At 49.5% G+C, this 138865-nt stretch overlaps 6 protein-coding genes and 1 non-coding gene across 9 annotated transcripts in view; 5 read left to right on the forward strand and 2 right to left on the reverse strand.

Annotated features, from left to right (window-relative positions):
- Positions 1–3437: 3437 nt before the first annotated feature.
- On the forward strand, positions 3438–20177 carry CWF19L1 (CWF19 like cell cycle control factor 1). The gene is made up of 14 exons (XM_068416728.1): positions 3438–3538; positions 3849–3933; positions 4437–4515; positions 7187–7288; positions 8081–8295; positions 10274–10392; positions 11090–11174; positions 12026–12166; positions 14427–14535; positions 16209–16288; positions 17205–17414; positions 18215–18334; positions 19765–19862; positions 19951–20177. The coding sequence occupies exons 1-14, from the start codon at positions 3516–3518 to the stop codon at positions 20093–20095; spliced, it is 1611 nt and encodes a 536-aa protein (XP_068272829.1). The 5' UTR covers positions 3438–3515; the 3' UTR covers positions 20096–20177.
- Positions 17902–18043, forward strand: LOC137672492 (small nucleolar RNA SNORA12). The gene has a single exon (XR_011049587.1). It is a non-coding gene; the product is annotated as a small nucleolar RNA SNORA12 (small nucleolar RNA).
- A 9-nt stretch (positions 20178–20186) lies between the features above and the next one.
- Positions 20187–51907, forward strand: CHUK (component of inhibitor of nuclear factor kappa B kinase complex). Its single transcript, XM_068416726.1, has 21 exons — positions 20187–20360; positions 20442–20536; positions 22073–22187; positions 25074–25143; positions 29008–29096; positions 29771–29860; positions 30517–30641; positions 32180–32287; positions 33884–34019; positions 35002–35196; positions 35571–35673; positions 38443–38566; positions 39789–39940; positions 40982–41043; positions 43632–43741; positions 45543–45592; positions 46343–46439; positions 47273–47420; positions 48099–48235; positions 49087–49186; positions 51409–51907. The coding sequence occupies exons 1-21, from the start codon at positions 20202–20204 to the stop codon at positions 51433–51435; spliced, it is 2292 nt and encodes a 763-aa protein (XP_068272827.1). The 5' UTR covers positions 20187–20201; the 3' UTR covers positions 51436–51907.
- Positions 51908–52075: 168 nt separating this feature from the next.
- Positions 52076–74084, forward strand: ERLIN1 (ER lipid raft associated 1). The gene is given in 13 exon segments (XM_068416539.1): positions 52076–52126; positions 52579–52702; positions 53971–54052; positions 54563–54609; positions 60735–60796; positions 61702–61827; positions 63005–63078; positions 67884–67942; positions 69013–69104; positions 69612–69701; positions 70012–70091; positions 70289–70432; positions 70434–74084. Coding segments are annotated over 12 exon segments (1095 nt in total). The 5' UTR covers positions 52076–52126; positions 52579–52586; the 3' UTR covers positions 70557–74084.
- A 1462-nt stretch (positions 74085–75546) lies between these two features.
- On the reverse strand, positions 75547–91940 carry ADAM8 (ADAM metallopeptidase domain 8). The gene is made up of 22 exons (XM_068416688.1): positions 91886–91940; positions 90667–90776; positions 86328–86404; positions 85961–86039; positions 85774–85850; positions 83459–83645; positions 82914–82979; positions 82744–82812; positions 81954–82123; positions 81785–81866; positions 80944–81092; positions 80533–80710; positions 78963–79052; positions 77671–77866; positions 77344–77443; positions 77041–77224; positions 76866–76943; positions 76693–76777; positions 76397–76511; positions 76116–76290; positions 75978–76025; positions 75547–75720 (listed from the first exon to the last, which is right to left on the reverse strand). The coding sequence occupies exons 1-22, from the start codon at positions 91938–91940 to the stop codon at positions 75547–75549; spliced, it is 2544 nt and encodes an 847-aa protein (XP_068272789.1).
- Positions 91941–95900: 3960 nt separating this feature from the next.
- TUBGCP2 (tubulin gamma complex component 2) lies at positions 95901–134440 on the reverse strand. Of its 3 annotated transcripts, none has more exons than XM_068416636.1 (18): positions 134421–134440; positions 132900–133070; positions 131671–131799; positions 131172–131348; positions 122812–122971; positions 121187–121394; positions 118937–119136; positions 116988–117177; positions 115921–116066; positions 114941–115121; positions 112493–112673; positions 111666–111838; positions 110141–110269; positions 108615–108735; positions 103978–104121; positions 103235–103363; positions 102213–102376; positions 95901–96241 (listed from the first exon to the last, which is right to left on the reverse strand). In XM_068416636.1, exons 2-18 carry the CDS (start codon positions 133047–133049, stop codon positions 96136–96138), a joined length of 2688 nt encoding a protein of 895 aa, XP_068272737.1. In that variant the 5' UTR covers positions 133050–133070; positions 134421–134440; the 3' UTR covers positions 95901–96135. The 3 variants fall into 3 exon arrangements, with proteins under 3 accessions (XP_068272737.1, XP_068272738.1, XP_068272736.1); XM_068416637.1 differs by lacking the exon at positions 134421–134440 and adding an exon at positions 134238–134326 and having other exon boundaries at positions 132900–133063; XM_068416635.1 differs by lacking the exon at positions 134421–134440 and having other exon boundaries at positions 132900–133075.
- Positions 134441–134774: 334 nt separating this feature from the next.
- ZNF511 (zinc finger protein 511) overlaps positions 134775–138865 on the forward strand; it is a 7489-nt gene continuing 3398 nt past the window's right edge. Inside the window, exons 1-5 of the mRNA XM_068416499.1 lie at positions 134775–134933; positions 135132–135205; positions 136148–136349; positions 136477–136601; positions 138565–138750. Of these exons, the coding sequence (XP_068272600.1) occupies positions 134775–134933; positions 135132–135205; positions 136148–136349; positions 136477–136601; positions 138565–138750 (746 nt within the window). The remainder of the gene's footprint in view (positions 134934–135131; positions 135206–136147; positions 136350–136476; positions 136602–138564; positions 138751–138865) is intronic.

The following is a 138865-nucleotide window of genomic DNA, read 5'->3' on the forward strand; positions in this document are numbered from 1 at the left end:
TCAGTCCCTGTCTCTCTTGTCCTGGGGAGCCCAGCACTGGACACAGCACTCCAAGAGTGGCCTCACCAGTGTTCATCCTCTCCCTCCACATGCCGGCAATGCTCCTCCTCGTGCAGCCCAGGACACCGTTGGCCTTCTTTGCTGACACAGCTTCAATGTGGTGTCCACCAGCACCCCTAGGGCCTTCTCTGCAGCGCTGTTTTCCAGCCAGACACCCCAGCAGGTTCTGGTGCCTGGGGCTCTTCATCCCCAGGGGCAGGATTTTGCATGTCCCTTGGTTGAACTTCATGAGGTTCCCATCAGCCCGTTTCTCCAGCCTGTTGAGGTCCCTCCTGGTGGCAGTGCAATCTCCTGGTGTCTCAGCTGCTCCTCCCTGTTCTGTATAGAACCGGGACTGGTTTTGTTGGTTTGGTTTCTAGATTTTCAATATCAAATAAAAGCAGAAGAAGGAAATCAAGGGAGCGAGGGGTTGCATACCTCCCGTTCCTTCAATTTGCAAAACCTACTTAGTGTTTTACTTTTAGTTGATCCTGCAGGGCAGCCAGTGGGAGACTGCTGAGATCTGGGGGCATCCCCTGGGTATGTGATTATGCCCTTGCAGAAGCACTGCTCCTGAAACCACAGAGCCTTTTTAGTTGAGAGAGGAAAGTAAGAGGGACTGGGAAGAGACTTCTGTTTTCTTTGACAAGCGGTGCTCAGGGAACAGATTTCCCCACACAGCCGGAGAATCCACAGTGCAATAAAGGAGGCCAGGAGGGAGCTAGTCAGGGTACCCCCCCAGGGAAGAGAAGCAACGTCTGGATGAGGAACGACCCCACCAACCCAGCAGTCGGGGCACTGGCTGCAGCCCCAGCCAGTCCCCACTCTCTGCCAAAGGCTGTGTGTGAAGCACGAGCTCAAAAGCCACCTGAAGAGCAAAGAGCGGAGGGACATTTCTGTGTGGGTGAGAGGTGCCCAGCTGAAGCACTGCAGAAATGGGGCACTTGGATGCCTAACGCTGCTGCCTCCCCACTTCTCCCTGGGGAAGCATGCCTGGTGTCGTGGTGAACTGATACTACCCAAATAATGAGATGCAGCAATCACTGTGCTATTCAAAATGCGAGTGTAAAGCTTTTAAAGGGCAGAAGATCTGCAAGACTTGTAAATCCTGCCCATGAATTAAAAGAAAATTTGCAGCCACATTTCTAAGAACTTAATAATTATTTTCTATCATCTACTCCTTGTCTTTTGAACTACTGTGTAAAAATCGCCTACGTCAAAGAGAGCGAAACAAAGTTGGTGCCAAGTTTTAGAGAAAGGAAGGTGAAAATAACACCCCATTGTAAGCACCAGCCCTATGTAATTAGTACTGGAGACCGCTGAGGTCATAAACATGCAAAAAACCCCCACTGCGACACACTCTACGCTTGGTTAATGTCGGACAAGAATCAATTTGCAACTTTCCTATCTCCCCACTGTGGTCCACAATCTTCAGAGTCCATTTTCTTACTGCATCAACATGGCCCTGGGATCTGGCAGACTCTACAGTAAGAGGAGGAGAAGCTGCTGCTTGCATTGGCATTCCACTGGCCTTCAAGTTCCTCTTGCTCACAAAGGCAGATCACTAGAACATCAGGCAAGTGTCTAACACCCATGTCAGAGCGCCGTCTCAGCACTGGCCCGCTCTTCTCTGGTCCTTACCTCCATCTTGAAAGCCCATGAAGGAGATAAAGAACCAGACAGAGAAGCTCACCCTCTCCTTGGCTTCTCTGATATTGGGAAGAAGCGAAGGAAATACAACCACCTCGTAAGTTCTTCCTTCTGCAAGGAGAGTAGGTACAGTGGAACTGCCCAAGCAGCTTTTTCTGCATTATTTGAGAGATTTTTTCACTCTGCCCACACCAGGAGGACTGTCAGTCCTCCTATGTCTTAAATGTTTCGCTTACTAGAAGATACACTAAACCATTCTCTAGTTTACTGCTTGTAGGACAAAACTAACTGCGGTCCAGGCAACAGCCACCTACAGTTGGTAACCTAATGAAATAAAGCTCATTGCTAAGAGCCGCTGAGAAGGGAAACTGTCCCACGAGGGCCTCCTGCACCATGAGTCCCATTGTTCCAGGCAACCACGCAACAGACCTGCTTCTCTAAACCAAGTCCAACACTGTGACCAGCTGCTTTCGTGCCACTTTACATTAACAAATTGTTCCCAAGTCAACCAACCGTTAGGTGGGAGCCTTCTAACTTGCCAAGAGAAGTGTCTTCGTGCTTGTTTGCACCTGCACACTCTTGGGTCCTCTCTTACCAGTTCCTTTCACTGTGCCTCTTCCATTCTCAGTTATCCCTAGTGCTCTGTGGCCCACAGTCCAGCACTCATTTCTCTAAGCTAAACATCCCAACAAACAAGACTACCTTCTCTTCATTAACTGTTCCCCATAACACCTTAACAGCTCTTCTCCTCATTTATTATTTGACTTCAACTCTTGCTAATAGGTGACAAAACTTGTACACCGTCCTCAAGATGAGATTCTCAGAGATCTTAATACAACTTAATACAACTACCTGAAGGGAGGTTGTAGCGGGGTGGGAGTCGGCCTCTTCTCCCAGGCAACTAGTGATAGGACAAGAGGACACAGCCTCAAGCTTCACCAGGGGAGGTTCAGGTTGGACATTAGGAAGCATTTCTTCTCAGAAAGGGTCATTAGACGTTGGAAGGGGCTGCCCAGGGAGGTGGTGGAGTCACCATCTCTGGAGGTGTTTAAGAAAAGACTGAACGTGGCCCTTAGTGCCATGGTCTAGTTGACATGGTGGTGTCAGGGCAATGGTTGGACTCAATGATCGCAGAGGTCTCTTCCAACCTGGTTGATTCTGTGATTCTGTGCACTAATTCCTTCCACTTTATGGTCACAGCACTGTCTAGGTTCAGCGAGGAACTTGCTTGCAGTTGAGTTCATCACACTGACTGCACGGACTCCTGCGCTTCAGGAGCAAAGATGCTCAAATGCAGGTCAACTCTTAAGTTCCTCCGTTTTCATTGAAAAACTGCATGACGAGAGATGTTCCCATCCCAGTAATCAGCCAGATCCCTTGGCCGGCAGCTCCCCAGATCCCCCTCCTCGCCCCCTGGAAGAGAGGGGCGACATTTGCTCGTCTCCCGCCCTCGGGCACCTCTCCCGCTGCTGGCACCTTCCCGAGGCCACGCAGCGCGGCCCGCATGGCCGCCACGCAGCTTCTGCGGAGGCCTGCGGTGGGCGAGCACAGCCCCGTGCGCGCTGGCCCTGACGGGCCCGCTCCCCCCCGCCCAGCCACCGCCCCTCGCCCCGGCAGCACGGCGGAACGGGTTGGGCGGTGAACCCGGAAGCGGCGGAGCGGGTTGGGCGGCGCACCGGGAGAGGCGGAGCGCTTTGGGCGGCGCACCCGGAAGCAGCGGCGGAGCGGGTTGGGCGGTGAACCCGGAAGTGGCGCAGTAGCGCGTTGGGCGGTGCACCGGGAGGTTCCGGGCGCGGCGGCGGCTCCCCTGTTCGATCACTTCCGCCATGGCGGCTGCGCCGCTGCGCGTGTGAGTGCGGCGGGATGGGATGGGACGGGGCGGGGCGGCGGGGGCGGCCGCGGGGGAGGAGGCCGCTGAGGCGCGGCAGGGCCGTGCCCGTGCCCGTGCCCGTGCCCGTGCCCGTGCCCGTGCCGTACCGTGCCGGTGCCGTGCCGGTTCCCGTGCCGTGCCGGTTCCCGTGCCGTGCCGGTGCTGTGCCGGTTCCCGTGCCGTGCCGTACCGGTGCCGTGCCGGTTCCCGTGCCGTGCCGGTTCCCGTGCCGTGCCGGTGCCATGCCGTGCCGGTGCCGCGCCAGCCGCTGACGCTCCGTGTCCCGCAGGCTGGCGTGTGGCGACGTGGAGGGGCGGCTGGAGGCTCTCTTCGGGCGGGTCCGGGCCATCCAGAGCAAGAGCGGCCGCTTCGACGTAAGGCTGCGGGGGGCCGTGGGGGTACCGGGGGGCCCCTCTCCGGTCCCTGCGTGGGGCTGGGCGGGGGCGAGCGGGGCTGTTCGCGGGAGGTTCCTGTACCCGTCCTGCGGGTGGGCACGGGAGAGGTTCCCGGGTGGGTTTTGCCCAGAGGGGGTGTGCAGGGGGTGCCCTCCTGGAGCCGTGACCCCCCTCTTTCTGCTCGGGGTACCCAGGGGGCCCTGCACCCCCTCAGCCCTCCCTGTCCAGCACCGGAGAGGGGCCGTAATCTGGGCAGAGAGTGCAGGAGAGCCGTTGTCTGTGTCACGTTAAAACCCATTAACGATGCCGTTATGTGTTTAATACTAAGCGTAGATAAACAGGAACCTCTTTACCGTGCCTGACGAAATGCTGTTGAAGTGAGGCGTGCCACAGTGTTGCGACAATACAACATATCGGCGAAAAACCTGCGTGTGTCGTGTCTTTGGTTAAATGGCAACTCTCATTTTATCTGATGTTTTCAGATGCTTTTGTGCGTTGGGAATTTTTTTGGCTCTACTTCAGAGGCAGAATGGGCAGAGTATCACGCAGGGGCCAAGAAAGGTAAGGAAGGCGTCACCCTGGGTGCTGGTGATTGCGCTGTTTCGTGACCCGCTTCGCTGTCTCACCGGAGTTAAATGATGTGATGTTAAAGCAGTTAAACTCAAGTAGGAAAACTCCACGCAAGAGGGAAAGATGGGTTTGTTTTATCATAGAATTGCTTTGGTTGGAAAGGACCTTTAAGATCATCGAGTCCAACCGTTAACCCAGCACTGCCAAGCCCACCCCTAACCCATGTCCCTCAGCACCACATCTACACAGCCTTTAAATCCCCCCAGGGATGGTGACTCCACCACTGCCCTGGGCAGCCGGTTCCAATGATTGACAACCCTTTCGGGGAAGAAATTGTCCCTGATCTCCAATCTAAACCTCCCCTGGCGCAACTTGAGGCCGTTTTCTCTCATCCTATTGCTTGTTATCTGGGAGAAGAGACCGACCCCCACCTCGCTACACCCTCCTTTCAGGTAGCTATAGAGGGCGAGAAGGTCTCCCCTCAGCCTCCTTTTCTCCAGACTAAACACCCCCAGGTCCCTCAGCCGCTCCTCATCACACTTGTGCTCCAGACCCTTCACCACCTTCATTGCCCTTTTCTAGACTCTAAAAACAAACTAAAAAGCTCTAAAAATTCTTTTAAAACCTATTTTTGTCACACACTCGGACTTGGAAGCACAAAGATGCCTGTGTCCAAGTGGCCTGCCCGCTATTTGGGCATCAAGGCCTGTGCCTGGGTCATCTGGCCAGCTCTGTGTGCAGTCATAGGAGAGACACAGGATGCTGCTAATTGCTGTCAGGGTCTTCTCTCTCCTTGCCTGGATGTCTTATGGCTCCACTTGTGTTCCTACCATCACCTCCTCACAGTTTCAGCCTGCAGGCTGCCATGTGGGGTGATCCTTGTTTTCTCAGCCTGGGGAGCTGTACGTAGATGTTTGTGGTACTTCGGTCAGCACGCCGTGGGATCCCAGCACGCCTGCCAGTGCATAGCCCTTCTTCTGCCACTCCAGGTGCTTCCCTTGCAGAAATTCCCTGTTCACACCCACCTTCACACTTCCACCACAGACCCCTCCGCAGTGTGCAGCAGTGCTGTTCTCCTCTCTACATTCAGTCCTGAGGAGAAAGGGGAAAGGAGAGGTGCTGGCGGGCTGAGCGTCTCTGTTCTTCAGCTATGGAGATCACAAGGCTTTCCAAAGGAGCAGGTTTTGCCCATTCCTCCTCGGTTCTCACAGCCCTTGTGCTGGAGATGTTTTCCCAGCCATAGATATGAGAAGTCCTGTGTGGACTTCTCTGCTTCTTTCCACACCCCTCTTGTAAGGGAGGTGCTACCTCACGAGCATTTGTAGTGTTCTTCTTTCCTCTTCAGTGCTACTCTGGCTTCATCCCTGGTGTGAGGCAAGCCAGAAAGGAGCTGGGACTCTTGATTTCTAGTTCCTGTCTGCTGCTGTGTCACCCCACAGTCATCCCCTGCTTGTTTGTGCGTCTGTGTGAGCTGTCTGGACAAAGATTGTCCCGTTTGCTGCTTCTGGCTGGACTTACCATGGCGAGGCATGCTGCCTTGTGTTCCTGTTGCTATGAGAATATAAGGAGAATTGTTACTGGTTTAAACTTAGCTCTCATGTGCGCACAGGGAGAGGAGTGGGTGTTAACAGCAAAGTCCTCCCTGGACCGATGCATTTTTGCTCATCCTCACTTGAGTTGTCTTTACCCTTTGAACTGTTGGAAAAAATCTGTAGCTTATAACTTCACCCATATGCACGTAGATACAAACAGGATTCGTGTTGCTTCATTTTGGTTGTAAGCCATTCATAAAGTTTTCAAAACCCGGCTCTGCAATTGAAAGCAATCTCCTGTATCTTCTGAACTTCAAGCAACAGCCTAATGACAGCTGTAGCAGAGCTGCTGTATTGCTGCTGCTCTCCCTTCTTAAATAGGAAACTTGGTGGTTTTTATTCAGTGAAAAACTTAGGACCTGCTGACCAGGTGAAGTGTTGACCAGCTTACTGGTGTACTGGTCTGCCAGGAAATCTACAGGAGGTGTCTCCAGCCTCAGTCGTTGCTTTTTCAAACTTCTAATAGCTTGAAAAGATTTGACTTACGCTGTTTGGAGAATTAATTTTTTATTGATCACCTAGCCATAGAGAAATTAAAACTGGTACTTCCCATTGCTTTTTTTTTTAATTATATCTACCAGTTCTAGGTGAAGTCACGCAGCAAGTTCTTCTGCCAAATGAATCAAAGAGCTGATGAACTTGAGCTTTTCCCCTAAAACATCAATGGTTTGTGGTTTTTCAATAGCCATACGAACTTAGATCAGCTTAAACTGAATCGCCAGGTGTCCCTGGGCTCTGGTATTCACTTAGCATTGCCCTAGGGAAGGTGCATGTTTTTAGGGCTATGGATCATGTTGGAGCTGATCTTATGTAGGCAGCGGAGCGAGTTGTAGTTAAAGCAGAGGTTATTCTCTCCTGGTGCTGCGTCCATCTGTGGAAACAGCAGGCTCGGGGACTTGAAGGAAGGTTACTTGTTCTGTGCTTATTGCTCCTCGGCACGCTGCAAAGGAGCGGTGTTGGTGTCTGTAGGAATGGATGGGACCTGCTGCCGTTCCTAGTAAATGTGGACTGAACTTGGACTAATGTACTTGAATTAAAGCAGACTGAGTGCATGTGCTTTTCTTCCTCAGCTCCAATTCCAACCTACGTGCTCGGTGCTAACGACCAAGACACCGTGAGCTATTTTCCAGACGTCAGTGGCTGCGAATTAGCTGAGAACATCACTTATTTAGGTAAGGCTGCAGGTGGTTTGTGATAAGGGATGTGCATTTGCCCAGTGGTGCTTTCATGAACGTTTTCTGATCTTCCCACTTCAAAGCCCTTCCTTTTTCTGGAAATTTTAAGGTGACATTTCTTATTCTGGGGTTCATACCGGAGTTGAACTCCATGTTGAAAGGCTGATACAATCTTCTATGTAACATGTGAAAGAGAACCCTGCTTTTGTTGTTGTTTTCTAACACTGAACTTGCTAACCGAAAGGAGTGGTTGAAAGAGCCTGTTCTTTGGGAATATCTTATTCCTCTAGTATGCCCATCTTTGTATGGGGAAGGTTTCCTACCTGAAGTATGATTTTGCTATGCTCTGAGGCTGTATTGGAGTAGCAGAGGTAAGAAGTGTCATCTTTAAAGGTAATGAAGCTGTAGCAAAGCTAAAAGGAAAAACTAGTTTCTTTCTAGAATGCCACCTAACAAAAAACATAACAAGTAAAGGCACTTGTAATTGGCTTTTTTCACTCAGCCTTCATACCGAGCTTTTGATATGGATTGATTTTTGGGATGCAAGATAGCAGTGAGGAGAGAAGACTGGGGTTTGTCTGAACAGCTGCTTCACCGTAGGCAGGGTTTGAGCCATTGCACTAAAACGTGTCTTTACCACAGTTTATGGGCACAGAAAGTGAGCTGTCTGTAAGGACAGTTTCAGTAGAAGTAAGGCAGGACTGCTGAATTTGGTCCTCTGTCTATGATGCGACTAAAAGTTTACTTGCAATGTCTACATCTCAAGTGTGTGCCCGTGTATTGGTGCAGGCCGTCGAGGTCTTTACAGCGGTGCTTCTGGACTGCAGATCGCATACCTGAGCGGTACCGAGTCCCTGGATGAGCCAGCTCCTGCCTACAGTTTTAGCGCAAAGGATGTGGCAGAATTAAAAACATCTTTGTTATCAACCCCAAACTTCAAAGGTGTGGATATATTGCTGACGTCCCCCTGGCCCAGAGATGTGGGGACTTTTGCCAACAGTGCGGTAAGCATTCTGTTTTCTGATAGAATGCGTTTCCAGATGGATTGAACAAAGGATTGCCTTTGTGCTTGCTCTGGCAGTTTGGGCTATTGGGCCATCTCTGAGTGCTCGAGAAAGCTGAGAGTGAAAAACAGACAGCAGATGTTCTGGTTCTTCAGAGAAGAAGGACCAATGGGGAGGGGGATTTGTGAAACTTCAGGGTGTTTTATCTGTCCCTGCCTGAAAAATCAGAGTCAATAGCTTTCACCTGATGACAAATGTTGCGCTGAATTCAGTCAGTTGCAGCTGCTGTGGAACGATGCTGCTAGGCTCTGATGTGGAACGCTGTGCTCTAAGCATCTTAGATACCACTTGTTGTATTAAGTTGTTCTTTCTCCCCCCTTCAAAACTTTTTAGGCGTTTTGGTGTTTAGTTCCTTAAGTATCAGCCAGCTGTACTAAATGTCTGGTTCTTCCTCTGTCTGGATTCTGAGGATGATCTTTCGTTTATGCCCAATTTTCTCTTGTTAATATTCCTCAGCAGAAGTGATTCTCCAGTTGTAAGTTCAGGTGATCTGAAACCTTCCTGGACAGCAAGTCTGCATACCATGGCAAAAGTACACTTTTTGCTTCCTCTCAGTGTCCTCTGACATCCAGAAAGAGATATGCTCCTCAGTCTAAAAGCATAAAGAACCCTCACTCCTCTCCCTCCTACAAAAACCAACCCCACTAGCCTAGGGAGTTGGAGAGAAACAAGTTGTAGGGATGTTCTGGCTTAAAAAGAAAACTTGGGTCTCAAAATTCCCATGGGGATTCTCTGTGGTAGTTCAGCATATCATTCCACACTTGGCTTCCCTCGGCATGAATTTTCTGTGAATGTACTCACTTGGATCATCAGAGGAGTGTATTAATAGTGATTATATTCAAATATGCAACTTGTTGGAGTGTGTATTTTATCACCTGAAGATTTCAGTAATAAGTCTTGGAGATTCCCTTGTGCACTGAGACCCTGAAATCCCGTCACTCAAATAAAGCAGGAAGTTTGAGGGATGAACAAGTAGGTCTCTTGCTCTTCGTCACCTGAACTTTCTCTTTCAGCAAGAGCAGCGTGAGGCGCTAAATTGCACAGATGAGAATTGACTCCCAGGAGAAGTCTGTGGGTTTCCTTTTCCTGAGATGCTTTGTAAGTCTGTGTGTTTTCAGTGGGGCTGGAAGCAGCCAGCCTTCAGAGCAGACACTGCTGGGCTCCCCTCTGCCATGCCTGCTGCAAGGAGGGAGCACGGAGAGGAAAACTTCTTTCTTAGGGGTGGGTTAGTGCCTGTCCCGCTGCTGCAGTGAAGGGGCAGATGCCTGCCAGGTCAGAGTCTCAGTCCCCGTGCTTTTACCAAAGATAACAAGGTAACAGACGTAGGCTATTTCTGAACTTCTCTCTTCCCCTGCCCTTTTCCTTCCCTACCTCACTTCTCAGTCTAAGGCTAATGGGGAAAAGCCAGCATAAGAGCCTACACCCAAGGAAACGGTTTGAAGTCCGCTCTTTGGTTGTGTTTTGTTTTTCTCTGACTTCTCAGGGATGGGAGTGGGATAAAATTTTGCTTCCTAAGGAAACCTCAGAGCTTTCCTATTCACTTGACTCATGCATTAAAGCTTTGGCACTTTGGGTATGTGGTCAAAACTTGTCTTAATGATTTTGACATCTGTTGGTGTTTGCCAAACTCACTCCGTGCTGCCCCGACTTCACAAGACCAAGAGAAGGAAAATCTGACAAACTGGGATTGAGTAAATGAGTGGATACAAACCCTGAGTACACAGAATGGAATAAATGAATAGGCTCTGGTTGGTGATAAGAGACCAAGCCCTTTTAACTTTTTTTTTTTCCACTTCCAGGGAATGGTGACTACTATAGTCAGTCTCTACGTTTCCAGCATGCAGTTCTGTACAAAACTGTTTCTTTTCACTGCAGTCTGACAGGTTTCTTTAAATAGAATTTGGGTTGTATTTTGTAGGGAGAAGTCGATACCAAGAAATGTGGCTCCAAGTTAGTATCTGATCTAGCTGCAAGTCTCAAACCAAGGTACCACTTTGCTGCCCTGGAAAAGGCCTATTATGAAAGACTTCCTTACAGGTTTGTAAGACCATGTGAAATCTCATTTATTTCTAATAAGAGTTCAAAGAACAGAGGAGGACAAATTTAAAATAATTTTATGAAGTCATCCAGCCCCAACACAGGGGCAAGACTGTTTCTCAAATGTATCTTATTACCATAATTCCCGCTGCTTTGAAAACTCTGCCACTGCTGACAACAGTTGTCCAAGTACATTGCTGTGAATCTGATGCCAAGTTAGTTGCCCTTAGTCTCATGTAAACAGTGTTCAGCCTAGTTGAGGAGTGTATCTCTGAAAACGTATCGTGGGAAAGCTCTTGTGTGGTGAAGTCTGGTGTTTTCACTCATAACTGTGTATATAAAATGTGACTAGTGACATAAGGTAGGTGACAGAACAACCTACAAATAAAACTGTTGTGTTAATGTTGGGTACGGTTATTATCCTTTCCACAGGAAACACTTTAAAGGTGTGGCTGTTTTCAGAGTGAATTGTCCTCTCATCTCTGTATTTGGACTGCAGTGAGATGTCTTTTTGGTCTGTGCAGCTGTTTTCTGTTAGATCTCACGAGTCTGTCTGTCCTCAAGCCTCCTTGTTCTTGGCCAAAGACCATATGTGGCTGACGTGCTGTCTGAGTAGCTTCATGGAGGACACACACTTTTCCCACTATCCTTTTCTATATTGTATATGCCAGTACAGTCATGTTTTGCTTCCTTACAGAAATCACACAGTGCTACAGGAGACCCCACAGCATGTGAGCAGGTTTATTGCACTGGCTGATGTTGGCAATACAAGCAAGAAAAAGGTACTGACACTCTTGACTCCTTTTCTCGAGTACAAGTAATAGGGCAGTAAGCCCAGCTTTGGCTAGCTAGAGGACAGCGTTGATCACTTAAAAGCTTGACTGAAGTGGAAGGATCTATCTCACTTGAGTAATAGATACCATTTGCCCATGATGTCAGAAGGGCAAGGGCTGCAGGATGTGTTCTGAGGCACCGCTGTTCTTCTCTACCTGGTCAAATGGCACGTAGCTGTGAAGACAGCTGTTGAGGAAAGTGGTTGAAAGCTGCCCTTCCTTCCTCATCCCCAGCTGCTTTACGTACCTTCTGTTCACATGGCCTGCTTTAAGAAGGAAGCGAAATTCCAAAGTAGCCCTTACACATCACTGAAAATAACAAACTTCTGGGATGGGAAGGGGCTGGTTTGTTTGGTGTTTTTTTTATTTTAAGCTGTTTATCTTCTCTCCTCAAGAAGGTTACAGAATATTGGTATAGAAAGACAGGTTGCTAGTGGTTAAGAAGGCACAGGAACCAGGTCTGGTAACAAAAAAAGGTCCAGGAGTTCTAGATAGAAGGCCTGGAAACAGTTGAGGATCAAGGTCATTTCTTTTTCAAGTAGGATACACTACTGCTTTTCCTTCCTTAAAGTGAAAGGAGTGAGCCACTTGAGAGCACTCCATAAACTCTTGGTTGCACTGGGTGGGAGACTGGAGTGCATTTTTCATGTTCTGCTTTAGCTTAAACACTGATTTGCTGAGTTCTTGCAGTGCTAAGTTGTGTGTTACCGTTTCAGGGTGGCTTAGTTTAGAGCTGATCTCCTCAGCGCTGCAGTCGTGGCAGAAGCTTCTTGCATTTGACCCGTCTGTTTTTGTTCTAGTATCTCTACGCCTTCAGCATTGTGCCAATGAGCATGATGGACCCTGCAGAGCTGGTGAAACAGCCACAGGACGTCACCGAAAACCCATACCGAAAGTTACAGAAGGAGGCTCAGAAGAGCAAAGCATCCCTGCGTGCAGAGGTACCGCTGCCTTCTCCCGGATGTGTGCACCCTGGTTTCACAGTCTGTGTTCAGGGAGCTTTCAGTGGTGTTTGCCTTTAACCTTGGACTATTCCTGTCCAAAGCACTTCAGGGTTTTGTGTAAACTATTTCCATCAGCCATATTGTATAGATGCAATGCAGGGGAGTTTGTTACGTTTTGCCCCTTCTTAAGCCAACCTTATCCTGGGCCGCATCAAAAGCAGTGTGGCCAGCAGGTCGAGGGAGGTGATTCTGCCCCTCTACTCTGCTCTGGTGAGACCCCACCTGCAGCACTGTGTCCAGCTCTGGAGTCCTCGGCACAGGAAAGACATGGACTTGTTTTAGCAGGTCCAGAGAAGGCCACAAAAATGATCAGAGGGCTGGAACACCTCTGCTATAAGGGAAGGCCAAGAGATCTGGGGTTGTTCAGCCTGGAAAAGAGAATGCTCCAGAGAAACCTTATTGTGGCCTTTCAGTACTTAAAGGGAGCTTGTAAGAAAGATGGGGATAGACTTTTTGATAGGGCCTGTTGCGACAGGACAAGGGTAATGGTTTTAAACTAAAAGAGTGTAGATTTAAACTAGATATAAGGAAGAAATTTTTTACAATGAGGGTGGTGAAACACTGGAACAGGTTGCCCAGAGAGATGGTAGATGCCCCATCCCTGGAAACATCCAAGGTCAGGTTGGATGGGGCTCTGAGCAACCTGATCTAGTTGAAGATGTCTACACTCATGGCAGGGGGGTTGGACTAGATGACCTTTAAAGGTCCTTTCCAGCCCAAACTATGATTCTTCCTGCAGGTCTGCATGGTGATGCTGTAGTTAAATCTGCTTGCTTGTCAGGACTGTTCCCCACCTCAGCACACATGATCTTATTCTTTCTAAGCTTGTCGACTACAGATCAGTCATTTGCAGCTGGTCCCAGTTTTGATGGCTACTCAGGTGCTACTTTATTTGATGTTGCATTCCCACTATATCCCTCAGTGCTCGTGAGCTAGGTGTTGGGTACGGGTTGTTTTTTTTTCTCTCAAGTGTCCTAAGTTACCAGCTCTGTGCTCCTTTAAATAGCGCTTGCTTGCCACCTGAGGGCAGAAGGGTTCCTTCCTGGGGCCTGAATACTCAGCTGGTGGTGTCAGAAGCTTTGAAATTGCCAACTTCGTAATTTGATCATCAGACAATGACTTGTGTTCGTCGCTGTAGAGACTCAGTTACCCTGTGCAGAGCATGTTTTGCCCTCTAAGCATTGTGGGATACTCCGCTAATGCGGACATGTGAATAGCTCTGCCTGTATATCTTAACGTAACGTAGAGAAACCAAATTGGGAAATCATTGGCTGGGGAGAAGAATACTCAGCCTGAAGTTAGGCTTGACTTGCGCTTTGCTGAAGCAGCGTGTCAGGCAGGAGGTGCAAGCACTGCTCTGCAGCTGTTCTCCCTGGAGCACGCACACAGAGCGAAGGGCTGGCTCCTTGCAGCTGGCAGCGTGGGGTGGGCACGAGGGTGACAGACACCTCCTGATCCCTTTAGCTATGACAACCTCCCCGCCCCAGCTGAGACTTGCTGTGGTGTTCAACCCCTGGCAGTAAGGCTTTAGACAGACCAAACAGTCAATAACTAGATGAAAGCACAAATTCTTGTACCTTTGAGCTTCAATATCCCACTGAAGACAGGCAGGAAAGCTTGTGGAGCTTCCTGGGAAAAACGCTTCCTCTGTACATGCCAGTTCTTCCAGCATGGGCTGATTTCAGACTGCGGTTGTGCTCCCGTGTGGGAGCCAAGCTAAGCCTGCGCCAGCAGCCCTGCTCTTTGCCATCCCCTTCCCCAGTGCTTTCCTCCGCAGCATTAAAGCCTTCTAATGGCATTATGCCTTACATGACAGCTTAGTCAAGTGGTTTCAGCCTCTGTGGGAGCGTGCTGAGAGGTTACCATCTCTAAGAAATGAAGACATTCTTTTGGCACTGGCTGTCAAGTGAAAAAGAGATTTGAATAATGTTTAGCATGAAGCTAAATAGGAGAACGCAGCAATTTGGGGCAGCTCTCCCAGAATTTTTTCCCTGGCTGACGCTGTATAAGCAGGCAGGCAAAGTCTGCTGCATTACTGGGAGAGCTCAGTTCATTCTGTTCCAGGATATTGATGCTTTCGCTGTTGATGCTTTTCAAAGGTGGTTACACACCTTTTCAGGAAAAAGCAAATTCTTGTACATACTGTGGCTCTCTGTGATGCAGTTATAATGGGCTTCGGTCTTCACTTTCTCAACAGGAAGAACCAGCTTGTCAGTTTTTCTTTGATTTGAACAAGCATCGGGGAAAGAAACGTCACTCAGATGGGAAAGGAGGGAACTCCCAACCTAAGCAAGCCAAAAAACCCCGTAAGTATGCGGATGCTTTTTTCCTGAGCTATTCCCTTGAGGCACTGGACCATCTTACTCTTCATTTTTCTCAAGCTGTTGAGCTGTGTATGTCAGCTTGCCAACATGCTCTATCACTCTACTAAATGCTGTGGGAATACAGAGGAATGAAGGGTCCCTTGTTTCCTACAAACCTGACAATCAATAGGTGAAAGAAAAGACAAAAGCATCATTTAAAAACTAGTTGTATCTGTGGTGGTGGAGGTTGGGCTGATGCCATTTACCCTCTGAACCAGACTGGCCTCTGAACATGACAACAGGCAGTTTCACAAAGCAGCATGTTTCCAGTCAGAGGGACTGCAAGAGGCTGGATCACGGTGCTGATGAGTTCTTGAAACAGCACTTCAGTTGTTCTGTGCTGTGAGTTCACGAAATATTAATGAACTGGGAAGGGAGGAAGCCCTTCTGTTACCTCTGTATTTCTGTGCTGTAGATCTCATTAGAGTTTGTCTGACTTGAAGAAATTTAAATGAAGTCTTTAAGGATTGTGACTTCTCAGTGACAGTGTTATTGCAAGCACGTATCTTTAGAACTAATGTTGGTCTCAGTTATAAAGAAATTTGAGCTTAAAATGCAAATGTCAGCAGCCACCCTTTTGTTTCTGTGAAAGCTATTCGCACCACCAGTGGGTAAGAAGACATTCTTCAGAAATGCCTCTGGTAGATAAGTCTGGTTGCCTTTGTTACATGAGACTAAGTTGTTCAGTTTTTATTTATTAGATTTCCAAACCCTTTGCATAGTCCTTGCACGTAACAGTTCTACAGGCTAAATTACTTCATGCTAAAACGAGCGCAGTGCCATTGCTCTGTACGTGCCTGCAGAGGCACCACTGGCTGTCGTGGCAGTCAGTTCTGATGAAAGAATCCCTTGGGTTTTCTTGTCTTCCCCTATCACTTCTGTAGGATATAGTGTGCCATTGTGCATATTCACGTAACTCCTAAAGTCTTCTGGAGTTTGCTGTCACGTGAAGAGAGCCTTGTCACACTGCTTTGCTCAGAAACGAACGCCAGAATCGGACGTTCGGTTTCCTGCAGTTCTTGGGAAAGCCCCGTCATGTTCATTGCATTTGCAAAGCTGCTTGTCTGTTCTTGTACACAACCTGCAGAGGATGTGGATACAGTGTTTGACCCTAAGGAGGGGCCTGGCTTATCAATGCCATCAACTTACATTAAAGGTCAGCTCAGCTATCACAATTTGGGTGTGAATCCAGGTGTTTTGAGTGCGATGAATAGGCCAGAACTGACAACTGTGTTCGACAGCCTCTGTCCTTGTCTGTACCTGATTTTACCTCATTTCGATTTGTTTGTTTAAATTCGCTGGTGCTTTCTTATTAGTGAGCTGTAACCACTAAATTCCTGGAATTAGTGCTCTTCCATTAAATTAGAGCACTTGATGAGAATGGCGGTCAGCAAGGGTGTGACTGCTGCCACCTCCGCTCTTCCTGGAATTTCCCAGAGGCACCAGTTCTCTGACCAGATCTGCTTCCAAGAGCTGTGTCCTTCTGGCTTCTTCAGCACTTTATCACCTGGGAAGGGTGGCTGGAAAATAACAACTCTTCCATATCTTGTTCTATTCCTTGTTCTGACAAAGAAGCCTTGTGCTAACACTTGTTTCTCTTTCCTCTCCTGACAAAGCACAGCCCACGGGGCCCTGCTGGTTCTGCCTCGCCAGCCCAGAAGTTGAGAAGCACTTGGTTGTTAGTATTGGCACTCATGTAAGTACCCTTAGCACGTTCTTTGCTACATGATGGCAGAATTGTGCTAAGACACAACAACGTAAAATATCGATCTCCGATTTTAAATCTTAAAAAAAACAAACTTTATTTGAAGCTGACTCTTGGTTTTGTTTTCAGTTTCTTTGCATCTCCCCTACAAAAGACATAAGTATATAGATCGACTCTCTTAAAAAATGAAGCATGGCCCAGTTTTGCTTCGGCAGCAGAGCTGGATTACAGTGCCAGAACGCTGTTTGCTGTGCCAGCCCTTGTGGTCTGCTTATGTTACCATCTGGCAGAACTTTTCCAGCGTGAACTCAGTGTAAACTGGGACTTGCTTTGGCAGCAGGATGCACTGTCTGGAGTTACGCCAGATCTCCCGGGGGTAATTAGTTCCAGTTTTATTATATGTAGGTTAAACAGAAGATAAGATAGCTTTAAAGTCGACATCTCGAAGTACATCTTGGAGATTTAATTCAGTCACTGGTATATTCACTTTGCTTAAAGTTATTGCTCCTATAGAGCATAATCCATTTCAAACTGCTCCAGGGACAGGTTTGTCCAGGGGCTCATTTTAAAAGCTGTTAACAATTTTCAAGTGAATTTTCTTGCCATAGTGAGAAATTCTAGCCACAGTGGTGAAGTTTTCTCTGCTGCTTTCCTGCAGAAAAGGCATTTTCTGGCATTTAAAAGATTCTTTTTTTTTGGTCCTTTAGCAGTCTTTCTCATTCCTCTAGTAATTAATAAATGGCTAATAAACAATCCCTAGTAAGTGACATAGAGAAGACCTTCCTGTTCCTGAGGCAGAATCGCTAGGCTGGGGAATACTCAGAATGCAGTCAAAGAGTGAATTAGCACAGCATAGTAAGTAATTTTTGCTTGCAGTGAGTAACTGGTGTGTATTGTTTCACTCTAGTGCTATCTTGCCCTGGCTAAAGGCGGCTTATTACCTGATCACGTCTTGATTTTGCCTATTGGGCACTATCAGTCAGTGGTTGACTTGTCTTCGGAGGTGGTGGAAGAAGTGACCAAGTACAAGTCCGCCCTAAAGGAATTTTTCAGAAGCAAAGGAAAGAGATATGTCCTGTTTGAAAGAAACTACAGGAGCCAGCATCTGCAGTTACAGGTATGGTTTTAGCGTCACCCTGGGAGAATGTAAACTTGCACTTATCTGCAAATGAATTGAAAGAGAAAGCTCACCTTCAAATTTCCCTCTTTATTCTGTGCCTTCCCAGAGTACGGAGAGAAGTCGTCCTACCCACAGCTAGAGCCAGAGCAAAATAAAACGGGTGTGCTGGTTCTGCCACAGTCCTTTAATTCTTCCTGTTACAGCAGCACAGCGTTGGTTGTGTTGAGTGGGTGAGGAAAACTTTTCCCTTCATGGAACTGAATAAAAAGCCCACAAGGTTTTCAGATAAGTTGCAAGACCTCGCTCTGACTCTGATCGGCTCACAGTGCCACACAAACTGTGGTGCTTGCGTTTGTAACTGAAGCAGGCTGAAAATCTAAAGATATATGCAAAACTCTGGTTGTAAACGTTGCCTACCAGTACCAGCCCTTTGATTTGATTTGGTGGGGTTTTTTTGTCCTTGTGTGTCAGTCATTTAGGGGTTTATTGTGGTGGTTTCTGTATTCGGCCGATCTGTAACTGTATCAGAGCGGCCTTAAACTACCACAGAGATCAGAAAGGAGAAGGCTGTGCTGAGAACTTTTTCAAGCTTTTTGTTTTCAGCTTTTTGTTCAGCTCCTACAGAAAAAAAAATCTCATAAGTTTAAGCCTGTACGGATGGGTGCTCACCTGTCTCATGTGATGACACTGAGCGGTACTGAGGAGCATACCAGCTCCAGTGATGGACTGACTGCTTTCTGCAACTGGTTTGGTTTGTCTTTTCTTCTTTTTACGGAAATGCTGTCCTCCCTCTCCAGGTGATTCCTGTCCCATTGGACCACTGTACTCCTGAGGACATTAAGGAATCCTTTATTACACAAGCACAGGAACAAGCGATTGAATTATTAGAAATCCCAGAGCACTCGGATATCACGCAAGTACGAGACAAGATTTCACCCGTTATTTACTTTCCCTTGGTTCTGTCTAGGCTGCTCTTTCCCTCTGAGGTCACTTTGTGTGGTAGGGTTAAGCTGTTGGAGGCAGAGCATCGTAGACTTGATTTGGAGATGTTCCAGATGTGTTCTGCTCCAGGTGAAGTTCCCATGAACAACAGATGCGTTGCTTATCTGAAAATTATTCCAGCCACATGTAGGGCTTGCTGAATTCATTCCTTCTGATAACAAACACCAACTCTTTTTCAGTGCTGCTGCACATCAGGTACTTTTAGGTTCCCTTGGATAAGAATTTGAAAGAAATCTTCCTGTTATATCAGAAAAATGAGTCAGTAGTGACATAGGGTTTATTTTTCTTTGCACTTAGGGGTCACAGGGAGACCTGATCTGCAGCAGGGCCCAGAAATAGCACGTGTGCATGCTTGTCTCTTTCTATGCCATTGCAGCTATCGATACCCATGTTGGCAAGCTCAGAGGCTGGTGTCTCAGCCAAGAAATGTGAATGTAGTCTCTTCACGTGCTTTTCTCCCTCTAAAAATGTGCCATGTTAGTACGGGGTGACCTAGCTCAGGTTAAGAATGATTGGAACTGCCTGGCTCTCTCACTTAACAACTCTTCTGTGGGGGTAACTGCAGAATTAAACCACACAAAAAAATTACAGTAGTGCCCTGTATGCATCATCAACAGATGATCTCTGCAGAAAGCGATCCACTGCTTCACTGGCCCTGGGAAGTTACGGTTCCATGTCAGCCCGTGATGCAGTTTGGCATCTCTGGGTGGGATGGTTTGTTTGCAGAGTTTATCACAGAATCACAGGAGGGTTTGGGTTGGAAGGGACCTTAAAGACCACGTAGTTCCAACCCCCCTGCCATGGGCAGGGACACCTTCCACCAGACGAGGTTGCTCCAAGCTCCATCCAACCTGGCCTTGAACACTGCCAGGGAGGGGGCAGCCACAGCTGCTCTGGGCAACCTGGGCCAGGGTCTCACCACCCTCACAGCAAAGAATTTCTTCCTCATATCTCATCTCAATCTCCCCTCTTTCAGTTTAAAACCATTCTCCCTCATCCTATCACTACATGCCCTTGTAAAAAGCCCCTCTCCAGCTTTCCTGTAGCCCCTTCAGGTACTGGAAGGTGCTAGAAGGTCCCCCCGGAGCCTTCTCTTCTCCAGGCTGAACAGCCCCATCTCTCTCAGCCTGTCTCCATAGCAGAGGGGCTCCAGCCCTCTGAGCGTCTCCGTGGCCTCCTCTGGACTCGCCCCAACAGCTCTGTGTCCTTCTGCTGTTGGGGCCCCAGAGCTGGCAGCACTGCTCTCAGGAGATGCCAAACAGCTGCTCCTTCCCGAACACCCCGCTCTCGGCGCTGCTGGGCCCGCGGGGGCCCCTCTCCCCACCTCTCCTCTCCCCCTCCGCAGGTGGCGCAGCCGGGGACGCCCTACTTCTACGTGGAGCTGGACACGGGGGAGAAGCTCTTCCACCGCATTCGCGGCCGCTTCCCGCTGCACTTCGGCAGGTCGGTGCCTCCCCCCCCTCGGTCCGTCCCGCGCGGTGACGGCCTGCCCGCCGCCTGCCGGCCGCGGTGACGCCGGCTGTGCTTGCAGGGAGGTGCTGGCGAGCGAGGCGCTGCTGGCGCTGCCGCAGCGGGCGGACTGGCGGCGCTGCGCGGCGGAGCGGGCGGAGGAGGCGGCGCAGGCCCGCGCCTTCCGCCGGGACTTCCAGCCCTTCGACTTCGCCCTCCGGGCCTGACGGCGGCGCTGACGGCGACGGCGGCGGCGATTGGGGGGCGGGCGGGCGCGCGGGGTGACGCGGCAATAAAGGCGGAGTGCGGGAGGCGCCGAGTGGCTGCGGCGCCATGGAGCGGGGCGCCCCCCCCGGGCCCGGCGGCGGCGCGGAGCGGGCCCCCGGCGGGGCGGCGCTGCGGGGGCAGCCGGCGGGCGGCTGCGGGCCCTGGGAGATGCGCGACCGCCTGGGCACCGGCGGCTTCGGTAACGTCTGCCTCTACCAGCACCAGGTGCGGCGGCCGCGGGGCCGGGCGGGCGGCGGAGGGGGGGGAGGGCCGGGCCGGGGCGGCTGACGGCGCAGTGTCCCGCAGGACTCGGGCGCCCGGGTGGCCATCAAGTCCTGCCGGCTGGAGCTGAGCGTGAAGAACAAGGACCGCTGGTGCCACGAGATCGACATCATGAAGAAGTGAGTGCGGATGGGCCGGCACGGTACAGCCGGGGCCCCGCGGCCCTGAGCCGGCCGGGCTGAGAGACTGTGGTACGGGGAGAGGCAGGCCCTGGGCCGGCCGGGCTGAGGGACCCGGGTGTGGGGACAGGCAGCCCCTGGGCTGGCCGGGCTGCGGGACCTGGGCGTGGGGACAGCCAGCCCCCGAACAAGTCGGTCACCCAGCAGCTCTGTGCTGTGCCATGACTGGTCCAAGCGCTTCTGCTTGGGTGTGCTAGCTCGTGCCTTGGCTTGGGACCTAGCGACATCCAAACCCCCCACACTCTTGTGCTGTCTGGGCTGTTTGTCTCTCCTGAATTCCTCCAAACTCACATCACGCGGTACGTTGAGTTTTAATGTGGTGACATGAGAAGACCTGCATGTTCCCATACTGTGCAGTGCATTCGTCTTTGATCTAGCAGCCGGGGATCTAGGAGTTGGTTTTTTTCTGTCATGGTCCCATGAGTACAGAGTAATGTCCCCTAATGCTTTCTCATGAGACACTGTGTACTCTATGCTGCCCACCATCCCTCTCTCTGGCAGGTTGCTCTGAGGTACCTGTGAACCAGAGCTGGCCAGGTTTGTCCTCATGGACGTGAGCAGTACCTGTAGGTGTCAGGGTCTCATACAGTTGCTCCCTCATCCTGAGATCTCGGAGTGTGAAATGCTCCATCCCACTGGTGGGAGGAGGGACACTGCTCAGTTTTGTTCTGAGTTGTCCTCACCAAGGCCTGCAGTGCCCCTGCTGCATAGAGCTTTACTGACCTCCTGCTCTGCAATCTTGTCACCCTCGCCTGCTCACCGTGTCCGCTAACATTAAAGGAAACCACTTGCGAGCACCCCGAGTTTGTAAGTCAGGGCTTGGTGATCGCTGTTGTTGTTAGCGTTTGCACCGTATTAGTTTTCTGAATACAAGCCCTGAGCCACACAGCTACAGTTGCTCTTCTGGTGGCTTCCAGAGGCTTTGGAAGGTGTACACAGAAGTAATCAGTCCTCACTTCCTACTGGGCGTGTCGTTTATTCCCTAGAGTATATTTGGGACAGTCAGGAAGCAGCTGTTTGAATTCAGTTGCAGAAATGAATCCTTCCCCGCGTACATGGATTTCACCTGCCTGGTTCTACCTGCCTAGTACAGTTGCGCAGGTGTTAACAGATTCCTATGAAACCTTCAACCCAGGGGGAGACTGTCCTCACGTGCAGAAACAGAGGCACGTATGGGATGACTTTGCCAGGAACGTGCAGGAATCCAGAACATGAGCCCGGATCCCCATCACCAAAGTCCTGTACCTTGACTTTGAGACATTGGTTCTGCTCATCACTGGTTTGTGTATTCCCAAGGTATGGATTTTATGCATTTGGATACTGGCAGGTACAAGTTGAAGAGTGTACTTCTCAGCAAGGATACATTTGGGGAACTGAAATGGTTCCTGAAACATAAAACGTGGTTGGTTGACAATCTGTTGTCTCACTCTTCCAAAAGAGGAGTTCAAATTTTCATCCAGCTTTCCATGTGCTTAGGTTGAACCATCCCAATGTAGTAAGAGCCTGTGAAGTTCCTGAGGAGATGAACTTTCTGGTTAACGATGTTCCTCTTCTGGCAATGGAATATTGTTCCGGGGGTGACCTCCGGAAGGTAATGTCTGCTTTGCTTTGCAATATAAGTGGCCTTAATGCTGTTTCTGTAACTGTGGTTGTCCGTGAAACCTTGTCTGTTCTGTGGCGCTTTTCTTTTTAGGTACAGGTGTGGGAAAGTAAATGTGAAGTAGAAAAAAAGCCACGTGTGGGAAATGAGGCTTGTGTTTTTGAAACCAGAGCACAGAGAACAATCGAAGGGCAGATACTCTTTTATCCTGAATCAGTGTGTCCTTTCGTGCAACTGCTTTAGCATTAATAAAACTTTCCGTAGCCTAGATACTCGCACCCAGCACGTTTGGCTTTGCTGAAGTGTGTCTCTATCTGTTTGGAGTCTGATCCAGTTTCGAGTCGTGTATCCAGCGTTGTGTTCCCCTTGGCACAGAGAAGGATCCTTTCAGTACTGGATTGGGGCCTCCAGGGCTTCAGAGGCTTTCCTGTTTCCTGCTGAACTGGGAACTGCCCTTCTGCGAAGCAGCAACACCCAAGAGTAAAGGAACCTTTCAGTAGTTCCCCAGGCAGCAGCTGCGTGGCCCAGTAGAGTTTATGCTCCCTTGCCGTTGCAGCCGGATTCAAGAAGCAGCCATTTGTGTAGGGGTGAAGAAGCAAATCCGTGTTGATCAAGGTTTGCTTAGAAATCACCTCATTTAAGTGATCAGGAAGCTCATTTTTCTGTTGTTTGTTACTGGTGTTAAATAGCGCTGGAGGGGCGTGAGCAGATGTTGAATGCAATAGCTGCATATCTGCGATAGCAGCTAGTGTATTGGTAACTTACTGAGCCTCATTTTGTGTTCTCAAGTTGTTTAAAACAATCAGGGCAATTTGAAGAGACGAAGTTGGCAATGAAAGGAAGCGGGTACATAAGAAAATTGCATTTGGGTGTTGCAAACACATGTAGCTGACCACGTTCTCGGTGGTGCTTGGGTATTGTATTTTTGCAGTAAAAGTTTTGAGACTTACTTGAAGGTAAATTGGAGAGCCTGGCCAAGAAATTTGGGGTTACGTTAGCTGTACTTGCAATGCAGTGTTTGGTCATTTAATTTCTCGTGAATCCTTAGGTGTTGCATAGATGCTGGGACAATTTAAGAAGTCACATGCTTCATTTCATTTGATTGCATGTAATGCTTTGTTCCTTAAAGAAAAAGAAAGCATGTTTTTTTATTTCTGATCCCACTCTTTAAATCTTTCTCTTACACTCGCTTGGCATCATTTTGCATTTTCTACCGCTGTTAATTTCTCATTGCACATCTGCAATCTTACATAAAGCCTGGAAAAGCATCCCCTCCTGCCTGTGGGCCATGCACATTTTTACGCTTGTGCTCTTTCGGGGTAGAGTTCTGGGCTCTGAGCTTGATTTCTGACTTTGCCCCTCTCCTCCTTTGTTGTTTAGCACTTACGGACCCAGAGCTTAAGGAGTGAGATGTTGAAGTTTGGCTTCTCCCCCATAGAGCTTTCGCTACTGATTGTGCCTGAAGTGTGGGAGGCCGGCAAAGACATGAGGATACATTACGGGAGGGGTGGCTGCGGTGCAGAGGTGTACCTCGGTCATCTTTAAAAGCCTTCAGTGTAGTGATCAAAAAATCAGATGAGGTGTTGCTCGACTCAGGGCGTATGCAGTAACTTGCTGAAGCTACTTATTGACAGATCATTAAGACACTGATTAGGAGGGAGTTTCCTATGGTACTTCTACCATAGCTTTTGCTAGAGGAGAAAAATTCAGGGCAAGGGAGAAGAGAGATGAAGTACTTTACAGTGGATGCAGGTCGTGATCCATGCTGTGGGCACTCCCGTGATCCACAGGCCAATGATCTGCTTTTTAGCTCAGGATCGACTCAGTGGGCGACCTAGAAGCCAACGTGCTGAAGTGTCAAGCAGCTTCTTCTCATTGTTGGAGGGCAGTCAGGAAGGAGACAGTGTCCCAGGGCAGAGCTAGCCAGTGATTGAGTGCTCTGAGCTGAAGAAGGTGGCTTGTGTGGAGTGGGGCAGCCTGTGGCAGTAGCACTGTTATTGGAGAACATGCCCTTTGCTGGTTTAAGGTGCCTGACCATGAGGTGGGTGGCTGGTACCGTGCCTCGGACCCTGGAGGGCTCAGGTGGCATTGGGGACTGACTTCGGGTGACTGCAGAGGTGGCTGCACAGTGTTCAGCAGCCTCTTGCAGCAGGGGCTGATACCTGGGTGGCTTTTCCATAGCGCAGGGTATTGCCTGGGTACAGCACACCGAGAAAAACAGGGTCTGTTAAGAGTCCAGGGCTGGCTTGTTCAGATTAAAGCAGCAATTGCTTTGGGCCAGCTGGGCTGCGTGGGAGCTGTCAATGACCGCAGTGATCTTCTCTTCTGTGGCTTACACTGAATTTAAGAGTTAACCTGTTGGTTTCCCTTCTCACCCTTCTATGGGTGACCCGCATTTGAATGCGAAGGACTTCGATGCACATCTATTCCTTTGAGTTTATTTTCGTCACTGGAGGGTTGTTCCTCCAAGCAGCAGCCCTGCTTCAGGTAGTTGGGGTGTTCCCAAATCCCATCAAGCCAAACTCCAGCAGATGAGGAGCGAGCAGATTCCAGGAGCCTCAGGATCCCCGTTGCCCGCAGCCGTACGGCCCTGCCTGCATCTCTTGCCCGCTTGCTTTCTGATGGCTTTCATGCTCTTGTGATATTATTCCAGCAGTCTGAATCTTCTTTTCAACCCCATCTCTGTGCAATGAATTTCAGTTTGAGTTGTTTTCTTTTTCCCCCATGCTTTTATTTCACAAAGCTGACTACCTCGTTCAACTAGAGTTATATTTGAGCTGTGCTGTTTTCTGTGTCGTGTCGGCAGGGTATGGGAGGTGTTGTTCCTGACTGTTAACTGTTTCATTGTGAGTCTAAACATCTTTTTCTTTACTGTAGTTGCTAAACAAACCGGAAAACTGCTGTGGACTGAAGGAAAGTCAAATACTTTCTCTGCTTAGTGACATTGGTACGTAGTCTAATGCCTTTCTTGTGTTTTGTGTTTTGGTTTTATTCTGTGTAATGGCATTTTGCTTTTTCAGCTGACCCTGAAAAGGGGACTAGAGAGAACAGGGTGTTAAAACAAATCAGGTTTCTATTCCAGAGGAAGGACATGGTATCCCTGCTGACCACAGAGACAAGAAACTTGTACTAATGACGTGTCTGTGGAATGGGATTGGAAAAGCGGTGTAGTGGTCAGTTGTAGGTAACTGTGACCTTAACGTTTTGTTTTGGTAAGGTCACGGTTTTCCGTTCAGACCCCATTTCTGTTCATGGCTCTGGAGAAGCCAAACTGCATGTCACTTGAAGGAATGTAACTTTTACAAGCCAAAAAGCAAGAACCAATGTGAGAAGTGCCAAAGATGCCCTGTGGCTTCTCTGTATAGGGTTTGCTTAGTAGGAGGGAAATTGTGTTTGTTCATGGTGACAGTACAGAGGAGTGGAACTGAGAGCCAGGCAGGTGAGAGCATAGCAGAAGAGGAAGCCAACCATGCCATGGCTAGTCCAGCAATCTTCTGGCTAATGATTTGCTCTTGACTGAGGGTTAATTAGGTAGGTGATCCCAAAATAATTGTGCCTAAATGTTGAGTGTGTTCTCATTTTAGAAGAGCAATTCTGTTGCTGTGCATTAGAGTTGTGGCTAGCACAGTGATGGAGATCATTGTCTCCTTTACTCAGCAGTGGGAGAGCTACCTCTGGATACAGTTGTCCACATCTGGCCCCAAGTTCCAGAGGGACGTGGAGATCCTGGCAAGGCCCTGCATAAACTGCCCAGGGCCTGGAGCACCCGACCCACCAGGAGATGGGCTTGTTGCGTCTGACTGCAGGGAGGCTGAGGAGGGTCTGTGAGTAGCCTGTGGCTACAGAAAGGGCAGGTGCAAAGGTGATGGATGGGACCAAACTGTACATGGCGAGCAGTGTAACAAGGGACACCAGCCCTGTGTTGCACCATGGGAGGTTGAAGCGTGAGGTTCGAGAAGAAACCTCCTTTCCCACCAATACTGCTGCTGTGCTGTGTATGGTCCTAGGGAAGGTCCCAAGTCAGCCTGCAGGGAGGCAGAGTGATGACAAGATGAGAATTAGCCAGACATCAACTTGATCGGCGTTACAGAAGGTCTCTGATATCAAGTAGATTTCAGATTCTGCAGCTTGGAAAGGGAGCAGGCAGCAAACCCGTACAGGATGGGAATAGTCCAAGGTGACAGCACTGCTCATAGGGAACAATTTAATTTGGTACCTTTGGGTGCCTGCTTTAAAGCCATTCCCCAAGGCTATAGTAATCTGTGAAAATCATTCTTTGACACAAGCTTGATGTTATCCAGAAGTGTTTCATCAAACATCTCATTTTTCAAACTGCTGAGCTTGAGCTTGCTTGATGCCAAATACTTGACCACTGAGAGCGCTGTAAGAAAATAAAAGATGTGAGACTTCAAACTGGCCTTCCTGTCCATCAGGAAGTGCCAGGCTTCTTGGACACCCTGGGGAGGACAAGTCATCTGTTTAGGGGTGATGGCTGCAGATGGTTTCTCTGGCAAGTAGGCTTCCCAGGAGAGCTCCTCAGTAGAGCTCCTTGGTTTTTTAGTTATCTTGCAGATCTCTACTTGTAGGAATGGAGCTGGTTTTGGCATGAGAAAGACTTTTGGATGTATTGGCCTGGGCTTCTGTCCCTTCAGTCCTCAGAGGGCTTGCAGTTGAATTCGCAAAATGAAGCACAACTCTGCATTCCTTCATCCTTGTTCTCCTTCATCCTTGTTCTCCTTCATCCTTGTTCTCCTTCATCCTTGTTCTCCTTCCACCTGCAGAATGGAGTCTGTTGTCTTCATAATAAGTTACATGTCTTTGGCAAAGATTTGAAAATGCGGTGGAGAAGAAATGTGAGTTAGAAGCTGTTAAATGTATAAATTGGTAAATCAGTGAAGGTTGGGGACTTTCTCCCTGATGGGAGCAAGTGTTTGAACTGTGGACAAGGCATGTTTGTTGAATATTTCTCTTAAAATAATCCCGTAATGAATATACCGTCACGGCTGGTTAGAAGTAGGCTTCACGTGATGTGCAGTTGGAGTATCTTCTGCATAGGAAAATTTAAAGTACCCCATGATGGAGATGAGAAAATACAATACCTGCCTTGGGCCTTTCAGGGGACCTTTTAGTTACGCTTGCACATCTCCAAGATTGAAAAATCATGACTTAAAAAAAAAAAAATCAAATTTTGAAAGTTGTCTTTTGCTGCTTTGTCTGTGGCTGTGTGCTGTGGCAGACACTTGCTTGATAATCTTTTATTTAGCAGCCAGTGGTGTTATTTGGGTGGACCAGTGGTGAATTTTCCCCTTCCCACCAGCAGGCTTTGTCTTGTTTCTTTTTTATTAGTGGCTCCACAGTCCCCTCGAGGCAGTTCAAGTGTGGACTGTTGCCACAAGGCAAAGTCCTGCTCTTTGCCTTTTCTTGGGCGTGTGCTCCCCTTCCTTCCCCTATTGCAGCCACTCCCGTAGGAGCAGGTTCTGGAAACCAGGCTGGCTAAAACCTGATTTTTTTTTTTAGTAGTTTCCAGCTGGTCCTGGGATCAAACTGATCACACAGTGCCATAAATGCTTGTGCTGCCATGGAAATTGCGTCTGGGAAAGGAGAATTTGGGAACCTGTGCTCCTTCTGGGGACAGTCCCCACGTAGATAGGCCTAAAGCAATAATGGAATTTCATTTTTAGCGATGGAAGTGACAGAAGTGGTGCTGCTTTGAGCACACCAGTCCCGCACCAGCAGAGGGGAAGCCTTGAGCCCCTAAGTTCGGTGTTGCTAATACAGACCAGGGCATTGGTGGTGGCACCTTGATCAGCTGCTCCACACAGCGTTAACCAGAGGCTGCCCAGGAGTCAGGTTTTAGCTCCAGCTGTGCTTCAGCTTCATTGCAGCTGGACAGTCCCTTCGCTGATGGGGTGGTTTGCATTGTGGTGCTTTGGCAGTGGTGGAAGTTTGCTAGAAGCTCTATGAGCTCTACAAGAAAGCTGGAGAGGGACTTTTTACAAGGGCATGGAGTGATAGGATGAGGGGGAACAGTTTTAAACTGAAAGAGGGGAGATTTAGATGAGATATGAGGAAGAAATTCTTGACTGTGAGGGTGGTGAGACACTGGCCCAGGTTGCCCAGAGAAGCTGTGGCTGCCCCCTCCCTGGCAGTGTTCAAGGCCAGGCTGGATGGGGCTTGGAGCAACCTGGTCTAGTGGAAGGTGTCCCTGCCCATGGCAGGGGGTTGGAACTGGATGATCTTTAAAGTCCCTTCCAACCCAAACCAGTCTGTGATTCTAAGCCACTATTTGGCAGTAGTTTTAGGTCAAAGGGAAACTCGGCTTGTTTAATTTGCTTAATTAATTTGAGTGCTTTCTTTCATCAGCATCTTGCATAATGTGCTCACATATATAAATAGGTCTTTTTGTTATGTTGTGTTAGTTTACCAGGATCTTAGACTAGAGGACATGTAGAGCTGTTTCAAGCTGCCTGCACATTTGGAGACCTGTTTTGCTTGTCTGCCTGCTGTGGTTCATTTTGCAACTCTACAGTTTGAGAAGAATTCAGCTGCCTTCTCTCTTGCCGTACAGGCGAGAGATGTGGCCTGTGGTTATGCCACAAGGTCTGAACTCTGTAGCAGCCTCCATTTCTGCAGAGCAGAGCAACAGAGCTAGTTCAGTCCTAGCATAAATCTGACGAATCTTTTAATTCAATAGTTCTTAATGGTTCTTTAAAAGGAAAATTTATTGATGTCAACCCCAAAGTCAGGAATATTAGATTTTTATCAGATGTATCTTTAATCAATGTGAGTTGAGCAATGTGATGTCTTCCAGGGTCTGGTATCCAGTACTTGCACGAAAACAGAATTATACACAGAGATTTAAAGCCTGAAAATATTGTTCTTCAGGATGAAGGTGGGAAGGTAAGTCAGGTGCCCTCTGTCAGTGGTGTTCCCACTGTCATTTCTGGAAGTTGTCATCAGCTTTGTCTTGCCTGAGAGAAATAAAAGAGAACAAGTAGTTTGTGACCTTGAACTGGGCTGAAAACTGCACTGTGAATTTACTAAAAGTTTACGTCTTCTTGAAGCCACAAATCCTATTTTGCTTAAATCCTTGTCATTAAAAACAAACAACTTTTGCTTCCATTCAGGAGCCCTGCCTGCAACAGATTATGAACAATATGAGATTGATGCTTGTCCCTGTGTTTGTGGCGTTGAGGGCTCCGTGTAAAATCAAGCTTGTTCAGAAAGTCAGCAAAAATTGTTTTCTCTATTGTTACTCTTTAAACAAATAACTTTAAATTCCCAGATAAAAAGCTAGATACTCTGTTCGGCCGAGCTGTATCTGGCAAGCTGCTTTAAATAAAGTCAAGTCTAAGCTGAGGTAGGTGGACAACGCCAGCTTACGTGGTGAAACAGCAAGCCTTAACACTGCGTCACATGTCGAAGCTTCACCATGGTCTTTCTCCAGAATTTTCATTCTGGCTTTCCTCTTCTTGAGTATATGCTGTGGATGTCACGGCACAGATTTTGGGTTGGTTGGTGGGTTTTTTTTCTCTGAACTCGCTCTTCTGATGAGCTATTTAAACTGTCTACAGATTGTTCACAAAATAATAGACCTGGGATACGCAAAGGATCTGGATCAAGGAAGTTTATGCACTTCATTTGTTGGAACATTACAATATTTGGTAAGATTTTTTTTTTTTCCCCCATGTATAGAAGTCATGTGGTATTGCCACATTTTCTAGAATCACAGAAGTGCGTGTCAGAAGGAACGTACACAGATCCCTTGTCCAGCCTCCCGCTCACAGCAAGACTGTCACCAGCACTAGGTCAGGTCAGCCATGGCTTGGCCCAGGCAAGCCCTGAAACCTCTGAAAATGGAGATCCCACACCTTCCTGGGGACCTGTCCTGAGGGTGATCCCTCCTTAGGGGAAAAAGTGTTTCCTCATGTCTAACCTGAACCTCCCAGACGGTGATCTGGGGCTGTTGCCCCTCATTGTATCACCTTCCAAGATGAGTTTGGCCCCGTCCATCCCCTCCATCCCTTCCTGTGCCACGGTCGGAGGGTGCTGTTCTCAGCCTGCCCTCCCCTCCAGCCTCGCCACAGACAGACCCAACAAGCCCAGCTCCCTCCTCTTGGGTTAGGTGCTCCTGGCCCCGACCCACTGGGCAGCCTAAGTGGGGCTGCATCAGGGTCCCCATGCCGCTCTGGAACTGGAGGCCATGCCTGGACGCAGCTTTGTCTGTGCAGAAATGCAAGAAAATAGATGAACTTTCATCTGTTTTCAAATCTATTCATCAAATCCCACTTTCAAAGTGTCTTTTTATGATTCTTTTTAGGCTCCAGAACTCTTTGAGAATAAATCCTACTCAGTCACTGTCGATTATTGGAGCTTTGGAACAATGGTGTTTGAATGCATTGCAGGATTTAGACCTTTCTTACATAATCTACAGCCGTTTACCTGGTAAGACACTTATTCTGCAAGAGGTGATGCCAAGCAATACAAATGACAGCTACTGCTCGTGGTGAGGTGACGGCATGAACCAGAATGATGAATTTATTGTTAGTTAGGTGCTGAGGCTGGTGGTCTGCTAAGCTTTGCAGAAGCCACTGACTATTTATACATATAGTAGTCCATGCTTATTACATTGTGTGGTAGCCTCTGGTCATAATAATTCCTTCACAAGTGAAATTTGAATCAAAAAAGATAATTATAAACCAGGTCCGTGTATTGGTGTCAGAAAAATGTAATGGGAAGGAGTGATACAGTCCTTTGTTCACCTCAGCTGTGAGGTTACTTTTAGCAATAAATAACACACAGCAAGACAGAGCATGTTTTGTGTAGTAAACATGTAGTTATGTGTTTGTAAGGAACTTTGCAAAAGCGGTGGCTGAAAGACTTTTGGAGGTTTCTGCTTGCTCTTTGAGGGCTAGAGGAAGGGACAGAAACATATATTTTTATATTTCCACTTCTTATCTTGCAATACCAGGAGTGTATGTAAGCTTGGTTTTTAGAAGGGTGATTTTGCAACAGAAGAAATATGAAACTTGCTTTTCTGTTAGCATTGAAATAATAACAGGAGAAAAGATAAATCTGAGTTTAGCTTAAAAAATTACTATGTGTTAACAAAAAATAATTTTAACCAATATGTTGCAATAGTTGCCCTTTCAACTGCTAACTGTTTGGATTTCATCACATTGATAGTTCAATATTTGTTCTATTTTGTTCCAGCATGGAAAACTTGATTTTCTAATGTAAGTAATAGAAAACTAATGAATGAATGAGATTAGAAACAGCTCTTCCCTATCCATAAGAGAAGGAAAAGATCAGTGCAGGCCACACGTGTGTAGCTTCGGTTCCAGTTGGGGCTGACTGGGACAGAGCAGGCTGGCAGCCTCCAGGAGCAAGAAGCATTCAGCTGCCTCACAGCTGAGTGATGACCGTTGACTTGCCCTGGGAAATCCTGCTGCTCTGGGGGCAGCTGAGCTCTAGGCAAGGTTCAGACCAGTGCTGAAGTGAGCCAAGGTGAGGAAACGGAGGCAGAGTTGCTGTTGATGCTTCCCCTGGTACTGGATCCAGCAGCAGGCTGTGTTTCTGACACTTAGTAGATGCTTCACTCGGGTCGAGGTAAGGGCAGTGGTTTTGCCAGATGACTCTTGCAAATCTTACCTGTCTCATTAATGTGTGGAGGCTGATTTTATTGTGCAGGCTTCCTTGGTGGTCGGTGAATTGTTACCTGTTGACCCTCTTGTTTGACATTGTCCAGACCTCCTTGCAAACAGGTGCCAAAATGTTTCCAGAGACAGAGTTAATTGCAAGGGCTCCCCTCTTCCACTTGGAAATGTTCTGGGTGGGTTGTTTGGAAACGTCATCGTTGTCCTGAAAGAAGAGTTTGTCTTCTAAAGCTACTAGACTGTGGCACTTTTTGCTGCTGCCATATCCAGTTGACCCTTTGCAAAAGTGACATTGTCAGTATGTCCACAAAGGATTTTACTTTCTAGGCATGAAAAAATCAAGAAGAAAGATCCAAAGCACATCTTTGCTTCTGAAGAGATGAATGGGGAGGTTCGCTTTAGTACCCATTTGCCACAGCCTCACAGCCTTTGCGGGTAAGTGTGTCCTTGTGGCTACATGTGATAATTTTTGGCTTGTCTGTTAAACTGAGGGCTCGTCCTCCTTTATCCGAAGCACTGAGGCGTCCTCCTTCTTTCTCCGAAGGAGTATTTCAAGCTCCTGGCAAGCTACTGTTTACTGTTAAGGAACAGCCTGTAGCCACATGGCTCTTTTTTGATACTTTGGGCTCTCCAGTGGCAGTTCACCCTGCAGTTTGTGGGATGGTGGCAGTTCACATTGCAGTGTGAATTCTGTGACTGCTTTCCACCCGTTATCACAAGGCTGCTGAGGAACATCTACCCGATTATGTGATGGTATTGAACCTCATAAACCAAATACTCAAGTTAGCTGCTTCATGAAAGCAGAAGCTTCTAGTACTTGTGTTGGGGAAAAGTGCAGCAAGTCCAGCAGAGGCCACGAAGATGGTCAGAGCCTGTCGAATAGCACATACAAGGAGAGACACATGAAGCTGGGCTGCTTCAGTCTGGCCAAGAGAAGGCAAAGAGGGATCTAGTTTTGTCTTCTATCTGTTGGGGCGTTACAGAGACAACGAATCTAGGCTCTTCTCAGAGGGGCAAAGCGAAAGGACGAAAGGCAACAGCACAAGTTACAACAGGGGAAACGAAATTTGGGCACGGGAAGTTCCCCATGCTAGCAAGTTCCCCATGCTAGTGATGTATCCCGGGGACAGGACCCCAGGCAGTGGGGGATCACCATCTATGGGGACTGCCCAGACCCGCTTGGACACAGTCCTGAGCAGCCTGCTGTAGCTGTGACATTGGCCCTGCTGTGGGCTAGGGCGCAGACCGAAGACTTCCAGGAGGGCCTTCAACCTGAGTTAATTGGCCTATACCAAGTCAGAAGTCAGTTTCTGATCATTTGTCACTTATTTAGCACTTGTGTCTTTAGATTTGCCCAGCAGTACAGCAAAACTCATTGGCACTGGCACATTTCTAGGAAAAATACTGGCGTTGAGAATAAAATAAGTGGCTTTGTGCCAGTGCTTTGGGCTTTTTGTGCTGTGTATGGTCTTTAAAGACCTTCTTGGCAATAAACTTACATGCTGCTTGTGTGGATAAACATGGAGGAGAACCTTCCAGGTGGCTCTGCAGCACAGGGATGGTTATTCTGCAGACAAGGCTTTGAAAACTCTTTGATTTTATGTGTATCACAGATGGTTTTGGGGAGGGAGGGAGGAAACAAAAAGCGATTCTCCCCCTTACCCATTTTGACACACCTTACTGATGTGTCAAGATACTTTTGACTCAAAGAATAGGAGTCAGGAAGAGGGAGACGTGTAATGCAAGGTATATTGGAGGGGCATGTGGTCCTGCAGAGGTCAGTGAAGACTGTTGTTACAGTGGGGATGGTCACTCTGTATGCGCTTTCCTCTCCCCTTCCAGGCTTTCCCTGCTGTCAGGATGAGAGACTGCAGGCAAAATTGTTGTTCTTCACGTGTTCAGCAGATGTTGCGCACATACAGTCTCTAACCAAAGAGTTAGCCTTGTTGCTGTTGTGAGACCGTAGTTTCCTAAGTGGACTGAGTGTTGTAGAATATCTGCCTTCTCTTTCTTACAGCCCTTCTGTTTTAGTTTAATTGTAGAACCGATGGAAAATTGGTTGCAACTGATGCTGAATTGGGATCCACAACAGAGGGGTGGAGGTTTAGATCCTGAGACCAGTCGTCCAAAGTGTTTCCTAATAATGGATCACATACTGAATTTGAAGGTGAGTGAGGGTTGTTACTGGGTTTAAAGGCCGACTGAAAGCATCTCAGAGGACAGAAAGTGTGTTCAGTGGAGCACAGCTGTAATCCTGGCATCATCCAGCTGCAGGATCCTGAGAAATGTTTTTATCTGTATCGGGAAGTGAGTGTATATATAGCCTGGCTAGTACATATCTGAAGGCAAAATATCACCAGCAATATTAATCTCTAGCTTTACACTTGGAGTAGAAGAGTATTGCTGTCTGTCATCTCAGAAAGGACTCGCCAAGGTCAAATAATGGTTTAGTATTTGCTAATAACAGTTTTCCTGAACTCCACTAGTGATGCTGTGACCTCCAGGTCCATGTACTAGCGTAGTACCTGTAGTAGAACAGAGATTACATTCACCTACCTCTTCCCCTTCAGTAATTATTGGAGCTTTGCTGGAGTAAGACTAGCTGAGGCAAGCATGTGTAGAAGCAAGAGGATGATTTTATCTGATCTGGAAGGATTCCAAAGGAATTAAAGCTTGAAATACAAACTATTGTGCTCATAATTGGAACTTGTCAAAATCTGTATATCGTGGTGTGGTTTGGGTCCTACAGTCTCTGCCCAGATACAGTAAAAATCCCTCTGTATGGAGGGATTAAAGGAAATGGGACTCCCTTTCTTGGGAGCAGTACGGCCAGCTTCAGAGACAAGGCTCAAGACGGCCTTTATGCTAGCTTGTCACCATTCTTTTGATGTAGTTAAGCTGCAGCATGGCTTGTGAAGGCTGTTAGTGGGTTTGATTGTAATTTTCTCCGACATTAAGTTAAAAGTTACAGGCCCAGGCTTTGAGTTTTATTATGTGGGGCTTTACTCCTGAACTTGATTATTCTAATCATTAAAACTCAAACGGTGCTCTTTCTCTAACATGTTAATTGCTACATACTCCCTCCAGGCCTTTGTGTCCTTTGTCTTTGACAGCCAGTGACTCCTAATCAACTTGTACTCTTCTTACAGATAGTACACATCCTAAATATGACCTCTGCCAAGATTGTTTCATTTCTCTTGCATCCTGAGGAAAGCCTTCATTCCCTTCAGATCCGGATTGAGTTTGAAACTGGCATAAGTACTGGGAATCAGGAACTGCTGTTGGAGACAGGGATTTGCCTGGACCCTCGGAAACCTGCTTCCCAGTGTGTTATTGATGGCGTAGTAAGAATGATTCTGTTCGTTTAATGTCTTCCACATTCTCGGGGCATTTAAAAATCTTCGGGAAGATAAATTGCCTTAATCTTCTCCCACTGGAGACAGTTTGTTCTGTAAGTGTGGTAACTTAAGGTCTAGCATTATTTCCTTTATCAGGTAATGAAAGCAGATTCCTATAGTTACACTCTGTCTAAATATTTAAATAAAGTAACTTGCAGGCAAGGGGTCCTGTGTTTCTGTGGGACCTATCAAAATCAGGTTTTGACAAGAAGAGTGTCTGCCCACAATGATTAGTTCATGATGTAGCCAAGACCCTCTGAGTTAGTAGGAGCTATGTTTGGGATTTGTCTGGTTTATGTTCTCTTCTCTTTTCTCACCAGAGAGGCTGGGATAGCTACATGGTCTATTTGTTTGATAAAAGCAAAACCATCTATGATGGACCCTTTGCTTCTCGGAGTCTGTCTGACTGTGTAAATTACATTGGTAAGTATGCTGGAGGACAGCTGGGAACGAAAAGCACTGCTTCTCATGTAATATGAAAGTAGATTTGACTTACAAATCTCTGCGTATTATCTTGAAGGGCATTCTCTGATGCAAAGAGGACCGTTTATCATAGAATCATGGAATGGTTTGGTTGGAAGGGACCTTAAAGACCATTCAGTTCCAACCCCCCTGCCACGGGCAGGGACACCTTCCACCAGACCAGGTTGCTCCAAGCCCCATCCAACCTGGCCTTGAGCACTGCCAGGGAGGGGGCAGCCACAGCTTCTCTGGGCAACCTGGGCCAGGGTCTCACCACCCTCACAGCAAACAATTTCTTCCTCAGATCTCATCTCAATTTCCCCTCTGTCAGTTTAAAACTGTTCCCCCTCGTCCTATCACTCCATGTCCTTGTCAAAAGCCCCTCTCCAGCTTTCCTGTATTCCCTTCAGGTACTGGAAGGTGCTAGAAGGTCTCCCTGGAGCCTTCTCTTCTCCAGGCTGAACAGCCCCAACTCCCTCAGCCTGTCTCCATAGCAGAGGTGCTCCAGCCCTCAGAGCATCTTCGTTTAAGAACCTGGAGCACCTACATTATCTACAGTGCTGTATCTCCACATTTTGTATATGTAACAGTTCAGATAATTTATTGCCCACCCTTTGGGAACTCTCCTATAGAGCAACTTCAGAATTAATTTAAGGTTTTCGCTGTTGTATTAAATTCTGTGCACTGAACAGCATCTACCCCACCTAAACACCTAAACCTAAGCATTGCCCCTTTTAAACAGAACCACAATGTGAATGAAGGCTTGGGAGGTAATATGTGCAACCTAATCTTGTAGCCTAGAGAGGGAAACTTTTGGTTATGTCTGCAGACTACATCCTCGAAAGAAGATTCTGACTTGGGGGCTGGGATTTCATTTGCACAGCCCTCTGCTCTGCTAAAGGGTCTTGTACCTTCACACTCAGAGTGTTGCAGTGACATTGTGCTGGGAGATGTTTGCAGAACTTGAGTGATAGCCCACATAGATGTCCTTTGGTGGTACCAAGGGTCAGGGACCTTCTTATCTTAGGGTTTAGCATCTGAAGACGTTGTGGATGTACCCCTTCTTGTCCTTCTCTCCTCCCTCTGCACAGGTACAAACAGGTTTCAGCTCCTTGCAGGCCTGTCTCCTGAGATTGGGTGCTTTGGATGTTCATGAGCAGTTGCCCTCCTACAGCTCTCCTAGATTTACGCTTCTGAACCCCATATCAGAATCCTGAGGATACAGATTACCTTTTTGCCCTGTGCTGTCTGTGATAGTTGCATTTTAGTTGTGATCTATCTCTCATGTCTTACCCAAATGAAAGAATAGGTCCCTCAGTCTATGCTGCTGATCATTCAGGCCCTGTATGAGGAAATCCACCTCGCTCTGATCACAGAGCCAAGCCAGTGTGTTTAACCACATTGCACCAGTTCCAGAACTGTTGTCATTCCCCTGTGGAGGTTATGAGTCTTCAGAGACACTTAGCAGAGGTTCAAAACCTGTGCTCTTGTACTGTCTTCCCGACAGCTTTTTAGCTCTAGTAATAACGTGTCCATAACTCCATAGCACTCATCCTACTTCTGGTCTCACCAAGCAGAGCCAAGTGTCTGAGAAAGTCCAGGCCCCTCCTTCCTCCTGAGTTGTTAGGAGTAGAGCCTGTCTGTTCCTGCATAGGTACTGGTGGGATCTGCTCCAGTTGGTCCCTCTTAGTACTGGTGCTGCTGCCGGGCCCTGGCATCATCAGTATGCTTTTAGATCATGCATGAAAGTTGCTTCTCTGCTTACAGCTTCCAGTACATGTCTGCTGAAATGACAGCAGTCATCTACAGGACCTAATATACCTCTGTGAAGGGATATATATACCCAGTGTACATGTATGAAGGACCTTGTATACCTCTATGAAATAAAAAATAGTGTCAAGGGACAGGAGACATCCACTGGGATACTGCATGTAAAGGAAGTGCCTTGTGACATACAGTTGCTGTTAAATAGCTTTATTTTCTTTGGCCTGGCTCTGCAGAAGTTGTGCTGGTTTTCCGTGTCTCCTTTTACCATCACTCAAGTTTATTCTGATTGTTTTTTTTCTGTGTTCTGGCCTATTTTGTTCTGGCGAATCTCATTGCATGGCATCATTGTGCTGAATCTCTTGGAGCTGAGGCTTTTTACCACAGGTTTATTGATATCCCAATGTACTGAGAGTTCCCTATCTTTTTAGGGGAACACATGCAAGTCCTGCTTCTTTTCCCCTTAAACATCTACATCAGGAATCTGCGAGGAAGCGGACAAAAGCTTTGAAGGTGTTTTCAGATGAAACACATGTTGGGACAGTGACCAATAGCGATTAAATGGAACAATTAAATCTGCTTTGCTAGCTTGGGCAAGTGCTTTAGGTAGAGTTTTTGGATAAAACCACCCATGGGTCCTGCCTTGTGCCATGTTTCATGCAGCGTGCCCAGTGTCTGCTAGTGCCAATAGACCAGAGTACTCAGAGAAATCAGTACTCTCGTAGCTGTGAGTTCAAACATGAGCGGTCGCCTGGCCAGCAGCAGGCTGCCAGGCCACGTGGGGAGCCGTAACGTGAAAAGCTTATACACACTTAGGCAGTATCACGTAAAAACTGAGCAGATCTTATGTGGCTTGAACCCTTAGTTTAGGCACCTGAAGCCGGAATTAGCAACGTTGTAAGCACGGAAGTCCTTTTCTAGAGTTGTCCTTTCATTTGTATACAATTGTGTCTTTCTTGCATTCAGTACAGGATAGTAAGATCCAGCTGCCAATTCCTCAGCTGCGCAAGGTGTGGGCAGAAGCGGTTCACTACGTGATTGGGCTAAAAGAAGATTACAGCAGGCTTTTCCAGGGCCAGAGAGCTGCCATGTAAGTTGTTACTCCTCATTCAGAAGATTCAGTATTATGCAAATAGAGACTGTTTGCATGGAAATGTACATCTCAGGGAGTTTTGGTTTACCCAAAGTTTTACAGCCCTCTGCTGTTCTATACTTTTACATTATAAAGCATATTTGGGCTGGGAGCTTGTTCCACTCCAGGAATTTTACTGCATAGTGCTTGACATTGTTAATAACTGAAAAAACTTGAACCTTGAATATAGTCACAGACTCACAGACTGGCTGAGGTTGGCAAGGACCTCTGAAGGTCATCCAGTCCAACCCCCCTGCTCGAGCAGGGTCACCTGTCCAGATGGCTTTTAAATATCTCCAAGGATGGGGACTATGCAGCCTCTGTGGGTGACCTGTGCCAGTGCTCGGTCACCCTCACAGTAAAAAGGTGTTTCCTGATGTTCAGAGGGAACCTCCTGTGTTTCAATTTTTTGCCCATTGCCTCTAGTCCTGTCACTGGGCACCACTGAAACGAGCCTGTCTCTGTCTTCTATGCACCCTCCCCTCAGGTATTTATACATTTTGATCCCCACTCAGTCTTCTCTTCAGGCTGAACAGTCCCAGCTCTCTCAGCCTTCCCTCATAGGAGAGATGCTCCAGTCCCTTAATAATCTTCACAGCTCATCGTTGGCCTCTCTCCAGTATGTCCATGTCTCTGGTGTACTGGGGAGCCTAGAACTGGACCCAGATGTGACCCCACCAGTGCTGAATAGAGGGCAAGGCTCACCTCCCTTGACCTGCTGGCAACATTCCTCCTAATGCAGGCCAGGATAGTCGTTTCACAGTGGCAGAATGCGTGGAACTGTTTGTTATATCTGTAGGGTTTTGTCCTGTGATTGAATCACAGAATGGGCAGCGTCCTATATCTCAAGTGATAAAAAAGGTGTCAGCATTCACCAGGAGCAACATGTACTACAGGACCCTGTAAATGCTAAGAAATACTCTGCACTGCAAAGTCTGTTTAACTGAGCTTGACAAAAAACCTGGGAAATGAGGAAGGACTTTCTCTTTTGCTTGCTGAGGACCTGCAGCTTCTGAGGACGTGAGATGGAGTCTATGACCCCACTGAGACCCGCTGTTCCAAGGATCTTGTAAAATTTTTTGCTAGCTATGTCTTTCCTTCAGGTAATGTGACAGCACTGGCCGCATAAGTCCAGATGCACTTTTCAACTAACATGTGCTGTTCTTGTTTCTTTTGCTAGGCTCAGTCTTCTTCGGTATAATGCCAACCTAATCAAAATGAAAAACAATATGGTGTCAGCATCTCAGCAACTGAAGGCAAAGCTGGAATTCTTTCATCAAAGCATTCGCCTCGACCTGGAGAGATACAGTGACCAGATGGCTTATGGCATATGTACGTATTGTGTAATACTTGCCTGGGTGTCTTGTCCGATCCTGTAAAAGATCAGACTGACTATGAAGGACTTGGGGGTATGAACTAGCTTAAAAGAAAATTAATTCAGGAGCTGCCATGGTGTTCTTCAGCATCTTTATGGGTAATTTTAGTTGGGGCAGATGCAGGAGAACAGTTTGGCAGAAGCAAAGGCAGGAGGATAAAAAATAAAATGTTTTTGGAGACCTTCAGTGACAGTGAAACAGGTGGTCAGCTGTTCCCCACTGAGAACACCAAGCTAAGAAAATGGGAGTATTAATAGTCCTGGTGATGTATTTGCTATTTATTCATTCAGAGTCTGATTCATTTGGAGTTGTCACTGGGCTTAAAGTGGAGGGCAGAGTTGCTGGACTTGATGTGCAGTAGAAGGGCCACAAACCATCCACGGCAGAACAATTGGGCATGATGACTGGAGAAGCACTGTTTTGAACAGTGCTAAGGGAGTGATCTCGCTGTGCATGATATCAAGAGGTAGCACAAGTCAGGGTGAGAGATGAGGTGAAAAAGCACCAGCTATAGTTTTAATGTCACAGAAACATCTGGATTGTACAAATACTGTTCAGAGGAGAATAGTACGATTTATGCATAGTTTGGATGCATGACTAAAAACTGAAACTTGAGTCAAAAATTATGACTGGGCTGAAGGATGATGATGGAAAACGGAAAAACTCGGTGAACTGGTTTTGGATTAACAGTCTGTGTTTAATCAAAAGTGGCAGTTGTTGAGCTCAATGGTGGAGTTTAAAGACTCAAACTCATTCTAGGTCGGTGATTTTAAACAGTGAAATCCTACCAAAGGCTTTGTATGTGAGTTAAGGTCGAGCATGGAGTTGTTAAGTTGCAACTTTGCTGTCTCTCTGTGATCTCTGGGTCATGACTCCTGCTTGGAGATTCAGCATCATGCTCTTTTGTGTTCAAATTCAACTGATGCATGTAAAGTTCAGGTCATGCTTTATTTTTGTGTCTATGTCTTTTATAAATTAACAACTCTCTTCTCTTAAGCTTCAGAAAAGATGCTCAAAGCCTGGAAGGAGATGGAAGAGAAGGCCTCTCAGTGTGCACAGGTAGGGGATATCACAGAAGCTTCATTACATCTCTGTGCAGGAGATCACGACAGGAACTTAAAAGTGTCCTATGTGTCACTGCTCTGTCCCTTCAATGTGTTTCATATCCTGCCTGCTGTGGGAATGAGAATATCATTGTAGGTGAATTAAAAAAGAAATAGTCCCCAGTCACCAGGTTGTTTGAATCTAGTAATTTGAACAAAACCAACACAAATGTCACTAGACACAGTTGTCTATATAGGAAAGTAAACTATAGAGACATGTTATTGCCCAAAAGAAGTGGTGTTGCTATAGACAAGAGTCGTCTTGGCTGGATTTATTGCACACAAAAATTTCCATTGCTAAAGCTGAAAGTAATACCAAACACTTACTATGCAGTGATTTCAAAATTGCAGTACTTCGTTGAGGAGTACAGACATAAATTTCTGGTATGCTGCAAGTAAGTATAAAAATTAGTTTTTAATAAGAGTCATCCTTAAGAAATTTAGAGCAGAACTAGAGCCAGTTCTTACTCTGAGTAGTTCTAATAGTTAACAGATGTGTTCACTTGTGGTTTATGGACAGTTGAACTGACGTAATGGCTTTCTGTTTCTCGGAGAGTTAGTTCTGTGAGAAAGGCTAGCTGAAATTTATCTACTGCTTAGAATTCTGATTTCGGTCTTCTGGGAATGAGCATTTTAATTTTACCTCCCCTGAGAATTATGAGGAGACAGAGGCCTTTTTGACAGAGAATAATTCTACCTACAGTTCTGCCCAGGCCTTTATAGGGAAGGAATAAGCTCTTAGCTGTGGAAGCTAGGGACAGAGTTAGGATGATGACAGTTTATTGTCAAAAGCTGTTTCTTCTCCTCTACTGGATGTACTGAATAAAGCTTGGGAGAGGGGAGCATTCAGAAGGAATGCAAGGAAAAATCAGCACATTTGTAGTGTATTTCTCAGAGCAGAGGTCTTTAAAATATCTCAAAAAGTACTCTCTTTTTTTGTGCTCCGTGATAGTAGCTGGCTGCAGGAGTGCCAAGAATGTTGCGTGTTCTGCTGACCAGGACTGTCATGTGGTTTGCTGGGCTGATGTCTTGCATTTCTGCTCTCCCCTGCAGGGAGTTTTTGTATTGGCTTTCATAGTAATACAGAGCACAGTTATTAATACAGAAAAATCCCAGACACCGTTAGAAACACAAACAATAAATTACATTGCCTATTTTTTCGCCCTATGAAGGAGTAGACTGGGTAGTTCAGGTTCTGGGATCCATTACATGTCTTCATCTAAGTCAGAAGGTTCTTGGAGCCTTGATTCTGCTTGCTCATAAGATGGAGATAGGGGAGTTGGGATTCCCGCCTGAATTCACCTATGTTTAGTTCTTTAAATTTTGAGATCCTGTTGCTCCCTGTTAGGAAGCAAGAAAGATAAAAGGGAGGCTGCTTCTAGCAGAATAACTCAAAGCTGTCACTGTCTGTTTCCAGAAAACCAGGAACCTCAACAAATATTTACTTTGCAGATCATCAGAATTATGTTGTCTTCAGGCTGTGCAGTTCACATGTATAGTCACACCGTGTCCATTTATCAGGAATGGAAAATGTTTTACTCTGTAATACGCAGTGGTATCTCAGTCTATCTAGCGGGCAGCTTAACTTCTGTGAATTCAAGAGACACAGTTACGCTGTGTGGTGAGTCACAGTGCTCCAGATAAAGACATTTCTTTTGATAACGGAGTTTGCTTCACATTTTTCTCACAATCTGATTCTCCTTTGATTATGTGGCTTCTCGCTGCTGCTGCTGCTGCTTCTTGGTTTATTCTTTACCTGCAAGACCGACAGACATCCCTTTCTGGTCAAGGGGTCACATCCCGCTTATATAGCCTCATACCAAGTACTTCTGCAGCTTCAGCAAGGGGTATGTTCTGGAAGATGTTCAATTTGCAGGTCTTGCAGCCCCAGGTCAGAGAGGAAAAGCTGAAATATCTCCAGATACTTTCTGAGGAAGGCAGATCAGTGCCCACAGTCCATGACACGCAGACCCACTACGGCGACCAGTGCTTTCTTAACCATGCTGGGGAACTCCAGTGTGTATCTGGCACCATGTGCCTACTCCTCACACTCGGAAATTTTGTTGTTGGCTGCCTCACCTAACTTAACTGTGTGAGCTTGGCATAAGATGGTATCATTTATATTGCTTTGAGGAAGATGTGAAATACTGGAGAAACGTCAGACCAAAATGCATATGGGAGGGTAAAATGTGAGAGCACCCTCTGTCCATACTGTAAGAGTAGGATAAAAAATCTTTACTGCTGGAGTGTATGTAGAGCCAGAGTGTGTGTGTGTGTGGCGTGCATCTCAAAGAGATGCAGTTTGTGAAGAAACTGATTTTTCTCATCCAGTGTGGTTGTCAGAGATTGGATGTAGGAGATGTCACGCACTGAGAAGATAATAACAGTAACCTCAATTATTGTAGCAGCAGTCATGTCAAAGAGCTTTTTTCTCCTAAACTCTGCACGGAGTCAGCCCATTATCCAAACAAGTATTGTGGGGATCTTTATCTACTTTATTGCTTTCCTCCTTCAGTTTGATTTGTACCTACATTTCACCATTAGGCTGAAGATATTGGATACCTGGATGAGCAGATCATGGCTCTGCACACAGAGATTGTAGAGCTTCAGAAGAGTCCGTATGCAAGGCGCCAAGGAGAGGTCATGGAGAGCTTGTAAGTCCTTTGCTTGTTATTTTTATTGCACATAAATGGATTTTGTTCATTTCAATGTCTGAAGGGGTTTTTTTTCTCTGTTAGTGGTTCCATCAGTGCTTTTGAAATGCACTCCTCACTTTCTGCAAACTGCGAGTACAGAGTAGTTTGCAATCGGTTTAAAATCATTTTGCTGATAAAAGGGAAGGTCCCACTGCTTGTGGCTGTACGTTCCTCCTTCCTCTTGAAGTTCTAATCACTTGGCAGTGTTATAAGGCAGAATAGGACGCTGCTCTACCCGAAAGCTAGCTGTGCAAGAAAGATTAACGTTCAGTCGCAGAAGTAAACTCATCTATCTTGCCTGGTATTACTGATCTTAGGAAGATGTAGGAAGCAATTATTGTAGTTTGGGCTGTTGCTGAGAGCACAAGTGGCAGTTACAAAAGAGAGGGATCAAATAGCCACCAAGATTGAATAGCCGCTAAATCTGTTGTTAATAAGAGCTCTTCTGAATGACTCTGAGTACTCTGGGAGGAAACATGTCTGTTCCTGGCATGTTCTCTCCGCTCCCTCTTTGCAGAGGTAGGTCAGCTTCATGGTTTGTCATCCATGTGTAGTTGCAGGAGCAGCAGAACTAGTGCACAGGGGAGGAAGTGGTGGAAGGGAGAAATCACCCCTTACAGCAGTAGCCCACATTCAGAGCAGCTTAAACTAGTCACGAACCTGCCTCCTAAAACATTGTTTTTAAGCACTTTCACCACTGCAAACCCAAGGCTGCATCAGCTCTTTGCACGGTGCTTAAAGTGTGCCCTAAGCTGTTGGTTATTTTGGTCTAAAGCTATTCCTCCTGATGAGAAGTGGAGCACAGATTGAGTCTCCTGCTCTTTAGTTTTTGGGGCTGTAGCAAAGCATACTGCAGAGCGCTAGCTTAAGGTTTGATATACACAGCCACGAGACACACATGCATTGTGGGTGATGTCTCAGATTTTCCTGATGGTGCTGGATGCTAACATTCTCTTTTTCCCAGTGCAGCAGGACTAAAGAGCACCTTTCCCCCTGTCCTTGGCTGATGCAGGAGTTTCAAGATGGATAACTATCCAGCATGCTAGAAACGCTGACTTACATAAGCTGAAGCATCTTGCGTGATCTCTTGAAAAACAGTATTGGGGTGGTCTAAGGGCAGCTGAGGAGAGAGGAGGCCTGGTGAGGGCCCAAAAGCAGAGTTAGAACTGGCTAAACTGCTACTTGTTTCTGACAGACTTTTGATTTAGAGCAGTGAAGATTTGTTCAAGGGTGGAAGCTTCAGTGTTTGGCAGCTTTAGAAATACTTGAAAGAAGTAACATTTAATGGGAAGAAGAGGAACGCTGTCCTCTTGTTTGTGATGCAGCTGTGTCTTTCCATTTGCAGAATATCACTGTAAAATTCAGGCAAAAAATGCAGAACAGCAACAAGAATTTCTCAGGCAGTTGTGCAGAAGTACCTATAGTTACAAAAATGGAGTTTCAAAATTAAGGATACCACAGAAAGAAAACACAGCTGAGCCACGTGAAAATCTGAAACTGAAAATAATCTCCAGTTGGTATGGTTATCCGAGACAAAAATGCATAATCAGAGGAAATGAAAGCTTTTAGGGAAGAGTTGATTGCCGTCACAGAAAGACCATTCCTGTGTTCCAAATGTCATACTTGGTCTGCTAGCTGTAGAAGATGGTGGCAGCTCCAATGTATGAGGTTCAGCAAGGCATAACTTAATTGTAATGCTTTTTATCCTTGAGTCACCTGCTTGTTGATACATGTATGAATCATTTTCTTCTTTTTAAAGGGAACAGAGAGCCATAGACCTGTACAAGCAATTAAAAACAAGACCTCCAGGTATGGAAGGAGATGGTTCAAACACTGTTTCACACTCATACCCCATGACTAATTTTTCTGACCTCAAACCCAGAAAATACTGTTTAGTAGGAGATGGCAAATGATGGTATTAAAGTTCACGAGACTCAAGGGCATACCTTAAGCCGATTTCTTCTTTTTGCTGAGCCTAGAGCTCTCCCAAATTCCTGTAGTCCTGTTCTTCAGCCCTGGGTTTGTCTTTTGGTTTTCAGTCTTCGAGCACCAGCCCTGAACACGTGTCTGCCTTCTGGCATTTTCTACCTTTTTTCCCTGCCCCCAGTACTATTGCTTTACTCCCTCAGACATGGGAAGAACTGCTGTTCCTCTGTCATCGCTCCAGTCCAAGGGCGGTCTCTTTTCTCCCTCTGCTCTCCTCTTAATTATACTGGATGGAGCCCCATGTTTGGGTATTATTATGTTCTGAACATAGTAACTGGTGAGCAGAAAGATTTACTACTTGTGCATTTGGTATCTACCCACAGTCCATATTGAAGCGAGTGTCTAGACAGCAAGAGTGGCTGGAATTGTAAATGTTACTGCAGAGAGAAGAGACATTAAGGAAAAGCTGTGCCTAATGAGAGACTGTGACAGATTTTAAGATGTTTCGTTGTGTTTCAGTTTGTTTGGCTGTGCTCGTTAAGTCAAATCTTTCCTTGACTCTGGGCATTTGTGTCCAGAGTGGCTCCTTGCTGAAGAGCAGTTTACTAACATGGTGATTGATGGCCCTTCCAGATCATGCCTACAGTGACAGCACGGACATGGTGAAGATCATTGTGCAGACAGTACAGAGCCAAGACCGAGTTCTCAAGGAGCTCTTCGGCCATCTCAGGTACTTTATGCAGAAAAAAACCCAAACAAATGCAACTTGCAGTATTTGTAGCTTTATAGCAGGAAAGGAGAGGGAAGACCATGGAGATCAGAACCCAAAAGCTCCATCCACAGGTATACGTTTCTCACAGCAATATTAATTCCGCTCCTTTGTGTCTGTGTTGACTTTCCACTTAGTTTTTTTAAAACATTTAGCTAATGTGTATAGCTAACAGGGAAGGGGAGGACAATGCAATGGAGTTCACTTTAAAATGAGACAAATTCTGCTAGTGTTTAGGTTGGGATTAAAATCTTAAGGGAAAAAAAGAGTGTAATAGCTGAGAAGATATCACAGTGATTTATTCATTAATTCTTCAATTAGCTCAGAAAAAATGTCATCATGCAGATCTCAGTAGTCAGCAAAGCATGATTTAGTTTTGTTTTCATGTGTGGCTTATGCTTAGTAGATCCCGTAAAGAAAGTTGTTTGCAGTGGTACAGCAGCCCACAGACACCAACACAGACCAGAGAGGATTAATAAAATACCATGGCTGGGTTGCTGTGCTGTCCATTGTCATCGGGATCAGTTTTTGCATTTCAAATAAGAAGAGTTTATATTGTGGGTATTAATAGTAGTGTCACCTGCCTGCTTTTTTGAGTCTTAACTGGACTTGGAAAAGTCCAGGGGTCCGTCCAGTCTTGCAGGTTTTGTACCTGCAGCTCTCCCAGTGCTGTGCTAAGAGAAAGGGGTGTCCTCACAGAATTTTTCTTGAATCCCAAGGTGAGGCTTTTGGTTTTGCCAAAACATATTGCCACACAAGCTGGAAAATAACTTTGTTTTTGGTTTTTGTTATAGCAAGCTCTTGGGCTGTAAGCAGAAGATCATTGACTTGCTTCCGAAGATTGAAGTGGCTCTGAATAACATCAAGGAAGCTGACAACTCAGTGATGCAGATGCAGGGCAAAAGACAAAGGGAGATATGGCATTTGCTGAAAATCGCTTGTGTAAGTAGCTTTTGGACTATTTGTTGTGCTTTCTTCCAGTGCAGGAGTCAGGGGAAATCAAATGAAACTCTGAAGAGACCAAAAAAGGGATAACTTCCACAGAGTGGTTGATTTTACTGTAGAAAAGGGAAGTTTGAAATGCTAAAAATTGACACGATTTTAGAAAGGGGGTAGGCACATTCATGGAAAAGAAGCCCAGTAGAGGAGTCCTTCATCCCAGTAAGTCATCAAACTGCAAACCACTGGTGGCTAGAGTACCGTAGACATGCCATGCCATGAGCCTTGTCCTTATGTTCCCTGAATGTCTAGTGTTGGCCGCTGTTGGAGGGGTGTACACTGGGACTGGTGAACTTCAGCCTGACGTATTATCTCCTGTCAGGAGAGATGCTGCTGTGCAGATCTCACAGTTTAGGACATGGCACCGCCTCCTGATTCTTCAGTGTAGAAGACATGTTGTATACAACACGGGTGACTTACATGCAGAGGCATTTGGTACCAGATATTTGCAGAACTGTGGGGGATCGTCTCAACTGACTCACCAGCCAAAGGCATGGCCTAGATTGTGCGTGTGTGTTACAAACGGTGCTTATGCTTCATTGCAAGTCTTGCGTACAAAATAATTAAGCCTGACTTAATTCTTCCTTTGTCCATCACAGCAGCTGAATTTCTCTTTTCTAGACTCAGAGCTCTTCTCGATCACTGGTAAGCCCCAGCCTGGAAGGGACAGCCTCAACTCCAGCAGCCATGTGGCTCCCACAGAGTTCCTCAGGGAATGTACCTCACCCTCTGTCATCTATGGCGACTCCCGAAGATGGGTAAGAGCTGTTGGGAAAGGAGGCTGCTGCAGAGAAGCCCATGTAGCCATTTTGTATGCATACACTCTGAAATCCTGTCCTCTGCCGCTGCCTCCTCTTCACCACATCCCATCTGGTGGTTTTTGGACGTGCTGGGCAGGGAGGGAAGGGAGGGCGCTGCTCAAAGACTGCTCAGCCCTCAATCTGCAGCTGCACTGGTTTTGTGGGGGCTGGGACAGGAGTTGTGAACATTGGCATCAAGCCATCTGTTTCTCTTTGGGTGGTCAGGGAAATACCTGGGTTCTGAAGATACACATCATCTAAGCAGGCTTTTGCTGGAAGTCTGTTGATTTTTTGAAACCCTGAGCAACCTCTCCCACTTCCTCTTATCTGTCTGCTGCTGCGGGGCAGTTTTTGTCTCTGAGTAATGTCGGTGATCACCCTTTAATAGGTGCTTTCCAGAGCCAGGCGCTTCTGGATCGCCTCAGCTCCTCTTCAAACTGTGACTTCGCTGTATGAGACACTGTACCAAGAGTCAAGAGGTGGAAACCTATGGGGAGCGGGCAGTGATTTCAGGCCCCTCGTACTCAGCTCACTTCCTAGGTCCTGCTAAGGCTGAGTTCCAGTGTGGTTTGGGCAGTTCCTCTGTAGGGAAGGAGTGCAAATCCACACTTACAGGGTGGGCATCTGCAGGATGCCACCTCAAGGCATGTTTTTGTGCCCTACAAGGTAGCTCCTACAATTTTATAAATCATTTTTTTGGGTTGTTTGGTTCTTGGTTTGCTTTTTTTTTTCCCCTCACTGCAGCGCCTTTTGATGTTGGTGTTATTTGTGTTTTAAATCTGTCATCTTATGCTTTCCCTTCCCTGCAGAGAAGATTTTGTCCGTGTGATAGAAGAGAATCTGAATTACCTCGAACTCTTTAGCAGTATTTTGCAGGAGGTGAGACAGGAGCAGAACAACAGCATGATGGTAAGTCTTTTGATGTATCTCTGAGGACCTGATTTTTAAGAGCCGCAGCAGGGTCCCCTGGGGGTGTGGAGAACTCTTTACATAGGGTCATTTGTGATGATGTGAATTGCTGTGGCTGGCATGGGATGTCTGCCATCCCTCCTGGACTCCGCTAACATGCTGGTCCTTATGGAAGGTAGCAGTTGGTGCCAGTGTCAGCCAAGTGGTCTGTGTGGTTCTGTGGGACCCCCTGGCTGGTAGAGCTTGCTCTGAATGCTGGTTGCATTCTCAACTGGAGACTCCTGGTTTGTGTCCCTGCACTGGAGTGGGTGGGGTTCTCCATTTCCAGAGCCCTTTCCTGATCATTAGCTGAAGCTCTCCTTATGGCAGAAGTGGGGCTGTAGAGAGTCCTAAGAAGGCTCTTTGCACAAATTGGTATTTGAAATAGCAAGAAATTACAGATAACGATAACTCAGACGTTTCGATGCAATCTGAAACTTTGTTCCTGAACTACTAATTGAGGCCAGTAAGTTACTGCTCTAAAGAGCCCGGTTACCAGAAGAATGAAGAGCACCACAGAATACCAGTCTTTTGGAAGAGTCTCTCAGCTGATTTTTGAGGCTGTATCATGGAAGCACCTGTATAAATACAATGAGAAAAAGGCAATTAGGCATGTAGATTGACCTGTTTCTAATGGAGAAGAGTCAATACAGCTCCCGTTAGTGTAAGATTGTCTCACAAATTTATTGCAGTCCTGTAGAGAAGTGGAAGATCCACTGATCTGCTGTAACTTGGATTTTCAAGAAGCTTCTTAAAGGTCTCCTTAGGGATAACTTCCATTCCCATGGGATAAAAAACTTGGAACTGTTTACCAATTGTAACTGCTGAAATAACAAGGAGCAGAGGGTTGGGGAAACGGAGGTGGTTGCTGAAATGGAGCTCTTGAAATTCGTAAACATTTTCATTCGTAAACATTTTAATGTTCTTATGTTTATGAATAATAGTAAACAGTGAACTGAGAGTTTACTGGAGTTACTGAGTTATTCGGGATGATGAAATGAAAACTTATTAGTGGGAGTTGCAGATGACACTGTAATAGCAAGGGATTGAGCAATATGAATGGGGAAATGAAAATAGCTACTGATTAATGCAAAGTAATTATGTTAGTAGGGAAAACAGCCTTAATTACGCATACCCTGGTCTTCATCCATTGGTGGATGAATGCTTTGTCAGTATTTGTTCCCCTCTGCCAGGGTTGGTGTAACACAATCTTCTGTCTTGTCTCCTTGCTGTGGCTGCAGACGAGCAAGAAGCTGAATAACTGGCTTCTTACCTGTTAATCATCCATGTCTCTTATCACCTCTCCTGTCTCATTCCAAGCTGCAGTATCTGTCTCTGGCATGTTTTAGCCCAGCAACATTATTCGTTGTTGTGGAATCACGCTCTGCAGATCAGCGCCTGTTTTGTTATGTTTGGTTTCTTTCCCCTTTTCCTTGCATCAGGGAACAGAAGTTAGGCAACAGAAAAGCACCAGAAAATGGGGTTTGTCCTCTTCAATTCACTTGGGAAAAAACAGAGGAAAAAAAAAACTGAGTAATTACAAGAACCTTTTCTCTGTTCTTGCATGGATTTGACTTGGAGCCTTTCTTTTTCATTTGTGTTCTTGCACTACCAGTATGTCCTGTGGTGCACTAGGAACCCCGGCAGTAGGTGTTGTGCAGGCACAAAATGTCATTTCCAAAGCAAGTACAGTCAGTGACATGCCTGAGCACTGCAATAAGTATGGGGGATTTTGCATCACAGAATCACAGAATCAACCAGGTTGGAAGAGCCCTCTGGGATCATTGAGTCCACCCGTTGCCCTGACACCACCATGGCAACTAGACCATGGCACTAAGTGCCATGGCCAGGCTTTTCTTAAACCCCTCCAGAGATGGTGACTCCACCACCTCCCTGGGCAGCCCCTTCCAATGGCTAATGACCCTTTCTGAGAAGAAATGCTTCCGAATGTCCAACCTGAACCTCCCCTGGCGAAGCTTGAGGCTGTGTCCTCTTGTCTTATCACTAGTTGCCCGGGAGATCAGGGGCAAGCCGAGTCATGAAATTGTGAGATTACTTTTCAGCTGTTAGATCAATTATGACTCTCTGAGAAGAGAGAGATGCTGGATACTGGGCGTCCTTGGTCAGTACACGTTCGACAGCCATTTCCTGCACTTCAGTTGTTGCTTTGCTGCTTCTTTCAGAGTTTTGACTGGAGCTGGCTGAAATAGCCAAAGGAGCTGACGTGCTGCTGTCTGCAAAGTGCCTGCATGCTGAGAGGTGGCTTGGCAGCCTTCGACGTGACGAGCTGGAGGGGACTGGTCCATCAATCGCCATGTCTTTTGTAAACCTTAGTGGAGCTGATTACAAGGGTGGTGGTCAGTAGTGGATAGACCCTTGGCAGCAACAAACCAGCATTTTTACAGGCTCTTTTGCCTAGTTTGGCCTTTTAAGTAAACAAGTAACCTGCTTGTCGGAGACGCACCCGTGGGGGCCGCCAGCCGGCCGTGGGTGTGCGGGGAGCCGGCGCCGAGGGCCCTGGCCTTTCCCGGAGAGGACGGGAGGAGAGCGAAGGGGGGGCGGCTGCCTCGGGGCCGGGGCCGCCCCGCCGCTCGTCACGACTGCTCGCGTGTGTAATATGAATGTATAGATTATATATATATGTATTTTAAAGAGAATAAACCGCAACGAACGCTGTGGAAAGGCTCCGGGTGCTCCCTCGCCGCGGGCCGCTGGGCCCCTCACGCCGTTGCCGGGCAACATGGCGGCGGCTCCCGCGCGCCGTGACGCCATCGGTGCGCGCCCCGCACCGCCCCCCCTGCACCGCCCAGCCCGCCCCGCGCAGCGGGGGGCGGTGCGCGTGCGCGGCGGGGCGGGGCGGGCGCGGGGCCTCGGGCGCACGTGGGCGCGCGGCGGCGGCAGGTACGGGGCGGGAGGCGGCGGGGCCCGGTGCCCGCTGCAGGCCCGGCCGCTCCCGGCTGTGCGCCGCTCCCGGGGCCGGGGGGCGAGGTCACCGGCTGCGGAGCGGGCGGGGCGGGGTCCCCGGGGAGCAGCCTGCGGGCCGCCGGCCCCGGTGCGGCGGGTGTGCCCAGGGCCTGTCGTCCCGTCAGCCGCCGCTCGCCGTGCGCCTTCGGCGGCTGCGATTAGCGTGAGGGGGGAGCGCCGCCTCGGGGCGGGAGGCGGGGGCAGCGGGGCGCTCGGGGGCTCTTCCCTGGCCTCCGGCCCCAGAGCCGAGAGGTTTTGTTGGCGGAAAAGGGGCAGAGGCACCGTCAGAGAGGAGAGAGGGTGAAGGTCCTCGCGCCGACGGTGGACAACCGGCGCCCCGTGGCCCAGGCCCCGCGCTGCGCCCGGTGGCGAGGATCTGTGTCCCGCAGGTGATGCGATGATGACCATGGCCCGGGCTGGAGCCGTCCTTGCAGCTGCCACCGGACTCCTCGTCTTCTTCCTCTACTCCTCCATCCACAAGGTTGAGGAGGGGCACCTGGCTGTGTATTACAGGTACTGTTCCCTGCTGGAGCCTTCCCGCGGCTTCTCTCTCAGCTGGGGTTCATCCCTGGCCCCAGGTCACCTCGCGAGGTGATTGCTCTCTCCTGTGCATCCCCTCCCGGTGTTGCCCCGAGGTGGGCAGACCGTGTGGTGTTTCTGCTCTCCTGCACCAGAAACAACACGGGCCTGGACGGCCTCGCTCTGTGCAGAACCATTATGAGTTTTGGGCTTTCTGACTCCTCAGCTACTTTTTCTCCCTCTCCTTCCTCCCCTTTTCTGAGTCACGATTTGGATTTCAAAGCTTAGAGGACCAAAGCTCTTGGTCCATCCAGTCTTTTCACGTCTGTTGGTCTCTCCCTCTTACACCGAGGGCCGTCACCTCTGTGCCAAAACTGTCGGCCGCCCAGAGCACCCGCTTTGTTGTTGCTTTGAAGTGGGCTTTCTCCCTGGCTCTGGGATGGGTTTCACCTGGGGCTCGTAGCTGCCCTGAGTGGCATCTGTAGAGCAACTTATTGTCAGTCCACGACAGTGAGTGGTCGTAGTCACTTAGTGCTACCTCTTGACTGGCTTTTGCTTCAAATTTGAATAAAGGAACGGTGAAATTCGGCACCAGCCTTTCTGCTTTTTTTGCAGTTCCTGCTGTATTTCTGTCATGTCTTTTCTACCCTTCACACTCGCCACCACGGGCCAGTTTCTTTTGTGCTGCTCTGTCCTTTGACTATGAGCATTGTGAACAGTTCAGGCCCTTGCGGGACGCTGCAGGAGACCTTACAGCACTACGAGGATTGCTCGCTTAGAGCTCTCCTCTGTCTCCTGTCTTTTAACCACCTGCCAGTCCCCACAAGAGACTGTGGGTTTTCTTTGTGCTTTGGGTAAGGGGCAGTGCTGAATGCCTTGTCGAAATCCAGACTGGCGGTATAGCATCAACTGCTGTATTTTTCCATGGTTACCAGTGAACTATTTAGAGAGGAAAATCTGTTCTTGAAGCTCTCAGCAGTGTTGCAGCGCTGGAAGAATTTAGCAGTATCTGCCTTCTCTGAAAGTCAGTTGCTCACAGGACTGAAGCAAATGATTGTCGAGTTGTACAGGCAAGTATCGTACGCAGTCAGCCCTTTTGTAGGGGAATTGGTGGCAAGTTTGGTGCAGGCGAGTAATGTAATTTGCGCTACCACAGCTGTGACTCCTGGCAGTTTGAATGTGTGTGCTCACTCGCTCTCAAAGCCAGCACTTAACTATTTTCCAGTTGCTTGAGCCTTTTCCCCATTTCTGTCTCTCTGTAGGGGCGGTGCGTTGTTAACGAGTCCGAGCGGACCAGGCTACCACATCATGCTCCCATTCATTACCACATTCAAATCCGTGCAGGTTAGTACCTTCTCATCTTGAAAGAGGTTGAGTGGGAGCAGATGTCGGTAGGGATATCGCTGGAAGGGGCTGACTTGGGCAACTGGTGTTTGCAGAGGGGCTCGGTAATGTGGTAGTCAGAGCAGCAGCTCCTGGGAAGCCTTTGGTACCTTCTACTTTAGGAGCCAGACCCAGCTGTGTGCTGGGACTCATCCTTTCAGAGGAATCTCCGCAACGTTCGTGTGTGTTGCTTGGGACAGGAGATGTCTTGCTATGGGAGGACAGTGTTTGTGGCCCTAATTGTTTCCCAGGAGAGCTGCAGAAGCTGAGAGCAGGGAAATGAGCACAGCTGCCTTTCTGTCTCCCAAAAGGCAAGTTGAAAAGAAGTCTTGTCACCTGCAAAAGTCAGGAGGGAGGCAGAGGATGTGGTTTTGGCTCCATGTTCCTGTGTAATTGTGAGAGTCCGGGCACAGCATGATCTTGCTGGAGAACAGAGAGGTTTTGTGAGCACTGGTTGTCTTTTCATTTCAGACCACGTTGCAGACCGATGAAGTGAAAAACGTGCCTTGTGGAACAAGGTATGTTTTTCCTTTGTATTTCTTCTGGTGATGAGCAGATGCACTCTGTCGTGTTGTTTGCAGCTAGTCATTTACAGTGCTGTGTCACAGGGGCTGAAAAGGGAAGGCACATACCCTAAGATTAGTCCCAAACATACATCATGCATGGAAATAACAGAGCAGGAGGTATGGGAGGGAGTGCTCTGGCTTTCGCCGAAATGGATGTTCAGCGGGTATTTGCATTTATAGTGATATTCTCTTGGTTTTACTTTGTTTCTTCCCTCAATTACTCTGATAGCCCGTTGCTTGTGCTTTGGTCTTCCCTCTGCTTTGCGATATTTCTAGTCTGAACCTTGCAGCTAATACAAGTGTTGACCCCAGCAGTGGGCAAAAGTAAATGGTGAATAGGAATCCTCTTGATGGGAGATGGTTCCTTTCAAAAACAGCTCAAGAAAATGAGTCTCCTGGAATTGTTTGGGCATTTTTGGAATTGACGTTTCACCTGACAGAAAGAAAAGACTGAGAAGGAATAAAGAAGAATCCTCTGCATGGGTGGTGCCTGCCTGCTTCATAATAAGGCTGATCCTTTTGTCAGCACAGATCTGTACAGTGTTAACAAGCAGAAGTAACAGAAGGAGAGGGCTAGTTGGGCTGGGTTGCAGATCCTGTTGTGTTGGTTCATTCATGAGTTAAAGCGATGACTGAATTGGTTTCTTCAGGATAAAAACAAAACTGGTGATTCTCCTTGTCTTTTAGCTCTAGGGTACTCAGCAATATTTCTGTTTAAAAAAAAGTCAGTATGACTTGAATGATGACGCATAACAACCATGTTGAAATTAAAAATTGAACGTTAGCGGCAACATTAATGAGGCAGAGTTAATTTTGATCTGCTTTAGCCCTTACTGAAATGAGTTCTTGGAATTATTCCTATAGCAACTCATTAGACAGCACTTGGGCTTAAATGTTAACATAAAGTTCTCCTGGGCTCTAGCTGGTTTTAGTGTTAGATCTCAAACCTCTTTCAGGAGCGTCTGTAAATAATGCAGGTGTTCAGTGCTGCAGCCAGGGCTTTGTGGTCAGGTGAAGATTCTTTAGGTCAAGCGAAAAGTAATTGCAGGAAGGAGGAGTAAGAGTCATTATGTTCTATATCTGTATCTTTTAATTAAAAATAAGTCACCAGAGCAGAGTTTTAGCGAGGTGTTTAATGGCAACTTTTAGCTCATAAGTAGCATGAATAGGAGTAATACTTCACGTGCTGGACGTTGTGAAACAGCGTCACATCGCTGGGCCAGGGATGGTGCCCTGCAGCCCTTCCGGCCTTCTCAAGAGACCCAGCAAAGCTTTCCGCTGAAGCTGAACCACGTGAGACACGCTAACACAGTCAAAATTAAACTGTGCTGCTTTGACCCTGCTTGGGCAGGGAGGCTGGAGAAGATGACCTCCAGAGGTCCTTGCCAGCCTCGACTGTTCTGTGCGTCTGTGATTTAGGAGCTAAATATCCTGTTTAATTCTGTATAGTTAGTTCATTACGTTCCTGTTGCATTTCAGCATTGCGGGATTCAGTTGTGCAATGCAGGTGGTTGTGAGGTTACAGGTAATAAACACACTTTAAAACCCTAAACAGCTGGTGAAGTAGTTCTTAGTTAATAATTGAATACACCTCAGACCAAAGGTCCCAGCAGCCCTGTCCTTTTGTAAGGTGTTACTTCAGGAGCCTTTAAATTCGCTGTATTTGGAATCAAAGTCTGCAACTGCTCCGTGCCCAAGCTTTGAATCCACATTTCCATAATAAAACATTAAGCTTATAAATAACAGATGGATCAAATCTGAAATTTCACTATCCCGTTTCAAAGTTCATTACGAGAATAGATCCTAAACAGTTTAAACTTCTGTAATTGTATATTAAACCATCAGACTTCAAAGGCTGAGTTTCTCTGCCACGATATTAATATTCCTCTTCCCGGTATCCTTGTCTACATTAGGAAGCTTCTGAATGGCTGAGTGCGTGTCCCGTCCCCAATTTCTGCCTTACCTGTCCCATTTATACTTGACAGCAATAAGTGAATACATTAAATACAGATTTTAAAATACTTTGGTACCAGATGACTGTTTTTCATGAAACAGCTGTCACCCCAGAGATGAAAACCGTTTCATTACAGCAGGTAGAATATGATGTGCTCTAAGCTATAAATTGCCTCTAGTGTCTGTGATTTCTGGCTTTCCCCAGCAAGAAAATGTGGGCACAGTTCCTTAGAAAGTTCAGCGGTTTCCTTGTGGCAGGTCTGCTGATTTCCAAAAACAGATGGAAAATCAGTTCAATAAACTAGTTTTAGAAGAGCAAAGTATTCCAAAGGACTGACTCAAAGAATTAATCGAGAATTAATGTACTCACAAGTATATTAATTGTGGAATACAATAAATGGGTTGAAAATGGTGTCGTGCAAATATTGCGTGAGAGAACTAGGTAAGTAGCATTTTTCTTATAAACTTTAATGAAAAGAATCGTGCTAAATATTGTACAGGTTTTTGCAATGCCAAGAAACAGTAAATAGCCAGGATGCTAAGCAGTAATATTGCTCAAGCATTAGATATTTATTTGCAAAGGTGTGAGAGTCGTCTTGTGCTCATGCTGCGGATCGTTGGCAGGAACGCAAACGGAGCGCTGGAGGAATACTCTTGTGGGACAGATCCCTGTTTGTTAGCCAGTCACGTGGGGAAATGTCTCACGAATATTGCAAGTGGATGTATTGCATTAATCCCTGTATCTGTAGACAGACCAGATCTGACCCTTGAGCCCAATTTTTACATGCTCTGATTGCTTCACCTCTGATCTGGGCTTGTTTGTGGTCAGCTCTAGCAATAAGCATTAAACCTTCGCCTTTTTTTACAACCTCTTTTTTTATGGCAACGTCCTTCAGTTTTTTCCTTGTCTTCTCCTGGCCTGGAATAAGCTAAAATCCTGAAATGTATGAGACGCTCGAAGGTCTGCTGAAACGCCTGCCTAGTGTGTGTTGGTCCCCTGCACACTTTCATCTTGTCCTGTAAAGTTAGGCACTGTTACTGCCTCCAGGTGCACACAGCCTACATGTGGATCCTCCTTTCAGAATTCAAGTGGATTTCTTCTTGTTCCTCTCTCCTCAACCAAAGAACCTGCTCAACTCAGTGCTGCTCTGGCTGACCAGCCTCGTGAGGACCTCACAGGGTGCGAGTAGCCCTTACAGAGGCCGCAAACGCCAGCGTTTGAAAGGCTGCGGAAGCTGTGGTGGAGAGTTGCAAGCACTGGAAGTCTCCCCGTGGGAGTTGCCCTGCCTTGCGTGTGGCAGGAAGCAGGCTTTGGCAAACGAGGATGTTCTGAGACTGGTAGTGGCTTGTTGGAATGGAAAGAGCACTGTCTGAGCCAGCGTTTAAGCCATAGGTGTCACAGGGCAAGTAAAGCAGCTGCGGATGGTGACAGTATTTGTACAGTTCCAGGTCAACAAGGTGCGTGAATTACCCCAAATCAGTGCATGATGCTCTGCCAGAGCAAATGTCCTGAAACTGCCCAGGACAGTATCTCCTGCCCCCCAGGAGTTTACTGACATCTTCTGGACCACGCTGTTGAAGAGGGTGTCTTGTCCGAGATGCTCGCTTTAAGATCAGAGTGTTACAGTTCAGTTTGGCTCCTGGGTTTACAGCAGCAAGGTCCAGAGGGCCCTCCCCACTGCACGATGTGAAATGATGACTCCAGCAGCTGGCTGGCTGGCTGGAAAACACAGTGTAAGTGCTTTGTAGGCTTGGTTTAACCTTAAGCCCTCAGTGGGGAAGTAGGTGGCCAGCGTATTTGGACTCCGAGTGGCACCTGTTTCCTCAAAGCCATTGCCTGACCAACACGACTGATAAAATTCGCTTACGCCCCACCCTGTTGACCCACGCTGGTTGAGATCCTTGGCAGGGTTGCTGTGGGTAGTGCTGGTTGAGTCAGACGGGCAGCAGGCAGTCCTCTCTGGTCTGAGGTGCCAGCCTTTCTTGTACATGAGATGATGAGGGTCTGTGGATGAGTCCTGTGTAGGAGGCAGATTGTCTCAGGTACTCTGTTTTTCCTTCTAACATCCCTGTAGAATCACAGACTGGTTGGGGTTGGAAGGCATCTCTGGAGACCATCCAGTCCAACCCCCTGCCAAAGCAGGGTCACCCAGAGCACGTTGCACAGGGTTGCGTCCTGGCGGGTTTTGAATATCGCCAGAGAAGGAGACTCCCCACCCTCCCTGGGCAGCCTGTTCCTGGGCTCTGGCACCCTCAAGGTAAAGAAGTTTTTCCTCATATTGAGATGGAACTTCCCATGTTTCAGTTTGTGTCCGTTGCCCCTTGTCCTGTCACTGGGCACCACTGGGAAGAGTCTGTCCCATCCTCCTGACACCCACCTTTAAGGTATTTGTAATTGAAATGCCAAAAGGACCCCAACGTAAGGATGTGCAGTGGAGGAGATTCTGGTGGAAGAAGCCCACACACTCTGCTTTGATTCCTCACCAGGATATCTAGAAGATACCCCAAGATGGTAGCTGGGTTTCCCTGTCCTGGTGGAGATGTCATAAGGTGACTGGACCAAATCAGGAGGATGAAAGCACGGTCAGAAGATCACAAGGAATGCTGTTGGACATCACTTGCGATGATAAACAGTCATTTTATTGGATGTGGTGGGACAGTTAGAGTGCAGAACAGATGAGACGGAGAAAAGCCTGTATACCGTGCCATTATAACTGCTTGTGTAGCCTGACATACCTGTAAAGGATCCATAAGCCTATTTATTTAAAAATAATAGTAAAGGCTCTTAAGAGAGAGCCAGCAAGAATGACCATGGCCTAAAGAGAAATCTTGAGTGAAAAAGAGATTAATACTCTTAACAGTAATATCTCACTGGGAAATAAGTCTCTCTTTAGCCACAAATATGTCTTCTGCTGGCTTGTCCCTTCCAGCAGGCAAGTTCAGTCCCTCACTAATGTTTTTAGCTTGTAGCTTGCCATGAAGCAGGCAGGTTTGTGGAGCGAACGCGGGCTGTGCATGGGAGACCTTTTCTAAAAGAGCACAGATGTGGGCAAGTTCAGGTGATTTTCCTGCAGACTTCGCTTTCAACTGCCAGAGATGAACATCTGCCAAATAAGAAACCGAGTTGGTCATGGGGCATAGTTTGAGTGAAAACGCCACAGAGACTAAGTTTGCAGATGTGTGAGGTCTGCTTCTGGGGAGCAGCTGTCTCAACAGTTTCTGCTAAAGCCTCTCATTTGTGATTTGCCTTTGCCCTGAGGAGAAAAGCCCAAGAGTGCTTTAAAAAGATGCTCTTGAGAGACTTAAGGAGTTGTTGAAAATTAAGTTTGTGCTTTTCCCCGGTGCCACAGGAACCCAGGGGTGGGCATGACCTGCTGAAAGCCACACCAGTAAGAGCAGAGGCTGGGATCAAGCCCTCTTTTCTCTGCTGGTCCGGCAGCGCGTGGTCCCTTGGGGAGAGGACTGCCTGCAGGCTTCTTCCGATGAGGTGTCTGGAGCTGCTTGACAGTGCACATGCCTGGGCGTGCGTGTGTGGTTGCGGTGTTACCGGGGAGCTGTTTGGAACATGATACCGATGCAGGGAACGTGAATTAAAGTCTGTTACGTGCTGGTTTCTTCCTTTCTAACAGGGGCCTGGTCAGGTTCCTGCTGGCATTAGTAAATGCATGAACTTAAACTAAGGGCTTTTCTACTTAAAATATATTTGCTGCCTGGAAGAGCTGTGGTGCATCTGCAGCTTGTGTCTGCTCTGCTGCTCGCAGGTGTCGTCTGCTGCCCTTGTTGCCTTCCCTTCATTGTGCTGGTCTCCTCCTTTCTGATAGTTGCAGCTACATTCCCATTGAAAAATGTTTTCCTTTTGCTGGCAAAGTAGGAGAAAACAAAGTGAAGTGAAAGTGCTTTGCAGGCTTGCTGGAGCACGATTGTGATTTATGCAGAGAGAGGGACCGGTCTGTACAAAGCTGGGGTTTGCTGACATCTCATTGCAAAACGCTCGAGAAGTCAGAATTGGTCTGGGTAAGTTTAGTAGGATTTAGTAAGAGAGGGGGAAAAGATGACTTTGCTTTAAATATTGACCACTGTTAACAGTTGCAGTAATAATTCATGAATTCTCTTTTTCACTCCAGTGGCGGTGTTATGATCTACATTGATCGAATAGAAGTTGTGAATAAATTGGCACCGTATGCAGGTATTTCCCGTCATGTTCCAACAAGCAGCGCTGTGACTGTCTTCACTCATCCTGTAGCCAGTCTTGGTTTGCAAGACTTCCATTTTCTGTCTCTTGTTATCCCCGTGGTTCCCAGTACCGTAGCACTTAGTTTCATGTGTGTGTCTGCAAGCTTTTCAAAGAGCCACAGATTTGCACAGATGAAAATAAATTCTAGGATTGCTTCTCCCCCAATGTGTAATGTGATGGGTGCTCAAGCAGTCCGTACCTTGCTGCTGAAGGGGAGACCACCTGTGAAACTAAATACATGGGACGAAGCCCCCAGGTGCTTGCCAGCTCAGCTCCTGGGAAAATTACAAAGGCAAAGCCTGTGTAGGAGCCTCTTACCTTCTTATTTCACCAGCTGCCGAACCAAAAACCCACACAACTTTTTTTTTCAGCAGCATAGCTTAACGCAAAACGCTACCATTACTGAGGCACTGAAGGGTGAATTCATGTTGTAATTGTGGGAGTGATAACTTGTTTTCACTTTATAGTAGTACCTGTTCCTGTGCATGCAAGTCCTGGACAGGCTTTACTGTTTCATTTGCTGATTTTCAGATTTTTATGATTTTTCACTCGTAAAACAGGAGCATGCAGTGTATCTTGCTGTAATTCCTCTGCTTTTTGAAGTGCTATAATCCCAGCAGCACTGGTGGAGGGGACATCTGCAGGTTTCTCCTCTGACTTCTCACTAACGGCTGGGCAGGGCAGCTGTGGCTTTGTCCAACCAAGTCCTGAAAACTCCCAAGGATGGGGATCCCCCACCCGCCTGTTCCAGTGCTGCACTGCTTCCCTGATAGCCTGAGCTGTTGTTTTGTGGTTGTGGCATAGCAGAAAGCAGTACATGTCAGCGATGACCTGTGATAATTCTCTTACTTCCTCAGTGTACGATATTGTGAGAAACTACACTGCAGACTACGATAAGACCTTGATCTTCAATAAAATTCATCATGAGCTGAATCAGTTCTGCAGTGCCCATACCCTGCAGGAAGTATACATTGAGCTGTTCGGTAAGTGAATGGCAACTGGATGCACCCACCAAGGGCTGTGTGATCTCCCTGTTCTGCTGTGGAATATGTTACATCAGGCTCTGTGAGCAAACAGCCTCTGTGCTGGAGCTGCAGTCTGTAATCCAGCTCCTTATATATCCATATGTCCCTTCCCTTGTAACTTTACTCTTCAGTGGTTCAGGTTTCCTTGTCTTTCCACATGTGCACGTGGGAATTTGATTTCAGTCCTTTTTCACTTAGGACTGAATTCTGGACACACAAAGTAGCCACTTTGCTCTTGTGCATGCAGTCATGCCCATCGCCTTCACTATGATAATGGGGTTTTCTCATCTACTTCTACTTTTAGGCCCCTGTTCTGTTTCTGAATTGACTTTTTCACTTTAAAAGCTTCCTTCTGGTTGTTCTTACCAAGCGAGAGCTGGAAGGGGTGTGCTATCAGTTCATTGCAACGCTCTAGTTTTTCACAAGGGGGTAGCAGTGCTTCAGGAATTAGCAAATTTAATGCTCTGCTTCTTGGTACCTACCTGTGCCGGCAAAGACCACAGCAACACGTTCCTTTTTGAGTGGCAGAGCAGGGGAAAATGGGTTTATGGAAGACAAAAGGTTGTCAGAGTTTTAACATTAAGAGACTGTCAGTATTTGAATGCTGTACTCAGACTTGCCAAATATCTATAGTCAGAGAGGAGTTTCTCGTGGTACATGCAGCTTAATCCCTTCATAACTGCCCATTTCTGCAGAAGGATCTTGGAGCTTGTGAGTGACAAAATGCATTTTTTCAGAAGCAAGTACTGGCTCCTGCAGGTCCCTAGAGACTTAGAGCAGAGCTTGCTGCTGGCAGCGGGGTTGGTGTGGCTCCGACTAGGAAGCGATAGATTCCTACAGCAGGCTCTGGGTGCTTTTTCTTGCTGAGATGCTGAAAGCCATTTGCCCTCAGCTCAGATACCATGAGTTCAGCAATAGCTGAGCCTTTCTAGAGACACTAGCATGTGGCTCTGCTCTTGGGAACATTTTCCAGAGGGTATAGGAAGGGAAACAATGTACTGAATGATCTCAAAAAGCATCTTTATCTTTCACCTTAGAGTTACCTGCTCTTCAAGGCCAGCTGACTCTCTGCCACACAAACTGTAGGAAAAATGATGGTAAGCTAAGCAGTCTCTTTCTTGTCCTCCAAACACAGATCAGATAGATGAGAATCTGAAGTTGGCCCTGCAGAAGGATCTCAATGTCATGGCACCAGGTCTCACGATCCAGGTAGGTTCATTCCCTAGCAAAGAGTATTCTTTTTCCCACCTCTGATTTGCTCACCTTTCACTAGATTGATGAGGTTTCTTGCTTCAGTTTTCTACTTAACCGAAGTTATGTAGTTGAGCCTAAAATAGTTGAGCCTTGAGTTGAGGTTTGTCAGTTGAAGACTGTCCATATGAGAGCGACCACTTCTAAACGCTAGTTTTATGTTAGGGGAAGACCTGCAGGGTGGAGAAAAGGACCTTTTAGGCCACAGACCCGCAGGTGTTGGATTTAATTTGCAAGGAGCAAGAAAATGTTTTTCTTTAAACTACCTTTGGCACCCATGCAGAGCTGGGTGCTCCAGCGTGCCAATGCAGTTCCTACAGGTACTTGTGAGAGAAAAGAGATCTTCAGCTTTTCTGCACTTGTACCAGAGATAGGGAAGGATGTTATATCTTAAGTGATTTTCTGCTTACACTTAATGTTAGGAAATCATGTTTAATCTTAGCTCGGCTATGGGACATACTGACTTTTTGGCATGTTGAAGTTCAGGGCAACCAACTGGGAAAAATACACCTTAGGCTTTCAAGGGCTAAGATGGAAATCTCTGGGGATTTCCGCTGTAGAGAGGAGTGAGACTGAATCAATTTTGCCGTTCTTGTTGCCACATTTAGCTAGGCTGGCTGGCTGCATGCAGGGAGGGAAAGCCTCCCGTTGACAGCACGAGAAATGCTACGATAAATACTGTTCTGCTTTGCGGCTCCTTTGTGCGTAGGCTTGCTCTGTTTTGATGAGGGTGAACCACAGGCAGTGTCTTATCACAGGGAAGCTGAGATGGCACTGCTCTTCCAAATATCCAAGTTAACTTGCGCTGTACGTCACAGAGAGATTTCCTGCAAAAGTTCATCATCCATCACAATTATTGTCATAATGTAAAGGCCCTTTTTGATCTTGGGGTATGGAAGGGCGTAAGCAAAGCTCACAGCTCTTTTCTGGGAGATGTTAACTACAGAGCTAAATCTGTTCTCCAACGTACACTATCCCATCTCAATTTGGCACACCCAGTCTTCACTGTTGGTCAAAAGTTGAATGATACCCTGCGTGCATCAGCCCAGGCTGAGCTCACCAGACCAGCAGTTTGAAGAGGTCCCATAACTAGTGAGGAAACTGGTTCATCTCTAGTACTTAAGAGACACTGATTGTCCCCTCGTGTTCCTATTGTTCCCTTTCAAAACAGAGCTGCACCCTTGTCTCCAGTAAAATTGTGCCTCAGCTTACAGCTCTGCCATGCTGCTGTGTCTCTTGTCACCTGCTACTTTGGTGGAGAGCTGGGCTTTCTTTAAACTCTCCCCATGCAGCTGTGTAACCCAGATTAACTTAACTGTACCTAGAACTGAATTGTTTTGTGAGCTCTAAGAGAAATAATTCTGTATTTGGGCATAACGCTCTCCTTCTGAAGAGCATGTTTGTCTGCATGAGTATCTCAGAGATCACTGACAATTCAGTTTTGAAAGAAGTGACACAGAAAACAGTTCATTATTGAAAACGTGCTGTTAGAGGGAATTAACAGCATTTATTTGTAAGTTCATTAAAACTATTTAACGTAAATGAAACCTTCACAAGTCCTCCAAGTTGCCTGATGCAAAACTTTCTTTCCTAACTGGAACAGTGACCACAGCCTGAAGAGAAGTGGAGGCCAGTGGATGGTAAGAAGTGTCTAGGGACAGTGTCGTAGTGTGGAGGCTCCTGTACTTCCCACAGCACACCCTGGGGCTTGTCTCAGTAGTCTGGACAGAAACATACATCCTGGGAAACAAACCTGAGAAACTGGAAATCCATGCCCATGTGCAGTCCCGGGACTCATGTGGGTGCAGTGCTGCTGTGGATGGGTGCAGGCTCTCTAGCGAGGACAGGCTGAGAAGCTGAGGCAGCAGGGTTGTGCTGTCTGCAAAGGACTGTCTCAAATCATGTGGAGCTTTGCTTTGGGATGGGTGATGAACAGCTGAGATAAGAGGTAATATAGGTAAGAATCAGACCAACATGGAGGACCACATGGTCCTTGTCTGCTGCAGACCACCCACTTAGTAAGATGAAGTAGGTAAAGCTGCCCGTAGAATACCAGAGGGGAAGCATCATGATCACATACCCTAGTACTCATGCAGGTCTCTGACCACCTCAGCGTCCACTGGAAGGGCAATAGGGCTGGGTGCAAGCCATGCTGGATGTATCTGAAGAGTGTTCAACACAGATTTTGGCACTGATGAGCAAAGCTGACTGGGGGACGTGCTCTGCTGGACCTTTTAGAAACAACGAAGAACTGGTTGAGAGGTGAAGTCTGGTAGCAGTGTGAGCTGTAGCAGCTGTTGCGGTGGTGAGTTCAAGGTGCTCGGGAGTAAGGTGAACAGGAGAATTACGGGCCTGGGCTTAAGGAGAGCAGAACTCAGTTTGTGCAAGATGTGCTTGGCAGGGTCCTGTGGAGACTGCCATGGTCAGCAAAGGAAGCCAGGAGGCTGCACTTCATTGCCAAGGACACCTCGAAGTTTGGAAAGTCAAGCAGGTGAGACAGGAGTATGGTGTGGATGAACAAGGAGCTCCTGACTGAGCTGAAAAGCAGAAAGGAAATTCACAAAAAGTAGAGTAGGGATAGATGAGCTGGGAGGAGTAAAGGTAGTTGAACTGCGAGCACAAGGACAGAGTTAGGAAAACCAAAGCTCAGCTAGACTTGGACCTAATGATGGCAGTGTAGGGCAACGTGGAGGGCTTCTGAGGTGTATCAACAGCAAAAGGAAGGTCAAGGAAGCTGTGGAGCAGGGGACGTAGTGACCAAGGACATGGAAAAGTCTGAAGTACTCGACACCTTTGACTTCCTTCTAGCAAGGTCTGCACATGGGCCTCCCCACTCCTTACACTAGCAGCAGAGTCTCCAGAGGTGAAGCCTCTGAAGAGCAGATGGACACACGTGAGTCTGTAGAACCAGGTGGGATGCATCCCAGGGTGCTGAGTTGCTGGCCTGCACCGTCATGAAGCCACTCTCTTCTCTTTGAAAGATGGCAGGGGTCAAGGAACGTCCCTAATAACTGGAAATAGGCAAATGTTAGTAGTGTTTCCATCTAGTAGATTTAAGTAGATTTCACCATTAAATAGATCGAGCCATTGGCTTGAAGAAGAAGCAGCTAGTGGAGATTTTCTAAAAGCTGGTGGCTTTCCTGATAACAGAGGAATCTTCCCTATGTTGGAAAAGCCACGCTTCTGGAAACCGATCTTTGTTTTGGTCCAGGGGATATTATGGAGGTAGAAAGAATATCACCCTGCAGTGGCTGGTGAGGTGAGCTTTCTGCATGCCGTACATTTCTAGGGACTTGGAGAGGCTTTGCCCCTGGTAAGAGCTTAGAAAAATCCTTTCACGGAAGGATGCTCTGGTCTGATGTCCCATAAATCTACTTTCTTTGCTTGTTCAGGGAAGCAGCAGAGTTGTGGTTCAGCCTGGAGAAGAGAGAGCTCCAGAGAGACCTTACTGCAGCCTTTCAGTATATAAAGGGCGCTTAAAGGTGGAGGAAGACTTTTTACCGAGGCTTGTAGTGACAAGGACAACAGTTTTAAACTGACAGAGGGTAGATTTAGATGAGATATGAGGAAGACATTCTTTCCTGTGAGGGTGGTGAGACGCTGGCCCAGGTTGCCCAGAGAAGCTGTGGCTGCCCCCTCCCTGGCAGTGTTCAAGGCCAGGTTGGATGGGGCTTGGAGCAACCTGGTCTGGTGGAAGGTGTCCCTGCCCGTGGAGGGGGGTTGGAACTGGATGGTCTTTAAAGTCCCTTCCAACCCAAACCGTTCTGTGATTCCTGAGCCTGCTTTGATGACAGGCTGGCTCCTTCTCTCCACGCAGGGTGTGTTTGCCAGGGCCAGGGTGCCTGTCGTATGGAAACAGTTCCCTTTTCACACTGCATACAAAGACTTGCCTGGACGTGTCCGTATCCCATTCCCCGCTGTGGAACCCCTTGGTTCTTTGTAGGCTTACTGACCCCAGAGAGAAGCAGCAGGTTCAGCACTACATCTACAGTGGAGATGTAGGAGGGTTGTGAAGCAATTGTACGGCCATGGACTGTCAATCTGCATCTCCCAAAGCTCAGTAATGAGCCACACAACATGTCACATGTCAGCTGAGCAGCGGTAGCTCCTGGTCCTGCCTCTGGAGGTGTTTCCCCTCGTATTTCAGAGAGTCCTCTGCAGAGCAGCTTACCTGCTGTCTCTGGCACGTACCGGGGTTGCGGTGTCGGCATTGCCATGCTCATCGCTCTTGGTGATCTGCAGTTGCAAACAACAGCAGTTCCCAGCTGCCACCCATGCCCTGCTGCTCTCCCCTATCTTCATGGCTATGTCTCTCATTGTGTGGTCGCTTTTGCAAGCTTTTCTCCTGGGAAGCCCATTCCTGAGCTCGTAGCCCTGCTTCTGTTTTGCAAGTCTCGCTCGTGCAATTTAATTTCATTGGGTTTGTGAGCCCCTTTCTTGAGCAGTACTTTGGGAAGTGTTGTCTGGTGATGTTTGAAGAGTCTTTGGGGTGGAGAACTAAACTACTTCTAACAAAGGTGCTGGACCTCTTTAGCAGTCTATTCCACAGGCATTACTTCATCACATAGATGACAGCAAGTCAGCAAATACAAATGTAAGGCACGTCTGTGAGAGTGGCTGTGCTCAGCTGTTTTGTACAAGAGGACTGGATCACTGTGGAGATGTCCATAGCACTACAGCTGGTTTTGCAAAGACATTCCTTAGTTATGCAGCTTGCATCAAAATGTTTAATTTAAAATGCACTCGCTTTTTTTTTTCCATAGGCTGTGCGTGTTACGAAACCCAAAATCCCAGAAGCCATCAGAAGAAATTTTGAGCTAATGTGAGTAGCCTACATAAAATTGTATGAATTGGTTTTGAGGGTCCAGCACAGGCATAATGCTATTAGAAAACTCTTACCTGGTGCTCAGAAGGTGAGAGGTGGGCTCTAGTCAGCGTGTGCTTGGCTAGGTGCACTTGTGCATTCTGTTTCTTCATAGCTCTTTCACCTTGAAGCCTTTCATCCCTTCACGAAGATGGTTGTTAGCGTGTACAGAGTCTGTATCGAGGCTGTGTTCCTACTCCTTTTTGTAGTGGGTACACTGAGGTGCTACAGAGAAACCTGTGGAAGACTTGTAAACTGAATTCAGGGCTCAGGGGTCTCGTCTCACCCATGAGCTCTTCACCAGCAAACTTGCAGAAGTGCAGGCAGATTTTAGGCTGATAGGTACCAGTGGAGGTCTTCTGTCCAAGCCCCTTCCCAAAGCAGGGCCAATGCCACAGCTGCAGCAGGTCACTGAGGTCCATGTCTCAGTGATTCAGGGCATCCCCAGAGGATGGGGATCCCCCACTGCTTGGGACCCTGTCCCAGGGACGCCCCGCTCACATGGGGATGGGCTGTTTCCTTGGGGTTGGCCGGGGTTTCCCGTGCTGCAGCTTGTGCCAGTGCCTCTGGGGCTCTCGCTGTGCCCCTCTGAGCAGGGTCTGGCCCCTGCACCTCCAGGACCCCTTTGGGCAGCGGGAGATGCTGTTGGATGCCCCTTCGCCTCCTTGTGTCTGTCTGAGCAAGCCCAGCTCCCCCAGCCTCTCCTTGTATGCCCTGGCCTCCACCCCACATCTGCAGCAGCCCTGCGCTGGACTCGCTCCTCATCCTGAGGGCCTCAGGCTGTATATAGCATCCAGATGTGGCCTCACCAGTGCCAAACAGAGAGGGGGAATAATCCCTTCCTTTGACCTGCTGGCTACGCATGTGCTCATACAGCTGAAGACAGAGCTGGTCTCCTCCTCGTGGCTGTGAGGACATGATGCTGGCATCTCTTTGGCTTCTTGTTCCCCTGGCCTCTCTCTCATGCCCTGGTTTGCAGAGCTGCTCCCCAGCTCTGTTCCCCTGTGATATTGTTTTTCACCCTGCAGGGAGGCTGAGAAGACCAAGCTGCTGATTGCAGCCCAGAAGCAGAAGGTAGTAGAGAAGGAGGCAGAGACGGACCGGAAGAAAGCGCTCATTGGTATGTCACCAGTTGGGAGCAGTAGCGGACGGGGGCAGACTGCATATCCATTCCTACATCCCCCAGTAAGCCGGGTTAGGACGTTGTTTTGCATCGCTGACAGCTCCCTGAAGGAGGCATGGCCAGGCTGCACCAAGAGTCATTTAGAAAACATGAGTGTTTGTGCTGCTGTATCTACATCCCCCCTCCCTCCCCATAGCAGCAAACACCTCTATCCTACAGTAGGGCTCCTGCTACAGTGGGTCAAGAGGTAACAGCTCTCGCAGAAAAGCTGCTTGGGTTTGAAGCCCCTGTGCCAGGGTGATGTCAGCCAGTGCAACTCTAGAAACATCAGCACTGTGTTTTGTTTCTGTAACTATTGCATGGAGTGCAAACTGGCACTGTAGGATCTGAGCACAGAGAGCAAACTACTCGCGTGGCAGGTTCTGCAACCAGGTGCTGGGGTCAGGGTGCTGATGCTCAAGCCCTGAGAAGCAAATGTCTGAGCAGAGCCTGTTGTGATTGCAGAGGCAGAGAAGGCTGCTCAGGTGGCCAGGATTCATTATCAACAGAAGATTATGGAGAAGGAAACAGAGAAGCGAATTTCTGAGATTGAAGGTAACTGTGCTGCTGGGGTCGTCTTCCAGCGAAGGGTGGTGGCAGGTAGAAGAACCTCAGAACTGGGCTCACAGGCATTGTCATCCTGCAAAAATAATAAAGGGTGCAAGGTTATGCACTGGGGTCGTTCCTCCCCTTTGCAGGTACCTCTCCAAGAAGCCAGCAGTGCAGGTACACGGCCGGCCAGGCTGTGTCACAGGCACGCCTGGATGAGCTCGTCCCCATGGGACAAAGGCTCAGGTGCACGATGTGGTGGGCCTGTTCACTTGCTAACGCTTCTTTCCCTGTCCCTCCTCTCTTGCGGTGTTAGACGCTGCGTTCCTAGCAAGAGAGAAGGCAAAAGCTGATGCGGAGTACTACAGTGCTCGGAAGCTGGCTGATTCCAACAAGGTGAGCGCTTGAAAGCTGGTCAGAAGAGGACTTGCTTACTCTTTTCCTCTGCACAGGAGATTAGATTCAGGTGGGCAGCACTGGAAAAACACTTGATTTAACAGCCCACATCCCAGGAAGCAGCTGCCTGAGATGAATTCTAATGATGTGGGGCCCAGAAGGTTGTCTCTTACAGTCTCTGGTTTCTCTTTTTGTAGCTGAAACTTACCCCTGAGTATCTGGAACTAATGAAATACCAAGCGATAGCTGCGAACAGCAAGCTGTACTTTGGTGACCGCATCCCCAGTGTGTTTCTGGATTCCTGTGCCTTCCAGCAAGCCAATCGGAGGACTGCCCAAGAAACCAACCTTCCTTCACAGGAGGCCCCGGAGACCTCTGGAGAAAGCCACCTCAGAGCAAAGGAAAGCACTGGTTGATGGAGGTAGAAAGATAACCGGTATAGCTCAACAGCCAGCCCAGCTGTGAACGGGGATGTTGCCCAGCTGGTGGGGCAGATGCAGCGCGTGCGTGGACATCTTGTGTATAGGTGGCAGTTGGGTTGATTTTTCTTCTAGCAACACATTGCAAGTGCTCTGCCTCTTCCCCTGTTTAACTTGGTGCTTCCAAATGAGGGATAATCCTGTACTAACATACCAATACTGGAATATTAAAAGACAGACACCAGGAAAGCCTTCCGCAGTAGGTGCAATTATTTCGCAAGCATTACTCTGGAGGTAGGAGATGTGGCTTTGAGCGCTATGTTGCTGCACACTGGTCATTCCCCAGCGCTCCTCGCTAAGGCTGAGCGAAGAGGTCTCCTTCGTCCTGCTGATGAAGCTTCACTTTGTGGACTCCGAGGCAGGTTTCTACCGGCGCTATGTGACTCTCCTCAAGGACTCCAGTGGAGCGGGCTCTCCTTGGCCTGTGGAGGCTGCGTGTTCCTGATGAGGGCGAGGAGTGCTTTGGTGTGGAATAGGTTATTCGAATAGGATCTGCATAGCCATAATCTTCTTTCCTGTAGGCAGTGGCACTAGATAACGACTCGGAGCAAGCAATCTCTAACGGGCTTCGGTAACTCCCCCTCTCCAAGCAAGAGCCTCACACTGGCTGCCTGTGACTGACTGTAGTACATTTCAACTGGGTGGCTGGGTCTCACCTTGCTCCCTAAACCACATTTCAGAGTGCGTGGAGCAGCTGGTTGGGAACAGAGCTGGGAAATCTTTGCTCAGATCCGAGCCTCCCTGTAGGCCTTTTCACCAGGGAAAGGGGGCTAAATTTCCACTGCTCTGCCTTGCTGGCAAAGTGAAGGGGAAGAGAAGAGTGAAGGGACCCTGCTCTGCACCAGATCAGACGTTTGACACCTCAGCTGCGAAGTAGACGAGGCATCGCTACTCCCCAGTGCAAAATCCACCACCCCAAGAAGAAGAGGGACCTGCCTCATGTGTCCTTGAACAGCCGTGGTGGGCAGTCTGTCTCTGGTCCTCTTGTCGCTGGCAAGGCTTTGCTGCCTCACAGAGCTTTTGACTCGCGAGCAGGATGATCTTTTCTCCTGGTGTGTGCTGTAGTATACCCAACCCCTGCTCCCCGTGTGCCACTGCAGAGTGAGAAAAAGACAAAGACGTGTTCTTGGAGGGGAAATCTGCTGGTACGGTCTGCTTTACTCTTTTCCTCTGTCCTCGCCTTTGCCTGTGAGGACGTGCTTGTTTCTAGGACCTGTTTCTTCTTGTGTTCTGTGACAATCGCAGAATACTATGGCTGGGGAAGCAGCTGGCAAGAGCTTGAGCTGGAACACCGTTCCCCACCTAGTAGCACCACAGCATTGCCTGCCTCTGAACCCACTGCATGTTCAGAGACCATCTCTCCTCCACCAGCCTGGAGTATCTGTACGTTCATCCTGCTCTCCCGTCCCCTCAGGTGCAGCCATGTGCAGCGTTTGGCACTGGTGCGGTTCACCGGACAGGCTGGTTGTGACACTCCGGGCACGCATCTGGTTGGTGGTGATGAGCCAGTTGGTGCTGTCATTGAGATGTTCCTGGCACCATCTGCAGCCTCCTGGCATGGGGAGGAACGTGCTTAGCTCTTGCTTTGGTGAAACATTCAACCCAAACCAAACGGCCTGAACTTCACCTCTGCTAACGACTTCCCCAAACGAGTTGTGTTGTCTTCAGGCGTTGCAGTGCTGCTTTCCTGTCCCGTGTGGCTTAATTCGGAGGATGGCAGTGTCTCTCCTCAAGGAAGTTTGGTAACATACGGTGCCTTACGCTGTCTCAGCTCCTGCTCTGCCTGCTTCTCCTCCATCTCTGGGCAGAGCAGGGATACATTGACCCTGCCTCCTGCTGCCACTGCTGGACAGCTTGGGTAATACACGACTGTGAGGCTTTGTAGCAGTTTCAGGTAGTCTTTCTTTCATCCATGTGTCTGCAAACTCCCAAGGCCCAGTTGGTGCTCTGCTCCAGGGTACCAGCTACTCTTCAAACCCAGCCATGGCAGCAGCCAGGGACCAGGACCCTGCTTCAGTGAGAGGCCAGCTGAAGGTGCTGAGCACCAATCCTGGCTTCCAGAGAGGTCGTGGGAGAGCGCGCTTCCTCATGCTCTGAGGATGAGAGGAAGGGTACTGCTGTTGGCCAGAGGAGAGGTTTCTCCAGTTTTTGCTGTACACGCCTGGTGCACAGGGGTTGTGGCACAGCCGTGTGCCTTGCAGATCCCAGCATGGGGAGCACTAAGCCGAGCTTTTGCATGGGGGCGCTCATGTCTTCACCTGCTGAAGGCTTGGGCAAACAGTGCCCTCCTGGCAAAGAGCAGCCTTTGAAGAGCACTGGTGGGCAGAGGAGCAGGAAGGATGTCTGCATGTGGTGCTGGGAGGCAGCTCAGCCAGCAGGCAGGGCAGAGCTGAAATCCGTGGCTGAGGGTAGGAGAGGAGCGGGCAGGCACGGCGTTAGCACCATTAGACCCTGCAGTACCGTCCGCAGGGGAAGGGTACTGGGGCAGGCGAGTTGACAGCGTATTTCGTAGCTGTGGTGTTTGAAATGTCTCCTGGAAGTGCTGTTTGAGTTGCAAGGTCCCCTTTCTCCTGTGGGAAGGGCTTTGAGGAGCCAGTGGAGTCGCATCTCTTTGACCCTCCACCTCCCCAGTGTTGCTGGCTTGCAGCAGCCGCTTTGGTTGAATTTTGAGACGAAGGCAGGCTTTTTAGAACAGGAGCGCTTCTGGAAGGCACGTGGGCTTGTCTCCATGTGGTAGTCACTGGGGTCGGGCACTACCAACTGCTGGCATCAAACCCTGGGCATCAGGCTGGGTGGACAGGGTAGGTTCCACCAGCCTGGAGATAACAAGAAGCAAGGGCAGGAGGGGAACCACTAGAAGCAATAACCAGGCAGCTCACAGCTCTCCTGCTGTGATGGAAGTGAGGTGCCCGTGCAAGGAGCAGGAAAGCCTCCCAGGCCACTGCAGGAGGGGCTGCTTCCCTCCTGAGCCTTGCTCAGGGCCTTGCTGGGCCTCCCTGCAGCCGTCCAGGTGGATTTATGGCTTTGCCATTGGTGGCTGTCACTCTGGCTAAATGTCATCCTGCTCTGGTTGGGTGCACATCAGCCACCTCCTCCCCATGTGGTCTGAGGGACACCTGGGGATGCTCCTGCGGTTTGAAGTCCTGCAGCAACGTGTGCGTAATGCTTGGTGCCTTCTGCAAAAGCCTCCTCCGTCCCTCTCTCCTTCCTCAGCCACCACTTCAGAAGCCTGAGTTAGGTGTGCAAGAGGAGGGAATCACCACAGCTTTAGCACCCCAGTCTGGGCTTTGCTTCTCTCTGAGCTGGGAGCTGCGGAGCAGGAACACGGGTGCAACCAGGAACATGGGTTTGAACTGGTTTTCTCTCCGTTCAAAAGGCCTGTGTGCTCATGTGACTACAGGGGTCTGCCACTGGATCCGCACCTTCTTCAAGGAAACACGATACGTATGTTCAAGTTTACATGCACAGTGTTAAGTTCTTTTGATAAAGCAGAATTAAAACTATTTTGTTACCATTTCCTTGGTGGCTTTATGTGTCCTAGGGCTGGTGTTGCTGGTGGCACATGGAGGGGGGACATCTGTGCCTCTCACCCTGCGGTAACACTGCATCTAGTTGCATGTCCCCACCTGCAGTGGCACCCACCCTGGGAGCCCCGTGAGCAGCCTGGGCTCAAAGATAACCACAGGATGGTGCTGAGCAGCAGGGGCAGCGCTTACAGTCCCCCTGTGTTTCTGCTGTCATCCTCCAAAGCTTGTGGTGGGCACTGAGCCCTGCTGGCCCTTGGGCCCCCACCTGAGCTGCCCCATTGCTTGCATGTGGCTGGTGTGGGAGCGTTCCCCAAGCAGGCATGGCTGTCCTGCACGAGCAGCGTCCTCGGGGACCGTGGGCTGGTCCCCAAGCGCTGATGTTGCCTGCAAGCATGAACGTGTGTGTCTTGGGCCAGGCTGATGGGAGCTGAGCTGGTGGTGGGAGTCACGGTGGCCAGTCTGGTCGCAGAGCAAGCCAGGGGCCTGTTGTGGCAGCTGGGGCTGGGGTGTGCTGGGGGGGACACAGGGACTTGCTGCAGCGTCCTGCAGCCCCCGTGACAGCCTTGCTCTCTGCAGCTGGCAGGAAGCGCTGCCATTTGGCCCCCGTGGCCCGGCACAGGATTGGGGAGCTCAGCTCAAGCCCTTCTCCCCGCTGCCTGCACCCATGCCAGATCCGCCCTGAGCCCCAGGCAGCTCCCTGCCTGCTGCCCTGCTCCTGCCCCGCTGCCTGTGCTGCCCCTTTCTGACGAGAGACGCCCTGTGATGCTGCTACCTTCAGTCTTTATTGGTATAAAAGCCTTCAACCTAAATTATATCAAAAATGGGGAGGTCTGGTTTTACAACAGGTGGCTCACGTAAGGGTCATAAGTTAATGGCTGCCATAAAAAGGCTCCCAGGAAATTCCCTTTCAGGAGAACAGTAACTCAAGTGATAACTTCAGAGATAAAAGCCCTGTGGGGCGGCCAAGCCTGGCTTGGACCTGCCAAAGCTGCTGGCGAGACCCCCCCTGCCCCATGTGACTGTCCCCAGGCGGGGTGGTGGTCCCAGGGCATGGTCCCGGACGATGCCAGGAGCTCCTCGCCACGGCCTCAGCAGGGAAGGGGCAGGAGGAGCAGGACACATTCAGGACATCAGGAGAGAAGGCAGCAGCTCCCAGGGTGCAGGAGAGCCTGGACCAACTGGGGCTGGCCCCAAAACCAGAGCTGGCATCGTCCCCGCTCCTGGTCTCCTCACGAAGCCTCAGCTGAAGGCTCTCCCTGGGCCAGGCATGAGGCTACGGGGTCTGTTAAGGCACAACTCAAATATCTGTAAACACGGGTGCCCTCCCAGGGGAGGGTCCAGCGAGCGATTCAAGTAAGGGTGGAAGAGAGGCGGTGGCTCCCCAGCTGTGCTGGCCAAGCGCCAGAGCCACCAACTCCTCAGCTGCGGTAGTGGATGGAGCATCCTTGGTCACCTCCTGGCCAGGGGTGGCTTCAAGGCCACCTTCGGGGGTTTGCTCTGCTGAAAGACCGAGGGGGCTGTTGGCGGTGGGTGAGGGAGGGCCGGTCCTGGCATCTGTTTGCCATGGCGTGGTGCCTTGCTCGTCAGTGCTGGGAGAGGCTTGCTGGGCGGCTTCGGCTTCGCCTGGAGGGAGGAGAACAGAGACTCGAGTTCCTTGCCTGGGCCCCAAGGAGGGACCTGGAGGGGGACAAGGAGCAGAGGAAGGGCCCCCCCTGCCCAAGTCATCAGTTGCCTGGGCCGCCCTATGGATGTGCCCCACACGTCTGGGGCTGGGCAGGCCAGGGGAGGCTGGAAGGGGGGTGTCTGAGAGCAGCCGTGGGCCACGGGAAGGACAGGCCACCCCACCAAGCGGCAGCGGTGGCTTTTGGAGGGGTGGTTACCTGCAGGGGCCATCCTGGAGATGTCACCTGGGGGGCTGGTGCCGGTGGCTGCAGGGTCAGCAAAATGTGGGGTGAGAGGCTGCCCTGCCACCCCCGCCATGAAGGTCACCCCCGCCGGGGCTCTGCTCGGTCCCTCACCTGCGGGGCCGGGCGGTGGGGCCCGAGGGGCCGGGCATCCCGCGGGGCTGCCGTGCTGCTGAGCAGGTTGGGGCGGCCGATGTCATGTCGGGACAGCTGGCGGCGGGGAGGTCGCGTCCGGCCACCCTCCTGGAAGAGCGGGTTGGCGAGGCCGGCAGCCGGCCTGCCCGAGGTCCTCCTGCGGGGCACGGGGACAGTGGGGGGCTGCTCCGGGCACTCCTTGAGCTCAGCCTGCGTGGCCGTGGCTCAGCCCCGCTGCGGGGCAGAGGAGGGGGGATTACCCTTTCTGGCAGTGCCGGGTCCCCCTGCCCCGGAGGAGCACCACGCCGCCGCCGAGCAGGATGCCGGAGAGTGCCAGCACGGCCAGCACAGCCGCCAAGACCACGCTGCTGCTCCCTGCGGAGACCCGGTCAGCGTCAGGACAGGCACCCCCATGCTGGGGACGCCCAGCGGGGATGGAGCCCACCAGCACTGTGGCACCACCAGCACCACCGCCAACCCCCTCCCCAGGCCCTTTCCCCTGCATGTGTGCCAGGCCGACGGAGCTGGCGCCGGCCACGCACAGAGGTGGCCGTACCTGCCGCCATCTCTAGAACCTTCTGCTCGCAGTAGGGCGCTGCCCAGCCCGGCTCGCAGTGACACTCCCGCTTGTGGTTGCACACCTGTGGTGAGGGAGGAACGCGTCAGGGTGGTGGGCACGCTGCAGGGGTCGGGACTGCTGCTCCGGGGGAGGGCAATCCCACAGCGTACCCCATGGTTGTTGCACTTGGCCGAGCAGTTCTTGTTGCCGTAGACCAGGAGGTTCTGGCAGCGCCCGGCGTAGCAGACCTGGGGGCAGGCAGGGGGGCTCTGAGGCTGCCCCGGGTCCCCCCGGACAGCAGACACCCCCCCTCTGCCACCCCAGCGTGGCCTCCAGCGCACTCACCATCTCCTCTCCACACTTGGCGCCGGTGGGCACGAGCCTGAGCTTGGCCACCGCCTCGTTGGCGTCGCTGCTGGCGATGACCGCCTTGCACTTGAAGCGGCCAAAGAAGAGGGAGTAGGAGCCGCCGCCGAGGACAGGGCTGGCATTGTCACTCAGGCACAGCAGCGTGCCACACTTCACGTCCCTGCGGGAGAAGCAGCTGTGGGCACCAGCGGCGGGGGTGTCACGGGGCTGGGGAGCTTCGCTCGGCCCCGCAGTGCTGTGGCTGGACACGGATGCCACCCGCTGCCCCCAGCTCCTTACTTGGGGCTGCAGGGCCGCTTCCCATACTCAGTGAGGCAGTGGAGGTGAAGGTGCTGCTCGCTGTTGTGCTTAAAGCAGATGTCAGGAGCCACCTGGGCCTCTGCAGGACACATGGAAAGGGTCACACGGAGCCAGAGCCCGCAGCAAGCCGGTGGCACCGGCATCAGTAGCCACGCTTTAGGGTCAGGAGCCATAGCACCCCAGCTAGGGTTGCAGGAGGGGACCACAGCTGTGTGATGCCCTGGCCCGAGGAGCCGGGACTCCTGGGCACATCACCCGGCATGTAGGGCAAGGAGGGTGGGTGGGCAGGGTGGGGGGAGCAGCTACCTGCGCCCCAGAGCGTGCGGCACTGCTCGCTGTGCGAGGGGCAGGCCCCGTTGTAGCAGTAGCCGTTGCCATTCTGGCAGGAGATGCCGTTCTCCTGGAAGACGTCCTCCGGGCACTCAGCGCTGAGGCCAGTGCAGTGCTCGGGCAGGTCACAGTCATTCTTGCTGGCCCGGCAGAGCACACCAGCAGCCTTCACCTGCACAGAGAAGGGGGTGTCGGCACTGCCTCGATGTTCTTGCATCCCCGGAGCCACACAGGCACCACAGCCCAGCAGCACCCTGGTCTTCAAAACATCTCCCAGCACCCCACAGATCCAGACATGGCAGCTTGTGCCGCTCTGGCACCAAGACGTTTGCTATTGACTGCACTACGGCACAGGACGGAGACACCATCAGGCCTTGGACTGGGTCTTCCCATAGTTAAGTCCCTCACTGAGGGCAACGCCTTGTGCTTTGCTTTTATTCTGGACTTGCCCTGGGATCCTCTTCCAGCCCTGTCTCTTCTCATCGCGGCATCTCTCACGCCTGCCTGCAGGAACCAATGCATGTAACAACGTTCTCTTGGACAAATGGAGCCGAAGAGGCAGGTTGGTTTCCCGCATCAGGAATGGGCCATGCTGGTCTCTGCTGAACATTGCCCAGTTCTTCAACACCTTTCATCCTGCACCTAACCTAACAGCGCCGGGGGACCTGGGCTCCAGGATGCCAGAAACAGGCTGCTTCACCTTCCCAACTGCTGCCCACCTGAGATGCTGACTGCCCATGGAGTGAAAGTCACAGAATCACAGACTGGTTAGGGTTGGAAGGGACCTCTGGAGACCATCCAGTCCAACCCCCTGCCAAAGCAGGGTCACCCTGAGCACGTTGCACAGAGTCATGTCCAGGTGGGTTTTGAATATCTCCAGAGAAGGAGACTCACCACCCTCCCTGGGCAGCCTGTGCCAGGGCTCTGGCACCCTCACAGTAAAGACGTTTTTTCCTCATATTGAGATCAAACTTCCCATGTTTCAGTTTGTGCCCATTGCCCCTTGTCCTGTCGCTGGGCACCACTGAGAAGAGTCTGGCAAGAGATCATTGAATGGAAAGAGAGCATCGAATGGAAAGCGTTGATTCCCCCCCAAAACCATTGGGTGCATTTGACTCTGGGCAGGTTGACACAGAGGTCCTTCAGGCTCTCCAGTGGGCTATGGACACACCTCGCCTCTAACCAGGAAGCTCTGGAGGAGCCTGGGGCAGGGCTGCATGCCCGCCAGCTCCCTTCCCTGCCAAGGTGGTCCCCGGCGGCGGCAGTACCTTGCAGTCCTGGCAGCAGTCCCCCCGGGCGCACTCAGCTCCCTCTCTCAGCTGGCAAGTGGTGGCATTGCAGCAGCGGTCGGTGCACTCCTTCGAGACAGGGAGAGAGTGAAACCCTCCCGAAAGCCCCCTGAAAGACCCTTTCCTTCCTTTCCTTTCTGGGGGGGGCGGTGGCCAGGTGCCATGTCACCACGTACCAATGGCAGCGTAGCCACCACGGGCTGAACCATGGGGCAAAACCACAGCATCATCCCAGGTGTGACCCATTCCTGCCACCTCTTTACCCCCATTACCAACACCAAACCAAAGCACCAGGAGAGGTTTTTCAGAATATGGGGCCTGCTCTCTGGTAGCACCCTTTGCACATCTCCAGGAAGGAGAAAACAGGAGGATCTCTGTGCTCTCTGCATCAGGGGAGCATCCCTTCAGGTCCCAGAGCAGGACTGTGTCCCCGAGATTTATCCCAGAGACATTGCCTGGCTGATTGTCTCAAATACCCGCCCTGCGATGCAGTGATGGGTCACTAGGGATGAGGAAAAGCTGAGCACAACTCTTGAAAGGACACCATGCCATGATGGCCCCCTCCTTGGATCACCTCTTTGGAGGACATGCTGGGGGAATGTCCATCTTTCCTAGGCACGCTCCTGCTAAAATCACAGCCAGCTACATGAAGTGGGGGGCAGGCACACACCCAAGTTAACGAATAGACTCCGCAAGTTATTTTTTGTCAGAAGCATCAGGAACACAAGGAATCATAGAATCATAGAATGTTAGGGGTTGGAAGGGACCTCTGGAGATCATCGAGTCCAACCCCCTGCCAGAGCAGGACCAGTCTAGGGCAGGTTACACAGGGACACATCCAGATGGGTCTTGAAGGTCTCCAGAGAAGGAGACTCCACAGCCTCTCTGGGGAGCCTGTTCCAGTGCTCTGTAACCCTCACAGTAAAGAAGTTGTTCCTCATGTTGAGGTTGAACTTCCTGTGCTCCAGCTTGCATCCATTGCCCCTTGTCCTGTCGTAGGGCACAAGTGAAAAGAGGTTGCCCCTTTCCTCTTGACACCCAGCCCTCATCTATTTATACCCATTAATCAGATCCCCTCTCAGTCTTCTCTGCTCCAGACTAAAAAGCCCCAGGTCTCTCAACCTTTCCTCATCAGGCAGGTGTTCCAGTCCCTTAATCATCCTCACAGCCCTCCGTTGGACTCTCTCCAGTAGATCTCTGTCCCTCTTGAACTGGGGAGCCCAGAACTGAACGCAATACTCCAGGTGAGGTCTCAGCAGGGTAGAGTAGAGGGGGAGGAGGACCTCCCTCGATCTGCTGGACACACTCTTCTTAATGCACCCCAGGACACCATTGGCCGCCTTGGCCCCAAGGGCACATTGCTGTCCCATGGATAACTTGTTGTCCACCAGGACTCCAAGCTCCTTCTCCATGGAGCTGCTCTCTAGATGAGTCTTGCAAAGCATGATGTCCAGGGAAGAGGCTTGCACAACCTTTGCTGAGTTTGAATCACAGGGCTCAGGTCCCTGCCGCCCACCCTCCTTCCCGGGCTCTCAGAGAGCGTCCCTACCTCCGGCGTGCCGCAGTCGCACTGCTCCCCGCGCTCCACGAACTGGTTCCCGCACACCGGCCCCCCATACAGCTCATCCGCCCCGGGGACGTTCAGCAGGCAGCTGGTCCTGGGGTCCCCAAGGAACTGCCACATGTCATGCTCGCTGCAGCGGCTGAAGAGCTTGGGATACACCAAGCTGAAAGGCCACAAAAACAGGCAGTCATGAGTAGAGATGAGAGCCCGAGGGCCCTCGCACCCACCAGCCCAGGGAGCAGCTGGAGGGCCACCGACAGACCTTTGGAGTTCAGCTTAACATGAAGTGTCCACCCAGACCTGACCATCTCACAGGCTTCACACCATCAGGGCAGTTCTGGAGGACACCTCGAGATATTTGCTGCCCAGGGATATTCCCCTTTCTCTATCACTCACCCAACACTCGCTGCCATGACACATCCTCCATCAGCTTTGGGGACAGGGCAGCGGCAACCAGCAACGTCTTCATCATGAGACATCCCCAGGTTGTGCCCCATCTCGTGAGCCATGGTGGACGCAGCGCCGATAGGATTCATGCTGTGGTCCTGTGGGACAAGAAGTGCCGCGTGGTTCAAATGCTCTCCACAGCATCTCCATGAGGCCCACTGGGGCTGTTCAACTGCTCAGTGCCGGTCTCGCTGCTGTCTGCAGTTCATTCCCTAACGCTGCCATGCTGAGGAAAAGGAGGACAAAAGCTGGACTTGGTCCCGTGGCCCGTGAAGACCTCCAGACTGGGCTCTCAGGGGTGTAAGTGAGCCTAGATATAGCGGCTACCCTGAAACAACGCTTTGTGGTGGTTCTGGATGGCCACAGGTCCCATGACCGACCACTTCCGCTCCAGCAAAGGATGCCCTCCCTGGGAAGGGATGAGGAGCACAGACAGGATGGCCGAGGAGCAATTGCAGACCAAGTCCCAGCCACCTCACAGGTGCTGGGAGCAGCCTTGTGTCCACGGAGATGCTCTGGGAGGCTCTACAGGGCTCAGGTATATCAGAGCCCTCTGCAGGCACCCAGATGGGTTTCCACAGCTACCCTTCCCCTGCGGCCCCCACACTTCTCTGGGGGTCAGTCAGTCAAGGGTCGGAGATGCCAGGAACCAGATCCAGCCCTAAGGCTGCGGAGGGGGAAAGCTGGACACCAGTGGAGGTGAGACCCACTCTGGAAAATACAATGCAGGGAGCACAGACCATGAGAGAGCTGCTGCCCTCCTGGCGCATGCCCAGGCAGAGGGACCCACCTGGTTGACACCGCCCGAGTCCCTGGTGCACATCACAAGCTTCTTGGCGAGCCCTACGGTCGTGCCGTGGAAGTCTATGCCCCTGTGGATTGAGATGCCACCATAGCCATGTGGCCCGGGCAGCAGCAGGGCTGCAAGGATGGTGAGGTGATGCCCCCCCCATCCTTACGTGATCAGCTGAGCATTGTCGTGTGGCTTCCTCCGCAGCAGCTCTGCCTCCCGCCAGTGGAGGAAGTTGTCCAGCATCACCTCTGGGTTGGGACTGACCACGATTTTGTCCTTGTGGCTCCACACCTCCAAGCCGATCAAGGCCACTCGCAGGTGAAGAGGCTGGTAAAGCTGGGGGGGGGAGACAGCCCGGAGGGAGCACTTGGATTTGAGCTGCACAAGCAGAGGGAAGGTCCCACCTCCCATGGGGAACCACAGCCAAGCCCAGGACCCCACCTCACTGTGCATCATCAGCCCTGTCACCCCAGCCTGGGGTGACCACATAGACAGGGTTTACCCTAGGACCTCTTGCCTCCTTCTTGGCCAGTGAACACTGGGATGCTGCTCCCACACGGCCAACCGACGAGTGAGGCTGGAGCAAGGCAAGCAGAAACTCCCCCTTGGTACCCTGCATCCATCACCCTCCCCTCATTAGCACCCGCTCCAGCTTGAGAGTGGCCGTGGGACGAGCTCCCAGGGCTTATGAGAAGAAATTTCTTGCCCCTTGAGCTGGGAAGCAGCCATCCCATGCTCCTGAGGACCCAGGACTGAGCTGCTTGTCACGTCCACTTTGCACACCCCATTGGCCAAGGGAGTCAGTCACCCTGCAGCAGCCCGCCTACAGGCTTGATATCAGCTCCAGTTCCATTGCCCTGCCCACGCCAATCTCTCTCCCGCCGTGTTCATGCCCGTGCTGGCACTGTAGGCCATGTGTGGGAGTGGGGCGGGCAGATCCAGACCCCTGGGCTCACCTTGTCAACGTGGTTCACGATTTCCTTCATGCGGTTCTGCACTGTGCGCAAGTCCTTGTGTTTCCTGAACTACGGGAAGGACACAGAAAGATTTGAGGCTAGCTTTGACCTCCTCACTGCAGTGGGTGACAGCGAAAACGCAGGCACCGTCTCACTCCCTCCATGCTTACCTCCTCGTTGTCCACAACCAGGACTAGCTCCACGTATCGGGGACCTTTGTGTAACGGAGCTGATTTCTGGAAGGGGAGAGGAAAGTGAGCGTAAAGAAGGGCTCAGCTCTGCAGCTTGCTGAGCCCCACGGTTGACCCTCCAGTGGGATGTGTTGGATCCTGGAGCATCTTCCAATGTTATTAAAGGCTAGTAGGTCTTCTAGCTCTGCTTTCTGATGTTACTTAGCTGAGTGTTTCAGACATCTTCCAACACACAAGGGAAAACCCAAGCCTGCCACTGGGATAAGGCACAAGAGAGGCTCTGTGGGCATCACGGAGCTCATGGGGCAGGAGGATGCTCCTGCTAATGGTACAGGATCTGAGGACTTGTTCCCACCAGGAGCTAGGGCACGGGAAGCAACCCGTGTTTGGATACCCAACCAACAATGCGTGGGAGAGGAGCATCTCCAAGAGATGCGGTATGGCCCCACTCCTCTCCCAGACTTCACAGGACCTAGGCTCTTGCAAACTCAGTGACAGGAAGGAGAAGCAAAGCAATCCTTAACCCAGCGGTAGAGCTTCATGGCTGCAGGAATTTTCGGTTCGTGGTCATATTCCAGGGTGGCACCGGACTCTCGGCACGTGCCGCGCTTCCCCCGCAGGTGAGCTGCTCTGTACACTGCGTGCTGGCCGGCCGCATCCTCCTCCAGGGGCTCCAGAAGGAAGGTGGTCTCATTCACTCGGAAAAACCCACTGCCAAGAAAGAGGGTGAGCGTCAGGTTGGGGAGATATCTGACAGGACACAGACAGACCCTACACACAGCTCCGCAAGTGCCTGCGACACAAAATACAGCTGCCAAATCCCGGCTAGGAAACCACCGTACCCCTTCGTGCTTCCCATAGGCAGCTTGGATGAGATACAGGCCACTAGCGGGACATGACAGTCAGGTCCTTCTGGCCATGTGGATGAAACCCCATTCAATGCAAAGCCCCAAGCAGCCTTTGGGAGGTGCACGAAGCCCCACATTGCTGTGCAGAGGTACAGGGTGCAGGAGTTCACAGCAACACAAGGGACTGGATGCCTCTTCCCTGTGACCTCACCCGGCCCAAGAGCACATCAAGGAGGTGCTGCAGGACCGAGCTGACCTGGGGCGTACCAGGAGGTGGGGATTAAAGGGAAACATGTCCACAGCATTTGCTTTTGGAGGCCACTGAAGCATCAGTTGAACAAAAGGGCTGTTAGGGAGGCTGGAAACTGGCTGCTGGGCTGGAAGAAAGCAAACCATGGCATGGCAGCCCTGGCTGGTAGCAAGGGGAGTATCCTGTACTGTGGGCAGCAGAAATGTCCCAGGGTTCAGCAAGGAGACCTGCCCAGAGCTGCCAGGCCAGGTTTAACACGGCATTTCTGCTGAGCAGCTCTGGCCTTTGAGGTGCTTTCTGTAAGGTGTCCCATGGGCCCTCTCTGTATCTTCCTTGTCTCCTGTCCTGCCCTTGCACATCTTGTCCTCCTACTACACAAGCATATCAAGTGTCCCATGTATGCACAAGCTGTGCGAGCCAGGGTCTCCACAGACACAACCCCTGCTCTCAAAGTGAGGAGATGGCTGCCACGCAGCTCCAGCAGGTGTTTCTCCTGCAAACGGGAGTTTGCATGTCCCTCGGTGCTCCAGGGACCATCCGTCCTCCTCACACATTCCCCGACGAGGGACCCCTTCCTCTCTGTCTTACTCTCTTGCAATGTCTGGCTGACAGCTGATCTCAAAAGAAGAACAGCAGAGTACGAATCTACCATGGCAAACTGAGCAACCTTGCATGGACCTGGTGGCTTGGGTTACTCCGCAAGGATGCTTTCTGCCGTTAAATGCAGGTAGACCCAAGGCAGCTGTTGAGGAATGAGCACCAGCACGGCCAGCAGCTGGTGTGAAGAGGCAGACAGAGCTGGCCTGATGCACCATATGCTTTCCTTCCCTTTTGGAAAGGCACTCGGCCATCAGCTGTAGGAGCTCGGCATGGCCCAGAGGAGATGTCTGCAAGCCAGTGCGTTGCCATGAGCACACCTTTGTGCCACTGGCTGCAGCACTTGGAGAGAGTTTGGTCCGTTCTGCCCTGGGAAGAGAGGATGGATCCGGGACTAGCTGTGCCTGGCTGCCCAGGGAGGCCACGCCTGCCCGGACCTCCTGTCATGCTCAGGTTTCCAGTCTCATCCTGTGCCAGTCACAGAATCACAGAATCACAGAATCAATCAGGTTGGAAGAGCCCTCTGAGATCATCGAGTCCAACCATTGCCCTGACACCACCATGGCAAATAGACCATGGCACTAAGTGCCATGTCCGGTCTTTTCTTAAACACCTCCAGAGATGATGACTCCACCACTCCCTGGGCAGCCCCTTCCAATGGCTAATGACCCTTGCTGAGAAGAAATGCTTCCTAATGTCCAACCTGAACCTCCCCTGGCGAAGCTTGAGGCTGTGTCCTCTTGTCCTATCGCTAGTTGCCTGGGAGAAGAGGCCGACTCCCACTCCGCTACAACCTCCCTTCAAGTAGTTGTAGAGAGTGATAAGGTCACCTCTGAGCCTCCTCTTCTCCAGTCAACCCCCCTAAAAACAGCAGGCTTAGCTGCAAAACGCTGCGCGCCTTTCCTGCTGGGCACCGAGCCAGGGCGGTCAGCACTCCCACCGTCAGCAGGAAGAGGGATGTCTTCTTCTCTTCCTTGGGGAAAGCTGAGCTCTCCCTCTGTCGGCACAGCTCTGGCTGGCCGGGGCTTGGTCACACCGGCTCACTGTTGTGCTCACCAGGAACAGTGCCGTAGCGTGCACTACGGCCAGGCTCCATGCTGTCCTCCAGCCAGCCACAGTGCCCCGGGGGAGCCGGAGGTCCTACCTGAGCCCACTGCAGGTGCTGATGCTCGCTGCTGAGTCGGCATATCCCTGCACGTGGCCCTGATAAAAGCAGTGATCCTGCGGCCGAGAGAGAGAGGAGAGGTGTAAAGAGGGGTCTGCACCAGCTGTGGGCACGGCGGGGCCCTGCAGGAGCAGGAAAACCGCTCTCCCTGGAGCCAACCCCATACCTGAATGTTCGGCTTCTCCGTGATCTCTGTGCCATCGGCCGAGTAGTGCGTCTCGGTGTAGTGCTGCCCCAGCAGCTCCCTGCAAGATGGGGAAGGGGCATCAGCAGTGACCCCCCCAGTTTTGGGGAGAGGATGGAAAGCTTTGGGGATGAGGTTGGTCAGGTTGGGTATGGTGCGCCCATGACCAACCTGGGTGGGTTTGGCAAGGAGAGGAAAAAAAAAAAATGCAATAATTTGCTAGCGAGAGTCTGGGCTGAGGGCTTGGATCACCGGTGTGGTGACACCAGACCTTGGAGAAGCGATGTTCACAGCAAGGGTGGGAATGGAGCCTCCCCCCGCCCATCCCACCGGGCCCACCCACACTCACTTATTCTTCTTCAGCCGCAGGAGGTAGTCCCTGCCTTCGGCACAGACACTGTAGAAGACGTGGTCTGGGTAGATGCTCTGCATGAAAGAGAGAACAACAGCACAGACCCACCGTCAACAGGAGCAAGAGCTACAGAAGAAAGGACCTGCCCAGAAAGTGGATGGGGGTCTGAATGCACCCTGCTGGAAGACGGCTGCGGGATGGGGAGCCTGTCTGCTCACCCTGGAGGCATCCAGCAAAGACACGGGAAATCAGAGAAGAAAGAAAGCATGTGGGCAATAACGCAAATCCCCAGCACATCCTGAGATAAAGAACAGGTCACCAGCAATGAAACAGAGTCAGCAAAGTCTGGTTTCCCGTGTCTGACACATGGCTGCAGATGGCCGTGCCAGAAACTGAGGTTTCCTACTCATCAATCACAAAGCTCCTTTTTTGGGGACTGTGTTCAGCACTTACTCACAGGCTGAACCACAAAGATCCCCGGAGCCCAACAGCTCTCATCAGCAGAGACTTCCTTATCTCTGACTGATCTAACATGCAACAGCACGGTTAGAGAATAACCCTCTTTGGGTTCTCATCTGCTACTGAAAGTAGATTTTAAGTATCACAATGTGCCAGATGCCCTGAGCATCACCATCATCCTAGTGCTGGTGGAAGGGACCTCAAGGCATCTCAAGTCCAACCTCCAGTCACTATGGCTGGGTCAGGGTGGCTATGGCTCAGCTCAGCCCAGCCCCTGAACCCCCAGGGTGGAGACATCCCTCCAGAAGAAGTGTTTTCCTCTGGGATGTCTTGTGATCTCCATCTGCAGAGGTTGGGCCACAGACCTCCAGAGGTCCCATCCCACCGGGGCCACTGAGAGAGACGATGATCCCTTGCATGGTGTCCCATATCAGGCTGCACCTTTGGCCCCAGGGACCTCCTCAGCCACCACTGCAGCACAGACACCTCTGCTGAGGGCACGTCCTCAGCTCTTACAGGATCCCGGGGTGGAGAGTTGAGCAAAAGGCAAAGCAAGCATCTCCTGCAGGGCCAGCATTCCTCCCCGATGAGGTGTGCAGCCTCTCCCCGGGGAGGATGACGGTGCCTGCGGTCACACAACTGCTCAGTGCTCCCAGGGGGATGACCTGCAACCTGGCAGGAGCCGGGGCTGAGCGGAAAGTCCTGCTGACTCAGTGCCGGTGGGACTGGCTGAGAGGGTTTGCCCATTGCTTGGTCACCCTCAGTTCTACCTAGTTTGCATTTCCAATCCACAGCGACAGCCTGCCAGCCACAAAACACCCTCTCCGCATGCCAAGCAGGTTGCAACAAGCCTGCCGGGCAGCCCCAGCTACAGGCGGACACACCGCCGGTGTGTGGGCATGCTCATGGGTCCCTGGCAAATTCTTCTCCTACGGACAGCGTCTCCCGCCTGACGTGTGTCCACCGACAAAGTGATGCTTTGTTATTGTTGGCAGCGCCAGAGCCAGAAGAGGTCTTAAGAAATGGCAGGAAAGCACTTGGAAGGGGTTGGTGGGTCAGGGATCGTCTCTTGGAGACAACCGCAGGGTAAGTTAAAAAAAGAAAATGCAGCCCTGATAAAGCTTCTCTGAATCACCCCCTTCCTGATTAGCATGGGCTTTGCAAGGGCTCCAGATGGGAAGGCTCTGAAAGCACAGGCAGCCCAGCCCTGCCCCTGCCCGAGCCCTGCTAACCCCGTGACCGTGCTGAGCAAGCAAAGCAGAGCCGTGGCCACAGCACACAGACAGGAGGGATTTCTTCCAGCTGGTTTTATTAAGAGACCCAGAGAGCTTGCAGAGGATGGGGACATGATGCCACCGTCCCACCCCAGCACAAGGTATTTCTTCCCTGGGTGGGAAGAAGCGACGGGTCTTGCTAGGACAGTAGGGGTGAGGCTCATTGCACTGTAGAATCATAGAATCGTTTTGGTTGGAAAAGACCTTTAAGGTAATCAAGTCCAACCATTAACCCAGCAGTGCCAATTCCACCACTAACCCATGTCCCTCAGCACCACATCTACATGGCTTTTAAATCCCTCCAGGGATGGGGACTCCACCACTGCCCTGGGCAGCCTGTTCCAATGCTTTCATAACCCATGTCATGTATCAGAGGATGCAGCACAAGAGAGGAGCAAAAGAAGGCAGGTTGCTGGGCCACCACCGTCCCTTGCTCCTGCTCCATCCAGCCCCACCGCTCACTCTGCAACATCCTGCTGCTTCCTGCAGAGCCCCAGGCTGGGCCAGCAGGAGCTGGGCTGTCTCCACCCAGGCAAAGGACTTCCTTCTTTGCATCAACTGGTTCTGGGATGCTGTGGGGGAGATCAGCAGGGATGTGTGAGCACAGGTGTGCTGGGGGAGAGGCCAGCAACTTGCAGCACCGGGTCTTACACAGACTGGAAACTACTCTCCCATTTCAATACAGCTCTTTGAAATACTGGAGCATGGGAACGAGAGAGATGTCACTTCTGCAATCAAGAGCATGTAGCTATACATCTTCTTGAAGGCCCTTCTTGCTCTTTTTTCAGGTCGCTTTCCATGAAAAACCCAGGTTTGCCACGTGCCCTGTCATGCTGCTGCTAAGGGCAGGTGGGAGAAGACCATGGCCCGTGGGAAGGCTGGCATCCCAGGAGATGCTGTGCTGTAGGACCCAGGTCTCCACCCTGTCTGCAGCACTGAACATCTTGATTTAAGCAAAGCCAGAGGGGACCTGATCTGCTTCAAACCTCACCTGCCAGATGCTCTGCTGGACCAGCCCCATGAGTCCCAACTGCTCTGACCCAGGAACCAGCTCTTGGCCCATGCCCATCCCAGACAGAGACTGCTATGCAAAGCCACAGGAGGAGCTGGAGCAGAAAACGCCCATCCAGCTACCTGTCCTCGCTTCAAAGACGGGCTTGGTGGTGGTCAAGCCTTGCTGAGAACATCTTCCCCACCAAAGTTACTGGGAGAGCAAACCCAACTTCTGTGGAAGAGGAGGAAAAATGGCCTGAAAGGCAGGAGACCCTCAACACAGCAAGTTTGGCAGGTCCAAGGACACCCCCCCCCCCCAATCCAAGACCGAATCCAGGTGCCACCCAGCAGACACCTCCCAAAGTACACAGCTCAAGGTGGATGTCTTCTCCCACACCGTGGAAAGCAGAGGGACCCCGAGATGGGTGAGCTCCCCTTTCCAGGGGGGATCTGTGCAGAGCTGCCCGGCGCGCCCGGCACAGATGGTGTCTCTAAATAGCCTGGGGAATGTTTATCTCGTGGACAAGTTTAGGTTTCTAGAGCAGAGAAAACAGATGCTTTTGGGGAGTGTTTTTGAAGCTAGTTTATCAGAAAGGGTTTGAATCACAGATGAACGTGCTGTATGAAGAGTTTACTAGGAAATAAATGTCCCCAGCCCCTCCATCTCATCAGGTGCTAAAGTCAGAGCTTTTTTGTCCTAGAAAATGAATCCACGTATGTGGCTGAATTTCACTTGAACGCAATGAGGAAAGCATCTTTGAGGTCAAGACCATCATCCTGTGGACGTCAACCCTGAGCGCCAAAACTCCTGAGTCAAACCCCATTCCTTCCCTCAAATTACAAGGTTTCCCAAGAAAAAAATAACACTGGCTTTCTTTCATGTGGGTTTCTGCAACTTTCTGATTCTTATTTCCCTGTCCCAAAGGACAAAAAAGACAAAAAAAAAAACCACCAACCCAGCTCCAGCAAACACAGCAAGAAAAGTGCTTACAGCTCAATGAGGCTTTGCAAATTCCTCCTTAAGCAAAGACCAGATGTCACAAGATCACTGCAAGGCTGCATGAGGTGGCATCGCTGGGTAATGTCTCTGAAGAAAGCATTGGAGAAAGCACCCCCCCTCCCCTTCCCCTTCAAGAGCCAATCCTGCTAGCTGCATTTCCTATTTTGACCCAAAACAGTCCAGGAAAGCTGATCTGATCAACTACTTCAAGATCTTCATCCTCTGTGGTGGAAGCAATGCAGGAAAACGTGCACCAGGTCATTCTTCTGGCACAGGACTAAGGGGGTCCTGCTCTGAGCCCAATGGTGGGCCAAGGGGATCCGGCTCCAAGCCTAGTGGTGGGCCAAGGGGGGTCCAGCTCCGAGCCCAGTGGTGGGCCAAGAGGGTCCATCTCCAAGCCCAGTGGTGGGCCAAGAGGGTCCATCTCCAAGCCCAGTAGTGGGCCAAGGGGGTCCAGCTCCGAGCCCAGTGGTGGGCCAAGGGCCAAGGGGCCAGCTCCAAGCCCAGTGGTGGGCCAAGGGTCTCTGCTGATTGCAACACCCCCCCAAACTCCCTGCAAGGCAGCGAGGGCAGCTGTGCCAAGCCAGTATTTGGAAGTGATGCTACTCACCAGTGGTGCAGAGAGGTCCCTCTTGCCCCGAGGCGCCAGCACCTTGCGCAGCATCACCGTCTCATACTTCTCGACATGGGCGAGCTTCTCCTCCAGCCTGGCAGTGGTGCCTGGGAAAAGTCAGTGGACTTTTAGCTGGGATGCCCAGAAACAACTGAGTCGGGGGGTAATGGAAGTGGCTAACACGAAACTGCAGGGAAGAGCCAAAATAGCAAGTCTTGAACTACCTGCTGGGACCACAACTCCCTGATGGGCTCCAGGGATGCTCCAGTCCCCCCCAGCCCCGGCACCCACAGGGTGCTCAGCATCACCCATGGGCGAGCAGGTCCTTTCAAGGCTGGAAAATCCTACTGAGACCCTGGTGCGTAAAGACAGATGTTCTTCAGCTCCACAGGTTGTGACTTGGAGTCTGGCAGCTGCCGGGGGGGGGGTTGTGTCCTGGAGAACAGCTCACGTCTGAGCTGGCTCATCCCATCCTCCCTTGGCCTCCTCCCTTCCTCTTTTTTTGATGTTTGCGATAAACCCTTCACCCTCCCGGGGAGCCCCGACCCGGGGGCTCGCCCTGCAGCAGTGCCCGGGGTTAGACGGGGCCAGCGGGGCCCCCGGGCAGAGCCGGGCTCCGTCTGCGGGCGCCTGGCGGCCCTCGCCCACGGCTCCCGAGCGGGAGCCAGGAGCCTCCTCACCACCCCCTCGGCCGCCTGAGTCACCCGTCCCCCCCTCTCCAGCACGCCGGCGGTGACAACCCCCCCCCTCGCTCGCAGCATCCTCCTCGCCGAGGGGCCTTCGCGTAACGGCGGGCGCCCCGTCCGCGCTGGTGGCCGCGGGGTCACGGCGGGGGGGCACCGACAGCGTCCCCCTGCCAGCGGAGGTGGCCGAGGGAGGCGAGCCTGGTCCCCAAAGCCCCTTTCTCCATCCCCGGGAGGAGCTCGGGGCGGCGATGCCTGATGCCCCGGTGTCCCCGGGGACACCCCGCCGAGCTGTGACCCGTCCCAAAAGCCACCCGCACCCACCCCCGCCTTGCGCATCCCCCCCCGTGCCGCTTCCCACACGTCCCCTTCATTCCCCGGGGGAAAAGCATCCCCATCCCCGGTACCTCCAACCTTGCCCCGGTGGCAGAACATCCCCCCGGGGAGCCGGGCTTTTGCCCCGCGCCCCCAAAACTTCACGCCCGTCCCACGGGAGGCGGGAGACCCCCGGAGACCCCCCCCCCCGCGCTCACCGTGCACCAGCAGCAGGAGCAGGAGCCGGCGGAGCGGGGCGACCGGCGGGGCCATGGCTCGGAGGTGCCCGCCGTGCCCGGCCCCCCGCGCCGCCGCGCCGGCAGCCCCCGCCCGCCGTGACTCACCGCGGGACGGGGCCGGGGCGGGACCGGGCGGCGACGGGGCCGCCCCCGGCGGGGGCTCGGGGGAGCGGCGGGGGGCGGCGGGGAGGGTCCGGGGGTGTCTGTGGGGTATGGGGGGTGTCTGTGAGGTGTTGGGGAGGGTCCGTGGGGCAAAGAGGAGGGCCCGTGGGGCACTGGGGAGGGTGCATGGGGCATTGGGGAGGGTCCACGGGGCATCAGAGAGGTCCATGAGGAACTGGGGAGGGTCCGTGGGGCACTGGGGAGTGCCCATGGGGCATCCAGGAGAGGTCCTGAGGCATCGAAGAGGTCCATGAAGCACTGGGGACGGTCTGTGGGGTGTTGGGGAGGGTCCACGGGGCATCAGTGAGGGTCCACAGGGCATCAGAGAGGTCCATGAGGAACTGGAGAGGGCCCGTGGGGCACTGGGGAGGGCCTGTAAAGCCTTGGGGAGTGCCCAGGGGGCATCCGGGAGCGGTCCTGAGGCATCGAAGAGGTCCATGAAGCACTGGGGAGAGTCTGTGGGGTGTTGGGGAGGGTCCACGGGGCATCAGAGAAGGTCCATGGGGTATCAGAGAGGTCCATGAGGCATTGGGGAGGGTCCATGGGGCATCAGAGAGGTCCATGAGGAACTGGGGAGGGTCCATGGGGCACTGGGGAGGGCCCGTGGGGCACTGGGGAGGGCCCATAAAGACTTGGGGAGTGCCCAGGGGGCATCCAGGAGCGGTCCTGAGGCATCGGAGAGGTTCCATGAAGCACTGGGGACAGTCTGTGGGGTGTTGGGTAGGGTCCACAGGGCATCAGAGAGGGTCCATGGGGCATCAGAGAGGGTCCATGGGGTATCAGAGAGGTCCATGAGGCATTGGGGAGGGTCCATGGGGCATCAGAGAGGTCCATGGGGCATTGGGGAGGGTGCATGGGGCAGTGGGGAGGGTCTACGGGACATCAGAGAGGTCCATGAGGAACTGCGGAGGGTCCGTGGGGCACTGGGGAGGGCCCATAAAGCCTTGGGGAGTGCCCAGGGGGCATCCGGGAGCGGTCCTGAGGCATTGGAGAGGTTCCATGAAGCACTGGGGATGGTCTGTGGGGTGTTGGGGAAGGTCCACGGGGCATCAGAGAGGGTCCATGAGGCATTGGGCAGGGTCTGTGGGGCACTGGGGGGTCCCATAGAGCCTTGGGGAGTGTCCAGGGGGCACCAGAGAGTGGCCGTGAGGCACTGGGGAGGGTCTGTGGGGCATTGGGGAGGGTCCACAGGGCATCAAGGGGTGTCCATGGGGCATTGGAAGGGTTTGTGGGGTATAAGAGCGTGTGCATGTGGCATTGGGGCAGCAGGGAGGGTCCATGGGGTATTGGGGGGTGTCTCTGGGGTATTGGAGGGGTGTCTGTGGGGCATTGGGGAGGGTCCACAGGGCATCAAGGGGTGTCCATGGGGCATCAGAAGGGTTTGTGGGGTATCAGAGGGTGTGCATGTAGCATCGGGGGGTGGGGGGGGAGGTGTCCGACTGGCATTGGGGACGGTCTATGTGGCTTTGGAGAGAGCCCAAGGGGCATCAGCGGGATCCACAGCTTCTAGAGACATGTCCCGGGGCACTGCAGGTGTCCGCAGGGCATTGAAGGGTATCAGGGGTGGTGGGGGCTCTGGAAAGCCCCACCTGGCTTGGAGGTGGTGCAGGGGCTGGGGTGGCTGGGCTGCCACAGGAGGCAGTGGGGCTGGGAGTGTCCCGTGGGGGACTGGGGATTATCTGTGGGGCATGGAGGGGGTGTCTGTGGGGCACTGGGGGATGGTCCATGGGGCACTGGGGGTGCTTACCTGGCTCTAAGGTGACAAGAGGGTCTGGAGGGCCCGTGGACATTGAGCAGTGTCTGTTGGACATGAAGAGGGTGTCTGTGGGGCACTGGGGTGGCCCTGAGGTGACTCAGGAGCTGAGGGTGGCCGGACTAGCAGAGGGCAGCAGTGGGACTGGGGAGGCATTGGGGGGTGTTGGTGGGGTGTTGAGATGATGGAGCACTGAGGTGATGGAGGGGCTGGGGTCACCATGGGGTGCTGAGCTGTCAGGGGAGCTGGGGGACCATGGGACATGAGGGCATATCAGTGGGGCACTTGGGACCCTCCCTGATCCCAGAGGATCAGAGGGGCTGGGACCACCATGTGCGGCTGAGCTGGGAGGTGCACCGCACCCTGAGCTCTCCGCTCTGCCACGGAGCTGGCTGCTGTGTCCCCCTTGTCCACAGAACACCCCGGGCTGGAAGGAACCTCTGAAGGCCATCTGGTCCCGGGGAAGGCAGCCTGGATGAGGCTGTCTCACACCCTGTCTGGTTGCATCTTGAAACCCTCCAGCGCTGGGGACTCCACCACGTCCCTGGGGAGGTTGTTCCAGCGAGTGATTGTTCTCACTGTAACCTGTTTCTTAGGTTGAGATGAAACCTCTCCCGGTGCAACCTGTTGCCCCTTCTCTTTTCCACGTGGCAACTCATGAATCAGCACCCCCTCCTGCAAACTGATTCGTTACATTTTCTTGGGTTTTCAGGCCACGAAACACCACGTTTAACTTTTGCATTTAATGAAAGAGGGAGGTCAGACACCAAATTCAGCTGTCACACACCTCCGTCACTAGGGACAAGCTTCCTTCACAGAATCACAGAATCAACCAGGTTGGCAGAGCCCTCTGGGATCATCGAGTCCAACCATTGCCCTGACACCACCATGGCAACTAGACCATGGCACTAAGTGCCATGTCCAGGCTTTTCTTAAACCCCTCCAGAGATGGTGACTCCACCACCTCCCTGGGCAGCCCCTTCCAATGGCTAATGACCCTTGCTGAGAAGAAATTCTTCCTAATGTCCAACCTGAACCTCCCCTGGCAAAGCCTGAGGCTGTGTCCTCTTGTCCTATCGCTAGTTGCCTGGGAGAAGAGGCCGACTCCCACTTCACTACAACCTTCAAAACAGCACAGAAACCACCGCAGCCAAGCACTGCTCCAGGGTCTTCCCTCTTTCTCCCCGCAGCTTTTCTGTAATTCCCTCCTAAACAGACAACAATATATATTTTGTTAAAAATATATATATATATCAAAGCTCCACGCTTTGACTCTCAACACTCCTAGTCATGCCTGATCATAACTATCTAAACATCTCCAGTAGAGGTGTCCCCACCACGATGGCAACCCTTGCAAGGTGTGCAGAGCTGAGCTGGCCTTCAAGGAGCTACTGACCACCCCAGGGGCTGTGAAGGACAGCAAAGAACCTGCTCACCAGGGAGACACAGAGCAGCCAAATTGCGACTCTGGGCAAGGAGGTACCCAACTGCTGTGCCGTGGGACATGGGGCTGCTGGGGTCAGACACAGGACCTTTTCTTGCCCCTCTCCTGGCACCTCCTGGCTTCTGGTGAGGGGAGAAGACACACATCCACCTCCTGCTCGGGGCTGGCAGTAGGGTGTCTGGCCTGGACCAAGGTCTGCTCTCGGAGAGGAGCGGGTAGATCTATGTGAAGACTCATCCAAGCACCCCAAGCCTTTCACAGAATCATAGAATAACAGAACCATTTTGGTTGGAAAGGACCTTTAAGATCATCGAGTCCAACCGTTAACCCAGCACTGCCAAGCCCACCCCTAACCCATGTCCCTCAGCACCACATCTACACGGCTTTTAAATCCCTCCAGGGATGGTGACTCCACCGCTGCCCTGGGCAGCCTGTTCCACTGCTTGACAACCCTTTCCGTGAAGAAATTGTTCCTGATCTCCAATCTAAACCTCCCCTGGCACAACTTGAGGCTGTTTCACCTAAAAGACTAATTTAGTCACCATTTAGTCACCTAAAAGACTAATTTGCACCCTGAGTTCTGTTAACAGACAAAATAACCCTGATTTTTTTTTAAATTTATTTTACAACACACAAATACATCATTTTACAACGTAGTAAAAAAAAGAAAGGACTTCACAAAAGTCTCTCAGAAGAGAAAATCCATTACATACACTTCAGGAGATCCAATATTCCCCGGTCTCCCTGGGACAACCCTTCCGGTTCGTTTCCAGCTCGCACTGTGAACGTAGAGGGTTGAGTTCTCCTAGGTCGAAGCAAGTGCGTGTCCGGTGCAGAGAAGAGGCAGCTGCAAGGGGCAGCAGCAGGGCTTCACTGGGCAGGCACGGCCAGGCGGGGAAGCAGGGGAGCTGCCTTCTGGCTGCGCTCGGCGGACATGTGCTCTAAGCGCTCTGTGTAGAACCCGTTGAAGTCCAACCTGAAAGACAAAAAACCCGCTCCTTAATACCAGAGTTCACCATGGCTGAACTCCAGTATGAATTCCCATATGAAATCCACCATATTATCCACCATAACTACCATGAAATGCTGCGGTTTCCACTACCACCACCTCCTTGCTAACACAAGTAGCCTTCAAAGAGATTGACACTCAAGAAGACGAGTAACTGGTTGGAAGATGCTCGGCCAAAATCACAAGTATCACTTGTGATTTGCTCTCCAAAGCGGGCACCATCAGCAATATCATAATCCTGTCTCCTTGATTAGCCAAAATGATGCCACCAAACCACCCAGCTCCATGCCTGCTGTGACCTTCCTTAGGCAGATCTCTGCACTACGAAGCCAACTAAGACACGTGCAGCTCTTAAAAACATGTGTCCTGGGAACACTGAGCAACAGCCGACACAAGCCTGTGAATCACACAAAAGTTACTCTCTTCATTTCTCAAATTAAGTTGCTCCAATACTAAACGAACGGGCACAATATTTGAGTTCCATGTTGCTTAACAACCTTACACAAATGGCAACAAATTGTTCCTTGACATTTTTTGGTGACTGCAGAGAACAGAGCCTCAACAGATGGAATTTCTCTGTTGCTCTCTCCTGGTTGAAAAGCTCGGGTCTCTCTCATCCTTTAAGCGTGGTACAAAGGCAGCCTGGCTCTGAGGCAGGCGTATTTACCAAAGTTTGGTTCAAATGTAAGGCCAGGACTCATTTACATCCTTGCTTTTGAGGGTCTGCCCCATTTCTGAAGTTGCTTTATTGCAGACTTCTTGAATTGCAGATTTTGATGTGCTTCCCTTTCCGCTGTGTTTTTAGGGTTAAATGATCTTTGGTAACTCTCTCTTCAGAATACCCGCCGTGCTTCCTCAAACTCTGCTTACGCTGCAGTTCCTTGTTTCGAGGCCGCAACTTTTATTCATTTATGCATGACTTCATACATCCTATCGGTCTTACCCTCAGCTCAGTCATTGCTGCTTCCTCCAAACCGTTAAAGGAAGGATATCTGAATGCTAACAGCACTTGGTGGGTAAGATTTCTAAGGATTTGGAACTAAGTAATCCTTCTGACAAAGTCCTCTATGCTGTAATTCTTCTCCTTTTCACTGCTGGGATGCGAAGGAGCAACTTTGGAGATTTTCTGCAGCTGCCAACCCTCTGTCAGCACTGCTGCTGATGGATCCGGGACAGGCTGGGGGCTGATCTACTGGAGAGCAGCTCTGCAAAGAAGGACCTGGGTGTTCTGGTGGACAACAAGTTCCCCATGAGCCAGCAATGTGCCCTTGGGGCCAGCAAAGCCAATGGTGTCCTGGGGTGCATTAGGAAGAGTGTGGCCAACAGGTCAAGGGAGGTTCTCCTGCCCCTCTACACGGTCCTGGTGAGGCCACATCTGGAGTAACTGTGTGCAGTTCTGGGCCCCCCAGTTCAAGAAAGACAAGGAACTACTGGAGAGAGTCCAGCGGAGGGGTACAAAGATGATCAGAGGACTGGAGCATCTCTCCTATGAGGAGAGGCTGAGAGAGCTGGGGCTGTTCAGCTTGGAGAAGAGAAGACTGAGAGGGGATGTTATCATCACTTACAAATACCTCAAGGGTGGGTGTCAAGAGGATGGGGCCAGACTCTTCTCAGTGGTGCCCAGTGACAGGACAAGGGGCAACGGGCACAAGCTGAAACATGGGAAGTTCCATCTGAATATGAGGAGGAACTTCTTTACTGTGAGGGTGGCAGAGCCCTGGCACAGGCTGCCCAGGGAGGGTGGGGAGTCTCCTTCTCTGGAGATATTCAAAACCCACCTGGATGTGACCCTGTGCAACATGCTCTGGGTGACCCTGCTTTGGCAGGGGGTTGGACTAGATGATCTCCAGATGTCCCTTCCAACCCCAACCAGTCTGTGCTTCTGTGATTCTGTGAGCCAAAGCACCTGAGCCAGACACACCAGAGATCTGTGAGTTACGTGGGAGCTTCCCCGCTTCGAAGGAAACCCTCTGGATCTCCATCTTCTGTTGTTTGGTGCTACAAATACGATGGTTGTGCCTCAGTTACTCCGCACTGTATAAACATTAACCAGGATCAAATAAATAAAAGCACAGTGCCAGAATTATGAATAAAAGGGATATTTTGTTATCTTACACATTGACTATCACCCTTGAAAAGCAGTTACATAAAAAGGTTATCATTTATAAGACCGGTATGTCTTATAAACTCTTCCATCTCTCTGTCAAATATGTTATTTCAGCTGGCAACCAACCATCCCCGCTCTGGTTCTTGGGTTCCTGTTGCCATAGAGTCCAGGACTCAATCCAATAATCTCTACAGACTGAATGAGAGCTAAATGTCACATCTGGGCATTCATCGTGGGACTTCCACTCTTTCAAACATTACTGAGCAGCCTGTAGAAATGGCAAGACGTGTTCTGTCGCACGGCCTGTTAACACGCTGTATTTCAGTCAAGGAAATGGGGACATCTGGTTTGTAAAGGTCAGTGAAGGTCCAGCTATGTCCAACATCTTGGTGAAGACTCATGTGGCCCCAGACAGTCCAAACTGGAGGACTTGACAGTGATGACAGTCCTGATGGCACAAAGACCCAGTATTTCCTCTGCAGCCCTTGAACAGAACTGGGGTGTGGAAATATGAGGGGGCAAAGGGCTCAGACCCTATTCTGGTTGCAGCTTAGGTCACCATTCTCAATGCAAACTGCTAACGGAAGCGTTTTGTTTGCTCGCAACCCGCCTGAATCACCGTACTTCTCCTTTCTCCTGCAGCAGGAAGTACTCATCGTAAAAACCAACCTCTCCGTATTTGGAAGAAATGGCTCCAGAGCTTCCACAGCTCAGGAGTCACCTCCTGCCACAGCTAACACTCTGTGTGCGGTCTTGTGAAACACAAAGGCATCTGGTGAAAGATAGCTCCTGGCCATGGCACCACAGACCCACAATCGAACAAGATACACAGCCAGTCTCCACGGTGCAGTATCAGCTTGTCCCACCGTCCTGGCAGGTGCATAAAGTTGACACAAGAGTGGGGAGGCAATGATAAAAGAGATGAACCTCTGATGCCAAGTGTAGGAGCAGTGCTGGAAGAAGGACACCACCTGAGCTACCGCCAGAAAAGGCCTTACATCAGTGTCTGGCATCACAGGTGATAAAGTGCAATAGAAGGCTGCAGGACTTCTGCTGTTGCATGATGTAAAGACTGGTGAAGGACTTGATGTTGTTGACTTCTGGAGTAAGCTGCGAACCCACTCCAGCCTTGGACTAAGCTGGACGATCACACCAATTGGACAATCTCCACATATTCTTTGCAACACCCAAGGACTGTGAGGTCATGATGCTCTTCTATTGAAAGAGCAGGCAACTTGGTCTTCAACGCTGTGTTGGCCATACCCTGTGCTACCTGCAATGATGTCCAAGCAGCTGGATCATGGAGTTAGCTGCCATTAAGATCTCCTCGATGGAGCATCATAAAAAAGCCCATCTGTTAGAACTTGAACAGGTAACGATAAAAATGTAAGTGCTTGATAAAGGAGGCACAACTGGAGCGCTGAGGAGGAGTAAATGTTCTTGCCTGGATGAGTAAACTGTTTGTGGTCTTGATCCTTGAATCTAGCCTGACTCTGGATGCTACTGTGACCTCTAGGAGTGACGGCAGCGAGGGGAGCATAAGACCTTAATCCCTTTGGCCTGTCAATTTTTCTACAGATGGATCCTCCCTGCAATCTACAACAGTCCAATGATGACAAACAGTGATGCGCAGGCAGATGAATTTTGACATAAAATGTCCAGAAGGCCTTGATAAGCCTCACCATCATTTCCTAAAAGGATTTGCAGAGACGCAGCTGTGCTGATTAGTCCTGAAAGGAACAGCAACCCCTTTGTATAGTTGGGGCCTCCACTCGCCACCACAAAAAAAAGTCTTTGAAGAATTTCGAAGATGAGAAGGACACCTCAGACTCTGGTCACTTTAGAGATGGAGTGAATCAGAGTTACTAGGACTGTGGAGATGTTCTCCTCACCTACCTTCCCTTTTCAGGGACTGAGTATCAACCAACAAGGGCAGTTCTGGTGGTAGGATGATAAGCTCCTACCCTGCCAGGGAATGGAAGCAGGAGAGTTCAGAGCAGCAAGCAGTCCTGAGGCACTGCATTTCCTTTCAGATGCCTGTGAGTATCCCTGTCCTCCTTAAATAAGGAATACAATCCTACAAGGAAGAAGACAAGACATGTAATTCTCTGCAGTGTTTGTTGTGGGAGCTGGTGGGCTAGACTCCACTCCTGGAAGCACCCAGAGTAACAGGGATGACAGGTTTTAGTGTTCAGTCTTGGTCTCAGCTGAGTGACCACATCTCAGAGCAGCAGATGCTAACACAGGAGGCCAGGGGCTGCGTACATGCATGGTAGTTGCTCGTCAGGAAGTTCTCAGAAGTAAATGACAACTGGAAGCCCAGTCTCCCCCTGGAATACTTCACAAAACAGCATTTGCAAAGGTTGGTACCAGGAATCCTGGACAGCCCTGTCAGATGCTGTTAGGAAAGGACAACGAAAGCTTCAAGACACACCGCATGAGGAGGCGACAAGAACCTGCTTCAAAAAACATTCCCGAAACCTTTTCTCTCTCTGTTTTCAGGTGTAGGACATCTCAACACAGGTGTAAGGGTCATCAGCCAGCCAGAAACGACATCTGGTACAGAAGGGCAGCAAACAGAACTTAACAGTTGCAGGTTAATGTTCTTATGGTTCTCTTGAATATTAAGTTAAAGGATGAGAACGACCAAAAGTACCATTCACAAAGACCAAACAAAGCAGAGGAGCAACAAGACTACACTTAAATAAAACAAAACAAACCAGAGGACAAAGCACAGTTAGGAGAAAGCTCGCAGTACCCTTTAGACCTATGTGGTTAAAAAGAACTAAAGGATCTACTCTGTTCTGTACTAAATACCAAAGGGGTTGGGGCACAAATCCCTACAGCACCAAGGGAAGAAAGCAAATTTATGGGATTGACCAGTTATCAGGCACATTTAGGAACAAAATTATATATCACCGACAACTGATTCTAGCATATCTACCACTGAAAAGCATTACAACTTTAGATGGAAAACATTCTTAGAAGTAGGGAGTACTCCTTGGTAAACCAAGGGCTTTCCTCAGAAAAAGATGAAAGGAAACAATCACAGAATCACAGAATCAGCAAGGGTCATTAGCCATTGGAAGGGGCTGCCCAGGGAGGTGGTGGAGTCACCATCTCTGGAGGGGTTTAAGAAAAGACTGGACATGGCACTTAGTGCCATGGTCTAGTTGACAGGGTGGTGTCAGTGCAACGGTTGGACTCGATGATCCCAGAGGGCTCTTCCAACCTGATTGATTCTATGATTCTGTGATTTTACTGAAAAACAAACACAGAGGTTATAAACCTAGCAGCAAAACCTAGATCTCCTCTTTCTCCCTCTCTCTCTCTTCCTGCAGTGTACCTTGTATATCTGACTGTCAGGTATTACTGGAAGAATTTTGATTTCAAAGCAGCTAGTAAGTATGGGTGAGGACACAAAAAAACATATTAAGAGATGCTTATTTAAATAAACACAAGATGTGAACTTAAAACAAAATAGCTACTTACAATCAATCCCTTGCATGGTTTTCTCCTCTTGGAGTTGTATCCAGGAATCGCTCATGCTGTATTCAGGAATCAGCTTATTCACTGTCTATACCGTGAGACAATCCCCAAGAAAACTAACACTTGCATTACATTTACAGCACTGAGAGACAAACTACACATATTCCAAAGGAATATGGTTTTTGTAAAGCCTCGTGTTGAAATGCAAGCAGCATTTCTTCTGATTTCAGTTGTTTTCATTGATGAGGCAGACATGCACAGTTCTAAACGCCAACTATTCTCCCTGAGCTGAATTTGGGAACCATAGGAGAGGCAGTTACCGAGAGGAAACTACTGGCTCACCTGTAGATGATGTTGAGCATGCTGTGCTCACAGTCATTGGTGCTGTAAACGCTCAGTTTGTCCAACAGGTCCAGCAGATGCGTTGAGAAATTGCTATCAAACTTGTTGATCGTTGCTTCGAAGCCAGATGTCAGGTGGAGGCTGTCGGCATGCTCTGCTAAAAGCTATCAAGACAAAGGCATGGTGGCCCCATGTGTTTGCTGATTCGCACTTGCCAAAGAGATGCAATTATTCCTTTCCTGTTTCCTAACCTGCTCAAAAATACTGCCACAAAACTTAACAGTGGCTCAGCCACTAAAATCAATCTTTCAAAACAGCTGCAAGGTCTTGGTAGTTAAAAACCTTGCTATGCCCATCTGGGAGGACCCCAGAGTAGATCCCAGCAGAGTTACCCTCAAATATATGCTGTCACTATTTCTTTTCAAGCAGGAGGAAAAGGCAGTAAGCAGAAAGCGAGTGTTGCCTAAGACAGGCTGTAACCTCTGGAGCACTCTTGTAGTGTGATGGACCCTGCCGGCTGCATGCCAGAGAGGGGCCTTCAGCAGGACAGGAGGCAGCCTGCTAACTGCACAGCACGCCAAACAGATCGCTTAGTATGTGTGCATGCAGACAGAGGAATACAGACCAGACCCAGATATGAAAGGGGGGGGCTGCAAAGAGTCACACCCGACAGATTATTGGCTCAGCCATCACAAAATGCCAGTTCTGGAAATACGAAAGTTCTGGAGTTGCAGAAAGCCTGTATGTGGGTACCCACTGCACAGTGAAAATACAACTAAGAACTTAAAAGCAAGTGAAGGGACTGCTGTGGGAGACAGGGTCTTCAAAGCAGACTTTGAGAACACCATCCACACTGTCCTCAAAAATGCCCACAATTCCACAAAGATTCTGCTTTTGAGGCCAGAGCTGCTCTAGAATCTAGGAAGGTCTATCTGCAAGAGGTAGGACAGCCACTCTGACCAGACTGCAACCCAGGCAGCATTCACAGAGGAAAGGGCCCAGCTGGCCATCCTGTGTCCCACCTTGTTAGTCAGCTTCTTCTTCGCAGTCTCTTCAGCACGCTCCTCCTCTGTTGGTGGGCCCAGCATTGTGCCATGCTCTAAGGTGAGCCGGTCCATCTCATTATCCAGCTTCATGCTCTGGGTGAACCTCTGGGAAGGGCAGAAGGTTGGGGAAATGGTTAGATCCCATTTTTTTCAATTATGGCAAAGCACGAGGCTGACTCAGTTCTGCTAGCCCTGCAGCTAGCTAACTCCCATGAAAGCTAACTCTGAGATTAAATTTACGATGTTAATACACAAAGATCTCTAAACCCAAAGGAATGTGGGTTTTTTTTTAAAGCTATGGACTCCCTGAGATGCTGGCTAGAGCGTGCCCAGGGAGATCAGTCTCTTTGGGTCCAATCACCAGTCCTCACCTGACCCTCAAAAGAGCATGCTAAAACCTACACAGCCCTACAACTTACACCTCAAATTCTGCTGCAGGACTGGCTGAAGAGAGGTAATTCGATTCATATGAACCTGATTCCAACACTGAAAAGGAAGAGCATAGAGAATTTTGTGGAGGGAGAAGCCACAGAAAGCATTTGGGAGAAAGGATGAGGGTCTGAGCAGTCAAGCTCTAAAGCCTGCTGGTGGGAGGAACAGATGCTCTTCCACATGCATTGAGGACAAGAGGGGTTGAGTTGAAAAAAGGGACTATCGTAGCTGGCTGGCACCCAAAGCAGCTGGCAGTGGCATGGTCAACACGGGGAGGCTGTACATACCTGCATGCAGTTTGTGAACATGACACAGACAGACATCAGCTTGGAGAAGATCTTCAGCAGCTCCGGGTTGGTTAGCATGCAGTCCTTCAAGCAGTTATCCAGGAAGCTTGTGTGGTGGCTCAGGACATCATCAATATTAGATGCCTGTGACAGGACAGTACAATAATGAAAAACCAAACCAGGACTGCTGTGCTGCAGTGGACCAAAGCTCTAACCCAGCATCCTGCCTCTGAGAGTGACCTCTCAGACATGCTCCATGGCATGTTGAGGTACTTCTCATGTACCTCCCAGCTTTGAGAAGCATCCTGAGATGGAGACTGTATTTGCATTTCTGCATTCAACAGCTCTTCACAGGCTTTTTACCTTTGATTTGTCACATCACCTTCTCAACCAAACTATGCTTTCTTTAATCATCAAAAGCCTCTACTGGAAAGGAAGCTCAGGATGGAGTTAACTCTTCATGTACATGCACCTCCTTTGCTTTTAAATCTGCTTGTCATGCCCACTCCCACCTTCATAAAGTCAGCTACAATAAGTGGAAAAGAGAAAAATAAATCAAAGAACCTTAAATGTCAGTAAGTTTACGAGGCTTAAAACATACCTCTTATTCAGAAACATGTTTTAGGAGCAGAATAAGGAACTGGGACATGCAGTGTTGCAAGGATTCTGTAAGATCTTTGTCCAGCTCTGATATTTCAATGGGCTGTTTCAGTCTCAAGTTTTAAATGATAGATTAAAAACTCCCTCTCACCCTGTGCAACTCTGGGAAGCTGAGAACACAAGTCAAGCTTAGGAAAGAACCACAGGACTGAAATTGCCAAGGTATCCACACCGTTCCATCAGGATCAATGCCAAAAAAAACCCATAACATTTTAAATAACTAGTACAGAACAGGGATAAACGCTGCTCCCTAATGCAATGAAGATGTTGGTTGTGGTGAAGATGACAACGATGGTGTGAAGATAAAGATACTAGTTATATTTTTAGGAAGAAAGCACCTTAATTTCAAGTGGAAATGCACAAGAGAGAAGTCTGACAAATAAAAAAACAGCACAAGGCACTGCATGAGATCAGTGAGGATCACCCTTTTCCCTCCTAAAATACAAATGAAAGGAGAAAACTACTCCAGTCTCTAGGCTACTGATGTTAAAGAGCCAGTCCTACATCCTCTGTTTGGAAATAAATGATGCTTTTATTTAAATAAAGGACGATTCTACCCAGTAGCTGGGGATATGTCATCCCTGCTGAGCAGCTCTTTTAAAGGACTGCACAACAAAGTGGTTGCTGAAACAGCTTCTTTAGCTGGCAGTGCTGAAATGTTTGACTCACAGGTGCCCATCTCACAACAATGCCTAGAGCCAGACTTTTCCTGCCCTGGCACTGGTAGAGGGCATACTCCATCTCCCAGAGATTTAAAAGCCTTGGAGGACACTGATGAGGATGGGAGGCAAACATACATTTGGATTACGTCTCAAAGACTTTGCTAACTTGCCAAAAAACTTACAAACGACGACTTGTGTACATAGTCACACCACAGACATCTTTGAGGTGTTACTGCTGCACTGTTACTTGGAGAAGCCCTTCATGTACAGAGCAATGGTAGAAATGCTCTACGAAATGCTGCAGCAGCCCTCAAGGTTTCAGAAATGAAGAAGCGTATGGTGAAGGCACGGACTGATCTCTTTCATGCCATACTGTCATGGAAACACCCTTCCCCAGTGCCAGCAAAGTCACTTTATACCTGCCATCTCAACATCTCTGGCAAGCTAAAGAGGCTCATAGATGTTCTATAGTGAGGGAGAAGTTCTGCCCACTTGGGCAATCAAAAAGTTTTGGTCTATAGATGTTTCTTGGGAACAGGATCCTCTGAGAAACAGTATAAATCTGCAAATTCCTTTTTGGAACTGAAATAAAAATGCTTCAACACCACTGTATCGGAAGGAGCAGAGAAACCCAATGGCCAAGAGCCAAAGCAGAGAGAGATCTTCAGGCAGAAAGTCTTTGCAAAAGCTCTGGAGTCAGGAGATTGCCTCTTCTGAACAGAGGATTACTTCAATACAGACCGCATGCCTACTGCGTTCAACAGTCCCTTCTAGGACATCTGGAATCAGCAGAGACTGAAAGGAAGCGCTACCTGAAATCAGTATGGAAGAGCCCAGGACAGGATAACTTGTTCAAGTGCCACAATTCAAGTAAAACGAGTATTACATTTTGCAAACCTAAACTTACAACAAAGTTAAGAAGCAAGTACACTTCTCTCAGATCATTCAAGAGCTTGACATGAAGCTTGACATAACCTCTTCTTGTTCAGAAGTCCTCACAAAGAATATGCAGAGATGCTCACAATCCTACACCTGATACCTCCTGTGAATTCTCCAGGAAAAAGGATGACACAAGAAATGTTGGTTACCTGACCCCAGAACAACTCAGTAGAAACTAAGACAGGGTCAGCTGATGTTGAAGATCCACAAGGCTCATCAGAGAGCTGCCAAGAGAACTTAATGCAGATTGCAGGGGTGTTGGGCTGTTGGGTATGTCAGATAAATGTTTTTCATGGTGAAAGAGGAAAAAGATGTGCAACCCAGAAGCGTCTGATCACAGGATGACTACCAGAAGGAAGAATAATAAGGTGATGTACATCTGCCTCCTGATTCCTCACAGTAGTTGGGGCACCCTAACACCAGCCCCAACACAGCAGCACCACGGAAAGTGAGGAAGCTGAGAAGGACCATGAGCAACGCAGTGTCCCTTGGGATAAGGAAAATTACTACAGCCATCACAAAGGTTATGCTGCAAGCTTGAGGAATGGATCACTGATCAGCTGCTCTAATTAAACACAAGTTCACTGGCCGGCACAACGCTTGCCTGTGCTGACTGCCATATGCCAAGACAACCGTCACACAAAGCTCACGGACAGCACTTCCTAAGGGCCTTCTCAAGTTGTCTCCTGGCATGGAGGAGATGGCAGCAGGTCAGATTCCCTCCCTTGGCAAAGCCCTCCAACACTGCTCCACCAAGCTGTGTACCCTTGAGCACTTTCACAGGCCTTCACGACGTACCCCAGCCCACTCAACGCACCCCTGCAGCTTCACGCTCTGAAAGCAGCTACAATACAGCCCTCCCCAGACTGCTGCAAACACTTGAAACTGGAAGAACACAAAATGATTGTATGTTAGGACCACACAGGACCCAGTGGAGACATTTGCTATGTAACATGGAGAAGACAGCCTATGTCTCTGCCCTTGTTTTAGGCAGTAGTACAGAAGTAACCTAAGATGCCATCTCTGCTCTCTTTTTCTTCCCACAAAGACCTGTGTGACAGAAACCAGCAGAAGCCAGGCAGGTCCACTGGTGCTGAGAGGTGAGGCACCAGCACACATTCCTGGGGAACGAAGAAGCTATGGGCTGGGCCCAGGCTGATGGCAAGGAAGACACGTATTTGCAGCATTGCTGTTTCTTTCACTAGATACTCCAGTGCTCAGGCATCATCCCTTGCTTGTCTAATGAACTTTGACAGTAACTCTGTATGCCTCGAAAGTCTAGATCTTACCACAGTCAAGTAAAAAAGGAAGGGAGAGAATGGTTTGGACAGACTGATAATAGCCCTCGATCTGTTGGTGAGAGGTTTTTTTCTCTGCTGTTGAGGATGGAACCAACAAATCTGACGTGAATGAAACCAGATATGAGAAGACCTTTATGAGCTTCTTGACCAGCCTGTTCTGAAAGGTAAACTCCCAATGACTTCTCATTCTTGGTTTAAACCAGGCACGTGAGACATTAGCTGAGAATGTGTTCCTCTCTGAGATAATGAAGGCACCTCACATGCCCATCAGGAGATAAAAACTGATTCTTGCAGTTTTTGCTAGGGCAAAGAGTTAACTTCTGCAGAAGCCACTGACTTGGATTAGTGAACCAGAAATATTCTGTATCACACCTGGAAAATCCCACAGCTCAGGACACGACACCTCCGTGAAAGGAACCAAAATGATGCCAGGCATGCTTTGCCCAGATACCCCCTCGTCAGTGGGAAGTGAGCTTAGCCTCTCCCAGACACCACTGGAGTGGAAAAGTGGGAATACACATGTGGAATAGCCACCTGAATAAGGAAGGCTCTGTTTTATAACAGTCCTAACATGCCAGTCCTTGGCAGCTTCGTGGAACAGAAAGCACAGACTTGGCTTTTAAGTGCACTGTAAGTCAGCCAAGGAATCAACTGAAGATGTCTGGACTGGTTTATGATCTTTACACCCTGCATCCTTCTTCCTTTTCCACAGTCTTCTTTCGTCTGTGTACAGAGACGTTCAGTAGAACATCACCTTTAGATAACAGGGTGCAGAGCATGAGCTGGGCATAGATAGGAGGATGCAGCAGAGGAAAGGGATGCAGAACAAATAAAGCAGAAAGAACAGATAAAACAGAAAGGTGATGTAGAACAGCAGCAGTCTTTGCAGTGGACTCAATGATCTTAAAGGTCTTTTCCAACAAAAATGATTCTATGGTTCCATAAGAACAGTTCCCAGATACTTAAGTGCCTCCATAATAAACACCTGCAGTAACTGAAATTAGGCATTTTTTCCCTATATTAAATTTGTTAATTGAAGACTTCTGTTCCAACTTTCTCAAGCACACACACTCACCAACTTCAGGTTCTTCTCAAGAATGTGCCATGTTGGCTCCATCACTTCAAACATCATGTAATACTGGATATTCTGTACAAAATTCAGCATTCGCTGCCGCAGTGTGAAAGCACCAGCAAACCTAGGGGAGAAATCACACCCACACAGCTTAGAGCTAGCAAATGCCATGGAGAACTATCACCAGGCTTGCACAGTCAAACAGAGCTAAATATTTCTGTCCTAGCAAATTCACTGCTGCAGTGTGAGAGGGATTATAAAGTTAATGCAAACCATCTCTGATTATTTTCCACATAATGGAAATGGCTTTCCCTCAATTACTAGAGTTTTGAACCTGTTGTAGACTGGACAATTACTTTGAATATTTGCTTATATTCAACTAAAATTTTAACATTAAATATTAACGGCCTTTTACTAGTGTAACTATTGAGTGAGACATGCATTTGTTTGCAGGGCAAAATTTAACACAATAAATGGTTCATGTTTCTTTCCGGCCTTACTGATTAAATGAACACTTAAAAATGCTCTACACCTTGCATCAATATGTTCAGGGGATCCAAACATTTAATCAAATCACCTGCTACCTAGGGTATTTAACGCAATTTCACCTTAAAAATAGAATGGTGGGATTATATAGAGGTTCTTCCAATATTAATTTCTGCAGGCTCTGTGATGGCAAACTAAGCACTGACTTCATCAAACTCGGACAGGTCACCAGAGAGGTGGGGGATACCCACCCTAGGGGTTTCAGCCATGGCTGCCCTGTCCTGCTGATCACAGTCATCCTGTGAGCTGGATGTTGGACTACAGACCCTCACAGGTCTCTTCTGCTAACACCTCTACAATTACAGGAGAACCAGAGCTACAGCCACGTTGGCTGAGGTCAGCGCCAAGGCAGCCGGGGTTACCTCGTGACAAGGAAGTGCCACTGGCAAGGCAGAAGGTACTACCTCGCAATGCTAGGGTCTGCCTCACTCTCCAAACAGGTGCCTCCAGCACCTGGAGTGAGGTCCAAAGATGAAAATCTACCCTCACAGATGGAACAAGACAGAATGATCATCTGGGAAAACCCTCCACCGATTTTACCTTATTCAATTTGTATCACACCAAAACCCCAAGCATTAGCCAAGCTGTGTGAAGGTCACAAGTCCTCACTAGTGGTCTGGGCAGAAGAGACAGATGTTACTTCTAAACTACTGGGGTTCTTACTAATCTTGCTGATGCTGAAGTAGTGACCAAGACGGTATGTGCACAGACATCCTCTGCTGTAACTGTTCAGTGAGGAATGAGCTAACCCTAAAGACCATCTCCTCCTTTTCAAAACTTCAATCAAGCCAAGCAGCGCAGATTACTAAGCAGACACTTCCTACTGAAACCTAAAATGTTGCATTTTGACCTCTCTCAGCCTGTAAGAAACTTGTAAGGATCTTTTTCAAGACAAAATTATCTGATCCATGTTATGTCATATCTAACTAGCAAGAAGGAAAACTAAACCTTCACATCTGATCCAGCAGAAAAAAAGGCCATACCACTTAGCTGAATGCAGGGAGAATTGTTTGGCTGTCTTATTGCTGATCCAAACGTTGCACAACTGTCTTTCCACATGTTTGCAATAGAACATGTGTCTGAAAAGCATCTGGTATCTTGTTAGCGCCTTCCTGGAAAGAAAGGAGAAACCCGTCCAGATTAAGCCCTGTTCTGATTGACAGACTAAGCTGTGAAGGCTGAGGCTGCTTAAAGGCAAAGAGACTTTACACAATATGTTCCTTACGCCTTCAGACGCACATGGATCTGCACTGAAACCATTTGAACCAAAGAAAAAAAAAAAATCACATTTGTAACCATCCCAAAGAATTTCTCTCCAAGGAGTCCCTCCTCCACATTTCCTGCCAGCGGGTACATCACCAGCCTCCTTCTTCAATTCCCTCGAGCTACCTGCAGAAAGGTCACTCACATAGATGCTGGGATGGAGGGCTGAAAGCCTGTGGTCATGGACCCACTGCACTAAGACCGCTATGGTCACCAAAACAATTCACCAATTCACTTAAAAAGATGAAGAAAAAGCTGTAACCAAGCTACAGGCAGCATTGCCCTGCCAGCAATGCACTGTCAGAAGCAGATGGGGGATGCTTATTTATAGCTTCAGGGACTGGATTCAGGTCTGCATTCAGACACTTCAGTGTAGGTGTCTACAGAGCTCCAGTCGATACAGTTCGTGAAGCCTTACCAAACAGTATTTTCACTCCCATAGCTACCGTCGGAGCTAATACACTCAATTTGAAAGAAAGAGACATCATTTCAAAAGCATCACGTCATTAGAAAAGTCCCACTGTGCCAACTGATTTTTTTTTAAAGGGGAAATTAAGGGACAAACTAATTGGTGGCAGTTAACAATTCAACATCTGTCACCCTGTTCATGTAACACTGCTTGTCCCATTTGCCCTGGCTCACAGCAAGCAGGTCTGCCAGTGTTTCTCCAGGGAAACAGGGGACAAATCCCTGCAGAAAAATGAACATTCAGTCCCTCACAACTCAATTAAATGCAAAATAGCTTGCTACAGTAATTCTAGCAACAGCCTGTATCCTTCTTATTTGCAACCAGGGATACCAGAAAGTGCTTTTTTTCCTGCTCTCCACATTTGAGAAATGCTTGATTCTTGCACGGAAACCCTCTTGTGAGAGTTCATATTCTCAGGGAAGATACTTCAGAAAGCCATGGACAAATGAAAACTGGGTGACCAGTCACAAAACCAGGGATCAGGCTGAGAAAGCATCCTTTGATCTATGTATTCCCCTCATTTAAAATGAAAGTTTGACTTTCCAAGCATGCCTTAGACACGGTCTCGCAGGGGGCTACCGAAGAGACAAGCCATATTCCATAGCCTACAAGTGGAGCAAGCAGGGCTCAACAACCCCAAAGCATTCCCTGCTAGTCAGCAGCTTATAACATCACTTTAAAGATAGAGACTTTCCAGTATTTTGCTGTGTGGAAACATGCTTCAACCCCATGCAAAAGCTTCTGCCTTTTTTACCTTCAGTGGATTGATACTTTACCTGTTTATAATAAGGGACAGAGGCCACTTAACAATGTAGTCAAAGGAAAATGCTTCCAGACCGCTGAGAGTGAGCTCTGTGGGATCTGCACTGATAATGGCCTTCTCCTGTTTCGTTTCTATGGCCAACACTCTCAAGAGCTGCGTAATGAGGTCATGGGGCATCAAGTCAATCTATAAAGGAAGAGCAGGGAAAAAATGAAGCCACAGGATACTCACAACTACCGTGTAGCAACAGATGTGTAGCTGAAGCGCAAATTATCAGTCGCTCTCAAGTTATCAGACCAACCTAGGAAGCAATAGTGAATGGTATGATCTGGAACAGAGCAGCAGATACCGGAGCAGTGTCGCTGTAGCGTTTAAGCATCAGCATAGAACATACTACTCTGCTGATCACTCTGTCTTGCCCTTGGCCTCTGTAAGGTCTATGCAGATCTCACACTCTCCAGGCACAGCCTCTGTGTTGCTTCACATCTGTAAATCATTAATAGGCAGGACTTCTAATCAGGTATTTTCTTGTACTCCAAAGTGAGCACCCAAGCTGAGAATAAGCATGAGAGACACACCACGGTTCCCACCTCATCCTGAGGCCTCCCAAAAGCATCTGCTCTGTGTTCAGAGGTCAGCAAGAAAATTCAGACCCTTGTCCAGTGTGGGTGCTTCTAGTTGCTGATCTGGATGAAAGAGGACTTAACCCAGAAGAGGTCTACGGAAGGACAGTCATCAATTCTCTTTTCTTTCAACAGGTACATTGAACAGGTTCTTACAGGCACACAGATCTCCCCAAATCGTGGCAGGCCGCCTGCTCAAATTCAATTACATTCTTACCTTTAAATCGTCCTTGAAAGGATCTGTGTTGGCTGTGCTCATTCGCAGGGCTAATTCAAGCAGAGCCTCTAGCCTCGTAGTTATGATGTCATCTACAGGCTTCTTAAGTTCCTCTTCTGTGAGATCCATGAAGTGAACAAAAAAGTCCCCTTGATCCATCAGGAAATAGTGTTTTATAGATCTGCTCAAGAAAATGAAGGGACAATTGATTACGTTTTTTAAAGCCCAAGTTAATCCATAATGAACCTAAAGGATCAAAAGCAATCAATTCAGCCAGCCTGCTGGGTTTGATCACAAAATGTTCCTCTTCATACAGAACACACAGCCATAAATAACCCATTTGGAGACTAGTCTTTTATGCACATCCCCTCCTCCCTTCCAGCTCAGTCTGGATGCTTTTGTGCAGTCAGATCAGGGCTGCTGTTGTTCTTTTTTGCCTTGAAAAATGTACCTTAGGTAAAAAAAGTTTGCACTACATTGCTGGGCGAAGGCTCACACTGCTGTCCTGAACAACACCCCAACCTCCACAGCAGGCAGACCCATCCAAGAGGCAGTTGCCAATTCAGAGCAGAATCTTGGACTCCTTTGAATGAACAAGTATCTGTGCTGATTTTTTTTTAAGTACTCCAGGTACTTGCGTTGACTTCTGCTATAGTAGGATGCATAAATTTTAATTGTCACTTGGCACCAGGGAGAGTTAACTGCAGTGGGCCAGGAGCTCGGAAATAGCTCAGAGGAGAGTTTGAGGATTAGCTTAGTGCCTGGCCAAGGATCATACAAGCAGGAGGTTGAACTAGAGACCTGCCGAGGTTGTTGGTCCCTTCCAACCAACATTTCTGGGATGGTGGAGATAGTCAGTACTCCCGCTTAACTGAGGAGAAGTGATTATCTGTCCCTGGGGTTTGGTCACAACTATCCCACTTCAGCCCTCAAAGGGCACACACATGTTGGAAGCTCAGTAGCTTCCTCCTCAACCAGCTGCCCCTGCACTTGCACCCCAGCAGATTACAGATACACAGGATAGTTGCTGAATAATCTAGTAGAGGGTCTGTTTTGAAGATGAAGAGGTCACAGCCATCAACCCCAGCTGGAGAGGCTGAGCAACATCTTAATCTGAAACTATGTTGTGATACACGGGCCCCACAGAGGACATGTGCCACCACAGGTTTGGAAGCACATGTGGACTGTCTTTTGAACAGTCCTATTAAGCAAAGAAGGCTTGGAGAGATGACAGTCATTAGCAAGGCTAGGAAGAACCTCCTTAACGACTTGGCAGGTTCCAGACAGCTCTCGTAACCTTTCGTGAAACAAGGCATGCTCTCTGGTGGTTTTCACAGGGCAGGAAGACACATATCAGTTTCAAAGGAGCGATCCATGGATCTTCAGGTCTTCCCACAACCTCTCTCAGCTGGAGCCGCAGTGTTCCCAGGTCTGGAGCAGACAATTTTGTTGCAGCTACAACATTTTCAGACCTAGCAAAAAGCAGGCCCAAAGCAATCCCACCTGGCCTTCTAGGCACATTCACTTCAGTTGCCATTACTGCTCCAGTTTATGTCTTCCGATGGGCATTTTCTTGTGCAAGTCACTTGGCAGGTTTGTCCCATGAAGCTCAGACCACTTTCTTTCACACTGTGTCACTGCTTTGAAGCAGAACCATTGGTACCAGGTCTCAGACCAATGATAAACTATCTTACAACCAGCTATCAACTGCAATTTCCTACCTATTTGTTGCTGTCTTGGCCTTCTGGATAGTTAAGATTCCTGTTTTTACTGTTTTCTGAAGATAGTCATAAACTAAAAGCTTGATTCACACGAGAAAGCTGGAGTTTGCATGCTAGAATGCACTTGCATTTGCTACCAGCTGAGTGTGTTACGAGAATCGAAATATAGGTTATTAAAATGAATTTAAAAAATGACAATGTTAAGAAAATCCGTGTCCTGGAACCTGGGGCTAATACACTAACTCTATTCCAAGTACCTGTGTTTGCATGAACAATAACCATGGCATATATTTGGTGAGATGGTTAATATTATTCACATTAAACTCTTCTTGATCATACCAGATGATATTAGGAAACTCCTTTCCTGGGTGGGAGTGACATGCAGCCGTGGCACAAGTCATGCAAGAGGTGGGGGATGTCCATACCTGAGGGAGGGTTTTGGGACTGGGCTAGACAAAGCCACGACTGCCCTCACCTAGTTTTGGCAACATCCTTCCAAGAAAGTTGGACTAGAGACCCCCATACATCCTTCCCACCAAACGTTTCTATGATTTTAGACTTTTCTACAGGAAAAAAAGAAAAATCTTATTTTTTCAGGTCAACCTTTCTAATGGAAATAGAGAGAATACGTTAATAATTATCCCAAGAAAAGAGAGCTAACTTCAAAAACTTATGTTCACTATCAGAAACAGTCTATTTAACATGCATTTAGTGAAATAAATCAAACCTTAGGTGAGCCACCAGCTCTTTCTCCTCCATTAGGAAATCCAGAAGAACTTTGCTAGCATAGTTATATGCTTTTTCTATTTGTTCCACATATGCTCGCTCTTTTAAAGTATAGATGACCTCTTTAGCCACAGGGCAGGTAACATCACGTCCACATTCTCGCACAACATTTAAATATTTCCCTAGAAGCAAAAAGAAAGAATGACCCATATTCATACCTAATGTACATCCAACAGGGAAACTTTCAGACCACTACCTTCAAGCAGAAGATATGCTGTGAAATGTTTACACTAAGTTCTACTGAAAGCTGGAAAGGACTTAGACACCTTTCAAAAGATCACAGAATCACAGACTGGTTTGGGTCGTTAGGGACCTTAAAGATCATCTAGTTCCAACCCCCGTGCCATGGGCAGGGACACCTTCCACTAGACCAGGTTGCTCAGAGCCATCCAACCTGGCCTTGAACACTTCCGTGACACAGAATTTTAAATTAGGCACCTAGTATCACATTTAAGGAGAGATTTAGAAATTATTTTGTTTCCCAGTGGTGGCAAAATACCTCTGCAGATAGGTCAGAAACTTTGAAGATCTGGGGCTGCACTGCAGAAGTAGCTTTTGGAGGGTTTTGTACTTATGGAAGAGAACAACGGTAGCCATCAGGTTGCATGCTTCAACACCCAAATTAAAATGCAGCATGTTCAAACCTCAGTTGTCTAGCTCCATCTAGCTAGCTGCTAGAAAACTGTTCCCATGAAACAGAGCAGTACAGCAGGCAGCTCCCCTTGCTGCTGGACTCCTCCCCACACGTTGTTTTATTTACACGATCTGGGGTTCTTTTTACATCTAATTCTTCTGTTCCTCTGAGAAGTTCAGCTGGACAACCTCATAAACTGGCAAAGCATGATGATATTTACTTTCACACAAAGAATGGGAATGCTTGTCTCGAGATTCCTCTTCCATCAGAAGCATATCTTTACCTACCTGTGCTTAGTATTTTGTCAGCCATTTTCTGCAGGAATGAGGGAATCTGTTGCTGAACAACAGTATATCTTTGATCCCAATATTTGTCATTATAGTCCTCCTGGATCTTCTCCTTCTGCAGCTCATGTTCCTCCACCATGAACTCACTGAACAGTTAAAGCAGACGTTTAGAAGCAGGAAGTGGCACAATGAGGATTACTTTTTTTGACCTGTAAACTGGTAATATGGTCTATCAGAAATAAGGTCACATGAAAATACATCCCAATGAAGAACTGAAATTAGCCTGTAAGAGGAGAAGCATTATGCAGAGTGTTTCTGCTAATCTGCAATCAATTCTGACAGAAACAGAATTTTACAGCGTTCACAAACCCAAGTCTAAACATTATTTGGTTGTCAGTGCAGGGGTGAGGAAGCTGGCCTTTGTCGGCCTTCTCACCATGAGGAAGGCATTAATTTCAGCTACTTTAACTTGAGTTTTGCCCCCCCTTACGATTCTGAAAACGTGGGAAACAGAAATGCTGCATGAACTATAAAACACAGTGAAATGCTTCAAATGATTCTACAAAAGCCAAGAAACTTCAACGAGTGTTGTTAGCTTATATCAGGTTAGCATATTAGTGGACTACATTTAACATAGATTCGCTGAGTTATCACACTCGTGCCCCATGAGAAGAGGGCTCACCCCTGTCGTGAAGAGGACGAGGATGGGAGAAGAGAAACTTAAAGGGGAACAGGCATGGTAAGGTGGAATTTGCGTGGACTGCATATTTGAACTGCTGTGCTATTGACTTTTGCATAATTTCCTTGAAATTGGAAAAAGAAAGCCAGTGAGAGTGTCTCTGACTGTAAAACCACTGAATCAAATAAGAAATGTAGTTAAACATGCTCCAGCAGCTCCTCTTCCTTGCAGTGCTGCCTCGTCTACCTACTGCTGCCAGGTCCAGGCCCCTGGGCTATGCAGACTCTACAGAGCAGAGGGATGGGTGCACTAAAAAAGTAGAAGCCAAAGACCCGAACAGTATTTCCTAACTTTTGCATTTCATTTTCATTCCTTAGCTGTTCTTTACCTGTATGGATCGTTAATGATGCCTCGATATATCCACTTTTCCAGAATTTCAAAGTAAGGCACGCTGGCTGCCTTGGTTAAATACAGGCACAGCTCCTGGGCCTGGCTGTCGCCCGTGTAATTGAAAGTCTTGTCATGAAGTAAGCTCAGGGTTGATCCTCCCATACACTCACCTTTATCCACAGAAGTAGCTAAAATTTAAAAACATAAGACACAAAGCTGACACAGATTAATTACACAAGCTATGCTGTTAAACTTAATGAAGTTAGCAGTTGATTAGCTGACCACCCTAAGTCACAGATCTCCATGCCAGCTGTAGACCCCTGCTGTGAAAATGCAAGGCCATTCCACCTCACAACTAAAAGCTTACATCGTGAAATGTCCTGAAACGAAAACCCGAACGATCCACAGTCTAAAAAACCAATAACCAAACCCAACCCTCCAGGGAAGGAGAACTGAACTCAGGTAGACACAAGGTACACGGTGGCTTAGTGACCAAAAGCCTCCTACACCGAGGGGACCATGTATAGAGATCCACTTTCCAGGTGGTAATGGAAGAAACACACACTTCAGTGGCTTGCTTGAGAAACCTCTGATCAAAAAAGCACTTCTGTTCTCAACTGTAACACAGAGGTGGCCATGCATACAGCTCGAACACCAGGATTTAGGTAGGTTGATAGTGAAATTTGTACTTTGCCGTCACAAATGGGATGGAGGGACAGAGGAATATAGTACTGCCATGAGTTTCTGATCGAAGCAAACCTTAACGTAGCTGGCTAACTGCTGTGTTCCAAAAACCTGAAAATTTCAGGAAAAGTGAATACCAAGAGGGATCACCCAATTCCAGACTGTAAATAGAACAAATATTTACATCCAGATAAATGCTCTGGGCTGAGCAGAGAGAAATGTACAAGTATCCTCATGCCAAAGAGTTTAACCAAAATTATTGAGGTAACTGCATCTGTGACCAACAACCTCACGCAACGGCACAGGCTGGGACCAGCTGGCTGAGGAGTAGCACCACAGAGAATAACCAGGGGGGCGTGGAGGACAATCAGCTGATCACGGGTCAGCAGCATGTCCTCGCAGCAATGAACGCCAACTGCACCCAGGGCTGCACTGCCAGTGATTATTCCCCTCTGCCCAGCACTGGTGGGGCCACACCTGTAACGCTGCGTTCAGTTTGGGGTCCCCAGTATGAATGACAAAATGAACAGTCCAGTAGAGGTTAATAAGATGGTGAGGGGCTGGTGCCCAGGGCATACCAGGAGAGCCTCAGGGAGCTGGGCTTGTTAGCTGAGAGAAGATGAAGCTGAGGGTTGTCGAACATCATTCCTTCACTATCCAATGGATGGTTCTAGAGGAGATGGTATGAGACTCCTCTTGGAGGAGCACAGTGACAATATCAAAAGGGCAAAGAAGGGCAATTCCAATTGGAGATACAGAAAGAAATGTTCACAAAAAGGGTGGTGAAGTCATGGGAAAGGGCCAAGAATGGTGGGAGATCCCCATCGCTGGGGACCGTCCAGGCTCATCTGGACATGGTCCTGAGCAACCTGCTGTAGCTGTGAACAAGGGGTTGGAGTAGAAAATTCCAGGGGTTACTTCTGGTTGAATTGGTTTGTGGTTATATATCCACACACAGCTGGAGAGGCATTTGTGAAGACACTGAATAGACAGCAGTGGTGGAAACCATCCGAAGGGCATGGATTGTGAAGGTAAAAGGCATGGACATGCCTCATGACAGTTCTGAAGGGCAGATTCAGCCCTTGAGCCCACCGCTCTCAAAAAAAGAGCAGTGCTCTGACAAGTACAATGCCCCTCGGCTTTCTTCCTTAATATAACATAAAACTAAAATGACACATGCCCTGCCTGCATTGCTGCTCTGCACAGTTCTCAGAAGTTGTCATGCACCTGTCAAAATGTAAGGACTGTATTTTTGAAATTTACCAAGTGAAGCAAGAATTTCCAGGGTCCTCATTGTGGGCTGGATATAAAACCAGAGTTTCTGCAGTGACAGAAGTCCCTGTCTCTGAAGATGTTCCAGCTGAGTAATTAGTATCATGTATTCCTTGATTAGAGTCCGCATAGCAGCAGCCAGAGCATGATTTACCTGTCCATATTCGAAGGAAGACTTCTCCTCTATAAACCTGCAAAAAGTAAAATGAAAACTCTTTCAGGCAAGGCACCGTCTATCATTTTCAGGAATTTTATCTTCAGGACACTGTACAAGCACACGAGTAGATTGTGTGCTGGAAAGCGCACTGGTCTTCAGCTGGAGTTTCAGGTTCCACATCTGCTCAGAATCACAGAATCACAGAATCACAGAATCAATCAGGTTGGAAGAGCCCTCTGGGATCATCGAGTCCAACCATTGCCCTGACACCACCATGGCAACTAGACCATGGCACTAAGTGCCATGTCCAGGCTTTTCTTAAACACCTCCAGAGATGGTGACTCCACCACCTCCCTGGGCAGCCCCTTCCAATGGCTAATGACCCTTGCTGAGAAGAAATGCTTCCTAATGTCCAACCTGAACCTCCCCTGGCCAAGCTTGAGGCTGTGTCCTCTCGTCCTGTCACTAGTTGCCTGGGAGAAGAGGCCAACTCCCACCCTGCTACAACCTCCCTTCAGGTAGTTGTAGAGAGTGATAAGGTCACCTCTGAGCCTCCTCTTCTCCAGGCTAAACAACCCCAGCTCCCTCAGCTGTTCCTCATAGGTCAGACCCTCCAGACCCTTCACCAGCTTGGTCACCCTCCTCTGGACTCACTCCAACACCTCAACATCTTTCTTGAAGTGCTCTGTGTCCCCCTGCCTATTGCCGATCACCACATTTCCTAGTATGGAAAGCTGTGGGAAGACGTTTCCTCTCAAATTGCAGGGGAGCCAGAATTATTTGCAAAACCACTATGTAAAAAGTGAGAGCCAGGATTTTCAAGGCGATTGTCTTTGCATAAGCAACAGATTATAGGACAGGAAAAGATCTCAAAAGGAAGCAATGTGCCCCTAGACATGGGAGGAAAGTGCTGTTGCTAGCTTCTGACACCACATGCCACAGCAGGGATTCATCTGACCAGATTAAGATGGTTCCATACATGTTAGTGGAGAGAGACAGATGCTTCTGAACACAAGTCATACCATCTGGAAGGAGACATGTAAAAGAGATTGGATGAATCACATCCTAAAAATGCTTCCTTCTCTTTGCTGATCTTTTAGGGATTTTGAATCGAATGCAGACATCCAGATAACAAATGTCTGCTATTAGCGAGGTGTACCTTGTACTAAGACCTTTTAACAATTACTTAAGGTAGCTACCAGAAACTAGGCAGCAGTAGGTTCTCCTGCTCAGATGCACACAAAGGTTGTCTCACTCCTGGATCCACAGAGGAGAGCAAAGAGCAGGAAACACAGAGAAATTCATAGCAGAGTGCGAAGACACAAGCCAGAATAAGCAGACATATCCTATGTGCACTTTGCCTGAATGTACCAAGACCAAGTCTGGACAAAGTAAATGTGAGATGAATGAAGAAGTGAACTGGCAGCACAGAGGAGAAATCCAGCAAAAACAAATGTAGCTAAAACCAATTCAAAGAAATTGTCATGCTTATTTCATAGAATCATAGAATCATTTTGGTTGGAAAGGACCTTTAAGATCATCAAGTCCAACCGTTAACCCAGCACTGCCAAGTTCACCACTAACCCACGTCCCTCAGCACCACATCTACACAGCTCTTAAATCCCCCCAGGGATGGGGACTCCACCACTGCCCTGGGCAGCCTGTTCCAGTGCTTGACAACCCTTTTGGTGAAGAAATTGTCCCTGATCTCCAATCTAAACCTCCCCTGGCACAACTTGAGGCCGTTTCCTCTTGTCCTATCACTTGTTACCTGGGAGAAGAGACCGACCCCCACCTCGCTACACCCTCCTTTCAGGCAGTTGTAGAGAGCGATAAGGTCTCCCCTGAGCCTCCTTTTCTCCAGGCTAAACACGCCCAGGTCCCTCAGCTGCTCCTCATCACACTTGTGCTCCAGACCCTTCACCAGCTCCATTGCCCTTCTCTGGACTCACATATACCCATATTATATCCCCGTAAGTTTAAATTAAGCTTGGAGGTTAACATCTGCACAATGACATATTCTTTATTCTACAACCCGATGCTCAAAGGAGAACATCCTCCTCTGACAAAAGTCAGCTTGGTACCTGGTGACAGCAGAGTAACTTGCTGCTACAGGAAGAATCCTGGTCACCAGCTCTTTGATGGACAAATCCAAGTTTGGATCGACTGAAAACGCCCGGTTCTGCCTGCCTGCGAGAGGTTGTGCTGTGATGTATCTTCCATCCACACCAATCAGAACGTACAGCAAGTCCTCTACAATCACGGATTCTTGGGAGGCTAATGGCAAAGTACCTGTTTTCAAAGAGAAGAGAAAAAAGGAACACAATCAGAACATGCCCTAGTACGACCTGATCGTCCATTCACATCATTTCCATCTAGCAGCTGACGCTTGAAAGGAAGACGTACTACCATTCAAAGAGAACAAAGGAATATCACACAAAGCTGAATCAAGATATAGAGAAATAAAACTGAGTTAGGGTCAATTCCAAAATCATCTACCTTGCCTTCAAGGAAAACAGAATCCTTTGCTCATTTATACCTAAAGCAAACCAAGCAGACAGGGCTACGCATCCAACATCTGCAGCCAAGAGAACATGAACCACAGCTGGTGCTGCTAATCCTTCCACCCAAAAGGGCTCGGTTACATGGACCCAAGGAGCTCCAATCTTGTCAACAACTTCCCCTACCTCCGCTCCACTGGGATATTCAAATATGAAGAAAACAGTTCAAATACAGACACAAAGGAACACTAGCCCAGCTAAAGCTGCAGGTGAACTGCAAACTGTAGGGTCTCTGAATGGTGCAGTCAACTACAAACCAACTGCAGAGCAGCATAAAGGACTCAATCCAAAGTATAATCAAGTGCATCAGAAGATCAGGGAACAGAGTGGCTACAACACTAACTACAGCAAAGCTTATCTCATGAAACAAGGCAACAATCCCTCTCCATTTGTAGGATTGTATGTGAGAGAACAAATGGTTCTGAGCTTGCTAGGAACATACCCTCGCAGCGCATCCCAAAAGGCCCCAGCAGAAATGCACTGGTGGACAAGCTATTTAAAGGCACCTCCAAGAATGTTTTCATGTCCCCCTTAGATGCAGCCCAAATCCACATCAGGAAGAAGCTACAAGTTTCCTGTAGGAGCCTCCACAGTTCTAAGGAATGGAAACATGAGTCTCTAACTCAGCTGTTCTCTCCCAAAAAAAGCTCTTAAATCTAATTTATGAATAAGAAACTATACACCATTCAGCCTAAAGCAAGAATACAACAGGGAGAGATTACTCCCTTGCTGCTCTGGTGAGGAGAGAGACAGCAAATCAGGGAGGTTGTTATAGTCTTACTGAAGAGGATGTTGAGCTGGGTGGGTTGACGAATACTCCCTTGTCAGGTACAACTACAGATTTTTCAGCTGAGAATACAGATGTGATACTCCTACAGTAGGATTTTACAGAGGCTGTCACTCAAGAGAGAAAAAGGGCTGGGAAACTCAAACCAGATTAGATCCCACAGATAACAGTGGGGCTGGAATTCAGCACAGGAGAAACACTGTGAATAAGTTTGGGGTTTTTTTTTAACCACTGCTTTTCTGCTGCAGAGTGCAAGGAGCCAAGTTTTGCTTTCATCCTGAGTGTCATGAAATCTGAATGGCACTTCTGAACAAGTACAAAACATAAAAAGTTAATGCAATTTTCCCTGCATATCACATACCTATAGGTACTGTTGTGTCAGTGCTTAAACCGGTGCCAATTAAGAAATCGCCAATAAGTGCAGGTCTCTCATATACCCAGGACGGAAATACTGGAATGGGCTGACCAGAATTCTTCTTGTTCTGCTTATCTCGGAGGATTTTTCGTGTAAGCTCAAGAGGCTGTTGGAAAAAGAGAGTGAAATGAGAAAAAGAGATCTTCAGAAGTCCAAGACATTTTGAATTTTAAGCAGAAATTGACTGTAAACTGATAACTTGAGAAGTAGGATAGCTGATGTTTCAGTAGCACAGTGTAGGATATGGTCTCCCAATACCATCTCATCTATTTGTCTCAATGCTGCAGAGTTGATTTTTTATACAGTTGGCCACCTTTTTATTGGAGGGTACATCAAATAACGCCTTACTACACCCCTCCCCACCAGCCAGGGTGCTAAGGCACACAGAGGGGAGCAGAATGGGGACACGTACAACCACCAGGCAGCTTCCTAGTTTGCAGAGCGCACCACGTGAAAGGCAGCAAACTCCTTCCAGAAGCAGTAAGCAGTAATGTCTTATTTGAGGGGCACTTGCAGAGAGGCTAACGAACACCTCTGAACTCGGTTTCTGCACAGTGCCCACTGAGTAGCTGCGTGCCAAATGCCATCCAGACAATCCACCCACAGGCAGCTGGAAAACGATGTAGTTTTTTACTCTGAATAGGAGTTGGCGAAGGAAGTGAGCTTTTACAGACCGAAAGACTTTTCATCCCTGGCTCTGGGTCTCTGACACTAAAATAAATGGAGTGCAAGACTAATTATCAGCTGGAGAGGTTTGTGAGATGTACAACCTACACGAACATTTAGAGCCCCACGCGCACAAACACAGGGGACATGCTTACGAATGACATTTCCAAAGCTCCACAGACATGTAGGTGAAATGGGATATGCGCTGGGTCGTTTTACTTTCCTCTCAAAGGAGGTCTCAGGGGAGAGAGGAACTTCATAGACTCACAGACTGGTTTGGGTTGGAAGGGACCTTAAAGACCACCTAGTTCCAACCCCCCTGCCATGGGCAGGGACACCTTCCACCAAACCAGGTTGCTCCAAGCCCCATCCAACTTGGCCTTGTACACTGCCAGGGAGGGGGCAGCCACAGCTTCTCTGGGCAACCTGGGCCAGCGTCTCACCACCCTCACAGCAAAGAATTTCTTCCTCAGATCTCATCTAAATCTCCCCTCTGTCAGTTTAAAACCATTCCCCCTCGTCCTGTCACTCCATGCCCTTGTAAAAAGCCCCTCTCCTGCTTTCCTGTAGCCCCTTCAGGTGCTGGAAGGTGCTAGAAGGTCTCCCTGGAGCCTTCTCTTCTCCAGGCTGAACAGCCCCAACTCTCTCAGCCTGTCTCCAGAGCAGAGGGGCTCCAGCCCTCTGAGCATCTTTGTGGCCCTCCTCTGGACTCGCTCCAACAGCTCCATGTCCTTCTTATGTTGGTGGGCCCAGAGCTGGATGCAGCACTGCAGGGGGGGTCTCATGAGAGCAGAGCAGAGGGGCAGAATCCCCTCCCTCGCCCTGCTGGCCACGCTGCTGGGGATGCAGCCCAGGACACAGTTGGCTTTCTGGGATGCAAGTGCACATTGCCGGCTCATGGTGAGCTTCTCATCAACCACCACCCCCAAGTCCTTCTCTTCAGGGCTGCTCTCAATCCATTCTCCGCCCAGACTGTATTTCGGCTTGGGATTGCCCCGACCCACATGCAGGACCTTGCACTTTGCCTTGTTGAACTTCACGCAGTTGAAGGAAGGAACTTGGGAAGGAAGCAAATGTATGTGTGAGCTTTGCATCTTAAAGAATGGCACTTTTACACGTGAGAGGTAGTTGATGCACACTGTGACTGGCCCTGGCCATTTTTCATATTCTCAGAGCTGCCCAGTGCTGGGTCTTGAAATCCTTCGAACAAGCATCAGCTGTGGGACCACTCCTCCAAGCAGCACTGGTTCCAGGCATGTTTGCTGCAGCCTCGCTGCTGGCATAACGCCAGTACAACGTCCTCAGGTCAGAGAGGCACCCCAAAGCAACACTACATTCCTACTCATACTGTACATGGGTGATCTGCTAGAAGGACCTTGATTTCCTCTGCTCCCCTAACAGAAACAGGACTCTCATAGGAGGGTATGGAAAAGGATAAAGTGTCAAATAAGCTGCCAGCAATTCAAAGGATGACTAAACTTCACATAAAATTGCAGATCTCAGTGTAGGACTGCGTCCTTCACAGGGGTAAACAACTTGAATTCCTTCATAAATCTTAAACACATACAGTGAGAAAATACTCCTCTATTGAAGTAGTATATAGTAGTATATAGTAGTATATGGTAGTATGTAGTAGCTTGCTTGTCCATCACGATCTGGACACACAGCCATTGGCTATAAGATCAAAACATCATGTGCACTTTCTGTATCATCTTGAGCTCCAGGTCATTAAAGGAAGACCTGGAATGGAAGATCTCCCTGTAGCACTGACCCAATGCAACATGGCTGTGTGAACAAGCTTCTGCTTAGGAGAAGGGAAGCCATCATTACATCTTCCAAATGACAGGGAGGAATGAGTTGGAAGAAAAGCTCCACAAACCATGGACCTAACCATCACAACATCTTCATGAACCATGTATACTCATGAGAGAGCAGATTAAGAAAGTATCTAAGTCCAAAAGCTTCTGAGACATTGCGCTAAGTATGGGAGACCATACCACCTAACAGAGCCAGGTAAGATCTCAGCAGCACATGTGGATGGAAGACAGTATTATGAAACAGAGCTAGTTCAGCCAGACGGACTATATGAAACTTATACCTTGGAAATTCAGAGACGTGAAGTAATTCCTGTCTCCAACTGCCAAAATGAAACCAGATCATAGACTCATAGAATGGTTTAGGTTGGAAGGGACCTTAAAGATCATCTAGTCCAACTACCCTGCTGTGGGTAGGGACATCTTTTACTGGATCAGGTCACTCAAAGCCCCATCCAATCTCACCTTGAACACTGCCAGGGAAGGAGCATCCCATATAAACCCCTTGTCCTGTCACTACAGGCCCTGGTAAAAAGTCTTACTGCACCTTTCTTATCAGCCCCCTTTATATATTGAAAGGCTGCAGTAAGGTCTCCTCAGAGTCTTCTTTTCTCCAGGCTGAACAAACTTAACTCTGTCAGCTTCTCTCCATGGGAGAGGTGTTCCAGCCCTCAGATCATTCCGTGGCCTCCTCTGGACCCACTCCCAACAGCTCCATGTCTTTCTTCCACTGGGGCCCCAGAGCTGGATGCAGCACTGCAGGGGGGGGTCTCACCAGAGCAGAGCAAAGAGGGAGAATCCCCTCCCTCGACCTGCTGGCCACACTGCTGGGGATGCAGCCCAGGATACAGTTGGCTTTCTGGGCTGCAAGAGCACATTGCCGGCTCATGTCCAATTTTTTTTTCACCAGTATCCCCAAGTCTTTCTCCACAGGGCTATTCTCCATCCCTTCATGCCCCAGTCTGTACTGACAGTGGGGATTGCCCCAACCCATGTGCAGGACCTTGCACTTGGCCATGCTGAACCTCATGAGGTTCACACTGGCCCACTCCTCCAGCCTGTCAAGGTCGCTCTGGATGGCATCCCTTCCCTCCAGTGTATCAAGTGCACCACTCAGCTTGGTGCCATCCACAAGCTTGCTGAGGGCGCACTCAATCCCACTAGGTATGTCATTGATGAAGATACTAAACAGTGTTGGTCCCTTGAGGGACAGCGCCCGTTACTGGTTTTTGTTTAGACATTAAGCCATTGACTGTAACTCTCTGGATGCTGCCATCGAGCCAACTCCTGATCCATCTAGTAGTCTCCTTTCCTTCTTGACCCTGGAAAATACCCATTGTAAAATTCCCTACTTCCATACTACACAAGAATAAGCCAAATAGCTCCCAGTGCCTGAGGGATGTTCCTGGAATGAGATGAGCTCATGGCACTGTGAGGGAGCATGCTGGCACCTCTGTCCCCGTGAGCTCACAGCCTGTGGGCTGGGGTGTGCCTGGAGTAAGGGTGTGGGCTGTGGCCTCTGTCCCTAATGAAAAGGCAGGGACTGAGGCCTATTTCTTAATAGTGATCGTGAAAAGGATCAGTCGGAATCCCTGCAAAACCTTCTTCTTTGAGGGGCTGCTTCTTCTTCACTAGTGATCCTCTGGGATGACAAGAGGCAGGGAGCTTCTGTTGGAGTTCAACCAACTCTAGTGTGAATTTGTTAAGTGGCGGAGTTCAAAAAAAATTGACACAGTTTTGGCTATAAAGGACACAGCTACCTGAAAGGGAACATGTAATTTTTACCACCTCAATGATTCTTGGGCCAAAACTGGTCTAAGCAGCAACTCCAACCACTGCAAGATCACTGGGTGATCTCTCAGACAGTGCCAAGTAATCACAGGGCAAGTGCCAAGTAATCACAGTAAGGCACAGCACTTGTGGCACCAGTGACAAAGAACATGTCTCAGGGGCATGAGTCACCTCTCTGCAACTTAAAAGTTAGATCAGTGTCATTATAGGCTTTAATGACAGCCTGGATAAAACTCCCAGGACTGAAAACATGGCCCTCAGGTGTCAGCCTGGCACTTAAAAGCCCAGGGGATAGGGTGGCAGTTTGCCACTGTCATGTTGATGAACCTGTATCTGCTATCTTAAGCAATGACAGTGCCCAAATCCATCGAGGGAGAGAAAGAGATGATCTTCGTGCTCCATGAATGCCAACTGCACCAAAGGGCTCCCTGCACTACAGCCGTGGGACCCGGGCAGCAGTGGGCATACACTGGACCTAGAGCATATGACCAGGGAGGAGTGGTGGGGGCAGCTGGGCTTTCCTGGGTTTGGCCAACAGAAGGTCTAAGAGCAGCCTGCAACCACAGGAAGGACAAGTACGAAGCCACCATGAATCTGTGGAAACACTGGCAGCTATCCTCCATGCCTAGCACATGAAGATGGTGCCATGAGGATCAAAAATATGATGAGCAAATGAGTTGCTCAAGTGAGACCCTCGCGTCCACTAATACAGCGTGAAGGATCGCTCCAGGGCTTGTGCCAGTGCACAACCTGGCTTCTAGAAGAGAGATGGAGAAATAAATCAATTGCAATTATTATGACTACTTGACAGTTCTCTTGGGAAGTGGTTCTAGAGGAAACTCTGGTTCAAGAGATTTCAGCTATGCGAGTTGATACAGCCCTACTGACTCAACGGCCCCGAGCACCTGCCCATCAGGGCCTTTGTGTCAGAGTTTCAGCTCTTTAAGTCTGAAGAAAGTATAAATGGAGCAGCAGGGAGGCACAAATCTTTAACTGGCTTGCATTGCCATTTCAATTCCTTAGGCTGTGAACTGCACATCCCAGAGACCACCACTTACCTCTCCTCTTCTAGCAAGTCAGCACTTAAATCCTATTAAAAAGATCAGTTATCTTACTGGAAATTCATCTTCCCCTCCTGATCTAAATCAACCCCCTGACTCAGATCATCTGTGAAGGATCTGGATGAGTCAGGCGGTCTGTGCAGACATCTGTTTCACAGTGTACCTGGAACAAGGCTGGTTTCATCACTGCCTGACAGGGGGAGAGGCTTGGACTCTCTGTGTTTAGGATTTGAATTCTCCATCATCACATGATGATCTTCAAGCTGAGAGACCCGCTGGGTGTCCCAAAACACTGAACACGTGGTCCATGCCTCTAGCCATTGATGGCCGGAGTGATCTGACCACCCCAGCAAACTCCCCACTCGGTGGCAGAATCACACAGAATCACAGAATCAACCAGGTTGGAAGAGCCCTCTGGGATCATCGAGTCCAACCATTGCCCTGACACCACCATGGCAACTAGACCATGGCACTAAGTGCCATGTCCAGTCTTTTCTTAAACACCTCCAGAGATGGTGACTCCACCACCTCCCTGGGCAGCCCATTCCAATGTCTAATAACCCTTTCTGAAAAGAAATTCTTCCAGATGCATCATCTACTGTCATCACCTTCACAGGAGGGTGTTCCCTGGAAGTTGTCAGCTGTGCTCAGCCATTGCCACAGAAAGATCTTCACAGACTGAAGAGCAACCGCACATCTGCTGAGGAGCCAGCACAGGCAATAAACGACACAGGGCCACAGCTAGAGAGCTCAACAGCAAAGGCTGGCAAGATGCATCATGAATGTGAATGCTGCCACGTGCCCAGGGGCCAGCAGTGCCGCAGAGTGAGCAGCTGAGTGGAGCACACACCTCCTCAAAGCAGACAGACCCGTGTGCTAACACCACACAGACATGCCTCCACTGAGCTACGGCGCAGCACTGCCACAGCAGAGACTGCATACAGAGAAGACCCCAGTGTGTGATTTCTGAGCATCCACAAGCAGGCTGGCATCCTCAGAAACAGTCACATTCAGAGCCTGGAGGCTTGTCCCCTGTTAGATTTCATTGACCAGTCATCAGAAGGCAGAACAGAATCACAGAATGGTTTGGGTTGGAAGGGATATTAAAGCCCATCTAGTTCCAACCCCCTGCCACAGGCAGGGACACCTTCCACTAGACCAGGTTGCTCCAAGCCCCATCCAACCTGGCCTTGTACACTGCCAGGGAGGGGGCAGCCACAGCTTCTCTGGGCAACCTGGGCCAGGGTCTCACCACCCTCACAGCAAAGAATTTCTTCCTCATATCTCAATCTCCCCTCTGTCAGTTTAAAACTGTTCCCCCTCGTCCTGTCACTCCATGCACTTGTCAAAAGTCCCTCTCACGCTTTCCTGGAGCCCCTTCAGGTACTGGAAGGTGCTAGAAGGTCTCCCCGGAACCTTCTCTTCTCCAGGCTGAACAGCCCCAACTCTCTCAGCCTGTCTCCAGAGCAGAGGTGCTCCAGCCCTCTGAGCATCTCCGTGGCCTCCTCTGGACTCGCTCCAACAGCTCCATGTCCTTCTTCTGGTGGGGACCCCAGAGCTGGACGCAGCACTGCAGGGGGGGTCTCAGGAGAGCAGAGCAGAGGGGCAGAATCCCCTCCCTTGCCCTGCTGGCCACGCTGCTGGGGATGCAGCCCAGGACACGGTTGGCTTTCTGGGCTGCCAGCGCACGTTACCAGCTCATGGTGAGCTTCTCGTCACCCATCACCCCCAAGTCTTTCTCCTCAGGGCTTCCCTCAATCCAGAAACAAACCTCTTGGACAAAGGTAAGCTGCAAAATCTGAAATGGGAGCATTTGCACACATTGTCCAGTTGCTCACTCACTATGGACCTCTGAGTATCTTTTCTTCTTCACCTTCTCCCGACTTATCACACTTTCACCTCTGTCCAAATAACTGTCCATACACAGTTGCTCCTGTGCCTTCTGCAGCCAAAACACCCTTATCTTGACACACAAGCCTTTCATTGTATTTTTCTCCCCTCTGTCCTGTTGAGCAGGGGGAGTTCGCCAGGGGAGGTTCAGGTTGGACATTAGGAAGCATTTCTTCTCAGCAAGGGTCATTAGACATTGGAAGGGGCTGCCCAGGGAGGTGGTGGAGTCACCATCTCTGGAGGTGTTTTAAGACAAGACTGGACATGGCACTTAGTGCCACGGTCTAGTTGACAGGGTGGTGTCAGGGCAATGGTTGGACTCGATGATCCCAGAGGGCTCTTCCAACCTGGTTGATTCTGTGATTCTGTGAGCGATAGAGCGGCCAGCCAAGGTCAGCTGATCACAGTATAGTTATTTATACAAATGATTACAGGAAAGAGAAGTTGGGATTTAACTAATAATCGCTCTTTTGCACTTCCTACCTCCTACTGATAACGAAACACTTGCTTAGCTGTTTTCTAAGCCTCTGTCTTTATTTCTACAGTAGGTTTATTTTCACAGTGGTTTTTTTTCTTCCTTTTTGTCTTTGGGATCACTCTGCAGCATTTATTTCAGGAGCTCAAAGAGCTCAGTAGAGGGAATGGCTGTGTCCACTGGGAGAAGGATTATGTGAGGCATTGTACCTGCATTATCTGAGAGAGCAGAACTCCTAGCAAGGACGGGGACACGCCACAACGGCTGCTGAGCTCCTGAGCAAGCACTGCCACAGGCAGAAAAGGAAACGTCAGCACAGCTTAAAGCAGTTGTTTGAAATGGGAAAGTGAAATTATATTAACCCTCGCCAGTTAGAACTGTCGTGGCCTAAACTTGCCTTACCTTAACTGACTTAAATAGAAAAAGGCCACTTTTATTAAGACCAGCAAAAAGATTTAATATAATCTAATAAATTTTGAGCGATAATTTAGATTACCTGCACAGACAGGAACATTTATAATTCCACCAGATGATAAAAGTTAAGAGCACAGCTGTACACATGAGCAGAAGGGAAAGATTTTGTGCCCAAAGCTTGGGAAGAGACAGTACCTGCTGTCCACTGGAGCTGGCTGTGACGCTGCCCAGCTGCTTGCGTAGCTCCTCGAGCTCCTGTAGAGATATCTTGGAAGTAGACGAGGGAATGGAAAAATTTGTGCTGCCACTGGTTGCTGCATTTGCTGCAAGTTCTGCCCTTTCTTTAGCATTTTGTTGCAAATACTGGAGTGTCTGTACAGGCACAAGAAAGAAAAGATGTTGTAAATGCTGGTCAGCACACACTAAAGCAAAAATCATATGACCATAAGACGGCTGTGCTGAATCAGACCACAGGTCTTTCCGTCCCAGTTTCCCATGTCTTAGTGGTTTACATCGAGAGGGATGTAATTCTCAGTGGTGCTTTAATAATTAAGTAAATTCTAGAACTGGTTATCTGTTGGTTTCAACGCATTTTGCTGAACACTGTCATCAGAAAGCGTGCTGTACTTAAAATCATCGCGTTTTGCTACCGCTGAATGCTTGTAACACATCCAGTTCCAAAGGAGAAACAAACCTCTTTGTCTTCTGTGAGTTTTGACAGTAGATAAACTAAAGAATCCAGATGTCTTGTATTTTTAGACTTCAGCTCTTCGTACTTCTTCAAAAAATCTTCAGGAGTTCGAGAAAACTCTGCTATTTTTACCTGGAAAACACCACATTAATATTAAATGTTTAATATCTATTATTATCGCAGCATTCAGAAGAGGAGCATTGTGCAAGGAGGGAGACAAGGGAAACAGTCCTTTCTGGAGAGAGTGGTGACCCTGGGACACAGCCAGAGAGATGAAGGATTCTCCTGGAGGTCCTCAAAACGCAGCTAAGCAGTCTGCTGTAGCTGTGATGCCTGCCCTTGCTGAGAGCAAGGGGTTGGACTGCAGGTCTCCAGCTGTGCCTCCTGCTTAAATCCTTCTACAAGGCTATGAACTGCAGCTGTCAGACTGGAATTAGAGAAAACACACAGTTCAGGCTACGAAGATCTGAACTTTCAGACAGAAGTAGCAATTTTCTAGCACTCACAGCTTGACTGATGGACTGGTTTTAAAAATGACAATGAAAAGATGCATGCCACAGAAGGGGGCCTGGTCATGAGAGTGTCAGGCTTCAGACCCTAATACCTGGGTGATATGTAGAAAAAAAGTCAGGTATTGTTCATATAATCACATTTCATACAGTTACTATTTTTCATTTGTTTTATTCCTCCAGAGGACAACCCCTCTAATTTAAATCTGAAACAACAATCACAGGCACAAAATAAGCTCCTTCTTTGAACTCCCCCCCACCCCCGTCCCAGTTCTAACAATCCTTCTCATGTTCTTTTACCAATCTCTCCAAGATGTAACGATTTTACCTTTTTCCTGATATAATCTTCCTACTTTACACCCTAAATTGAGATTCCAGATCAGATTACCCAATTTTTTAACCAATGCCAACATGATTTCACCGTTATTCTCAGAAAAACTCGGGACAGCCATTAGCCCTCCCAACACGTGGCCAGCTCCGCACCCACAGAAGTCACCTCACAGAAGAGCAGAGTAAGGAAAAGGCCAGATCACATCACTGGCCAAGAGAAATCACACTGAGGAACATTTATCTTGAACTTCTCCTTAGGGAGGGCCACACTCTCAGAGCCGATAGAACCTCTATCAATGACTGCAAAGGAACTGTGCCACCAGGAGTCCTGCCGGCCCCCCCGCAAGGGTCTGAAACGCATCTCAGCTGCCATCACAGTAGATCGACACTTACCTTCGCGCTGTGCGCAGAGACAGTCGTGGTAACATACGGCGTTCGGTTCTTCTGCAGAAGATCGATGTAGACTTCGGCTCCTTCCCCGCCGTGAACGCGCAGCAGGCTGAGCAACTCGTTGACATCGTGGTGAATGCGGAACTCGCTCATACTCTCACCTCAGGCTACAAGCTCCGTGGGACATATAAACAAAGGTGGTAAGTTATTATTTTAGTGCTGCAATAAAAAATATACCTGCACAAACATTTCCTGACTATATTATGAGCCTGCAGGGTATGCTAAAATATTTGACTGGAAGAAAGAAATACTGTGCGGGTGGTGAGACGCTGGCCCAGGTTGCCCAGAGAAGCTGTGGCTGCCCCCTCCCTGGCAGTGTTCAAGGCCAGGTTGGGTGGGGCTTGGAGCAACCTGGTCTGGTGGAAGGTGTCCCTGCCCATGGCAGGGGGGTTGGAACTAGATGGTCTTTAAGGTCCCTTCCAACTGAAACCATTCCATGATTCTGATTCTATGTAAGGGCAGAAGCAAGCAAAACAGAGATACTCGTTACTGTGCCTGATTTAACTATGCTGGTACAAACCCCACCTTAAGTGTAGGTGAGCCAGCAGAGAATCTTTCAATCTCAAAATCCCACTGGCGGTGGAAAAGTTACTGAGTCGTCACAAGAAGTGCTTGTTCGTGTACTGACAGACTGTAGACACAGCTGAAGTTGCTGGCTACAGCAGTCCGCCCACGCTGCCGCTTCTGAAGTTATTCAAAAGCAGTTTTTCCAAGTTTTGGGGTCTTTATATTCTACCACCCATTTTATGAACAGACAAGCACCAAATTCTGCAAAGTTACTTAGATTATGGCCGCAGAAGTGAGAGTCTGATTGAGGCGTCATGAGAGTACGGAGCTTAATGTGACACCCTGTACAGATGCAGAATGTCAAGCACATGGACACACGTTTGGTTTGCCGAAATCATTGAATCATTTAGGTTGGAACTGATCTCTGCAAGCCTCGGCCCAACCCGAAACAGTCAAACTAGAGATGGCTGTGCAGGGCCTTGTCCACTCCAAGCTTAAGCATCCCCAAAGATCCAGACACTCCCCCCGCCACTCGGGGTCCTGGTCCTCACGTGGGAACACCTTTTGCTAACACCCAACTAGAATTTGCTCGGAGGGGCACAGCGAGAGCCCCAGAGGCACCGGCACAAGCTGCACCACGGGAAACCCCGGCCGGCCCCAAGGAAACAGCCCATCCCCGTGCGAGCTGGGCGTCCCTGGGACGGGGCCCGGAGCGGTGGGGGAGCCCCATCCCCTGGGGATGCCCTGAATCACTGAGACACGGACCCCAGTGACCTGCTGCGGCTGAGGCGTTGGCCCTGCTGGGAACGGGGTCAGGCCGGAGACCCCCAACCGCGTGCCGCAGCGTGTCCCCGCTGCTTCCCGGCCGCTCCCCGCCCCGGCTCGCCCGGGGCGGGCCGCGCCTTCCCCGGCCCCGCAGCAACCCCGGACAGCGCCTCAGCCCCGTCCCCTCCCTACCTGCCCGCCCGGAAGTGACCGCCGCGGCGCCCGGAAGCGCGGGCTGCGCATGCGCAGTGCCCGTGCGGGCGCCCGGCTGTGCTCTGCGCATGCGCACTCAGCAGGCAGTCACCAGGCAACTCACCCCACGCAGGCACCCGTCGGCTCCCGCGCATGCGCACTGCCCGTGCATGCACCCGGCGGAGCCCCGCGCATGCGCACTGCGCCCGTTATCTCGCCCCGCGCATGCGCACTGCGCCTGTCATCTCGCCCCGCGCATGCGCACTGCGCCTGTCATCTCGCCCCGCGCATGCGCACTGCGCCTGTCATCTCGCCCCGCGCATGCGCCCTCCCCGTGCCTGAGCCCCGCGTGCGATGCTGCCGCTGTCCCCGGGGTTGCGCCGCCGCCTGCGGGAGGGGCCGCTCCCGCCGCCGCCGCCCCCCCCGCCCTGCGCCCCGCCGCTCCCGTCGCCCCCCCCCTTCGCCTTCGCCCCCCGCCGCCTCCGCCTCGGCCCTCACCACCCGCTCCTCGAGGTGAGGGGCTGCCTCCCCGCGCCGGCCGAGCCCCCACGGGCCTGGGCCTGCGGGCCGGGTCTGTGTGGAAAGCACCGGCCGTGCTGCCTCAGAGCCCCCCCGGGCCGCTCCCCGCGCGGGCCCGGCTCCGTGGAGAAGAAGGGTTTGCTCTGCGGAGGCAGGCTGCCTGCCCACGGCCTCTCTCTCCTCCTCTCCTAGGACGGGGACGTGCACAGGCACCTCTACCTTCAGGGTGTCCTCACCAGCCTGGCGGAGGTGGCCGAGAGACCCAAGTAAGTGAGGCAGGGCCCGCAGGCCACCCCGCCATCGCGGTGGCTGCAGGTGTGCCTCTTCGGTCATGTGTCCTGCTCTTTGTCATGGCAGCGTGCAGCACCGTTGGGATGAACCTTGCCCGCTCGCCCTGCACGTGTGCGTGGCTGGGGTGGATGCTGTTACTCTCATCCGTGGACTAGAGGCCGAGGAGGAGAAATGTGTTAAAAGGGAGAAGACGCGGACACATTGCAAAACAGTTTGGAAAGGAAAATGAGGTTATATACTTTGCAAACCTCAGCATCATGCTGAAAAGGTCAAAAATCAGTATTCTGTGCTGCTGTCTTGTTAAACACTGACTTCTTGTGCTTGCTGAATGTGACATCATTTCACTGAGAGTTCCCCATAAGCAGATAAGGCATCTGTAATGTGTCTGAAAACAGAATGTAGCTGAACGAGAGGATTTAAGTGGCAGGTTATTATGTGTCCAGTCGAAACAGTGGGAGAGCTGTGTGGTACAAACAGCTCCAATTAGGAAGGCTAAGCCTGAGGGAGAATCTGCATCTTGCTTTAAAACCTGTTCTTGTATATAAAATTGCAGAAGAACTTTGGTGAGTGTGTGAGCTTATCCTACAGATGCCTGTTAAACAGCGTTGGCACAAAGTCTTAATCCACAGCTGCAACTTTAAGGTCTAACAGCTCATTTCTCATGTTGCTGCTTGGTGTTTATTCTTACTCGAAGCACCGCTTCAGAGGACGGTAATACATATGTCGCTCAAGGCGTAATGGCAAATAAGAGTTTCCAACTGCCAGTACCATTGTAATCTTCATTCCATTGCACCTTTCATTTAATTTAAGTATTATTCACAAAAAATGCCACAAGTAAAGTAATCTAGAGGGATATACACAGCTTAAATTAAGGCTCTGATTTAGTTTAACTTGTGGATGTCCTGATTTCCCTGCAGGGTGTCTGAATTCAGTTGCCACATCTCTGGGTGCTGCCAAGTCTTTGATACGCTGGAGGACTACGAGCACCACTACAACGCGCTGCACAGGAACGTCTGCTCCTTCTGCAAGCGCTCCTTCCCATCGGGGCATCTCTTGGATATTCACATCTTGGAGTGGCATGACTCGCTCTTCCAGATCATGGCCGAGAAGCAAAACATGGTGAGTCGCCGTGCCCAGCCCTGATGTGCATGGCGGCGTCTGGCACCCTTGGAGGGCACCCATGTCCCCAGCTGACACCGCTTGCCTTTTCCAATTAGTCTTCTTTTATTTTTCCTCTGCCTTTCAGTATAAGTGTTTGGTAGAAGGGTGTGTGGAGAAGTTCAAGAGCAGCAAGGACAGAAAGGATCACTTGGTCACTGTTCATCTTTATCCTGCTGACTTTCGGTTTGATAGACCGAAGAAAGTGAAAAGGTAACTGCAGAACTGCAATAGTGCAACTGGTTTTCCCCTGTAGAGGTGATGTTGTGCTCCTCTGCTGTCACACTCGCTTTCCAGAATAAGCAAGTTTATATCCTAAGAGGCTCAGAAATGACGTTTGCTGCTGCTTTTAAGAACAGGTAAACTTGTAAGTCTTTCTCAGCTGGCTGCTCATTTCAAGCACTGCTTTCACCACAGGGATTAACACAGGACTGATGTTGTTTAACACCTTTGTTGTCCGAAAAGCGGATCTCGCCTGGCGTGCAATAAGCCAAACTCACACTCTCAGGAGAGGTACTGTATTTATTCTGCGCAGGGTGCTCGGTGGAGTCATCCACAAATCAAGCACACCTACTGCGAATCCCAGCACCTTTTTTATACACAAGGAATTACATGAAATCATCCCTCTGTTTGCATAACACACTTTTCATTGGTTAATATATCTGATTACCATTAACATAAATGCATAGTCATTCTTACATGATCTATGCATGCTCAGGGGAAGGGTCTTCACCTGGGCAAGGGTCTTTTTGACCTGTGGGCATGATTTTTAGTATTATAATGTATTGTAATGAGCATAGTTTACTTCAGGGCATCCTAAAACTAATACTTCTGTCAAGGTTCGTTTACATTAAACAATAATTATTAGTTTGCTTTAAACAGACCACAGATTAAAGTCGTCGTGTTCCAGGATACTCCTTCCTTCTGGCTAGCCTCCCCAGATGTAGATAAGGACAGTATCTTCTTTTCTTTGTTCTTCTCCAAGCTAGCATTCCAAGTGTGGATAAGGACAATATCTTTTTTCCCTCCAGATGGACCAAATGTATCTTGACAAAATGTATCCTGCATGCATCTTTAAGCAATTAGCAAGTACACTAAGTAAATGTTCAAACATGAATACAAATTTCACTATATCACCTTCCTCAGAGACCTGGGTGATGGGACAGAGAGAAAATTTCTTCCCTGGCAGGGTGGTGTAGCCCTGAGATGGGTGCCCACAGGGACAGGGGACTGGATCTGTGGAGTCTTGCAAAGCTTGCTTGGGTAGCCTGGTGTGAACCCCCTGAGCCCATGGAATGAGTTACACTTTATGGACCAAAGAAAAGAACCTGGGCACAAAGCTGTGAGCTGTAATGCAACAACACTGTGTACTTAAGTAGAAACTCATACAAGCCTATCACACAGCTCTCCAGCAGCTTTTTCATAGAATCATAGAATGGTTTGGGTTGGAAGGGACCGTAAAACCGTCTAGTTCCAACCCCCCTGCCACAGGCAGGGACACCTTGCACTAGACCAGGTTGCTCCAAGCCCCATCCAGCCTGGCCTTGAACACTGCCAGGGAGGGGGCAGCCACAGCTTCTCTGGGCAACCTGGGCCAGGGTCTCACCACCTGCACAGTAAAGAATTTCTTCCTCATATCTCATCTCAATCTCCCCTCTTTCAGTTTAAAACCGTTCCCCCTCGTCCTGTCACTCCATGCCCTTGTAAAAAGCCCCTCTTCAGCTTTCCTGTAGCCCCTTCAGGTACTGGAAGGTGCTAGAAGGTCTCCCCGGAGCCTTCTCTTCTCCAGGCTGAACAGCCCCAACTCTCTCAGCCTGTCTCCATAGCAGAGGTGCTCCAGCCCTCTGAGCATCTTTGTGGCCTCCTCTGGACTCGCTCCAACAGCTCCGTGTTCTTCTGCTGTTGGGGGCCCCAGAGCTGGACGCAGCACTGCAGGGGGGGTCTCACGAGAGCAGAGTAAAGGGGCAGAATCCCCTCCCTCGCCCTGCTGGCCACGCTGCTGGGGATGCAGCCCAGGATTTTGGCTGCCTGTGGTGGTTTGCGCAGCCAACTCTCTGTGCCTTCATGCGGTAACTCACCGAGGTTGGAGTTGGCCTGTTTAATCATGAAATACCTTTTGTTTCATTTGCTCTTACGTGGCAGCTGTTAGAAAGGATGTCACATTTTCTCTCTGCAGCGGCCCCAAGCACGCGAGCTGTCCCACGAAGCAGGGTGCCAGCGTGCCGATGGATGTGAGCGTGGAGACGTCGGAGCAATTCCAAGTGGACCCCATGGAAACAGGGCCCAGTGAGGACATGGAGATCCCTCAGCCTGCAGCCAGCCCCGGCCCCTCGGTGCCAGAGAAACGACTCTATAAATCCAGGTCTGTACTGTTGGCCTGCACAGGCAGAAACTTCTGGGGCTGGGACCAAATCATCTTAATTGCATTTTGCGGTGCCTAGTGCAGCGCGGCTCAGGGTGTTTCTGTGTTGAAGATA

Source organism: Nyctibius grandis, chromosome 20 (genome assembly GCF_013368605.1).
Source record: "Nyctibius grandis isolate bNycGra1 chromosome 20, bNycGra1.pri, whole genome shotgun sequence".
NCBI lineage: Eukaryota > Metazoa > Chordata > Aves > Nyctibiiformes > Nyctibiidae > Nyctibius > Nyctibius grandis.

Bases quoted from the DNA above. Each gene is read 5' to 3' on its own strand.
- CWF19L1 (XM_068416728.1), top strand. From the start codon at position 3,516: ATGGCGGCTGCGCCGCTGCGCGT. The intron at 3,539-3,848 runs GTGAGTGCGGCG...CGTGTCCCGCAG, and splicing joins GCGGCTGCGCCGCTGCGCGT to GCTGGCGTGTGGCGACGTGG. The intron at 14,536-16,208 runs GTAAGTATGCGG...CTCCTGACAAAG, and splicing joins TAAGCAAGCCAAAAAACCCC to CACAGCCCACGGGGCCCTGC.
- ADAM8 (XM_068416688.1), bottom strand. From the start codon at position 91,940: ATGGCCCCGCCGGTCGCCCCGCTCCGCCGGCTCCTGCTCCTGCTGCTG. The intron at 85,851-85,960 runs GTATGGGGTTGG...TCTCGGCCGCAG, and splicing joins CGGAGAAGCCGAACATTCAG to GATCACTGCTTTTATCAGGG. The intron at 82,813-82,913 runs GTAAGCATGGAG...TCCTTCCCGTAG, and splicing joins TGGTTGTGGACAACGAGGAG to TTCAGGAAACACAAGGACTT.
- CHUK (XM_068416726.1), top strand. From the start codon at position 20,202: ATGGAGCGGGGCGCCCCCCCCGGGCCCGGCGGCGGCGCGGAGCGGGCC. The intron at 32,288-33,883 runs GTAAGTGTGTCC...CTTCTGTTTTAG, and splicing joins CAGCCTCACAGCCTTTGCGG to TTTAATTGTAGAACCGATGG. The intron at 46,440-47,272 runs GTACTTTATGCA...TTTTTGTTATAG, and splicing joins GAGCTCTTCGGCCATCTCAG to CAAGCTCTTGGGCTGTAAGC.
- TUBGCP2 (XM_068416636.1), bottom strand. From the start codon at position 133,049: ATGAGCGAGTTCCGCATTCACCACGATGTCAACGAGTTGCTCAGCCTG. The intron at 131,349-131,670 runs GTTTGTTTCTCC...GTGCCTGTACAG, and splicing joins AACTCACAGAAGACAAAGAG to ACACTCCAGTATTTGCAACA. The intron at 111,839-112,492 runs GTAAGAATGTAA...CTTCCTTTATAG, and splicing joins CTTTCAAGGACGATTTAAAG to ATTGACTTGATGCCCCATGA.